The sequence below is a fragment of the Grampus griseus genome, assembly GCF_964374135.1.
Source record: "Grampus griseus genome assembly, chromosome: 4".
Lineage (NCBI taxonomy): Eukaryota > Metazoa > Chordata > Mammalia > Artiodactyla > Delphinidae > Grampus > Grampus griseus.
The window spans coordinates 124,601,638-124,720,300 of NC_138997.1; the positions used below are offsets into that span (position 1 = coordinate 124,601,638).

Consider the following 118,663-nt stretch of genomic DNA (forward strand, 5'->3'; position numbering starts at 1 on the left):
ACAAAAACAGAAATGTAGATCAACAGTACAGGATAGAAGCCCAGAGATAAACCCACGCACATATGGTCACCTAATTTATGACAAAGGAGGCAAGAGCATACAATGGAGAAAAGACAGCCTCTTCAATAAATGGTGCTGGGAAAACTGGACAGCTACCTGTAAAAGAATGAAATTAGATCACTACCTAACACCATACACAAAAATAAACTCTAAATGCATTAAAGACCTAAATGATCCAGCAATCCCACTACTGGGCATATACCCTGAGAAAACCATAATTCAAAAGGACACATGTATCCCAATGTTCATTGCATCATTATTTACAATAGCCAGGACATAGAAACAACCTAAATGTCCAATCATAGATGAATGGATAAAGAAGATGTGGTACATATATACAATGGAATATTACTCAGCCATAAAAAGGAATGAAATTGGGTCATTTGTAGAGATATGGATGGACCTAGAGTCTGTCATACAGAATGAAGTAAGCCAGAAAGAGAATAACAAATATCGTATATTAACACATATATGTGGAATCTAGAAAAATGGTACAGATGAACCTATTTGTAGGGCAGGAATAGAAATGTAGACGTAGAGAATGGACATGTAGACAAAGTGGGGGAAGGAGAGGGTGGGACGAACTGGGAGATTAGGCTTGACATAAATACACTACTGTGTGTAAAATAGATAGCTAGTGGGAACCTGCTGTATAGCACAGGAAGCTCAGCTTGGTGCCCTCTATGACCTAGATGGGTGGGATGGGGAGGGTGGGAGGAAGGTCCAAGAGGGAGGGGATATGTGTATACATATAGCTGATTCACTTCATTGTACAGCAGAAACTAACACAACATTGTAAAGCAATTTTACACCAATAAAAATATAATAAACTCAAAAATAAAATAAAATAAAAGTCAATTGCTTTCTTTTATGAGCAATAACCCCTTAGTATCCCCTATATATTATCAAGCAAAACTATAAAATACTTAAGCAGGAATATCCAAGATTGCCCATATGTGGTGGACAATCTAAGCCATCATTAAAGGACTAAAAGATGCCAATTCTTCTCCAACATTAATGTATAAATTCAATGTACCAACCAGAATCCAAAGGAGTTTTACTTAATGGAAATTGACAAATTCTTAACTCCTTCTTTTTTTTTTTTTTTTTAATATTTAAGCCTGCGAGATCTTCGTTGCAGCATGAGGGATCTTTTTTAGTTATGGCATGCAGGCTCTTAGTTGTGGCAGGAGGGATCTAGTTCCTTGGCCAGGGATCGAACCCGGGCCCTCTGCATTGTGAGCAAAGAGTCTTAACCACTGGGCCACCAGGGAAGTCCCTGATTCTTAACTTTTTATGTGAAATACACACACACACACACACACACACACACACACAAATAGCCAAGAAAATTTTGAAAAATGAAGATAAAATGAGGGAGACGACTGTGCTACCACAAATAGTTATGGCAGTTAAACAATGTGTATATATAGTTTTAAACATCAGTATGATAAAATAAAAACAAAGTTAACACACAGACAACTGATTAGGAGAAAAAAGTTTCAACTTCCGGCTGATGAATGATTACTGATTGTATGTATATATGCGCACATGTTTAGTGATTTTATATATATATATATAGTCACTATATATGTATTATGTTATGTATATATTCATTATATATGTAGTCATTATATATCTCTAGTATATATAAATTACTTATAAAAAGATAAACAACCTGTTAGAAAAATAGGTAAAAAATATGAATAGGTACTTAGAGCTGAGGAAATTAAAATGGCCAATAAACATGAAACGAGGAACAAAGTCCTCTTTGGTTCAGATCAAACCAATAAGGTTCTATTGTTTTTTGTTCACTATCATGGCAAATTTTTAAAAGACCCATAATGTCAAATAGTATAGGAAAGCAGATGGATCGATACTGGCACAGTCATTTAAGATTGAGATTGTCAGTATCTACCAACTCTTGAGATTTCTAAACCAATTAACCCAACAATCGTACTTGTATAAATACAATCTGTAGAAAAATTGGCAATGAATTTCATGTCTATCAGTAGCATATGCTTGTTAAATTGCTGAGAATTCTAGCAGCAATTTAAAATAAAGATGATTCTATTTTTATTAAAATTTTCTAAGACATATTCTCCAGTTACTATTGCTATAACAAACTCTCCCAAACTTAGTGAATTAAAACAACCACCAGGAATCAGACAGGGCACAGTGAGACTGCCTGGTCTCTGCTCCAGGAAGTCTGGAAGGAGCTGCGAGGACTCAACAGTTATTCACTGAGTTATTCATCTGTGGGGACACTCAACTACAGCCCCTACAAGGGTCCTCTCCCTTTGCCTGAGCTTCTTCAGAAAATGATGATGGCCTCAGGATATTGCAGTATTACATGGTGACTCAGGGCTCCAAAAGTAGATATTCCATCAAACGATGGAGAAACTGCATTGCCTCTCCTGACCTAGTTTCATAAGTCGGTGTCACTTCTGCCAACTTCTACTGTCACAAGCCTGCCCAGATTCCAGAGGAAGGGATACAGACCCTATCTCTCAATGTCAAAGTCACATTGTAAGAGCATGAAAATACACAGAATATCATTTCAAAAGATGATAGCAAACTATTAAGAACTGTTAGCTCTGAGGAGTGGGGTGAGATTATAGTAGTAGGAGATGGATGCGACCATTTGCTTTTCCTATAATGGGTTGAGACTTCACAATGAGTCCCCAGTTGAGATGTGTAAAGGACAAGAAATAGTGTGTCTGGAAAACTGCATGCAAATAAAATGGGGCATGAGACATGATTTGGTGCCAATCAAACTACCTCAGCTAAATTTCTAAAAAGCATGATCTGGTATCCAACCACTCAAATGTCAGCCACCGTGGAGATGAGTGGAAAACATCAGAATGGATGTCCTGATACTTGAGCCAGGCAGTCCAATCTGTGGCTAGACTTAGGTTGGTAAAGAGGCTGGGACCCTAACAACTCATGAGCTTCTATGCTTTTTGGTTTGTTTTGTATCACTCTAGCTTTCTAGTAAAAAGTCCCTTTAAAAAGTACAGTTTGTTCTCAACTATAAAAACAGAAAAAAAGGATATTTTCTACTTATAAGGATCCTTTTAACCAAGTTCAACTCTAGATCTTGATTCAGATTATGGGTGGGGCTACAAGCAAGAATAAAGGAAGCCTGGTATCATAGTCGGGTTTTCTTACTGAATTTAACCATTTTCAACTGAAATTACTTTTTGTGTGTAGACTAAATCTTTAGTAGAAGTTTATTTTTGAAAAGTTCAGATTCGTAACATTTTGTGGTGAATACCAAGACTTATTGTGAAAATACAGTAATCAAGACACTGAGGTAGTAGCCTAAGGATGACCTTACGTAATGGAATACAGAGCTCAGAAATAGTTCCACATAGTCAAATCAATAGTTATTTGAGGGGCTTCCCTGGTGGCGCAGTGGTTGAGAGTCCACCTGCCGATCCAGGGGACACGGGTTCGTGCCCCGGTCTGGGAAGATCCCACGTGCCGCGGAGCGGCTGGGCCCGTGAGCCATGGCCGCTGAGCCTGTGAGTCCGGAGCCTGTGCTCCGCAACAGGAGAGGCCACAACAGTGAGAGGCCCAAGTACCGCAAAAAAAAAAAAAAAAAAAATAGTCATTTGATTTTTGACTGAAATGCCAAAGCAATCCAATAGGGACAGGAAAGTCTTCTCAATAAATGGGGGGAAAAACTGTTCATATATAGGCCGGGGGAGAATCCAATCTTTACCTCATAGCATATACAAAAATTAATTTGAGATGGATAACAGACATAGTAAAAGTTAAAACTATAAAGCTTCTAGTCTAGAAGAAAGCACAGGAGTATATTTTTGTGACCTAAAAGACAGGAAGAGTACATAGAAAGCAATAAAAGAAAACAGTGGATAAATTTATCTTCAAAATTTTAAAATCCCTCTCTTAAAGACATTGTTAAGAAAATGAATAGGCTATCCAGAAACTAGAAGAAAATTACTGCAAAGCATATATTGGGATAAAGGAGTAGCGTCTAGGATATTTTTAAGAATCGTACAACTCATTAATAAAAGACAAACCAAAACAGGACACTGAGACAAAAGTCAAGTGATGCTCAGCGTAGAAAAACACCCAAACACTTGAAAAAATTACTCAATACCATTGCCACCCTCATATTTTACCCAAACTCTGTATACAATGAAAGAATCATTTAATATTTTTAAAAAATAACGTTAATTGGCATATAAACATGCCCATTATAAAGAAAATCTGATACAAAAATAAATATTTCCTTCCATCCATTTACCTCATCCTAATTAACTCTTCAAAAAGTATGGGTAATAATAATTCACACACACACCAAGCTGAGTTACATATAATTATTTTTTTATTTCACAGCCTTTTAAAAGTATAAACCACGAAGTATTTTGAAAAACAGACATGAAGTATCATTTAGCAGCCACAATATTAAAAAAATAAAGTAACACAGAATGAATTACACAACAGAATAAAATAATCTCTGCTGACTTTGACTAGGAACACATAATGTTCACTAGGAATGTTAAATGACCAGCGCTACCCCTTTCCCATCATCATTTATTACTAAAATCAATCACAGGATCTGTTCCCAGGAGACCATTCCACTTATACATACGTTCAATGTGTAAATGTCAAGTTAACATCTTGAATTTAGTTCCAAAATACCATGTTTCCTTTGCCTCTGAGAGACAAGTTCAATGGCAAGGTGGAACAGTGAAGACCATGGAACACCAAGCATGTGACTTACGTAGTGGCTCTAACCACCCCCTTCCCCATACACACACCCAGCAAGTTCTAAAACGCAGGAAAGAGAAAGGTATGTACTATGCTCTACAGCACAATAGACACTGGCCACATGTGGCTATTTACATTTAAATTATTTAAAAGTAAATAAAATTAAAATTTACCTCCTCAATCACAATAGCCACATTTCAAGTGTTTGCCAACCACATGTGGCTAGTGGCTACCATATAAGACAGTTCAAATATAGAACATTTCTGTCATCACAGAAAGTTCTTTTGGACAGCCCTGGATGTGGGAAGTGTTTCTTCTCCCTTTGCTTAGCCAGGATGTAGGCTGCTTATGGAAGCAGCTCTGAGAAGCAATTCTTCCAGGATATTCCTAGATTGGTGGTGGAGTCACAGAAGGGAGTAAAGTAGCCTTTCTTCACATAGATTACCCTCCCCTGTGCATGAAAGAAATGATCCTTTTATGGGGAAATACACAACTAGATTCCACCAAAAAGTTGTCAGGAAAATCAGAGAAGAGATAAATGAAGCAGATGTGGAAGTAGCAAGGGAGAACATTCCTCATCCCATTTCAAACCTCCATGAAGAGATTATGTCCTCCAAGACAGTGTGCAGCTTCCCAGCATCTTCCTCTAGAAAAGCCTGATAGGGGCAAGGGCTGAGAGAGAAGGGCAGTCCTGGTAAGTGTTTCATGAGAAAACCTAACACGTCTTCACTCTACTCACTCTCTCAGAGCACAGCAGTGTTGCTTGGAGTTGCCAGTTGTGAAGGAGCTACAGTTTTGATATGTTTCAAGCATCATGCTTCTTTACTACTGTATTTTGTATCCAGGGCACAGACTACAAGTTGTTCACCCAAGATCCACCATTATCTTCTTCCTTATCAAGAGAACTCAGATTTTTGTTGAAGGCAGTTGTATGTCCAGCTACAAAAACTACCTTTCTCAGCCAATCTTAAGACATAGCAGGAGCCAATGACACAGTCTGGCCAATGAGATGTAAGCAAAAGTTGCTGGGCTGCCGAAAGCTCTTTAAACGGAAGTGGACTCAAACTGGCATGCTCTGTTTTCCCTTTGGGTTTCCTCCATCTTCTTGAGGGGAACTGTAACAACCATCTTGGAACCTACGAGAAAAGCCATGGGAACCTCAGGGGCCACCTTGACGCTGACATCTGTGAGCTGCTGAACCAACACCAGTACTAGCCGACCCTCAACCTCCTTGTTACATGAGAACAAAACGAAACCCCTACTTTGTTAATGCCGCTGTTCAGTCCAGTAATTTCAAGATAGCAATCCACCTTGATTCCCAATAAGAAAATTTTTATCTGAAAGTAAAAAATATCTTGCCTGAAGAATCTGTACATATTCAAGTTCAAGAAACTTCATAGAATCATATTAATAAAACAAAAGTATATCTTGAACCCACCAGTGCCTAAACAGACCAAAGGTGGGTGGAGGAAATAATCAGGATTACTGTGTAAAATAGCTGCTATTAAGACAAATAAGAGGGGTTTTAGCTTAATCCATCAGGAAGTTTTTTTCTGAGTGTCTATTATGTTCTCAGTACTCTCTAAACACAGGTCTGCCCTTCTGCTTACTCAAGTTCTTATATGGTAAAATGCTAACTACTCAGGTAATTATTCAGATCATTATTTCATCTATAACTTTATTTTGTGTAGACAAAGTAAAAAATGGAGACTTGATTTCACTGATTCAAACAAACAAAAAATCAACATCAAAGATCTACAACTCAATGTTTAATTTTCCCTTTATGTGACACAGACAGCTGACAGTGATTTCCTAGTGGTCCCAGAGTTTAAATTGTGGATTTAGCTTAAATAAGCACAAGTACCTCAGAGTAGCTATAAAAATAAAAAGAGAGTACAGTATTCTGCAAGTACTTTCTATGTACTACATTAGTATTCTAAAAGTCTCTATATTAGTAGGTATGAATTAGAAAAAATAATCATTTCCCACTATCCATAATGGTTTAACCATTTACAATGTTTAGAATTTTGGCCATTAAAAATTTTTAACTCTATTGCACTTATTTTGAAACTATAGACAAAATTGGAAACATGGAATGTCAAGCTAAAAATAGAATATTGCATATTTTTTACTCACCTAGTTCCAAGTTTCCACCCCTGCAAGTGAACCAAAAACAAATCCTGGCACCTTGTCATTCCCAGAAAAGCCAGTGCATGGCACACCCTGGGTAAATTTTCTCTCTTATTCTGTGGACTTGCACCAGATGGCATCAGTCCTGCATCCACAGCTGTGCCTTAAAATTGAAGTTCAGACATAGGAATCTACTTTATTAGACATTTTAGATTTCACAGGTATGATTGTGATGTCATTCTCATTCAACTTAAAATGATTATCTTTCCAAGTAGAACTGCAGATTCATTGCACTTACAAGTTTGGAAATCAGTGAAACAATCAAGATTATCCTAATAAGATTTGAAGTCTTTTTAAACAGCTGAAATTTAGAAACAACAATGAAATAAGAACAGTTGAAACAGAATACTAATATTATGTAACAATCGAATTATGGCCCATTTCCATATAATGTAAGAAATTCAACTCAGTTTCTAACGTTGCTGAAGAGTCACTAAAAACCTTATATTGAAAATAAAACACAGCAATTTTCTATAATCAAGTTACACTTATATAATGAGCAGTTATCTTAAATGTTCCTGACTTTTCAAAATGTTTTAATGCCTAGTTCATATGTACACTGTCTTCAAAAACAGACTTGATGGAGTGATTGTCAGCACCAGGGTGTGGTGGATAGAGCAGCCAATGTGTACAAGCCTGGCACCTAGGCCATTGTGGGTGTCAGAGGGCTAGATTAAAAATGCATACAGGTAGCGCAAAATTTGAGTTCAAAAGTAGTTCTAATGTGAGAGATCGATCTATGTTGGGTTCTTAAAAATGAGGATTGAATAAATGAATGGAACAGGGCAGCTCATGTAGAGATGTCAAAGTTTCAAAAGCAAGATCTCTAACAAAGCAAGGGCAAAGCAGGAGGTCAACAGCAGCAAGTTCTGAGAGAACTTGTGAGAGTCCTTAATTCCCAGATTTTAGGGCCAAGTTCCAGGCAGAGATTGGGTAATAGGAATAAATATTCATTTTTGCCTGGATAAATGGGAACTTAGTAGTTAATGAATTAGATTCTGAGGAGGTTATAAAATGGCACTGGCCACAAGAGAGAAAGGCAACCACTCTTTTCGTAGGAAACTCAGTCAGTAGAACCAGCAAAGAGATTGGCTTAATACTGGGATGGCAGCAAACTACTCACCCTGAGTTCTCTATAGTCTCCTGTCTAGAAGAGTCAGGGGTGATTTAAACCTCTGGACACCCGTGGCACTGCTAGGAAGAATAAAGGATTATAAAATCAAGACAAGCAGGTGGTTAAAACAATTTGCATTCTGGTTATTTATAAAGTATGAAGGGATTGTTTTCCATCCTTGTAAACTATTATTGCTTATTAATTACTCCCACACTCGTCTTCAAAGTCCATATTTACCATACAACTGTATAACTACATGTCACTGCAGAGGTGTCAACCAATTAGAGAACTACTGTGCAAAGTACAATTTCGAATCACTGCAGTTGATTCTGAGATTCAAACTGGGAATTCAAATCGAGTCTTATTATACCTCCAATAAAGAGAGGTGTGTGTATGTGTATATATATATGTGTGTGTGTACACATGTGCATAAATACATATGTGTGTATATACACATATATGCGTATATATATGTATATACACATATGTATTTGAATTTGATTATGACATTATATTTAAAATAAACCACTCACTTCATTAACAACAGTTCTATTCTAGGAAAGCAGGAAATTATCTGAATGTGTCAGGCCAAAACTTCCCCCATAAATATTCACACAGTGAGACCATTTTTCCTTCTCTCGAATTATTAAAATAATTGTCTTCCACTTCACTTTCATATTATCAACTTAGGCGACACTTATTGTTTCATTGTTTTTAGCCTTTCTACATGGTCTGTCTTTGTGCCTAAAATTAATAAATGTTTTCCGTGTTACAGTCACAACAGGGACAGCTTATCTTATCCTAAACATGACTGAACCCAAATCTTCCCTTACTGAAGACAAATTGTATCTGCATTACATATTTCAACTTCAAGAACCCCTGCACACTGTTTTCCAAAAGAGCATATTTATTAAAATTGCAGTCACTTCTCACATCCCATTCTAATTATTATGATCCTCTACCTAGACACTGTACTAGGTTAGGAATCAGTCTGGCTCCTTGGTTCCAGTAGAAGCTCACTGGTTCTGAGTGGGAGAGAGCCCTTTATTTCATTGCACCCATTTCCTCCATCCTAAGCTCTCACTTTTTAAAGGCCCTGGGTCTTCAAAAGTTTACCCAGGGACAAAGTGAAACCAAGGGTGGTCCCTACTTACCGTCGCAGAAAACGTCCATCTCTGGTGTTTCCAGCCCGGTTACCCGGCTGTAACTGCATCCGCGGTCCTCCACACCCCAGCCCAGAGCAGCAGCTCGGCTCCAGAACTTGAGACGGCATAAACCGAGGAAAAAGCATCTGGAAGATGAAGTTATTTCCCAGACTAACATTGCCCCGAGCGTACTTAGGGCACACTGGTGAGCAGTTTACTCGTGCCCGTCAATCTTCCCGAAGATGTTCGAATCACGTAGGACAGCCTACATTCTTCCTGTCCTTTTCCCGTTGCCCTACAATGCTTAAACTGCCTCCTTTCTCCAGCCCTCCATGGCAACTCCAAGGACTCTCCCAATGGCTCCCACTCTAACGCTCACCCTCCTGCTGTTTCAGTATCTAAACCTACCGCCGCGGCAATCCGCAGGCTCCTACGGGGTTGGCGTCTAGAATACGAGTAGGGATCAAGGGGAAGAGGAGCTTCCCCATAAAAAAATGGGCCCCTGAGTCCTCGCTCCTTGGCACCGCCAGTTGAATCCCATTTAGCATCTCCGAAGAACAAAGATACTTAAAGCAGTGTTTGGAATACTTCGAGTGCGCCCTGTTTCTTCCTGCCTCCTGTCCCAAAGGTTAGGATGACATTCGATTTTGTTTGGAAGCGGCTGGACTGAATTATCTGAATAATTTAGTGTTGTACCCCTTGGGTACAAGATAAATTGCAGTTGGACTGGAAGAAGAGCTTGCAGGGTCTCAAAGCCATTCTGGCTCCAAAAGCTAAACTTCTCTCTTTTCTGCATCTTTCCCCGCCCCGGAAAAGCTTAGGGTCCCTCCCTAAGAGCACAGCACCAGCCCAGACCCCAGACACCCGCCGTCCCTGACATCCCCGCGCGCCGCGAACCCCTAGCCTCCCGGAGGAGCGGAGAAACTCGCCCCTTTGCCAACCCCTCCCACCTCCAAACGGACCTGCCAGCGAGGCAGCCGAGCCTGGCCCTCGAACCCGGGCGGCCAGAGAATCGATGCCGAGACCCAGCTCGGTGCCCGAACAGCTCCATGCCCTCCTGCCAGTGTCCGCGCGGCGCCGGTCACACCCCCTGCTCGTGGGAGAAGCCCCAAGGCTCCCGGTGCAGCGAGAGGCGCCCGGGCTGCAGCGCCCCGGCAGTGCTGGCCACGGAGTTCTTCAGCTGCTTGATGACTACGAAGAGCAGGAGGAAAAGTAAGAAGAGCAGAAAGAAAAAGAGCGCCAGGTAGAGCAGAAAGTTGAGCTCCCACTCCATGCTGAAGGCGCCGGCTCTCAGGGGCCGTGCGCGCTCCGCACCCGGTTGCCTCTGGCCTGCAAGGCGCAGCCTGCCGCGTCCCACCTCCGGTCTCCCCGCGCCGGCGCTCGGGCGCCTCGCCTTGGGCAACGGCTCCGGGGTCCACCCTCGGCCTCCTCCAGCTCGGAGGAAACGCGCCAAGGAGCTGGGGTGATCCCGGCTCCCACCCTCCCGGTAGGCACGACAGCCTGTCTACGCTGAGATCCTCTCCTGAGCTCTTGGGAACGCGAGCTGATTTTTCTAGGCTCAGCCTCCCGGACGGTGTTAGGGCTGGTGTTCTGCTAATGATCTTCAGGTCTCCAGCCGCAACATCCAGTGGGGTCTCTAGCCCCCTCCCTTCCTAATTAATTAGCTTCATTATTTTCCCTTGTTCAGGCTTTCCCAAAGGGCAGGCGATGCCATGGCCCAGAGACCCAAAAGTATCAAAGGGGACAGTGAAGGTGGGGTCTGAAGGGCTGTGGGATGACTTAAGGGCGCCTGAGTGAATGCCAGGTCAAGCTGCCTTGCTCTTCAGAGTTGCAGGTGCACTCAATATAGAGTGCACATTTTTGTGGGTAACAATAGGAAAAAAAATGTTAGAGAAGCATTAGATTTATTTAGAAAAGCATTAAAGAGAAAATGCATTTCAAGTTATATTGTACAAAGCCCTCCAATGTTGACTTAGAGTTCAATTTCTTTGGGGGAAAACAAAAACAACACAACAATTTACTTAAAGTGCTCGCTTAAGCCCCTAACACCTCTCTGTAGTGGATTAAGATCACCCACAGCCCATATGGTGCAGCTCTGAAAGAAATCCAGTTGAACTCTTGCTGTGTAACAAATTACCCAAAAACTAAGTGGCTTAAAACAACATAAACATTGGTCATCTCTCAGTTTCGGTGGGTCAATCCTTTGGGAGCACTTAGGTGGGTGATTTTGACTTGGGGTTTCTTATGCGGTTCTGTCAGGTGTTAGCCAAGGTGGCTGTCATCTGAAAGCTTGTCTGGGGCTGGAGAATCCACTTCTAAGGTGGCTCACTGACATGGGGGGCAAGTAGTGCTGGTTGTTGGTGGGAGGCCTCAGTTCCTTCCAATGTGGGCTTCTCCACAGGGCTGCTTGGGTGTCTGCACAACCCTCTGCTGACTTCCCCCAGAGCACAAGAGCTGAGAGCACTTCCCCCAGTGATCCAAAAGAACAAGGCAGAAGCTGCAGTGCCATTTACGGCTGGCTTCAGAAGTCATATACCATCACTCCTGCAGTATCCTACTGGTCACAAGGCCAGCCCTCTTCCATGTAGGGGTCCAAGGACATGAACACCAGGGGGTAAGGATCATTGGTGGCCATCTTGGGGTCTGACTATCAAAGCTGCTAACGCAATGGGTTATCACTGCCCACTCTATGAGCCTCCAACTTTATTTCATTCTTTATTTGTGAAGATACAGGAGAGGCCCCTGGAATGAATTTGGGGAATAAGGCCTGACATACACATCCCGGATTATTTAATGGGCTGCTTATAATAAGTGACTCTCCCAGTGATGGCAGGGGGTTCAAAGAAGCAGGATGGTATGGAAAAAGTTGTGAACTGGAAGTCTCAAGGACCCAATTCTAGTCTCAGCTCCACGTGTCAGTGGTCACTTCAGCTCTCTGACTCTCCGTCCCCTCACCTGTAACACACCTTGCTTACCTTTTCCTTGGATTTGTTGTGAGGATCAAAAATGAGTGGGATGTTGAGTAAGAATGTGTTTTCCTCAGTAAATGCCAGGTACTATTATTATTCTTTTACTGAGAGTCCCCAGTGTTATAGACTGCTGTGCAAAATTCCCAGGTCCTAGGCCTCTCCACCAAACATCCTACTGTGTAAGGAATCTCTCAGATCTCTAAATCTCTCTCTCAATAACATTATTGATCCACCTCATGGGCAGTGGTATGCTGGAACTGGCTCAAGGTTTTTCTCTCAAAAGTTCTGCAAGCCATTTGCTAAACACAGCTGTGATTAAAAATTAAATCGTATAAACTTACAAATAAATTATGTAAACAAAGGCAATAAATGCTCAAAACTCATCTCTCCCTCACTGCCTCACCGCATTTTACTATCGTCTATGCACTTGAGATTATTTACATCTGTTGTAGCTGTATGGCTGAGATGTTATACAGTAGTATGTTACGTGTATTTCCAACTGTGCTCAGACGTCATGTAGCATCATGAAATTGGCCACAGTAGGGGTATTTGCCCTGTGGAAATGTACAAGTGCTACAAATCACGGCCAGAGAGCCAGTTGTTAAACACTTACCAGCATATCACTGCTCACGGAGTTACTGAGGAAAATTTGAAGTCTTATACAAGTAAAGCAGAGATCTGTGATTTTTCTGACTACCCAGAATCTACACACCTCCACTCTAGGCACCACATATTCCTACTGGTAGAATTTTCCATTGTATGTAATCTTGGCAAGAGGACAGATCCCAGTGACTGCTTTCCATTGCCACCTCCCGTTATGGAAACCAAGGGGGTCAGAGATATCTTTTACCCACTCCTGATACAGTGCAGGGAGGAGGGCGGGAAGAGCCATGCCAGATGCATCTGGGTGGCAGAGGAGCTCCCAGGCCAGACCAGTCCCTGGAGTGATGGGGCGTCGCTCTTGCTGCTGCTTCCGTGGCATCCTTGACTCCTGCCCTTTTTCCAAACTGCCTCTTTTCTATTCTGTGAACTTCCCCTGGCTTTCCAGTAAATCTCCTATTGCAGCAAAGCATGGTGGTTAACAGCAGCTTGCAGATGAGAATACTGCCTGATAGAGAAAGCATGACTTACTTTGCATATGTTAAGCGCTCGTAATCAACAAGGTGTTTGGTAGAAAACGCATATGCCACTTGGCACATTGCCATCCAGATATCCAAGCCATTCAAGGATGGACACTGAAGCACAGAGAGGTTAAGTGACCTGCCCAAGACCACACAGCTAGCAAGTGGCAGCTTGCATTCTCAACCCTTATGATATATTACTTCACAGAGGAAAGTGCTCTTTTCTTATGCATGACTGTCAAATTAATGACATTTTTTTTCTTTTGAGCATCAAACTTGAAAGAAACAAATTTCAAGAGACACATACCTTCTACTTACGTGCATCTCGGCTCCTTCCTTTGAAACCTTGAAGGTTAAAGCTTCAAATGAGCCAGTGTATCCCTGCAGAATGCTGGGGAAAGAGGCCAAGAAATGAGGATTTTATGTCACCAAACTCAAACCCATTTCAGCCTGCCTAACCATAACTATTTAGATTATCCATTTATCTGAGCAGCTTAAATGGATTTATAAATATTAACTAATAAACCTTCATATTCACTCTAAATAGAGTTTGTATTTAAAATAATATTGCTGCCACAAAAATAACTTGTTACATTTATTAGATGCTCCCAATGCTTTTTGCCTCTGGTCATTTTTATATATCTCATAAGATGGTCTGAATTTCAGTTTATATTATCACAAATGACTCCATAGGAATAAGACACCACCTTTCTCAGCCTAAATATGCATACTACATGGAAATCCATGTGAAGAAAATCCAAGAATTTTAAAAGCCAGAAAGGACACTCGCTGTAGATAAGAGTGTTATGGTTCCATTATCTAAAAAGAAAGCCGTGGTGCACACATTGGTAAGGTGGAGGGAGGCTGTGTCACTGCAGTCCTATACCACTGCCCATAGAGTGGACCCCGCTTGTACTTTCACTTAACACAGAAAGCCTCATCCACCACTCAGAGGCAGACTTCCCACTCCTCAGTCCCCTTCTCACGAGTTTCAGAACACCTGCTCCTTGCCCCAGCCTGTGGACATCCATGGTGTGTAGCAGGATAGGGCTCTCCTTCCCTTTGCCTGCTTTGTCCTCCCACCCTCACCTCTAAAAGGGAGGGGGGGTCTTTTATCATAACAAGCATCAAAGGTATCTATGGGAAGTGATTAACAGTAGCAGTAGAAGAGGTTGTCCTGTGAGTGTGCTTCTCTAAAGAGCCCAGAGCCCCAAGAAGACACTCAGGAAGGACTGTAAAAATCTGCCAAGATCCCAGGATGGAACCTACCTGTTGGGGGTACCTGCTAGTTGGAAGCAGCTTCCCCAACACAAGCGCAGGGATAAGAGTAGGAGACTAGAGAGAAAAGAGATTTCCAGGTACCTTCTTGAGGCTGATTCAGTTTGGCCTGAAATGAATCCAAAAGAAATGAGAAAAAGATTTTGTACCATGCTCTGGCCTCAAAATGTGTTATTGACCATGATTAGTAACACTGGGTCCTTAAGTAACTGTATACCTTTCCAGATACTGTGGACCATACAAATTGGGTTACAGGTTTCTGCTTAGATGGGATGTCTCTTAAAGTACCCATGCATGTGCTGGGGATGAGGTCCATACTCTATGGAAGTTTCCCGGCCCTAAGAAGCTATGCTGTAGCTAGTCAGGGCTTGAATCAGTCCTAGTGATGCTGGCAACCCTTAATGGCTCCAAAATACCCATGTTCCTTTGACACCTCTTCTCCCTTGCTCCTGCTTCAAGTACAGATATAACACCACGTTCATTTCTAGGAGATACAAACTGGGCTTCCTTGGAATTGCCTCTGATTTATTTATCACCCCTAAAACCCTCAAGATCAGAATTAGAAAATCTATGAGAATGTTCACTACTGTAGGAGAGAAAAGTGAGTTGTTCTACCTCAGGGAGTCATCTAAAGTTAATCAACAGTTATTGTAACATTCCAACAATAGGGTTTGCTCTCCACACCCTCCCCTCTTTCCCCATCCCATCCCCAAAAGCCCCCTAACTTGGGCAGTTATGCAATGCTTAGAAAATGAGATATGCTTCAGGAAATAAGCAAAATGCATGTGAAAAGCTGCTTAAATCTGATGAAACATTTAGAAATACCAGTGAGTCAGAAGGAGGGAAGGAAGGAAGGATGGAAGGGAAGGAAGGAACTCTAAGGAAGAGATCTATTTGAGGGCTATGTGGGAGATCATCCTATGTGGGTAGCCTTTGAAATCCAGAATTCGCCACTAAGAACAATTCTATGGAGACAACACAACCACCACCATAATTCTAGACGCTTTCCTTAGCTTCAAATGTCTTAAAACACAACAGAAGATACCCAAGTCTGTCCAATATTAAAGAAGAAAAATGTTAAGTGACAGATGTGGTAATGGCCAAACACTACTTCTTTAACTTAGACTCTTTCCAGTAAGTTGGCAGGAACATTGGAGAAAGTCGATGTGACTGTGGCTGACCCTAGACTTGATCAATATTATGCTACGTAGCAAAATAAAAAGTCTGAGCATAATAGAGATCAATACCTCCTTTGTTCAGCACAACTTTAATAATGACAGTGGTGAAACTGTCACCACTAAAGGAAGGTCTGCAAAGCTTCTGTGTCAGCTGATAATGATCAGAGCTGTGGGCTTGCAGAAGCACGGACACACACACGAGGCTGAAACTGGACTGCCCCAAGAGAAAAAGGAATTAGAAAAAAGTAGAATTTTCTGTCACGCATGCTCCCTTAGTGAAATGACAACTTGTGAGCTCTAATGACACAACTAGGGCCTGCATTCCCAGATCTAGGGATCCAAGCTGTCCTCCACGCACACGCAGACACTGTAGTTCAGACTGGCAATGAACAGACTTGGGTCCCAGTTCAGTATACTTGACCCTATACTATACCGTACAGTGCTGTATTTCGAGTCCAATGGACTTGGACACATATCTTGGCTTCATTTCTTGCTAGATGGGGGACCTTGGACACCACTGGTTGCCTACCAAGCACCTCATCCCTCCTTCTTCCTTGTCAATAGAATCCTGACTCTAGTCAGGTATCTGCCTCTTTCCCATGTAACCCATTCAACTTAAGGGGAAACTCTTTTGGGGAAGTGGGTCCCTGTTGATCTAAAAGTCATTTACAGAATATGACAATTTTTTTTTTGTACAGGAGGGGGCATATGACCTAAATTGACATAATCTAATTGAAGAAGTGGATTATTAGTCAGTGTCCAAAAAAGAAAACAGAACCACTGTAGGTATTTAAAATAGGGAAATTTAATACCGGGAATTGGTTACAAGGCTATTGAATGGGTAGGAGGAGGAAAAGGAGAAGGTAAAGTAGCACAAGATTATAGCCCCATGGGCTAGAGGAGCAAAAGGGAAAGTAGAATTACATAGAGCACATGATCACTGTTGCCATAATTTACATCCAAGACTTCTCCTGGAAATTGCAAGCCTTCAATAGACTCCAAAATTCCAAAATATTGTATCAGACAGATTCTGCTAGTACAACTGTTGTCTAGGTGGGGAGACAGATTCCTACTGCTTTCTAATCCACCACCTTCCCAGAATCCTTCTCTTTTTATTTTTAATTGTGGTGAAAGATAAGAGTTACCATCTTAACCATTTAAGTGTACAGTCAGTGATATTAAATACATTCATAATGTTGTGCAACCATCTCCACCATCAATCTCTAGAACTGTTTCATTTTGCAAAATTAAAACTCTGTACCCATTAAAAAGTGACTCCCCATTTCCCTTTCCCCACAGCTCCTGGCAACCACCATTCTACTTTCTGACTCTCTGAAATTGACTCCTCTAGGTAACTTATATAAGTGGAATCATACAGTATTTGTCCTTTTGTGACTGGCTTATTTCACTTACATAATTTCCTCAAGGTTCATCCCTACTACAACATGTGTCAGAATTTCCTTTCTTTGTAAACCTGAATAGTATTCTGTAATGGTTAATTTCATGTATTACCTTTACCAGGCCACAGGGTGTCCAGACGTTTGGTCAGACGTTATTCTGGGTGTATCTGTGAAGATGTTTCCGATGAGATTCACATTTGAATCAGTACACTGAGAAAAGCAGATGGCCCTCCCTCGTGTGGGTGGGACCAATCCAATCAGTTGGAAGACTGAAAAAAGGCTGACCCTCCCACAAGTAAGAGGCCGGAATGCCTTCAAGCTGGGACATCAGTTTTTTTCCCTGCCTTCAGCCTTGAACTGAAACTGGGTCTCCTTTGTCCCTGAGCTGCTGCTTTTCAAACTGGAACTACACCTTCAGCTCTTCTGGGTTTCCAGCTCACTGATTGTGGACATTGGAACTTCTCAGCCACCATAATTACATGAGCCAATTCATTATAACAAATTATCACATCTGTCAAAAAAATTGTATCTATCTATATCTAGCTCAAAGTCCTATTTGTTCTGTTTCTCTGGAGATCCTTGACTAATACATATGCCATTGTATGTATATACCACTCTTATAAATATATTTTATTTTGAGTAAAAAAAAAGAGCTATATCATATTATCTAAAACATTTAAATAATCTACTTTGACTATAGGTTATAGGAAGGCATATACATATGCCTCCTGAAGAACTTTTTAGCCAACCCAATATTTCCTGAGGAGTTTAAATATTTTTAATGCAACAAGTCACACTGCCATTTAGTATATGTGAAAAATCTTTCTCCTCAGGGTTTTCTATATTTAGAGAGGCCAATTCCACAGTGGTTAAGGTATAGGCCTGGTATTATTGCCTCTGTGATATGTCATATTAGCAGGCCCGTTGTCATAAATACGGGTTGGAATCTACAACAGAAACTCTTGGTGAGAGACTAATGCCCCCACCAGGAAATATACCTGGATATTCCTTTTGTAACCATCACCATAAACCAGCCAACAAATGACTGCTTAACCAAGCCTCCCTCTGGCTTTTGCACCAGCTGTGAATCAATCCAAGGAATCTTCTAACCCTCCCCATGGAAATCGTTACTTCAGACTGGAGGCTGCTGGCTTGGGACAGGCAAAGCCTCTGTATCGCTTCACTCATACGTGCTTTCTTTTAACTTAAGGGATCTGAGTACCTAAACACCAAGATGATTGGCATCCTGGAGACAGCAACATTTAAAGCACCTTCTCAAGAATTCAGAAGTTATGGATTATAACTTCAGCAATATAGAGATCGTCCTATCATTCTCTATGACCTGTGAAACACTGTAAAAAGAGAATGTTCAGGGTGTGTGTGAATCTGGTGGTACTAGAATATTAATACCGTCATGAGGTTTTCTTTTGCTCTGCTGCAGATACCGTTGGTTGAGCTAAGTGACGCAGTTACCCGATAATGAAAACGAAGATTTGTGACATCTGATGAAAACGCATATTCCCGTCAGCTGTTGCACACCTGGCTCTTCTGTGTGCCCTTCCTAATCATGATCTCTTCATGTGGTGTATGGCTGAGCTGGTGGGCTCTGATTGTCACTAGACACCACCAAGAATTTTACTTCTCCACCCACCCCAGCTGGTGGTTGAGCTGTTTCTCACCTATGAGGAGAGACGAATACACAACTCATTACACAAAACTCAGCACCTGCTACCAACATATTTTTTGGTTCTTTGTATTTTCATCTATCTTGTGTATTTTGTTGGATGAAAAATAAAGTCTGTTGCAAGAAGAAAACAGCCATTTATTGGTTTCATCGTTTGGCTGATGCCTTAGTCATACTTGCCAGTATGATTTTTCCTCCTCCTTTTCCACATTTCTTCAGCTTTTCTGTTGTTGTGGAAAGAACACTGGTGGGAAACAGAAGGCCTGGGTTCTAACCATCCCATGCTAGCATAGCCATGTAACATTGGGCATGTCTTTCACTTCTCTATGCTTCTGCTTCCTAAATTAGGGGATTGAACATAATTATCTCCATGTCCCTTCTGGCTGCAAAATTCAAATGACTTATCACTTTTACTGCCAAAACCAGGGAGTGGTAGAAGAGTGAGATTATCTGGGTGAATTGCTCCCAGCTGCCACGATGATGGGGTAGGCTTGGAACCCAAAGCGCCTTCTTTCAGGAAAGCAGTTTCCTCTGGGAAGGGGCCTCTGACACATTAACAAAAGGGGTTAGTGAACCACTGCTCACCACCCGCAGGACATTTTTCTTCTTAACTTTAAGGAAGCAGGGTTTTTCACATGTAACCAACATATCAGTGGCTCCCAAAAGCAACCACTTCTTCACTATGTGCAAATCATGAAGCAGGACTCAGTATAACATGGATTCCTTCAAAAGAGAAAGTCACGCTACAGAGCATCACTGAACAACATCGAACTCACTGAAGGAAGAATTTAGACCACAGAGCTAACAAATATGTACTGGACATTTGTGTTGCTCCCAAAGGCCTGGTTGGCTGTTTGGGCAACTTCAGCTGTGCATTCCTTTAACCCTTTCTTCCCCAAAGTCATCATTTTCCCTCCTTTGCTTTCGTTGTTAGGCAGGAAACCTGAGCACCAACCTGAGCTAGCTTCTACCTGTAGGTTCACCAGATTCTCTTTTAAATGAAATTTCTGCCCACAGGAATTCTCCTATCAGTTGCCATGAAGATATTTCCCCCTGAGTATTACACATAACTCTTTTTTTTTAGGTTATTTAGATTTATTAAGTATTTGTTCACATTTTCTTTACATCAGAATATTATTAAGAGTTTTTTTACATTTTCAATTGAAAATGCAAAAAAGCCCAAAATTAAGATTCATCGTATTTGTTTAATTTTTATCACTAGCAATTTGATTATTAGCAATTGTCCATTCCTGGATCTTCTCTCTTTAATTTTTTTTTTATTGGAGTTATAATTGCTTTACAATGTTGTGTTAGTTTCTGCTGTAGAACAAAGTGAATCAGCTGTATGTATACATATATCCCCATATCCCCTCCCTCTTGAGTCTCCCTCCCACCCGCCCCCATCCCACCCCTCTAGGTCATCACAGAACACCAAGCTGAGCTCCCTGTGCTATACAGCAGCTTCTCACTAGTTATCTATTCTACACATGGTAATGTATATATGTCCATGCTACTCTCTCAATTCGTCCCATCCTCCCCTTCCCCTGCCCCATGTCCACAAGACTGTTCTCTACATCTGCGTCTCTCTTCCTGCCCTACAAATAGATTCATCAGTACCACTTTTCTCAGCCATAAAAAGGAACGAAATTGGGTCACTTGTAGTGATGTGGGTGACCCTAGAGTCTGTTATACAGAGTGAAGTAAGTCAGAAAAAGAAAAACAAATATCGTATATTAACGCATATATATATGGAATCTAGAAAAATGGTACACGTAACTCTTCAACCTCTCTGATCAAGCCCAAATCATTTACAAATAAGAAAGAATGTGAGGGAAAGACTACTGTGTTAAGAAGACCTCCCAGGTAGGCTGGGACACGACTTCATGCTAGTGCAATTGCAGGCACTGTTTTTTATTCTCTTTTAGATTAGAGTGAGTAAAACTCCATTGTACAGGCCTCCAAAGAAGCTTTCTAAATCCCTAGCACCCTAAGAAAAAGGCTTTATTAGTTTTTATCTAATTTTGAACAAAAATTGAGCTCATCTTAAAGATTATTTAGTACTAAAGAGTACTGAGTGTTTTTGTTATCAAGCAGTTGCCAGTCCATTATTTTATATTGTCTTTAACATCACCATAATCATTTTATGACAGTGTTATAAAGCTAGTATATTTGGTGTGCTAGTTGGTATTCCTGCTTTTCTAGTGAGGTTTACTCTGCCACAGAAATAATGGAACAACATTTGCTCTCAATGTCAGCACAAGCAGCGTATTAATTTAAAGGACAATTGTTTGCCCATCAAACTATTGATGATCATGTTTGTAAAACATTTCATGCATGATGGCAGTGTGTTTCTAAAACTAGTCAACACACTGTGATTTTTTTCTAAACACCATGAAATTAAATTGTGAAATAAGTCTTGCAAAGATGTCAAAATTTCACTCTCCAGTTACTAGAATATATAAGGGATAAAATAATCCTGTGTTTTGTAGGTGAACTATTGAATGAGAAACACTCTTTTTCCAAAGCTTTTCTAAAGGAAAGTACATGCACAAGCTGTTTAAACTTATTGCTGTAGATACAACTTTGTCAAAATGTAATACTAATCTGTATATCTAGCATGTTTTAAAAGCACATAGAATTGAGCGTTGCTTCATTGTAGAGTATGGTGATTAAGTCCCTGGGTTCTAGAGCCAGGCTGCTTGAATTAAGAAGCCTTCACTTCCCTGACCAGCATGTGACCTCAACTCTATGACTTAATTGACTCATCTGTAAAATGGAGGTATAAAACGATATCCTCACCGTTGGGTTGTGGTGAAAATTAAATGTATTAATACATATAAAGAGCTTAGAACATTGCCTGAACATGGTAAGTGCCCAATAAAAGTTAACTCTCATTCTCATTATTATTTCACAAGTCAGGATGTTAACACCGCAGTGATAGTGCCAATCTCTGATAACATAAACCAGCTGTAGAATTCATTGCCTACCTCACTAATCACACCTACCACTCTCCAGATCATGTTTCTGCTATTACATTTGTAGTTTTTTTCTTTTTCTTTGTACAGTGCCTTTTATTTTTTTACTTTTTTGAATTTTATTTTATTTATTTTTTTATTTAGCAGGTTCTTATTAGTTATCCATTTTATACATATTAGTGTATATACGTCAATCCCAATCTCCCAATTCATCCCACCACCACCAGCCCCCCGCCACTTTCCCCCCTTGGTGTCCATACGTTTGTTCTCTACATCTGTGTCTCTATTTCTGCCCTGCAAACAGGTTCATCTGTACCATTTTTCTAGGTATAGTTTTTTTCTAATGTTTAAATTTTTGATACATCTAGAATTTAATTTTTGGTGAGGTGTGATTCTACGCTTATTTTTTTCCATATGACTACCCTGTTTTCCCCAAACCATTTGTTCAATGAATAACCCATTTTTCCTACTACATTTCTGTATCTATTCACTCTCCTACAACCTTAGACCAAATCTTCAAACTAGGTTTCAATTATGCCTGAGGGTACGTGAAGACTTTCTAAAGGGCACATGAGCATGGTTAGTTTTATGCTTATGTACAGATCTTCAACTTCCATGTACTTTTTCCTAAAATCATTTGCCTACGAAGATGCCAGTCACCAAGGGTCTCTCTCTTTCTCTCCCTCTATTTTTTAAAAATAGACTATTTTTTAGGGCAGTTCCGATACACAGAAAAACTGAGGAGAAAGTACTGTTCCATACACCCTCTACCTTTACACACGTGCAGCCTGCCCCACTATCAACATCCTCCACAAGAGTGCTACCTTTGTTTTTTGTTTGTTTGGTTTTATATTTATTTATTTATTTGGTTGTGCCGGGTCTTAGCTGCGGCAGGCAGGCTCCTTAGTTGTGGCATGTGAACTCTTAGTTGCGACATGTGGGATCTAGTTCCCTGACCAGGGATCGAACCCGGGCCCCCTGCATTGGGAGCGCGGAGTCTTCTCCACTGCGCCACCAGGGAAGTCCCAGAGTGCTACCTTTGTTACAACTGATGAATCTGCAGTGACATATTATCACCCAAAGTCCATAGTTTACATTAGAGTTCACTCTTGGTGGTATACATTCTATGGATTTTGACCAAAGTATAATGACATGTATCCACCATTATAATATCATACAGAATAGTTTCACTGCCCTAAAAATCCTCTGTGCTCTGCCTGTCTATTCCTCTCTCTCCCACTTATTCCCTGGCAACCACTGATCTTTTTACTGTCTCCACAGTTTTGCCTTCTCCAGAATGTCATATAGTTGGAATCATACAGCATGTAGCCTTTTCAGATGGGCTTCTTTCACTTATCAGTATGTCAAGGGTCTCTTCTCATACTCTTCTTTCCAAATTTCCTCCCATTTTAGCAAGAAAATCATATCTCTTACCTAGTCTTACTCTTAATACTGTACTTTGCCAAATGAATAATCCTTTAAACAATTCCTTTAATCAAGGCACCATAACATATCCTCCCCCATCCATCTCATTAAGAGATACATTTCCAATAAATTTTACTTTTTACGTGACAAGAAACATCCCCTTGTCTGCTGAAAGGCTTCAGCGGCTCTGTCTCTCTTCCACATCAGGCAGCCTAGCAACGGGCCAGCTCAAAAATATGGTGAGGCAGCTTCTTGCTGATATCAGAGCTCACTAAGCTCCAACTACTACTCTTTTCTAAGAAAGTCATCCCACCTCTAGGAAGCCACTGTTGTTACATAGTTAAACAAATGCTTCCTGTCTCTTCTCAATGCGCTAGGTTTACATAAGTGAGCTCCTAGGCCTAACCACCTCTCACGGCGGGAGGAGAACTTGGGAAATCCTGTGTGCTCCTCTGCTGACTCTTAGATGTAAGCCTTTCCATTAAGCCTTGCCTTATGCCCTCTCTGTGTATTGTTTGGGGGTATTAGTGCCAACCAGTAGTCATATAATAATTGTTTATCAGAATTCATAATTTATGATGTTCTAATCAAATGCATATTACTGGTATTTATAATAAGTCAACCCAAAAGAAATTATTTTACACATATGTTCATAGGATATATATTTGAGGTGAAGAAGCATGACAAGAATGCCAATAAAGATGTTCAACATAAAAGCCTATTACATTAGGATAAAAATCTATGGGAGAAGTGGAACAGAAATGGAAGTTGGAGAAAAAGAGACAATATGAAATTTCTGACAGAGAGGAGCTTGTTTATTAGTGTTTTGAATGGCTGGCAATGGGTTCAAATCACTGTGGTACTTTTATTTCCACTGAAGAGTGATAGCTTTATTTTAAAATATAGATATTTGCAGCATGCCATAAACAACATCCTTCACTACTACTTAAATTTATAATGAAAAATTTTAATATCAATTTAAAATGTTTTAGGGGAATAGAGTTTTTCAAGAAGCTTTTAGGGGGACTGTAATCAAAAATATCCTAGGGCTTACCTGGTGGCGCAGTGGTTGAGAGTCCGCCTACCGATGCAGGGGACGCGGATTCGTGCCGGGAAGATCCCACATGCCGCAGAGCGGCTGGGCCCGTGAGCCATGGCCGCTGAGCCTGCGCGTCCGGAGCCTGTGCGGGGGGAAAAAAAGGAAACCTAGACTGCTTATTTTCTTACATCCCGACCCCATCCTCCTCCATCCTCACACTCAGTTGGGATTATTCAGGTGCTTCAAGGGGTGTGCGTGTGTGCATGTGTGTTTAGGGGTGCCAGGTACAAAGGTTCTGTAATTTGAGCCCAACTATCCTAAGAGTTGCTCAGTAAATGTTTCTTGAGATCAACTGAATTGAAAATAAGATATTAATAATTTAAAACAAAGGCAAAATAGGATACAAAGATAAGATCCTTTCTCTGTCTCTGCTTTCATAAATTTGCTGTGATAGTGGATTACAGGTGGTCTGCACTCCAGAGAACACAGTCCTTGGCTTTATCCTGCCAAATATTCTTTTCTTTTCTAATCAGCAACTTTTATTAAGGCTTAGAACCTTGCTGCTTGAAGTGTTTTCTGTGGATCAGCAGTGTTGGCATCACCTGGGAGCTTTTTAGAAATTAAGACACCCAGGCCTGACTCCAGGCTTTTGAATCAGAAGCAGCAGTTTAACAATATCACCAGGTGATTCCTATGCACATTAAAGTTTGAGAAACACTAGACTGGCAGCCCGCAGTCGTCTAGTTAACTCATGGGTGACAGCCACACCTAGTGAGGCTCCAGTTCTAAATGTACCTCAATGTATTCTTGGCTGTTCCATGACTACCATCATCATTAACCATACTAATGATATATACCGATAAGCCAATTAACAGGGCACTTCTGCATACATTATCTAATTTGATCCCAACTACATTCTTCAATTTAGAACAAAGTACTTTCTGCAAAGTGCACAAATTTAATTCCAACAACGTGAAGAGACAAGTAGAGTTTCCTGAATTGTTTTCAAAGGTGAACACACTCTTAAGTCCAGAGAGTCATTTGGAATTATTTTCAAATTTAATAATGTCAATACTCTTCACTCAAATATATTTCGTTGTTATATTCCAGAAAATTTTAGGAAAAAAACATAATAAAGTAGTGATTTAGAGTGGGTTGGCTTTACTATATCATAAAAATCTAGGTCTGGTAAGCTGGGACGAAGTGAGAGAGTGGCATGGACATATATACACTACCAAATGTAAAATAGATAGCTAGTGGGAAGCAGCCGCATAGCACAGGGAGATCAGCTCAGTGCTTTGTGACCAGCTAGTGGGTGGGATAGGGAGGGTGGGAGGGAGATATGGGGATGTATGTATATGTATAGCTGATTCACTTTGTTATACAGCAGAAACTAACACACCATCGTAAAGCAATTATACTCCAATAAAGATGTTAAAAAAAAAATCTAGGTCTGGAAAGCATGTTAATAAAACTATGTTGAGAGAGGTCAAACAGCTTGTCCAAGAGAGATTCACAATCAAAAACACCTAAGAGGCAACTAATAAATCAACAAAAGGATTTTAAAGGTCTAATTGCACATGTACTGTCTCAGGTACTAAGTAAAGAAATAAAAACACTTGGTATTAACACTATATATCTGTATCATCCACACTTCAACCCTTATGCATTAGATAGGATACCAAATCATAAAACATTCACCACCACCTTTAAGGAATTTTTATTTTCTGCATAAGAAGAGACTAAATTCAGAGATTAAAAAAAGTAGAAAACAATCACAGGGCAGAATATGGAAAAGAGCTTTATAATTTAATATTGTATGTATCAAAGTGATATAAACAAGCAGACTGAGGTGGGATTAGTAAGATAAAATGGTGATCAACATTTATTTCAAGGTTTTCTAGTTGATTTCTTTTGGACCCATTGCTTGTTATTAGGCTGCCAAGAAGGAAGGTCTGCAGGTGGGTGGGATGAACAAAAAGGCAGAAGGATCAAACATGCATCAAGTAGTGGTGGGAAATGAGCCATGGGGAAGATGTCTGCAGAGACAGGAGGCAGTTCTATGTGGAAGGTCAAGATCTGTATTAAGTGCACCACAGATAAGAAATCAGTAGACCAAATACTAATATTTCATTCCTCCTACCAGGAGGCCACTCACTCATATTTAGACATGTTATTTTCAAGGGGTTATATCTGGTAAATTGGACTCCTTAGTCTGCTTTGGCAAGCCTGGTGGATTCCTGGGGTTCTAACATTGTGTCTCCTTGTAACGCAAGAAGCCCTCTTCTGGGCCAGAAATCACAAAAGAGCCTTGCAGTTCTAATGGGTTACTTCTTGTGCCAAGACTGTGCTGTCATAGACATGCTAGGAGCCCTGTACATGTCTTTAAACTTCTTGTGTGGAGTCAGAGTGAGTCCATGAACAAAACCCATCTTGGTTTCATTGGAAGTTCATCACTGAGTATCAGGTCCTCACACACAACAACCTTACCTTATATATGTAACTCACTTAACACAGATTGTGACCCCTCACCTCCCCACAGACACACATGAAATAGCCACTAACATGCCACATCTCTGAGGGCATCTTCTCCATTGCTTAGTTCCCACCCCTCCTTGGAAACTGGCTTGTGTTCTTTCCTCTGCCTCTTTGTTCTAACCACCCACCCACAGTCGTCCTCTTCTGGCAGCTCGAAAGGACCTGGCACTCTTGATGTAACTACCGACGGCACTCTGCTTCACCAGATCGGGTTCTGACACCATGCTCTGCTGCCAAGGGCCCTGCCTCCCTCCAGCTGTTCCCCTATTTTTTCCTCAGCAGTGTGACGCCCACAGGAAGGAGTGGGGGAGAACTCAACCCGCAGCAGCCCTGCTTCTATTCCTGGGCTCTGCTGAAAGCTCTTAAGTACCCGACACAACTATGAGTTACTGAGCATAGGGCTTTTACAGAGTTTGGGCCAATCAAATGAGCAAAGTTTGCTTTGTACTTTGGGACAGAATGAATCTTGTTAATTGGTGTCACAGAGTCTTGAGCCAAAATAGACATCATAGCCTGAGGGGAGTGGTCACAGCGTGGAGCCACCTACTTTCGGTCCACAGGACTGCTTTTTAAGAGTTCAGGTGCTTCCATGTCCTGGCTATTGTACATAGGGCTGCAATGAACATTTTGGTACATGACTCTGTTGTACAGAGTGAAGTAAGTCAGAAGAGAAAAACAAATACCGTATGCTAACACATATATATGGAATCTAAAAAAAAACAAAAAATGGTCACGAAGAACTTAGGGGCAAGATGGAAATAAAGACACAGACCTACTAGAGAATGCACTTGAGGACATGGGGAGGGGCAAGGGTAAGCTGGGACAAAGTGAGAGAATGGCATGGACCTATATACACTACCAAACGTAAAATAGCTAGCTAGTGGGAAGCAGCTGCATAGCACAGGGAGATCAGCTCGGTGCTTTGTGACCACCTAGAGGGGTGGGATAGGGAGGGTGGCAGGGAAGGAGATGCAAGAGGGAAGAGATCGGGGGATATATGTATATGTATAACTGATTCACTTTGTTATAAAGCAGAAACTAATACACCATTGTAAAGCAATTATACTCCAATAAAGATGCTAAAAAAATAATAATAAAAAAATAAAGAAACTTTAGGAAAAAAAAAGAGTTCAGGTGGATGTGAGCTAGATACTGGAGGCTGCCCAGGCAGAAGCTGTTACTCAGACCTCGTACTTGTCCCTGACTTTTATCTATGGCACACACACAGCACCTGTCAAATGAGGGGGAAAATATCCCACCGCTCTAACACGTTCACAGGCTTAAGTCTTTATATAATTCTTTCCAGTGCTTATTGCTATGGATTTATTTTCACACAAAGTTAATCAACCAGCTTGTAGTTCCTTCAGGGTAAAGTTGAAAGTATTGCCATTTAAAACCACTTCATGAAAATATACACCAATCCCATTCTCTGTGAAAAGCAGAGTGTCAAACTGCCTTCTCAAAACCTGATTACCAAAATATTGACTAATCTCTTGTAGAAAAATAGAATGCACTGAGAAGCTTGTGAAATACATTTTGGATGGCTAAATATGTTGTGGGGTTTTTTGAATCCTGTAAAATTTCCCAATTCTGAACAAATTTCTTTATGCATCCTAAAGCAATAGCCTGGCTGAATGGTGCTTGGTGCTTTGCCTCACCTCAACTGCCTTTGGTATCCTCCATATTATTGTTTATGATGAAAACACCATCTGTCCTTGAGAAGGATTTGAAACTATTTTGAAGGAGGGTAGTTTCATTGAAATTTTACTTAATTTATACAATATTGGCAAAGGTTCTGGAAAATACTCTTAACAGTTGCCTCATAACAAGGACATATGGCTATTGAAAATAAAATGACATTTTCTAATTTAAAGAATATATTTGTTTATTAAGTCTATCATAATCATGTTGGTGGTACTTTTACGCAAAATATGGTTAATAATCTATCTTGTTAGACATAGTGAACACTCACACTACCAAACAGGAGAAAGCCTCAGATTAATAGATGTCTGACTTTTGGCAAGTTACCTTATTTATCTAAGCATCAAAATCCTCATCTACTTAACGTAGTTGGGAAATTCAAGGCATGGAGTTGCTTTGAACCGTGCCTGGAGCACAGTGGGAATGCAAAGGTAACTGAAGATTACTTTTCCCAGGCAGCACAAGGGCTGCCAGTAAATATGCTTCCACCTCCATCCTATTCTTGCTCTTCTTCATTTATATAGCATTTACTAAGTACCTTCCATGTCTCAGGCTTAGGTGCTAAGGATAGAAAAGTGAACGAAACAGACCCTTCAGATGGAGCTGAGTAAGAGACACAGCCAGGTAAACAGACCACTTCAAATGTATGCCTTGGAGGAGACCTTCAAGATGGCTTAGGAGTGAGACGTGGAGATCGCCTTCCTCCCCACAAATACATCAAAAATACATCTACATGTGGAACAACTCCTACAGAACACCTACTGAACGCTGGCAGAAGACCTCAGACCTCCCAAAAGGCAAGAAAGTCCCCACGTACCTGGGTAGGGCAAAAGAAAAAAGAATAAACAGAGACAAAAGGATAGGGATGGGACCTGCACCAGGGGGAGGGAGCTGTGAAGGAGGAAAGGTTTCCACACACTAGGAAGCCCCTTCACTGGCAGAGACAGGGGTGGCGGAGGGGGGAAGCTTCGGAGCCGCGGAGGAGAGCGCAGCAACAGGGGTGCGGTGGGCAAAGCGGAGAGATTCTCGCACAGAGGATCGGTGCCGACCAGCGCTCACCAGCCCGAGAGGCTTGTCTGCTCACCCGCCAGGGTGGGAGCTGAGGCTCGGGCTTCGGTCGGATCCCAGGGAGAGGACTGGGGTTGGCGGCGTGAACACAGCCTGAAGGGGGCTAGTGCGCCACAGCTAGCCGGGAGGGAGTCCGGGGAAAAGTCTGGAGCTGCCAAAGAGGCAAGAGACCATCGTTTCAGGGTGCACGAGGAGAGGGGATTCAGAACACCGCCGAAACGATCTCCAGCGACGGGCGCGAGCCACGGCTATCAGCGCGGACCCCAGAGACGGGCATGAGATGCTAAGCCTGCTGCTGCCACCACTAAGAAGCCTGTGTGCGAGCACAGGTCACTATCCACACCTCACCTCCCGGGAGCCTGGGCAGCCCGCCACTGCCAGGGTCCCGTGATCCAGGTACAACTTCCCCGGGAGAACACACGGCATGCCTCAGGCTGGTGCAACGTCACGCCAGCCTCTGACGCCGCAGGCTTGCCACGCATCCGTACCCCTCCCTCCCCGCGTCCTGAGTGAGCCAGAGCCCCCGAATCAGCTGCTCCTTTAACCCCATCCTGTCTGAGTGGGAACAGATGATCTCAGGTGACCTACACGCAGAGGCGAGTCCAGATCCAAAGCTGAACCCCAGGAGCTGTGCAAACAAAGAAGAGAAAGGGAAATCTCTCCCAGCAGCCTCAGGAGCAGTGGATTAAATCTCCACAATCAACTTGATGTACCCTGCATCTGTGGAATACATGAACAGACAACGAATCATCCCAAAATTGAGTCAGTGAACTTTGGGAGCAACGATATATATATATATATTTTTTTTCCTTTTTCTCTTTTTCTGAGTGTGTATGTGTATGCTTCTTTGTGCGATTTTGTCTGTATAGCTTTGCTTTCACCATTTGTCCTAGCATTCTGTCTGTTTTTTTTCTTTTTCTTTTTACTATAGTTTTTAGTGCTTGTTATCATTGGCGGATTTATTTTTTGGTTTGGTTGCTCTCTTCTTTCTTTTTCTTTTTTATATTACTTTTTAATTTTTAATAACTATTTTTTATTTTAATAAATTTATTTTATTTTATTTTTCTTTCTTTTTTTCTCCCTTTTCTTCTCAGCAGTGTGGATGACAGGGTCTTGGTGCTCTGGCTGGGTGTCAGGCCTGTGCCTCTGAGGTGGGAGAGCCGAGTTCAGGACATTGGTCCACCAGCGACCTCCCGGCTCCATGTAATATTAAATGGCGAAAGCTCTCCCAGAGATCTCCATCTCAACACTAAGACCCAGCTCCACTCAACGACCAGCAAGCTACAGTGCTGGAAACCCTATGCCAAAAAACTAGCAAGACAGGAACACAACCACACCCAATAGCAGACAGGCTGCCTAAAATCATAATAAGGTCACAGACATCCCAAAACACACCACTGGACGTGGTCCTGCCCATCAGAAAGACAAGATGCAGCCTCGTCCTCCAGAACACAGTCACCAGTCCCCTTGACTGGGAAGCCTACATAGCCCACTGAAACAACCTTAGGCCCTGGGTGCAGGCACCAAAAACAACGGGAATTACGAACCTGCAGGCTGTGAAAAGGAGACCCCAAACACAGTAAGTTAAGCAAAATGAGAAGACAGAGAAACACAGCAGATGAAGGAGCAAGGTAAAAACCCACCAGACCAAACAAATGAAGAGGAAATAGGCAGTCTACCTGAAAAAGAATTCAGAATAATGATAGTATAGATGATCCAAAATCTTGGAAATACATTGGAGAAAATACAAGAAACGTTTAACAAGGACCTAGAAGAACTAAAGAGCAAACAAACAATGATGAAGAACACAATAAATGAGATTAAAAATTCTCTAGAAGGAATCAATAGCAGAATAGCTGAGGCAGAAGAACAGATTAGTGACCTGGAAGATAAAATAATGGAAATAACTACCGCAGAGCAGAATAAAGAAAAAAGGATGAAGAGAATTGAGGACAGTCTCAGAGACCTCTGGGACAACATTAAATGCACCAACATTCAAATTATAGGGGTCCCATTAGAAGAAGAGAAAAAGAAAGGGACTGAGAAAATATTTGAAGAGATTATAGTTGAAAACTTCCCTAATATGGGAAAGGAAATAGTTAATCAAGTCCTGGAAACACAGAGACCCATACAAGATATTTCCAAGGAGAAACACGCCAAGACACATATTAATCAAACTATCAAAAATTAAATACAAAGGGACTTCCCTGGTGGCACAGTGGTTAAGAATCCACCTGCCAATGCAGGAGACTTGGCTTCGAGCCCTGGTACAGGAAGATCCCACATGCTGCGGAGCAACAAAGCCTGTGTGCCACAACTACTGAGCCTGCGCTCTAGAGCCCATGAGCCACAATTACTGAGCCTGGTGCCACAACTACTGAAGCCTGTGTGCCTAGAGGCTGTGCTTCGCAACAAGAGAAGCCACCACAATGAGAAGCCTGCACACCGCAATGAAAAGTATCCCCCGCCCCCTGCTTGCCGCAACTAGAGAAAGCCCGTGTGCAGCAACAAACACCCACTGCAGCCAAAAAAAAAAAAAAAAAATTAATTAATTAATTAATTAATTAAAAAATTAAATACAAAGGAAAAATATTAAAAGCAACAAGGGAAAAACAACAAATAACATACAAGGGACTCCCCATAAGGTTAACAGCTGATCTTTCAGCAGAAACTCTGCAAGCCAGAAGGGACTGAAAGGGCATATTTAAAGTGATGAAAGGGAAAAACCTACAACCAAGATTACTCTACCCAGCAAGGATCTCATTCAGATTCGATGGAGAAATTAAAACCTTTACAGACAAACAAAACCTAAGAGAATTCAGCACCACCAAACCAGCTTTATAAGAAATGCTCAAGGAAATTCTCTAGGCAGGAAACAGAAGCGAAGGAAAAGACCTACAACAACAAACCCCAAAACAATTAAGAAAATGGTAATAGGAACATACATGTTGATAACTACCTTAAATGTAAAGGGGTTAAATGCTCCCACCAAAAGACATAAACTGGCTGAATGGATACAAAAACAAGATCCATATATATGCTGTCTACAAGAGACCTACTTAAGACCTAGGGACACATACAGACTGAAAATGAGGGGATGGAAAAAGATATTCCATGCAAATGGAAATGAAAACAAAACTGGAGTAGCAATTCTCATATGAGACAAAATAGATTTTAAAATACAGACTGTTATAAGACACAAAGAAGGACACTACATAATGATCAAGGGATCAATCCAAGAAGAAGATATAACAATTGTAAATATTTATGCACTCAACATAGGAGCACCTCAATACATAAGGCAAATGCTAACAGCCATAAATGGGGAAATCGACAGTAACACAATCATAGTAGGGGACTTTAACACCCCACTTTCACCAACGGACAGATCATCCAAAATGAAAATAAATAAGGAAACACAAGGTTTAAATGACACACTAAACAAGATGTACCTAATTGATATTTATAAGACATTCCATCCAAAAACAACAGAATACACTTTCTTCTCACGTGGTCATGGAACATTCTCCAGGGTAGATCATATCTTGGGTCACAAATCAAGTCTTGGTAAATTTAAGAAAATTGACATCGTATCAAGTATCTTTTCTGACCACAACACTATGAGACTAGATGTCAACTACACGGAAAAATCTGTAAAAAATACAAATACATGGAGGGTAGACAATACACTACTTAATAACCAAGAGATCACTGAAGAAATCAAAGAAGAAATCAAAAAATACCTAGAAACAAATGACAATGAAAACAACAGGACCCAAAACCTAAGGGCTGCAGCAAAATCAGTTCTAAGAGTTCTAAGTTTATAGCAATACAATCCTACCTTAAGAAACAAGAAACATCTCAAATAAACAACCTAACCTTACACCTAAAGCAATTAGAGAAACAAGAACAAAAAAACCCCAAAGTTCGCAGAAGGAAAGAAATCATAAAGATCAGATCAGAAATAGATGAAAAAGAAATGAAGGAAACAATAGCAAAGATCAATAAAACAAAAAGCTGGCTCTTTGAGAAGATAAACAAAATTGATAAACCATTAGCCAGACTCATAAAGAAAAAGAGGGAGAGGACTCAAATCAATAGAATTAGAAATGAAAAAGGAAAGTAACAACTGACACTGCAGAAATACAAAGGATCATGAGAGATTACTACAAGCAACTCTATGCCAATAAAATGGACAACCGGGAAGAAATGGACACATTCTTAGAAAAGCACAACCTTCTGAGACTGAATCAGGAATAAATAGAAAATATAAACAGAACAATCACAAGCACTAAAACTGAAACTGTGATTAAAAATCCTCCAACAAACAAAAGCCCAGGACCAGATGGCTTCACAGGAGAATTCTATCAAACATTTAGAGAAGTGCTAACACCCAACCTTCTCAAACTCTTCCAAAATATAGCAGAGGGAGGAACACTCCCAAAATCATTCTACAAGGCCACCATCATCCATATTCCAACACCAGACAAAGATGTCACAAAGAAAGAAAACTACAGGCCAATATCCCTGATGAGCATAGGTGCAGAAATCCTCAACAAAATACTAGCAAACAGAATCCAACAGCACATTAAAAATATCATACACCATCATCAAGTGGGGTTTATCCCAGGAAAGCAAGGATTCTTCAATATACGCAAACCAATCAATGTGATAAACCATATTAACAAATTGAAGAATAAAAACCATATGATCATCTCAATAGATACAGAAAAAGCTTTCGACAGAAATCAACACCCATTTATGATAAAACCCTCCAGAAAGTAGGCATAGAGGGAACTTACCTCAACATAATAAAGGCCATATATGACAAACCCACAGCCAACATTGTTCTCAATGGTGAAAATCTGAAACCATTTCCACTAAGATTAGGAACAAGACCAGGTTGCCCACTCTTATCACTATTATTCAACATAGTTTTGGAACTTTTAGCCACAGCAGTCAGAGAAGTAAAAGAAAGAAAAGGAATCCAAATCGGAAGAGAAGAAGTAAAGCTGTCACTGTTTGCAGATGACATGATACTCTATATAGAGAATCCTAAAGATGCTACCAGAAAACTACTAGAGCTAATCAATGAATTTGGTAAAGTAGCAGGATACAAAATTAATGCACAGAAATCTCTTGCATTCCTATACACTAATGATGAAAAATCTGAAAGAGAAATTAAGGAAACACTCCCATTTACCACTGCAACAAAAAGAATAAAATACCTAGGAATAAACCTGCCTAAGGAGACAAAAGACCTGTATGCAGAAAACTATAAGACACTGATGAAAGAAATTAAAGATGATACAAACAGATGGAGAGATATAGCATGTTCTTGGATTGGAAGAATCAACATTGTGAAAATGACTATACTGCCCAAAGCAATCTACAGAGTCAGTGCAATCCCTATCAAACTACCAATGGCATTTTTCACAGAACTAGAACAAAAAATTTCACAATTTGTATGGAAACACAAAAGACCCCAAATAGCCAAAGCAATCTTGAGAAAGAAAAACAGAGCTGGAGGTATCAGGCTCCCTGACTTCAGATTATACTACAAAGCTACAGTAATCACGACAGTATGGTACTAGCATAAAAACAGAAATATAGATCAATGGAACAGGATAGAAAGCTCAGAGATAAACCCATGCACATATGGTCACCTTATTTTTGATAAAGGAGGCAAGAATATACAATGGAGTAAAGACAGCCTCTTCAATAAGTGGTGCTGGGAAAACTGGACAGCTACATGTAAAAGAATGAAATTTGAACACTCCCTAACACCATACACAAAAATAAACTCCAAATGGATTAAAGACCTAAATGTAAGGCCAGACACTATCAAACTCTTAGAGGAAAACATAGGAAGAACACTCTATGACATAAATCACAGCAAGATCCTTTTTGACCCACCTCCTAGAGAAATGGAAATAAAAACAAAAATAAACAAATGGGACCTAATGAAACTTCAAAGCTTTTGCACAGCAAAGAAACCATAAACAAGATGAAAAGACAACCCTCAGAATGGGAGAAAATACTTGCAAAGGAAGCAACTGACAAAGGATTAATCTCCAAAATTTACAAGCAGCTCATGCAGCTCAATATCAAAAAAATGAACAACCCAATCCAAAAATGGGCAGAAGACCTAAATAGACATTTCTCCAAAGAAGATATACAGATAGCCACCAAACACATGAAAGAATGCTCAACATCACTAATCATTAGAGAAATGCAAATCAAAACTACAATGAGGTATCACCTCACACCAGTCAGAATGACCATCATCAAAAAACTTACAATCAATCAATGCTGGAGAGGGTGTGGAAAAAACCCTCTTGCACTGTTGGTGGGAATGTAAACTGATACAGCCACTATGGAGAACAGTATGGAGGTTCCTTAAAAAAATAAAAATAGAACTACCATATGACCCAGCAATTCCACTACTGGGCATATACCTTGAGAAAACTGTAAGTCAAAAAGAGTCATGTACCACAATGTTCATTGTAGCTCTATTTACAATAGCCAGGACATGGAATTAACCTAAGTGTCCATCGACCAATGAATGGATAAAGAAGATGTGGCACATATATACAATGGGATGTTACTCAGCCATAAATAGAAACAAAATTGAGTTATGTGTAGTGAGGTGGATGGACCTAGATTCTGTCATACAGAGTGAAATAAGTCAGAAAGAGAAAAACAAATACCATATGCTAACATATATATATGGAATCTAAAAAAAGAAAATGGTTATGAAGAACCTAGGGGCAGGACAGGAATAAAGACACAGATGTAGAGAATGGACTTGAGGACACAGGGAGGAGGAAGGGTAAGCTGGACGAAGTGAGAGAGTGGCATGGACATATATACACTACCAAATGTAAAATAGATAGCTAGTGGGAAGCAGCCACATAGCACAGGGAGATCAGCTCAGTGCTTTGTGTCCACCTAGAGGGGTGGGATAGGGAGGGTGGGAGGGAGACGCAAGAGGGAGGAGATATGGGGATATATGTATATGTATAGTTGAGTCACTTTATTATACAGCAGAAATTAACACACCATTGTAAAGCAATCATACTCCAATAAAGATGGTTTAAAAAAATGTATGCCTTGAATGCTTTAGGAGCACAGAGAGGGGACTCAGCTAGTCTGGGTTTTCAGGAAAGATTTCTTCCTTTCTCTGAGCTGAAAAGTGAAGAATGCTTAGAAGTTGGTCAGAAAGAAAACGTGGGGTAAACTACTCAGGCAGAGAGAGCCCCCATGCAAATGCCTAGAGGTGATTGGTGCCTTTGAGTAAGTGAAAATAATTAATAAAGTTGAAGATTAGATAAAGGCAGAAGTGTTCACAGATGGGACTGGGGAAATAGACAAGGACTAAATTATAAAAGGCATTGTAAACCACGGTATAGAGTTTGGAATTTATCTTAAAAGCAATGGGAAATCATGGAAGGGTTGTTATGGAAAACAGCGAGGTTAGATTTGTGTTTGGGAAGCATCATACATAATGTGGAAAGTGAACTCAAAGGAAAAAGACTGGAGACTGAGAGGCTAAGTTGGTGGCTGATACAATAATTCAGGCAAAAGATAGCGACCTGAATTTCAGTGATGATGATAGGATCAGAGAAAACAAATGGGTTAGGTGTTTAAGCAGGTGGCCTCAACTGGACTTGGTAATTTATAAGAAGAGGTGGGTGTGGTTAGAAAGGAGACGAGAATGCCACCCTGGCTTACTGGCTACTGGGGTGTTGCCATTCTCTAGAGGGAATATAAGGAAGAACAAGCTTGGGAAGAAAGATAACGAGTTCAGCTGTGGACATAAAGAATTTCAAATGTCCATAGAACATCTAGAGGCATTCAGAGTCCAGAAGAGGTCAGGGCTGGTACAATACATTTGGGAGTAATCAGCAGATAGTTGGTCATTGAAACCATGGAAGTGGAAAACTGGGGAGAGTATATAAAAAGAGACATTTTCTGGGACAGAATCCCATGAAACATTGACATTTAAGAGATGAACTGAGGAAGAGGAATACCCAAAAGGGATTGAAAAGGAATGGCCAAACAGGTAGAAAAATCAGGTGAATTAGAAGTCATGAAAGATAAAAAAGTATTTCAAGAAAGTCACCAAAGTCATGGGAAACAAATATCTCAAGAAGACAAATGACATCAAATGCTACCAAAAAGCCAAGTAAGAGATTTCAGTTTTCATTGGTTTTAACAGCAAGGAGGTGTAAATCAATCTAAATGTCATATAAACACACACATATACACACACACACACACACACACACAGCCTTACATGCATATACACACACTCACACACACTTTAAATCCTCAAATAATAGTTTATGTTCTTCTAAGATCCACCAAGTCTGCTCTGTCTTGTTTTCCTTCTCTTCCCACTCCCATCCTTTGTAGTTGCACTGCAACTTACCTGAAGCCCTCATTAGACCAAAAGGTAAAAAAAGGAAAGGGGAGCGGTGGGCAATTTAATGTTTGGTGACCAAGATTTAATCCATTTCAATGGTACCTGGATTCTAGCTGTTGTATGGAAATGGAAGCCACTTGTTATCATTTTAAATGTAAACTGTAGAAATGAAATGCTGACTTGGCCAACTTAAGTTATGAATCTTAATTCTCATCTCCTAACAACTCAAATGACCTTTGGAAAATTAACGAAGGGAGACTATGGACTATACATTTTAACATTTCAGAACTTTTACTACTAGCTTTTGCTCTAGACAATACCATCTATAGACAGCAAACGAAAGTATGCAGAGCTTAATTTCTTTGCAATATTTAGATGATCAGAAATTATTAAGGAAAACATGCAGTTGAAAAGGTTTACTGCAAAGAAAATGACTGACCTATTTTCAAAGTCCAATTTTAACTCAAAAATTCAAATGTATAAAAGTTCTAATTGGTCAAGGGTTTTAATGTATAAAAATTTTATATTTTCTTTTTTTTACTCCTTTAAAGCATATGGTTTAGTTAAAAGAAATAGGATTTATTTAGATAGCAGAAAAATGTCAGATTATATGACTCATATCCTACCTAAATTTTTCTGTTCCTGCTGGAAAATTTCCTCTAACAGATGAGTAATCTTATTTTATGCTGGATCAGCCCCACAGTGTGATGTAGCTATGGGTTTGAAATAGGAGTGAGTTGCTAGTTGTATGATTCAAATCCTCTTTGAGTACAATATAGTTATCTCATTACTTTAATAAAAAATTGAAATTATATAGAAAATTTCTAACAGTCTTCATCATCAATGAAGTATACCAGTCATGTAAACCAGATTTTCATCCTGAAGAGAGCTCGAAGTTCCCCAAGTTCCAAAAAAATGCAAAAAAGCAAATATGTAAATTATGAGCTTGACACTGATTGCAAGCAGAATTCTAAAATAGGTTCTCAAACAGATGGTCTGTGAGCATTTAGAGATGTAAGAGGTGACCGTCAGGAGCCAGCATGGGCTCAGTACAAACAAATGTTGCCAGGTAACCCAATGTCCTATCAAAATAGGGTTATTAGGCTAATGGGCTTGCAAAGCTGATGTAATATACACAAGAGAACCTTAAAAAGTAAAAATAATTGAACCGTTCAGCCATTATAGAGTATGCAGGTATTCTATTTACTATGATATAATTTATTATGACTTTTGACAAATATTTATTGAGCACTTACTTTGTGTCTTGTACTATGCTAAGTGCTTATACACCACTTCTTTTAATACAGTTCTACCTACGAGGTAGAAACTGTTACTATCAAGAGGCAGTGGAGTGTACAGCTTAAGTGCACAGACTTGGAGCCAGACAGCATCCTTTTAAATCCTGACTCTGGGGACTTCCCTGGTGGTGCAGTGTTTGAGAATCCGCCTGCCAATGCAGGGGATACGGGTTCGATCCCTGGGCCGGGAAGATCCCGCATGCCACTGAGCAACGAAGCCCGCACACCACGACTACTAAGCCTGTGCTCTAGAGCCTGCAAGCCACAACTACTGAAGCCCACGCGCCCTAGAGCCCGCGTACCACAACTACTGAGTCCATGTGCTGCAACTACTGAAGCCCGCACGCCTAGAGCCCGTGCTCCGCAACAAGAGAAGCCACCACAACGAGAAGCCCGCGTCTTACAATGAAGAGTAGCCCCTGCTTGCCACAACTAGAGAGAGCCTGTGTGTAGCAATGAAGACCCAACACAGCCAAAAATAATTTAAAAAAAACAAAACAACCTGACTCTGTCACTTAAATGTCTTGAAAAGTCACTTGATCTCTGCCTCATGTTGATCATCGGTAAAATGGGGATGATGATAATAATAGTAACTCCCTTTAAAAGGGGCTGTGAAGATTAAATGAACGAATGTATGTAAACATCTAAGGAAAGTGTCTGGCACATAATAAATGCTATGAGTATCAGCTGTAACAACTCTATTTTGAGAAGTAAGATGTGTCCAAGACACCACAGTTTCCCAAGCCAGTATCTAAACCCAACACTGAAGCCAAAGCCCATGCCCTAAACCACTATGAAATTTACATTTTTAAAATGTGTGACATTCTTAGATGATTTCAAAGAATCCTTGACATCTACTCACTTCTTTATACCTTTGTTTTAACAATGTACCTTATACCTAAGGTGTTTGGGAAGCTACTTCTGGGCTCGTGTTCTGAAACTTTCCTAGAAGCCAGAAAAGCTACTTAGGAAATTGGGTTTGCAAATTTGACGGCTATAGCCCTCATATTTTAAAAGGCATACGGTTATACCTCTGGAGAGTGACATGTGTTGACCTCATTTAATAAAGAATAAATACTGTATGGAATATTACTCAGCCATAAAAAAAGAATGAAATAGTGCCATTTGCAGCAACGTGGATGGACCTAGAGATTATCATACTAAGAGAAGTAAGTCAGAAAGAGAAAGACATATACCATATGATATCACTTACACGTGGAATTAAAATACAACACAAATGAACCTATCTATGAAACAGAAACAGACTCACAGACATAGAGAACAGACTTGTGGTTGCCAAAGGGGTTGGGGTGGGGAGCGAAGGACTGGGAGTTTGGGATTAGTAGATGCAAACTATTACATACAGGATGGATAAACAACAAGGTCCTACTGTATAGTACAAGGAAATATATTCAATATCCTGTGATATACCATAATGAAAAGATATGAAAAAGAATTATATATATATATATATGATTTATTTTGCTGTACAGCAGAAATTAGCACAATATTGTAAATCAACTATACTTCAATAAAATTTTTTTTAAAAAAGAATAAAAATATCCCTAGTGGTCCAGCGGTTTAGGTGCTGCACTTCCACTGCAGCGGGCACAGGGTCGATCCCTGGTCAGGGAACTAAGACCCTGCATGCTGTGTGGCACAGCCAAAAAAGATTTTTAAAAAAGGAAAAGAATAAATATTGTAATAGAGGAAACTTAGTAAGAACCGTAGCTAATGTTTATTATTGTTAAATATAGGCTGACACCTGTTGTAAATGCTTTTCACGTACTATTTAATTCTCATGACCACTTTATGAGGGTATTATCAGCCCCATTTTATTTTCAGAGAGGTTTACAACTTGCCCAGGGTCACCCAGCTAGCAAGTTGAAGAGCTGGCATTTAAACCAGGCAGTTGGAGCCTGGGCTCTTTATCCATTAAACTCCCTCTCAAGAAACCACATCCAGGGCTTCCCTGGTGGCACAGTGGTTAAGAATCCACCTGCCAATGCAGGGACACGGGTTCGAGCCCTGGTCCAGGATGATCCCACATGCCGCTGAGCAACTAAGCCCGTGCACCAAACTACTGAGCCTGAGCTCTAGAGCCCGCAAGCCACAACTCCTGGAGCCCAGGCGCCTAGAGCCCGTGCTCCACAACAAGAGAAGTCACCACAGTGAGAAGCCCACGCACCACAACGAAGAGTAGCCTCCACGTGCCGCAACTAGAGAAAGCCCGTGCACAGCAACGACGACCCAACGCAGACAAAATAAATTAATTAATTAAAGAAAAAAAAGAAACCACACCCAGCTATACTGAGTACTTGCCAAAGAACTTCAAAGAAGTCACCCTATTTGTTCCAGCAAGCTTCCTCACAGCCTATTTAGTCATTTTGAAGCTCAAGTCCACTGACGTAATCATTCATTGCCCCCATTTCCATGTCTCCTCAAATGCCTCCTCATCAGGGAGGCTATCTTCCTGATGATGCTGTTTGCACAGTATCCTCCTGGTCACTCTCCCTTACACATGCCTGGCTTGGCTTTACTTTTCTATCACTTATCACTGCCAGGCATTTTTCATTTGCTTGTTTGTTGATTACCTTAGTGTCCACCTGTCTCTATAACAGAAGCTCCAAGGGACTTTGTCTATTTTGTTTACTACATTATCCCAGTACTTAGAATAAAGCCTGGCACACAGTACGTTCACAAAACATATTTCTATAGGTGACTGAATTCTTACATACTTTTGTTACACAATCTAACTTTCAGTAATATCAGAAACAAAAATTAAATAAAAATGCCATGATCAGATGTAATATATAATCTCTATTAACTTCAGTTTTCCCTTCCAGTCCCTGTTTATAAGCAGATACTATTTCTTCTTACAGATATGTACTCATAACAGAGTTTCCAAGATGTATTCTCCCTTTTCAGATAACATTATCAGATCAAATAAAAAATCCAATTCTGAATGGATTTTTGTTTGTCAGTGACTTTCAATAAATTACCCTTCCAGGCTCAGCTTTGATATATTTTTTTTTTAAGTAAAAGCAAAGTGGGTCAAGGATTTTCCATTTGCACATTAGAAGTCATTTTTCTTTGCGTCTTATATTGGCAGAGGTAGAAATTATAGTTCTAATCCAGTAGTACTTAACTAAAACAAGATTACTGAGATACAAACCATGCTTTCCTTTCAGGTCACCTCTTAGACATCATTAAAATTTTTTCTGGACTTCCCCAGTGGCGCAGTGGATAAGAATCCACCTGCCAATGTAGGAGACATGGGTTCAATCCCTGGTCCGGGAAGATCCCGCATGCTGTGGAGCAACTAAGCCTGTGCACCACAACTGCTGAGCCCACGTGCCACAACTACTGAAGCCCACACACCTAGAGTCGGTGCTCTGCAACGAGAAGCCACTGCAATGAGAAGTCCACGCACCGCAATGAAGAGCAGCCTGGGCTCGCCGCAACAAGAGAAAGCCGGCGCTCAGCAACAAAGACCCAACGCAACCAAAAATAAAAGAAATTAAATCTTTAAAAAAAAATGTTCCTGATCACTAAAAACAGTACACTTCAGTGATACAGATCTAGCACTTTATGTGTTACAAACTTCTTTATAAAATATTTTAGCAGTATTTTGATGGATTCAAAGGTTGCAAAAAATGTCAAATGGAGATTTTCTTTGCACCATCAACAAGATGAGACTAGGCCAATGAAACATGAAGTCCGAAGGTAATGCTTACCTGAGAAGAGTTTGTGGTAGGAATGGCATTAGCTGTCTATTGTTTCTTAGCGGCTTAAACAACACACATTTATTATCACAGTTTCTGAGTCAGGAATACAGGCACAGCTCAGCTGGGTCTGCTTACAGTTCTCTCTAGAGGCTGCAATCAAGATGTTGGCCAGGGCTGGGGTCTCATCTGAAAGCTTAATTTGGGATGCATGTTTCCACGCTCACTTATGTGATTCTTGGCAGTATTCAATTCCACTTGTGCTGTGGATTGTGGGTCTCAGTGTCTACAAGGCTGTTGGCTGGAGGACCTCCTTAGCTCCTTGCCACATGGGCCCACCAACGTAGAAACTTGCATCATCAAAGCCAACAAGGGAGAGAATCTGCTGGCGGGATGGAAGTTGCAACCCATCTAATCATAGAAGCGTCATCCCCTCAATTTTGAGATTTCTGCTGGCCAGAGGCAAGCCACTCAAAGAAGAGGATTACACAGGCCCTGAAGGCAAGCAGGTGGGGATCACTGCGGGCCATCTTAGAAGCTGCCTACTACTGAAGTACTACCTCAAGATAATACCATATTTCTTCTTAAAGAGATGAGGCCACATGATACCACCTTTTGGACTTAGCTGTCCACTGTTACCTCACGGAGAGTCTGCATCATCTGGTGTTTTCCCACTTCTGCTGAAGCTGCTGCTTCTGAAACAACCTAAGCCTTTCTTCCTAGGCAACTTTAAGAAGAGGAAAACAGGGTGAAAACAAGAAAAAGTAGACACTTTTCCCTTGAAATCGTTCATTTGAATAAAGAGTTGGTCATGATATAGGTGCAGCATCCCTGGGCTTTGGGCTAAAGGAGAGTGGTGGATGTTGTACAAATGACACAGTCTGTAGGAGCCTCTCAATCAAGAATGAATACCACATCTGCACGTACAGCTGCTATTCCTTGTTAATAAAAGCTCAATATTAATCTCACTCTTGCTTGTATGTAAGTTTTGGGATTACAGCTGGATTTCATGTCTCTTTACATTAATGAACCCTACTTCATGGTTGTACTTCTAATTGTGTGTCAAGTCTAAGCATAAGAAATTGAGTTTGGATAATCTAATAATAGCAGCTTTCTTTTCTATATAGATGTCAATGGCAAAGTCATCAAGAGAGGAAAGTTAAGATACTCACAGAGAGAAAAAATAAGCAGATTCACTGTTAAGGTAAAGTTCATACACTTGGCATAGAAATGGATTCCCATTTACAAGAAGCAGGACAGTGTAATAGTTATGAATACAGTCTCTTGAGACAGACTGCTTGGGTATGAATCCTGGTTGTATGATTTTCTAGCTGTGTGACCCTGGGAAAATCAATCTCTCTGTGCCTTGGGTTTCCCCATCTGTAAAACAGATAATAACTTTACCTACCTCATAGGGTAATTATTAGGATTAATATTTATAAGTGCTTAAATCAGGGCCTGGCATATAGTAAGTGCTATATTCATGTTTCTTAAATAAAAGAATCTATTTTAAATTTTTACTTCACATGACTTCCAGTTTCTGGTCCAACAAAAAGTCAGCTTGGAAATGTCCTGCTGTCCACACACAAGAAAAAAGCTGAACAAACTAAAGGTCAACAACTTTTCTTAGATTCATCACAGAAGTGAGGTCATGGGACAAACCACTGCCACAGAATTTGGTGAGGCAGACAGAGAGATACAGAACACCACAATTTACCAAAGCAGAAACTCACATATAGAAACCTCTACAGGAAGCAGCATGTGGTAGGAAACCTAAGATGTAAGGGACTAACTGTCGGAGGCTCAGTGTAGACAACTCTGAGAGCTAAAACTCCAGCAGAGAGTTTCAATGCAATCCCTATCAAATTACCAGTGGCATTGCTTATGGAACTAGAACAAAAAGATTCACAATTTGTATGGAAACACAAAAGACCCCAAATAGCCAAAGCAGTCTTGAGGGGAAAAAACGGAGCTTGAGGAATCAGACTCCCTGACTTCAGACTATACTACAAAAGTACAGTAATCAAGACAATGTGGTACTGGCACAAAAACAGAAATATGGATCAATGGAACAGGATAGAAAGTCCAGAGGTAAACCCATACACCTATGGTCAACTAATCTATGACAAAGGAGGCAAGGATATACAATGTAGAAAAGACAGTCTCTTCAATAAGTGGTGCTGGGAAAACTGGACAGCAACATGTAAAAGAATGAAATTAGAACACTCCCTAACACCATACACAAAAATAAACTCAAAATGGATTAGAGACCTAAATGTAAGACCAGACACTATAAAACTCTTAGAGGAAAACATAGGAAGAACACTCTTTGACATAAATCACAGCAAGATCTTTTTTGATCCACCTCCTAGACTAATGGAAATAAAAACAAAAATAAACAAATGGGACCTAATGAAACTTAAAAGCTTTTGCAAAGCAAAGGAAACTACAAACAAGACGAAAAGACAGCGCTTAGAATGGGAGAAAATATTTGCAAACGAATCACAGACAAAGGATTAATCTCCAAAATATATAAACAACTCATGCAGCTCAATATTAAAAAAACAAACCCAATCAAAAATGGGCAGAAGACCTAAATAGACATTTCTCCAAAGAAGATATACAGATGGCCAAGAAGCACATGAAATTATTCTCAACATCACTAATTATTAGAGAAATACAAATCAAAACTACAATGAGGTATCACCTCACACTAGTTAGAATGGGCATCATCAGAAAATCTACAAACAACAAATGCTGGAGAGGGTGTGGAGAAAAGGGCACTCTCTTGCACTGTTGGTGGAAATGTAAATTGGTACAGCCACTATGGAGAACAGTATGGAGGTTCCTTAAAAAACTACAAATAGAACTACCATATGACCCAGCAATCCCACTACTGGGCATATACCCAGAGGAAACCATAATTCAAAAAGACACCTGCACCCCAATGTTCATTACAGCATTATTTACAATAGCCAGGACATGGAAGCAACCTAAATGCCCATCGACAGACGAATGGATAAAGAAGATGTGGTACATGTATACAATGGAATATTACTCCGCCATGAAAAAGGAATGAAATTGGGTCATTTGTAGAGACATGGATGGACCTAGAGACTGTCACACAGACTGAAGTAAGTCAGAAAGAGAAAAACAAATATCGTATATTAACGCATATATGTGGAACCTAGAAAAATGGTACAGATGAACTGGTTTGCAGGGCAGAAATTGGGACACAGATGTAAAGAACAAACGTATGGACACCAAGGCGGGTAACGTGGCAGGGGATGGTGGTGGTGTGATGAATTGGGAGATTGGGATTGACGTACATACACAAATATGTATAAAATGGATAACTAATGAGAACCTGCTGTATAAAAAAATAAATAAAATTAAATTTAAAAAATATATATATATTAAAAATAATAAGTAAATAAATAAAACTCCAGCAGGGAGGCACTCACAGGGTGGCTCCAATGCTTTTGTGAGTTTACCTCCAGAAGCCATACCTGGCTCTCACAGTGAAGACTGGGGGGGAAACATCTCCTCATTATTCTGGCAAGGGAAGGAGCCATTATGATACAGGACCAGAACACCCTGTTCTTCTTAACAAGACCTGCCCCCAGCAGAAACTATTTCAGCAGAGCCCAACAGACTGGGATATTACCAGAGCCTCACTAACCTAGGAAAAGGGAAAGACTGAACTCTATGCACCCCTAGCCTTATGGTCTCACCTAAGGACCATTGTAAAGGTCACAGCCCAGGGGCCCTGGCTCACTAAAAATCTGAGACCAAATCACAGGACTGTAGAATGTTCCCCTCCCCCACACCTTACCAACACATCACAAAGCACCTAGATACCTCAGTTCCTTTTATCCTGTACATGATGTCTGGTTTTCAACAAAAAATTACAAGGCATACTGAAAGAAAAAGTACAGTTTGAAGAGACAGAGCAAACATTAGAACCAGTCTCAGTTATGGCAAGGATATTGGAATGATCAAACCAGGAATTTAAAAGAACTATAATAAATATGCTAGGGCTCGAGCAGAAAAAGTAGACAACACACATCGGACACAGTCAAGAGGATCTTGGGACAGGAGGCTCCGGACGTGCAGGCTCAACGGCCATGGCTCACGGGCCCAGCTGCTCCGCGGCGTGTGGGATTCTCCTGGATCGGGACACGAACCAGGTGGACTCTCAACCACTGTGTCACCAGGGAAGCCCCTGGAGGTGACTTTTTAGATACAACACCACAGACACAACCCACAAATGAAATTTTGATAAGTTGAACTTCATTAGAATTAAAAACTTCTGTTCTTTGAAAGGCACTGTCAATAGAATGAGAAGACAAGTCACAGATTTGGAGATAAAACTGCAAAGGACATATCAGATAAAGTGCTATTATCCAAAATATGCAAAGAACCCTTAAAACTCAACAATAAGGAAGTGTAAAACTCAACTATAAAAATGGATACAAGATCCAAATAGACCCCTCATCAAAGTTTTATAGATGGCAAATAAGCATATGTTTGCTCATATGTTCAACATATGTCATTAAGGACTTACAAATTAAAATAAAAATGAGATACCACTACACACATTTTACAATGGTCAAAATCCAAAACACTGACGCCAAGCGGTGGTTCCAGTATGGAGCAACAAGAACTCTCATTGTTGGTGGGAATGCAAAATGGTACAGCCACTTGGGAAGATAGTTTGGCAGGTTTCTTACAAAGCCAAACACACCCTTACCACACGATGTAGCAGTTGGGCTTCTTGGTATTTACCCAAATGATTGAAAACTTATGTCCACACAAAAACCTGCATATGAATGTTTACAGCAGCTTTATTTGTAATTGCCAAAACTTGGAAGCAATCAAGATGTCCTTCAATAAGTGAATGAATAGACAAATTGTGGCACATCCTTACAATGGATTATTCAGCAACAAAAAGAAATGAGCTATCAAGCCACAAAAAGACATGGAAGAACCTTAAATGCATATTGCTAAGTGAAAGAAGCCAACTTGAAAAGGCTAAATACTGTATGATTCCAATCATATGACATTCTGGAAAAGGCAAAAAAGAATCAGTAAAAAGATCAGTTGTTGCCAGGGGTTAGGGGAGAGGGAGGGATGGCTAAGTGGAGCACAGGTAATTTTTAGGACAGTGAAACTATTTTGTATGATACAGTAATAGTGGATATATGTCATTATACATTTTTCAAAACCCACAAAATGTACAACAAAGAGTGAACCATAATGTAAACTATGGGCTTTGGGTAATAATCATGTGTCAGTGTAGGTTCGTCAGTTGTAACAAATATAGCACACTGATGCGGGGATGTTGATGGTGGGGGAAGGTGTATGTATTTTGGGGTTGGGGGGAGAGGTATTTAGGAACTCTGTATTTTCCACTCAATTTTGCTGTGCTCTGAAAAATGTCTATTAAGTTTTTTAAATCCATGCTGTTAAATTATAGCTCAGGTTTAGATTGTAACGGAAAGTTCTCCTTCTGCAAAATGAGTAAAGAGCAAGTTGGAAATCACGGTGTGGAAGGCACAACTTTGCTGGCACCAATCACACTGCCTAGCACATAGTAGGAGGTCCATAATTACTTTTCTGCCTCTACCTCACTCCTGAAATCTGTAAGCCCTTAGTTAGCAGCATCCTCTGGGGAAAGGGGAGTGGATGACACCTGCAGGTATATTTTGCACAAAACAGACTGGGAATCCCAGGGCTATGCACAAGACCAGGTATACCTCTTTCTCCAAGAAATTAAATCAGGGCTTCTCTAACTTTAGTGCATATAGGAATCACCTAGAGAGGTTTTTAAAACAGACTGCAGGGCCTCTTCTGCGAAGTGTCTGATTCAGTAAGTCTGGAATGAGACCTGAGAATTTGGATTTTCAACTGGCACCCTGGTGATGCTGATGCTACTGGTCAGAGGATCACATTTAAAAGTTGCAAGAATTTTGATGGTTTTTAAAGATGAAATCTTCTCAGTAGACATTCTGGAACTTATAAAGGAGGAGCTTGGGACCAGCGATGTGGCTGAAAGGGACTAAGGAACTTCTCAGAAGGCTGCATCTGCTTGGCAAGCACGCTGTGTTTACTTAGGATAAGAGCTTATTTGGATGGGTTGGGGTGATGGAGACTATGAGAGAGGGCCTAAGCAAACTAGCAGTCCATGTTTTGTTTTGCTCACAGAGAGTTTTAACAATATTTCGATCCCTATAAACAGGGCATGTGCTGTGTAGGTCACCACAGTCCCCATCACTTCCTATAGTCCTAAACTAATCAGCTTCACTCATTTATATCTACCTGGACCCTGAAGTCATTTCACCTGCAAGCCCTGTACTAGCCCTGACCTTTCAGGACCCTTATAGCTTTAAAATTATGAGATGTTATCTATAGACTTTCCTATTGTGCCAGAGAGGAAGTTCCTTCTAACATACAAAAAAGAGCTTTGCCACCCAATATTTTCAACTACATATGTTCACACTGCAATGAGAAATTTTCAGGTAAAAATAGCTTCATAATACCATAACTCCCCACAACAATATAGTTTGTGATGAACACAAGCATCTTCCTTTAAAAGAAAACTTGGTATATAAAACTAGAGATAGAAATTAATACATACATGAATAAATAAGGCAAATTATAATAATTTAGGGATGCCAGATTTAGTTTAAAAATATAGGATGCCCAGTTTCATTTGAATTTCAGATAAACAAACAAATTTTTTAGTATAAGTATGTCCTATGCAATATTGGGGATGAATCGGACATGCTTATACTAAAAAAAAAAGCTATTTATTGTTTATCTGAAATTCAATTGTAACTTAGCATTCTGTATTTTATCTGGCAATCTGTATTAGTTTCCTATTGCTGCTGTAACAAATTATTACAAACTTAGTGGCTCAAAGCAACATAAATTTATTATCTTACTTATCTTACAGTTCTAGAGGTCAGAAGTCTAAAATGTGTCCCTAAGGCTATGCTCATTTTGGAGGCTCTAGGGGAGAATCCATTTTCTTGCATCTTCCAGCTTCTAGTGGCTGCCCATGTTCCTTGGTTTGCAGGCCCTCCTCAACCCTCAAAGCCAGAAGTATAGCAACTTCTCTCCTCACTGACACCTGCTTCTGTTGGCTCTCCCTTGCCCACATTCCTCTTATAAGCACCCTTGTGATTACATTGGGCCCACCTAGATAATCTCCTCATCTTGAAATGCCCAATTTATCACAACTGCAAAATAACTTTTGCTTTACAAGGTAACATATTTACAGGTTCCTGGAATTAGGACAAGGGCTTCTTTGGGGCAGGGGTGTGGGGGGGGGACTATTCCCATAATAGTTATTTGACTTACGAGTTTAGCCCACAATAATATATTCTACTTTTATTATTTTATTTTATTATTTCTAATTCTATTTCAGATATGATTTTGTTTGTAGAAACCTAATTGGCACAGAACTTCTGGTTTGTATTTATTGTTTAGACACCAAACCACATAATTTCCTACAGATTCTTATCAATGAGTATGAGTCTTCTTTTTGTAGATGAAAATAGATCAAAGGAATTCAGTCATGTGCCTGAGACACAGCCATATGCATAATTTTCTTTGTGTCCAGGATTACCCACATACTACGACAATCAGTATGCAGCAGAAATCAACATGTCCCCTGCTTCTTTTCCCCCTTATTTTGTTGTATTTATGATAAGTTGAAGACTGATAATTTTTTATTCCTCTCAACATATAGAAAAGCTTAATAATAATAGGAGAGATTATATATAGATTCCTGAGCATAGTGACTGATAAGAATGAAAGGGGAAGCTCTTTCAACTATTCAGTGGAAACTAGAGCCGAACTTGATAAGCTAAGCGTTTTTATTTATTATACGAATGAAAAAATATGGAAGCAAAATATACACTGCATCTGACTTATTAGTGTTCAGTTGTTGTTGTCTTAGTCCCTTCAGGCTGCTATAATCCAAATACTGCAGACTGGGTGGCTCATAAACAATAGAAATTTATTTTTCAGAGTTCTGAAGGCTGGAAGCCTGAGATCAGGGTGCCAGCATGGTTGGGTGATGCCTCTCCTTCAAGTCACAGACTTCTTTTAGTATCCTCATGTGGTGGAAGGGGCCAGGGAGCTCTGTGGGATTTCTTTTATAGGGGCACTAATCCCATTCAGGAGGGCTCCACCCTCACCTCCCAAAGGCTCCAACCATCAACCACCATCAACTTTGGGGGTTAAGATTTCAACATATGAATTTGGGGAGACACAAACATTCAGACCACAGCATTTGTCAATGCATAAAATCTTTTCAGATATTGACTATGTGGTTTCCAGATTGAGTCTTGAAAAACAACAACAAATGTCTCTGATAAAATGTTTGAATGCCAAAATTCCTCTAAATAAATAGTTAAATGTGTCAGAACATGAAAAGGAAAACGTAAGTTTTTTTTTCTTAACTCTTTCTGATCATAAAAGCTATTCATATGCCTTACAGAAGATTTGGGAAATTTATAAAGAAAAAAACTTCAAAAAGAAAAAAATTTTCCCAGAATCCCACTACCCAGAAATAATCATCTTAACATTTTGCATTATTTCTTTCCAGGACAATTTCTGGAAAACCAATTTCTATATAGACAAATTGCATGGCAGACATATTATATAGTAAATAAAATGTAAGCTTCCATTTGTTTATTTAGTGATCTGCCCATTAATTTCTTTCAACAGATGTGCTGTGAAATAGGTCATTCATCCACTTATTCACAGGGTACTCCACAACATGGCTCTTCATAGACTTTTTTTTTTTGGCTGTACCGCAAGGAATGTGGGATCTTAGTTCCCTGACCAGGGATCAAACCCATGTCCCCTGTAGTAGAAGCGTGGGGTCTTGATCACTGGACCGCCAGGGAAGTCCCTCTTCATACACTTCTAATAGAAGTGTATTTAGTCAGTATTCTTTTGGACACACTTACCAAAAGACCAACTCAAATGTATTGGCTCATCAACTGGGAAGTCCAAGAATTTGGTGCAAGCTGTTTCTATGTAAAGGATCTACTTCTCTCTCTCTTATTTCTCAGTTCTGTCTGACTTCATCTTCAAACAGGTTCTCTCCATGTGGTGGCAAGATGGTCCCACATAGTTCTAGACTTTAATGGTCCTTAATGTTTATAATCCTAGAGAAGGAAAGACCTACTCTCTCTCAGAGTTCACATGTCAAAAGTTTCCGATGGAGGAACTTTTTTGGTCCTACCTGGGTCAACAGTCAATGAGAAGACAGGGATGGGGTTCCACAATTAGCAGGACCTGATCACAGCCATGCCTGCTATTAACATTAACAACAGAATCACATAGGGTCAGGAAAGGGCATGTCTCCAAGAAATAGAAGGGTGCTGGTCAGACAAAGCAACAGATGTCCAATAAAGAGGAGAGAAGATCTATACTCAAATATCTTGTTGAAAACCAGGTTATATTTAGACAGATCATCTAGGTCAATACACTACTCAAACTTATTCTTTTTAAAGAGCAGAATGCACATTATCTGAACCTCTTCTCAAATTTCAAAAAAAAAAAAAATCCCCTGTAAGCATGAAACAAATGTCCCTTGCACCCAAGTTTCAAAAGTTTCTTACTAAAAACAAGGCTATGAAGTAAGTATATTTTATGATGGTATGTAGATGTGAGTGGAAATGGGTTATACACCTTTGGATTAACTCCAATAAAAGGCAAATGCTGTAGTGCATTAGTGCATAGTAAAAGTAGGAAGGAATGGTGGAAATTGTATAAAAGTGGAAGGTGAGCGGGACAAGGTAATCAAGCAGCAATCTCAGAACAGCAATCAGACACGGCATATTTGGACAGTTTCATGGGAAGCCTTGGCAAATCAAAAGCAGAAGGAAACTAACAATTTGAATAGCTATTATGTCCAAAACATGGTGTTAGATGCTTTCCTTCAGACCGTTTAACACAAAGTAATTATTTCCAACCAAAATACACAGAAGCTGAAGCTCAGGATTATTTAATTCACCTACAGTCCATTTGATCTGAAGTTTATCTGAAGCCAAAGTCCATTTTTTTTTCCACCACCAAGCTGTCTCTCAGGAAAGGACAGACTCTTTCAACAAAGTCCTGTTTCCTTTCTCACTGGAAAGAGAAATTATCAAAAGCCCACTAAAATAACCCAAAGATTTAAATGATAAAATTAACAGCCAGGAGTTCTGTTGCGAAACTATACTATAAACATGAATTGTGTTGTTTAAGAACTTAAACAGCCTCTACCTTGTAATCCCCTTGTCCTTTTGAAAATCAATCGGCTGTCTTGAGCATGTGGATATAGGGTCTGTCCACTTCCCTCCTTCTTCACGACTCCTGTCTCCGGACCATGTCAGGCTCATCCAACCTCAGTCTTGGCTCACGTGGCTCCTTCTGCATGAAAGACTTTTCCTCTCCTGCAGATGATATTCTGGCTGATCCTTCTCATCATGAAGGATTTACTTAAGTCAAATGGCACCTCTACAAAGTGACCTTTTCCTGCAACTAGCCCGATTAAAATAGTCTCCACATTCTCAAATATTGATAGTATTTAGCATGTGAAATTGAAGCGAGATGCGGCCTGCGTGGGAGTTACATTGCCTATCACTCTGAAGCAAATGAAACAAAATAATATGTGAACACTGAACTAGTGCCTGACTCCAAGCCAGGCATTGTTCTAAGCATTTTACATGTACTAACTCATTTTTAACTCTCATAATAGATTTATCATTGCTATTTTGCAGATGAGTAAAGTGAAGCATATAGGCTACATTGGCCAAGGTCACAGAACAAGTAAAGGGCAGAGTCAGAATTTGAGCCTGGGTAGTTTGAAGTTAGTTCCTGCTTTTAACTACAGAGGGTCCTGCACGTATAACAGTTCCCCTTTCAACTTTTCAAAGGCTTGAAAGCGATATACATTCAGTAGAAAACGTACTTCGAATTCTGAATTTTGATCTTTTCCCGGGGCTATGTACATGCAGTACGATACTCTCTTCATGCTGTACAGTGGTAGCAACCACAGCTCCCAGTTAGCCACCTGGTGAACAACCGGTACACTTACAACCATTCTGTACCCATACAACTATTCTGCTCTTCACTTTCAGTACAATATTCAGTAAATTACACAAGATGGTCAACACTTTATAATAAAAATAGGCTTTGTGTTAGATGACTTTGCCCAACTGTTGGCTAATGTAAGTGTTCTGAGCAAGTTTAAGATAGGTTGGGCTAAGCCATGATGTTCCCAGGTTAGGTGCAGTAATGTATTTTCCACTTACATGGCTTTATCTGGACACAACCCTACGGTAAGTGGAGGAAGATCTGTACTACTTGATTCTGCCTCTCCCAAAGAGCCGAGTGACTGGCAGCACGAACACACTAAAGTTCCTCTACGCCTATAAAAAATAAGCTTATCGCCTTAAAATAACTGGAGAGACTGTAAGAAATAAACCACAAATTTTGTTTCAGCCAGCGGCAGGTATCACGCCATTACAAATTGCTAATACTATCAATTCTTGTCAATTTTTCAGGTCCTCCGAGGTTTTACCGTCAGCCCGTAAAAATACCCCAGCTCACCATCTCAACTTTCTTCTCTCCCCTCCGCTCCACTAACGCCGGCTCATTCCAGTGTTTCTCCAATGAATCTGCTGAAACTCTGCCTCTACAGCTTTTTAGTGGCCAAATCTCAACTTCCTCATCTGTAAAATAGCAATAATACCTGTCTAGCCTACTCCGCTAGAACTGAGGCTAGAGTGAAGTGTGAGAGGGCTCAACTGATACTAATTTCTATCACTGGTGGTTATTTCGGGGTCCTTTTCTCCGCTACACTTTATAATAAAAGAAACATCTTTCCGTTCAGAATTTCGCCTCCTTTTGCTTCTCCAGCCAGCTCCGGCTGGTCCAACTTTGCTTTGAGCCTGCGCACTAGCGGCGGTCTCTCAGCCTTTGCTTTCCCAGTTTCACCTGACGAGCTTTGATGACGTCAGTCTCCTGCGCCGAGGTACGAGCGGGCGCGCGTGAAGAGGTGCAGGGTGTCTTCTCCCGTCGCATTCCAGTACCTGTGCGTCCCCTGACCTGACAGTATGAAGGAGACGCCACTCTCAAACTGCGAGCGCCGTTTTCTACTCCGCGCCATCGAAGAGAAAAAGGTAAACCGGGAATTTGGCGCTGCGTGAGCGCTCGGGTAGCGCGGCGGCCCGCATCCTTCCGGCCTGGGCGCACAGACCTAGCTCTCGCAGGCCCCGGGAGCCCCTAGGGGAGCGGCCAGTGGGTTCCCCCAAGGCCCCAATATTTATTTGGCTCCGGTGGGGTCTTTTCAAGGCTCAGGTCACCCCAGCGACTGTCAGTGCTCGGGCACCTAGTTTCCACTCTCCTACGTGGAGTGGGTAGGATCACACTTACCTCCAAGTGCTTAGCCCCAGGACTGCCTAGCACAGAGTAATAAATATTTGTATTAGGAATAAAGGAATGTTGTGCTTACAGCGGCTGGATGGCAGACAAACCTATGATTATAGGAACATCAAGATCTCATTTGGAACAGATTATGGGTGCTGCATTGTGGAACTTGGAAAAACAAGGTAACAAAGTATTCAAATTAGGTATAAGCTCAATAGGGAGAAATTTAAAAGAACTTGATTGACCCAGTTTACAAAGCAGATAAGTCTGGACAGTACTTTGTTTAGCTGCCCAAAATAAGTATGTTTTCTTTAATGCAAGACTTTGGTTTTATAGTCACACTTTACATTTTTAATCATGAATATATTTTCTGTCACATAAGTATCACATAGTTCTTTCTGATCTCTGTGAATCATATATACAGCCAGCAGTGGTTGCACTGAATTTGTTCCTTGCATTTGTTGTCATTACGTAGGGCCTACTTTCCTCCTTTTCCTGAGTGACATGAGAATTAGATTTTTAATATTCACTTGGAAGTTGTGAGGATACTGGTCAGATAATGTTGGTGAACCATGCCATAAGAAAACTCTTAGGACGTCTCAAGTTTGCATGCCATCTTGTATCACTAAATATTTGTTTTAGAAAAGAGAAGAAATGGTCATTGACTCTTAAAAATCTGTGGAATACTAAATATTGTAATGAGATTTTTTTCCCCTGTCATCTCTTTGGTTATGCCAATATGTGTTTTATTTCTGTATGTATTCTACTACTATACTTTGTAGGTAACTTCAACCTTTAATGATATATCATACTGAACATGTTATTACTCAACGTAGTGTAAGACTGAAGCTCAATCTTTAGATTTCCTTTTTTTTTTTTTTAATTGGAAAGGAAATACATTTAATTAACAGATTTGTACTTTATCTTTGCAGAGTTCTTGGACAGGTTTCCTGTGAACTTGTTTCTCCAAAACTCAATAGGGCAACAGAAGGTATTCTTTTTTTTAACCTTGAGCTCTCTCAGATGGCTGCCCCAGCTTTTGAACCTGGCAGGTATTTAAATCTTTTTCTTAAGCTGCTTTAGCCAGAGGAGAGCCTAACAGGGGTGAGCTATTGTTTTACTGCCTGGTGTTATATCTCATGACATTAGCCCATTCCTGTTTTCATAGGCAGTCAGATCTCTTGGTGAAGTTGAATCGCCTCTTGGAAAGATGTCTAAGAAATTCGAAGTGTATAGACACTGAATCTCTCTGTGTTGTTGCTGGTGAAAAGGTGGGGAATATGCCCAAAATTCTTAATCTTCGGATGAGTATTGTTGATTCATGGATCCCTGTATCTATACTTTCATTCTCAGAGCTTCAGTTAATTCAGTTTTATTCTAGTTCACTTCACTTCACATATTCCTGAGTGCTACCCATAGAACTTTGTGTCATCTCTCTTTGGAGGGACAAAAAATTGGTGAAAATAGCAACTTGGATTTGTATACAAATTTCTTATTCAAAGAAGTTGTGGTTTTTCACATATTTTCATTTATTTTCTTATGTTATTTAAGTGAGTTGATAGAAGCAGGTAATGTTTTCCTTTTTTATGGATGAAGAGCTAAAGAACTGATTAAATCCTTCATTTGGATAGGTTTATTGACTTACACAGGGCTGCATAGTGAGTCATTGGTAGTCCGACATTGGAAATATTACTCTCAATATATTGTGCTATTTGATGATATTAGAACTTTATTCTTGATTAGGGTATTTTAACTATCTTTTTGACTCCAAAGAAGTCACTTGGCCTTTCCACATTCTATACTTGAATATAATACTATTTGCGTTACTTGTAAGGTTATCATAAATATTGTCAAGTAAAACCTAAGAGTTTGAGGTTTTTAAGTTAGGAGACACAATAAAAATATCATTAGGCTTGGAGTTAGGGGAATGTTAGTACTAAATGTAGTGTGGTTCTGTTTATTTACAGTATATATTTCACTGTTGTCAAATGACTCATAGAAAGGTAAGCTATTGGTATTTCAGGTGTTGGTCTGGCTTGACATTTTTCTAAATGTATTTTTATTGATACAGTAGAAGGAGTAACTGCATGTTTTAACAGCAAGAGAAAATTTTGCACACAGTGTTACCTTTCCTTATAAATAACCTCTGGTTGTGACTATTTAGGATTTATTTTTGTTTTGAATTCACATTCAGGTTTGGCAAATACGCGTGGACCTACATTTGTTAAATCATGATGGAAACATTATTGATGCTGCCAGCATTGCTGCAATTGTAGCCTTATGTCACTTCCGAAGGCCTGATGTCTCTGTCCAAGGAGATGAAGTAACACTGGTAAGCTTCCATGATGTGAGCCAGGCTCCTTCTTATGAATGAATGAATATCCTTGCTGTGCAGACAGCTTGTTTCTAATGAAGTCTTGTAAATGGCAATTAAGTATGTTGTAAAATTTGTTCACAAGGCAAAAAATATGGTCACAGTTACCTTTGAAATCTCTTAAATCTCCTGTATTAAAGTTTTGTCAGTGAATGCATACCCTATCCTGGTTTTCTTAGAATAGAAATAGATGACTTCTTTGGATTGAGCATTAGGTAAAGTGGTTGGTTTATGCTTAGGGGGCATGTGTGAAAAATCATAATTCTCAGTATTTTCACAGTGAGATGCTTGTTCTCACTGTGTGGCAAAAACCCATCAGAAACACCTGGAAAGACTGTTAAAACATCTTGCTAGTCTCCATCCTCAGAGTAGAATGGGGATAGGATGTATGAGTTTGTACTTCTGACAGAGTTCCCAGGTGATATGATAGTGCTGGTATAAGGACCACATTTTGAAAACTATGGACCTATACTATTTACATTGTCCTTTCTTTTGTGCAGAGTATGTCAATTTCAATTTATATAAATTACATGCTAGAATAATGAAAGTGCACTGTTGTGATAATTTGATTCCTGAAGTTATAAAAGGAAACATCAGATGCCCAAATTCTCTAAGATGTCATTCATGATGCTGTTTTTAGGAATTAGACTGGAGCAGACTCTTGAAAGACTTAGAGGTGTAGACAAAGTTTTATTAACAATAGAGACATGTTCCTTTAGAGAGGGGAGGTGGTATATGGAAGTAAAAAAGAAAATATAGAGTGATGAGTAGACAAAAAAGACATTGATTTTAAAATACTGTAGAGATATTGCTGGTGGTAAAGTGTTACAGCCATGTTGGAAGAGTTTGGCAGTTTCTTAAAAAGTTAAGTGTAAACTTATACAGCCTAACAATTCTATATCTAAGAATGTACTCAAGGAGAATGAAAGTATACATTCACTCAAAGACTTTCATGTGAATGTTCCTAGCAGCATTATTCATTACAGCCAAAAACTGAAAATTAGCCAAATGTTCATCAACTAGTGAACGGAAAAGCAAAGTGTGGTGTATCCACGCAGTGGAATACTATTCAGCAGTAAAAAGGACCAAACTACCGGTGTGATGTATACTTCAAGGTGGATGAAACATGCTGAGTTGAAAGGAGGCAGATGCAAAAGACTGAAAATTGTTTGATTCCACTTACATGGAATGTCCAGAAAAGGCAGATTTATAGAGATAAAGTATTGATAGATCAGTGGTTGCTTTGGGCTGGGAGTGGGAGTGATAATCAACTGCAAACACGCTTAAGGGAATTTGGGGGAGTAATGAGAATTGTTTTGTTTTGTTTTGTTTTTTTGCGGTACGCGGGCCTCTCACTGTTGTGGCCTCTCCCATTGCGGAGCACAGGCTCCGGACTTGCAGGCTCAGCGGCCATGGCTCACGGGCCCAGCCGCTCCGCGGCATGTGGGATCTTCCCGGACCGGGGCACGAACCCGTGTCCCCTGCATCGGCAGGAGGACTCTCAACCACTGTGCCACCAGGGAAGCCCAATGAGAATGTTTTAAAAACTGAATTGTGGTGATAGTTACTTCACTATATATTTACTAAAAAGTGAATTATTTACTAACAGTTAGTGAATTTTATGTTATGTAAATTATACCTCAATAAAGCTTTTTGACAAATACATAAAGTTTTAAGGAAGATGAATGGCAAAGTCAAACAGGTAGTTGCAAAAGAAGTTATTTAGGTACTCACTGAAGATTAAAGGGATTTCAGTTTTTATTTTAATATCTGATGTACAAGATGTTTTTTTGTATGTTTGTAAGTTAGTGACTGTAATTATTGAAACTTTTATTTTCAAACAGTATACACTTGAAGAACGTGATCCTGTACCATTGAGTATCCACCACATGCCCATTTGTGTCAGTTTTGCCTTCTTCCAGCAAGGGTAAGTCTCATCCTTGTCATGGGCTGAAATTATAAATCCGTAGGCAAATGAACAAACCCCTTGTTTAATATTAGAGCGCCTTACAGTTCTTTTATTTCTTTCTTAAGAGCATTACTTGACAAATGCTCAGAACTAAGAGCTTTCTCAGTAGAAGTGACAAATTCTCCTTTAATGAAGAGACTTCACATTTTTCTTTTCATGGCATACTTACACGTTTATGAGTTTACCACAGCATGGTAGTGTATCTTTCCTAGAGGTGTACAGATGTTAGGCTCTAATTTTGGAAAGTAGGCTGAGAATGACTGTGGATTAATGGAAGAGGACTTTGGAATATATTTGAGGAGCATATTATATGGAATAGTTGTAGGATAGGAGCAGGTTACAAGGCAGAATGGTTCACAAATGAGAAAAAAAAATCTTGTTTTCCTTCAGCTCTCCAGCAGTTTCTTCACAACTCACTGCTAATTCCTCCTACAACAGAAAACCTGGAATCTTAGGTCCATGTAAGGTGCCTTTAAATGAAAGCTTGAGCCTTAAATCTCTTTAGAAACAAAGAGAGGTATAAATATTTTAGCAATTTTACGACTAAGAACTAGAGAAAAGCTTTCATCTTTCAGTCACTAGTATAGAATTTTATTAGAGGGAAATAGACCAGCACTGTCCTGTAGAATTACGACATGAGCCATATATGTACTTTTAGAAGCCACATTAAAAGGGTAAAAAGAAACAGGTAAAATTAATTTTGATATTTTATTTTACTTGATATATCTAAAATATTTTAATATATAATCAATATCTTAAAAATTGTTCCTGAGATATTTTGCATTCTTTTATTTCTACTAAGTCTTTGAAATCCAGTATTTTATACTAATAGCACATCTTAGTTTGGACTAGCCACATTTCAAGGGCTCAGTAACCGCATGTGATTAGAGGCTAACATTGGACAGTGTGGAAATAGGCAGTATTTTTTTGTAATGAGCCATTAGCATAACCTGGAAGAATTTCAAGCAGAACTTGGAAGAATTTCAAAGTACAGGATATTAGGGAAACTTTAAAATTAACCAAATTAACGTTATAATAATTCTGTTGTCTCTTTTCAGATTAAAGTGACTCAAATTCATAGGCTCAGACCTACACTGTGTTGACCTTACTATAATACTATTTTTAAAAATATCCATTAGCTTAAAATTGACAAGCACTCAGCATCAGATTTGTTCATGTCCATTTAACATTCATTTCAGAACATATTTATTGGTGGATCCCAATGAACGAGAGGAACGTGTAATGGATGGCTTGCTGGTGATTGCCATGAATAAGCATCGAGAGATTTGCACCATCCAATCCAGTGGTGGGATAATGCTGCTGAAAGATCAAGTCAGTGCTTTGATTTGATTAATGTTCCATTAAAAATAGGTCTCTTCTTTTTAGAAGCTTTTTCTTGTTTTTAAACTAAAATCCAACAGATATTTTCAATGATTGATTCTCGGATCTGTTAGAATCTGGTTTCAGTATTGTCTGTTGACTTGTGGCTACAAGGTACCCTCCTTCCTCCCTTGCTTCTCCCATGGATGGCCCTCCAGAGTCTACACCTCTAGATAGAGGAATACTCTTTTCCTTTAAGTGAGGAAAGAGATTTATATCCTTTCCCCTTCCCCGTGTTGGGTCTTCATTGCTGCGAGTGGGCTTTTCTCTAGTAGCAGTGAGTGGGGGCTGCTCTTCGTTGCAGTGGCTTCTCTTGTTGCGGAGCACAGGCTCTAGGTGCGTGGGCTTCAGTAGTTGTGGCACATGGGCTCTAGAGCGCAGGCTCAGTAGTTGTGGCGCATGGGCTCAGTTGCTCCGCGGTATGTGGGATCTCCCCGGAACTGGGATCCAACCTGTGTCCCCTGCACTGGCAGGTGGATTCTTAACCCCTGTGCCACCAAGGAAGTCCCTATATCCCTATTTTTCTTTAAAGTGTCAGAAAGTAGAAATTATGTAAAAAGATAGTTTTACTTTTGGAATTTGGGTACAGTGAGCAGAAGTTTCAAATCCAGCTACATATAAGATTCACATGGGGACTTTTAGAAAATAGATTGCCATGTAGCACATAGTGCAGCTCGTTAGGAGCACAAAGACTACTTAATTGGAATTCCAGCTCTTCCTTACACTAACTGACCTTTGGCAGATGGTTTCATATTTTTGTGCTTCAATCTCTTTATCTGTAAAATAGTAAATAATCTTAATGTCAACACCTTCTGTTAGGAGAATATAGGGATAGATATGGATATATTGTACTGTATAGCATAAATTAAGTGTGCAGTAAATGTTATTTTCTGTTATCATCATTGTCATTATTACCAGCATCATGACCACTGCCAGATCCCTATTTCCAGCGATTCTGATTCATTAGGTCCCTGAGGCCTGGGAATCTTCGCTTTATAAAAGCTTTCCGGGGGACACCGTGCAGCCCTGTCTTGAACAGAGCTATGGATCACTCACAGAAAGGAAGTTAGTGTATCTGTGGCCTCTTGAGTGGTATCTTCTACATTGTCATAGAAAAGTTTTTGGGTCAGTTCCTTTAACATTTAAAAATAGCTCTCACGGGCTTCCCTGGTGGCACAGTGGTTGAGAGTCCGCCTGCCAATGCAGGGGACACGGGTTCGTGCCGGTCCGGGAGGATCCCACATGCCGTGGAGTGGCTGGGCCCGTGAGCCATGGCCGCTGAGCCTGCGCGTCCGGAGCCTGTGCTCTGCAACGGGAGAGGCCACAACAGTGAGAGGCCTGCGTACCGCAAAAAAAAAAATAAATAAAAAAAAATAAAAATAGCTCTCACATCTTGCCTTAATTTGTGTTTACACTGTATTATTTTCATATTTTAAAAAAAGGCTTAAATTGCAAAGGTAGAAAAACTAATCTGATGTTTTTAGTTTTGTTAGAGAAAGCTACTTGATTTGTTGTCTTTAAATAACAGAGTTCACTTTTATAAATAGGTTTTGAGATGTAGTAAAATAGCTGGTGTGAAGGTAGCAGAAATTACAGAGCTAATACAGAAAGCTTTGGCGAACGACCAGAAAGTTAGGTAAGTTTGATTTTTTTTAGAACTGAATGGTCTTGTTATAGATTTTTCTGTTGAGGATTTTTCTCACACAAGCATAACTCTACAGTTTTTACACTCAGTCTTTCCTTATCTGTTCATCTCAGTTGAATATACTAAATGTTTTTTGAAAGTTGATTGAACTATTTATTGTATTCCAGTTTACACATAATCTGTATTAAAAAGCCACGTAATATTTTTCATTTAAAAAGTTAACATTTTCTTAGGAAAAAAAGAATCCAGTAGCCCATGTTAACAGAAAGAATACAAACTGGGGTTGATTCCCATCTCTTCTTACTGTGTGACATTAAGCAACAGCTATATCTCAGCACTTCAGTGTCTTATGCTTTAAGTACATAACACATGCTTGACACATGGTTTAATAAATGGTTAATTATAGTAACTTTTTATTAACTCACTTGATAGGCATAATAAATTGGTGGGGTTAAGTTAGTCAAATAGTTTCTCATCCAATATTTCTCATGTATCAAAAGGATAAAATAGTTAACTTCTTTTTCCCTTCCTGTCTTCTCTCCCATCTCTCATTCCCCCTTCCCTCCCAACTCCCCAAAAAAACCCACACAGGAAAGAAGGTGGAAAGTTTGGCTTTGCAGAATCTATAGCAAATCAAAGGATCACAGCATTTAGAATGGAAAAGGCCCCTATTGATACCTCCGATGTAGAGGAGAAAGCAGAAGAAATCATCTCTGAAGCTGAACCTCCTTCGGAAGTGTATCTTTCCTGGGTGTTTTTGGTAAAAACAAGAAGATTCATAACACTTTGGGTAATATTAGGGCTCTGTGAAGTGTGTGCATATGGAAATTTGTTTTCTGAAACACTGTACTTTGTTAGAAAGAAACATTTAAGATATGAGACAAGATAGTGATGAGTCATATTAAATTGATGGTGTAATATCTACCTTCTCTTCAGCTATCCTACCAAAACCAGAAAATTCTTTTATTTTAAGAAGCAATTTACAGCATTTCATTTTCCTTTGGAAAATTGTTCCCTAATCTCACTGGCATGGTCAGACACTATACATTATACACATTGTTCTTATTTTTTTTAATAAATTTATTTACTTATGTATTTATTTTTGGCGGCATTGGGTCTTCGTTGCTGCACGCGGCCTTTCTCTAGCTGTGGCAAGCAGGGGCTACTCTCTGTTGTGGTGCTCGGGCTTCTCATTGCGGTGGCTTCTCTTGATGTGGAGCACGGGCTCTAGGCGCTCGGGCTTCAGTAACTGTGGCTCACGGGCTCTAGAGCGCAGGCTCAGCAGTTGTGGCGCACGGGCTTAGTTGCTCTGCAGCATGCGGGATCTTCCTGGACCAGGGCTCAAACCCATGTCCCCCTGCATTGGCAGGCGGATTCTTAATCACTGCGCCACCAGGGAAGTCCCCACATTGTCCTTGAAGTTCATTCATTCACCAGATTTATTACTGCAACTAAAATGTTCAAAGCAAGTGTGTCTCTCAATATTTCTCACCCATTGTGTCCATAAAATCTTAACCTGAGTTATACACTATTTCTTCTTCACTGTCCAGCCATCCATAGTATAGCTATTAGTAAATTTTTTTCCTAATAATTTGAGGCACACTTCAATCAATCTTAAAGGAAGAAAACTTTCATTCTAATCATTTTCAGCACTGCAGCAAATAGCAGTATTTCTGTTACTCAGTTTTCTTAACTTGCTAAGTGTTTCGAAACCTGTGCTGTGGACTCCTGGAACCGCCCAAATTGGAGAGGGAATAGAAAACTCCTGGGGTGATCTTGAAGACTCTGAGAAGGAAGACGAAGATGAAGGTGGCAGTGATGAAGCTATTATTCTTGATAGTATAAAAATGGACACGGGAGAAGTCTCTAATATTGGAAGCCAAGGTATGTGATACTTTATGGGTATATGTTATATATATATATATATATATATATACACACACACATACATATATATCCCTATTTTAGGAATCTTATTTTTATATTAGCAGTTGGGGCTAAATATTTTGTAATTTAAATTTCAACTAAACTGTTGAGGCTAACTGCAAGAATATGCTTATCTTTGAGGAACAGTGGTATTCTTTGGTATGTGAAGGGAGTGGCATTTTTTATTTTTAAGTTTTTTTTTTTCTGTTTTTGTATCTTATCCGGGCCAGTTTTAAGGGGATGAGTTTCTTAAAATCTCATTCCTGTGTGCTGTTTTTTCTTTGTATAGTTTCTAGACTCAAACATAAAAAGGCAGTATCAGAACGTATATTAGAGTAGTGCCATCCATAGAACTTTCTGCAGTTTTAGAAATGTTCAGTCTCTACACTGTCCAGCATAGTAGCCACTAGCCACATGTAGCTACTGAGCAGTGAAATGTGGCTTGTGTGAAGAATTCTAAATTTTAATAAACAAGGAGGGATCTAGGAAGTAGGTTGGTGGAGAACTAAAGGATGCAGCTATTAAATCTGGCTGAGAAAATAGTGAAGGTGATACTGTTTTGGTGTGTAATGCACATACCTGCCTGCCTTCAAGGAAGATCATTGCCTGTAAATATTACTGAGGACCTGCTGGGGTTTTTTGTAAGGCAAAAAAAAAAAAAAAAATCCCCATTAATTGGGACCCTTATTCAGCTTCCCCAGTGGTTACTTCTATTTAGTATTATTCTTCCAGACCTCATTCCATGTATTTACTGTATATTTACACCAACATAAGCTGCTTAAACACAGGGACTATTTATTGATAGATGTTAACTTTTTTTTTTAACTCCATATGCTTTTATATATTTGTGAAATTTTTCTAATAGGGAGAAAGTAATTGAAAACTCTATTTAAATATAAAGAATTAATGTAGTAAGTTTCATGGGGAAAATGGACAAAAGAACAGAAACAGACATTTCTTTCTTTTGCCCATTTTTTGTTTCTGTTCCTATTTGTATTTGCATTCCCAAATACAAACGGCCAGAAACACATTGGCAAGGGTGTATAGGAAAATGGGTTAACACACTATTCTTGGAGTGTAAACTGAAACGTTTCTGGAGGGATCTGGCAAAAATGTCTTTCGGAAGGTATATGCCTTTTGACCCAGTAATTTGTTTCTAGGTATTTTTCCTTTTAGTATTGTTTATAATAGGGAGAAATTTAAAATGTAGATCTTCAAAATTAACAAATTCAAGGAGTAGCACAAGGAATTCAGTTGGCATATTGACTTGTTTCCTAATTGGTTCTATAAGATGCTCTATGTGTGTGTGTATAGTGTGTGTATGTATGTAGAATTACATACATGTATGTAGAATTATCCCCCTCATTTTAATTCTATTAAAGAAGCACACATAAGGTTTTTCAGAGCTCCAAGGAATAACCTCAGGGAAGGGAAGAACCAAATAGTAGATCTGTAAGCCTCCACCCAAAATGCTGCTTGGGTTCTCTATCTGAAACTTATATTCCTTTCTTAACATTTTCTTAAAAGATGCCCCTATAGTGCTCTCAGACAGTGAAGAAGAAGAAATGATCATTTTAGAACCAGATAAGAATCCGAAGAAAATAAGGTAACAAATTTCTGGTTTATTTCAAATGTATACATATACTCAAGACTTTTTAGAAGCTTGCTCTCTGGGTTTCTTCAACCTGAGATTTATAGAATTAGGTCTGTAAAACTGCTTGGATGCCTTTCAAGGTTACAGTATTCTTCTGTCGTAGGTGGCAAAAGTAAGCTCCTAGTACTAATACTGTTAAAACTTGTTAATTTACTTTGTTCACAGAACACAGACCATCAGTGCAACACAAGTAAAAGCACCAAGTAAAAAGCCAGTGAAAAAGAGAAAAAAGAAGAGAGCTGCTAATTAAAGTTCACATAGTTGTATATTTGTGTATATAACTATTAAAAAGGTATTTATTCAGTGCTAACAACCTTGGGTATTATTCACAAACCCATTACAGAATCTAGTTCTTTATACAGTTTTTACATTATGCTTTAAAATAAACGTCTGGAGGACTCTTTAAAACAGGTTTTAAATAACTGTCACTTTGGTAGGTCAAGTGTAGTAAAAGTCGATGAATGAAAAGCATTTTCATAGTGTGTACAAAGACCTGAAAGAGTCTTCTTAGATTATGCCCAAGTCAGACAGTTGGCCCAGTTCCTTAGGGAGGTGAATGTCATCACCTGTGTGTTGGAAGGAGAAGCCTTCCCTGTCCCCATGCTTTAATAAACCAAATTAATTTTTCTAAGTGAAATCCTGAAGTCAAATTTTTGCCTCAAATTAAATTTGACTTACAAACCAAATTTTCCAAATCAATTTATTTCTTATTATCCTGACAGCTGGCATCATTAATACTTTAACAAAAACCACTTAAAATTAGCCAAATATCTAAGATAGTTACATGTACAAAAGATATACAAATTAAAACCTTTAAAAAGTAATAGATACCATAATTTGTACTTGACCATAACTTCCGTATTCAGAAATGATTGTAAAATTAAAACCTAAGATAAAATCTGTACACCATATACTTTGAGTGATTTACATCCTAGAAAACAAAGGCAGTCTTTCACCGTTACACATTTAGTGTCTCGGGTGGGTTGAGGAGAGAAACACCATGATACCTGTAAGCAGGGAAAAAAAAATCCATTTTTAGTAAACATTCATTGGGTGAAACAGATTATGGAATGAAACATATACTAGGAACTCACAAATGCTATTTCTGTCTACTTGAATTAATGGTTATAAAACCATAGTCTGGTCCCCAACACTTGCATGCATTCCCACCGTTCCTCTCCCCTCTTCTCCCTCAAATACAAGACAGAAGCTCAAAACACATGGCTGCTAAGAGAACAGTTGCTTAAGGAGGCTGTGCCTGATTTGTGAATCCCTTAAATAAAGTTAAAATGTCAAGGATCTCTGAACCGTACGATAGCCTGGAAAAGCAAGCTTCTTTGGTATCTACTGCTGTTAATTCTTACTTTGAGTTTTTGTACTTTTCTCTTATTGACTGTTGTGCATGCCGCGGAGCTCTGAGGTAGGTCTGGTGAAGGTCCATGAGACAAGGCTTTAGAGTTTCCAGCGTATATCCAGTCTTTTGTACTAATGATTCAGGCTGCAGGAGGGAGGACGGAACCACTGAGTTTTGTTTTTAGTAACAGACACTGAATACAAGTTAGTAGTTGGCATTAGTTGGCTTGAGTTTTGTCCTAACACCTCCAACTAACATCTTCCAGTTTTCTCAAGCTCTTTTTGCTAACTTCGATCAATTTTTACTATTTTCCTTGCCAACAGCAAGTCTTATGGCCTGAATTCTTTAAGCACACCTTTCAAATCCAAGCATTAATAGTAACCAAGCTTTCAACCTAACAGATGCTATTAAACAGGTAAGACAAAATGCTTTCAACAGTGTACGTGGCTGAATAGCTCTTCCAGTTCAGTACATCTAGACAACTGTCAGTTGTATAGGACAGTTATTTAACCTATCTGGCACAAGCATTTACAGCACAAGGTGGATGTGTGAGGACGTCATCATACATACCCAGCTTTGTCCCGTGACAGTGTAGAGTGCTAAATGAAAGGCTGCTGCGGCGGTAACTGATGGCAAATACTTTAGATATGGGTCAGCATCTATCAAACTTAATTCTCCCAAAAACTGGAATGAAAAAGTAAATATACTTTATGATCATAAGAGCTCTGGAATTCAAAACTCAAATCCTTACCTTCTGACTGAATATTTTGCTATCTTTAAGACTGGCTCTGTAGCAACCATTGCCACATCTTTAAATATATTCACTATCATATTTTGCTTCATTCTCATCCTGTATTTTTCCTCCTTTAATAGCTTTAAAAACAACTCTTCTGGCTACCATTTACCAAGACTTCCTCCTCATACCACTATTCCTAGTGCTTTCTCCATTTATGTTTTCTTTTGCCAATGGTAGGCTTTCTTTCATGCTGCAGCACTAACCTGTCCCCAGAATACTAAATCCCTTGTCCAAGGCTGTATAATGAAACTAGAGCTTGCCCCTAATTGTGACCTTAGAATCTTCATTCAGCAAATGAAAAGAACTTACCATTGCTAAACTTTCAACTTTGCAGTTTGCAGACTGCTGGTGCAGAAAGTACTGGGTAAGAAACTGATTTATTGTTGGTGCAGCTAAGTCAAAAGCAAGGACTTTCAAAACTAGGTGCTCCATTCTCAGAACTTGTTTCTTGGTATAAGTGTCATCTGTAATGTATACAAACTCTGCTACTTCTGGGGGGTATATTTCTTCAAACTTTCTACAATGAAAGAAGTTTTAAGTAATCAGTCCTTTTATAAGAAAAGCAAGCTTGTTTGTCCCAACTTGAAATCCCTTAAGCAGAATGAATGGAACGAATCCAAAACCAGTTGCCTGTTTGCACTGATACTTGACCATTTCTAGCCAAGACTAGGTAAATGCTAATTAAAAGCCCCAAATATTTCTCCCACTTCAGTCAAAGGAAGTAAGTGAGAGACCGACTTCCCAAGATGGGAACAATGCCAGAGTTCACCAAGTAACTGAAAATGTAGGAAATTTCCTTAGAAAAATAAATAATTTACATTTTAGTTTTCATGTCTTAATGGAGAAAAGATAAGATTTTGCTTATATACCAGAAAGTACTTTAAAGTAGAAGGAACCACTCTGTAACCTAGTCCTGGTGTATTAAAATGTCGCCAATCTGTAGGTTCATTCAAGGTACCCTGAAATCCAGATCTAGGAAAATTAATGTCCTAAATTTAAAAAGTTTCATCCACTCCACCATCCCTAAAGTAGTCGCTGACTCCCTGCCTTGTATAGTATGTTAAAATGTCATACTTTAAAAGATCACAATTTCTTCCCTACACAGAAAGATACTACTAATCACTTTTAACCCAACAAACCAAGTTGTACTTACGAGGCTAACAGCATAGCAGCAGTGCCCACAAGCTGAAGTTTTCCTCTCAAAACAGACATCGATGAAAGAAACCTATCAATGTAGTTCACAGCCAAATGCAGGGTCTCATTCTGTAGTTTATATTCTTCTCCTACTTCAACTAACCAGTCCACGAGGATAGCCCTCATACTGTTAGTAATGTCTGGCTGTTTCTTCATGTAACCCACTTTAGGCTTACATTTAACCTGTTGAGAAGGTTACTTAGTATAGTGTTAAAACTGCAGTTAGATCATTCTACCATTAACAGATGCTGCCTATATGCTAGAAACTTAAGTATAGCATTAGAGTAATTCACTGGCAGTTAAAAAACTTAAAAACATTATCCTCTTAATTTCCTTTCACCACAGTGAACAAATAGTGTAAAAAGTAGATTCAGAGAGCCTTTACCTCCATTTCCCTAAGGTATGTGTGAATGTCCTCATGGTAGTCTGGTACTTCATTAACACTCACTGGCTTTTCATCTTCCAGTACAATTGACATATCCATAGTATGTGGTGACTCTGGGAGAATTCAAAAGTACAGTGAAGTTCACTTTTCATTTTCGACTTAAGAGCTAAAAGTGATTGCCCTTGTAAGGAGTCCCAAACTACCAATGTGTTTATTTCATCCAGCTAAAAAGAGCTTGTTATGACAAAGTACATAGAAGATTTAACTCTGATTTTAGTACCTATGTCCACTTAGTTTTGGAATGATTTTAATTAACAAGAAAAAGTACTGACAAACCATTAACAGGAAAATGAGTTAGAGGAGCAGGTATTGAAGTATCTTCATCTCCCATGACAGGAGTACACTGGTTTTGCTAGGACAAAGTTAAAATCCAAGTTTGGAGATACCTAGGATTTGTCAAAAGAGAGTTTGCAGACCCCTAAGTCTAACATTCAAAGCACAATCCAGGCAATAACTAGGAGTAGGGCTAACAAGTGTGCTAAAGAGAAACTCAGATTTCTTAAGGGCAGTTCAAACACATTAACACTAATATCAATGGGTGATTCTTTTTTGGTAAATTTAAATTATCTTTGAAGGCAAAAATATCCATTCTTTTTACTTCAAGGTTTGAGTTTAAAATTTGTTGCAGATTTTAAATAAAAATACACCAATTATTTTATTTCCATAGGACTTCGCTGCTATACCTCTCATCTACAGAACTAAAGCTGAGATTGAATTTAGTGAGCTGTCCAGTGACTCGATAGCCTGATGGTAAAGAAGCAGCACAAACTGTAGTCAAGAGTTGTCTATAGCAGCTACTCTGACTCACAGGAGGACAATGTCCCTCTCTGGTATCAGACAATCACTCAGACTGATTTTACAGAAACAAAGTTTTAAAGGTGGAAGAGATGTTGGCTATCTCAGTATTTAAAGCTGCATTCTCAAATAGCACTCTATTTGAGAATGGTATGTACAAAGTGAGTCTTAACACAACTGAAATATATTCTCCCAATCAAGCAAACATTTCCAGGGTCAGATTAAAATAAGTCTGAGATCTAATGAAATTGATGTGATTAGCAGTGTACCAGAAGGAGCACAGGATTAGGATCCTTTTGTAGGTCACTGGGTCTTGGATTAGCTGTGAGGCCTGAGATAAGTCACACCCTTTCTAAACTTGTTACATTAAACCTAACTCATAATGTAGTTAAGGATCAGGTAAGATAATGTTTTGAAAAGCAAAATTTCATTAATCCAGTCTATTCAATAATTATGATTACATTGATTTGATGTAATCAAATGGTGTAATGATGTAATCAAATGATGATGTAATCAAATGATATGATTACATTGATTTGATACAAATTTTCTTTAAAACTTACCAAAACTACCATCCATTGGGTAATCAAGAGGTGCCAGTGGTTTTCTCGGTCCTGGTAAAGTAACAGCTGAATTAAAAGCCAAAACATCTTCACTTTCTGGTTTTTTAGATTCAACTGGCCTCTTTTGAGTCTCTTCTTCTGCTTCATCCACATGAATGGTAAATGCAGGTTGTTGACTGTTTGCTTTCCAGGTAGGAACGGTGACATGCTCATCATTTATAGGAAGATCCTTAAGAGGTGCAACCTAAAAAATAAATAACTGGCTTTGAGCCTATTAAGTGGAATTTTGTTCTGCTTTCATCCCCTTATACTGCATTTACTCCCAATTACTCTATCAGGAAAATTAAACTTTAGGGGGGAAAATCCAGACAAGGAAATTTGAGTAGTCAGTCGGAGAAAGAAGGGATGTTCCAATTTGTCACAGGCATTCCTGCAAGGGTTTTAGAGTCAGATTAAGTGGAATTGGGCAAAACTAATCAAGGCCACGAGATGGGTGGAGTGGCAGGGCGAAAAATGCCAAATTTAGGAGAGATGGCAAAAAAGTGGTTTACCTCTTTCGCCCCAGGGTGGAGCAACAGAGCAAATTCGGTAAGATGGCGGAATTGACCAAAAGCAAAGTATTTTTTATACCCTTTCCTAAAGCAGAGGTAATCTCTTAACCATATGGGGAGGGTGAAGGAAGTCCGAGCAGTGCCTGGGGCTTAAAAGCAGAGAGAAAGGCGTGGAGGCGGGCAAAGGCCATAGTCATGTTGTACGGCTTGGTTTGACTTCGTTATCTATAGAAAAATACTCCCAATGGAGGAGAGCGGACAGGCAGCACAAACGCAGAGTGCTGGCAGGGAGAGTAATGGGAGAAACTAATGGGAGTAATGTGGCATCCTACACTCCAGAAAACCAGGGATCAAGGGACTCCAGATCCTGGCTTCCCGCGAAAAGGCCAGGGGATGCTTTCTCGCCACTCTCCTCTGCCGGCTAAACCCCTGCAAAACTCCCGCTCGGCCCACCCTCCTGCAGATACGGCTCACTGCTTTACCCGTCGCGTCTTAGGCCTCTGCTGCGGCGCTGGTCCCCGCGAGTTCCCGGCCTTCAGTACCGCCAGCCCAGCGCGGGTCCGGGACTGCTGGGTGGGCGCCGCCTTCTCGGGGTTGATGTTCTCCTGGTCCTCCTGGAGCGCCGTCTGCTGCAATGTTAACAGCGCCGAGCCTGCCTCGCGGGCCGCAGGCCCGGGCGCGGAGCTGCCCAACATCACTGCTCCCGGGGGCGCGGCGGGATCAGCCTGCGGCGCCAAGCAGCGTGCACTGCGTCCCGCCGATCAGCCTAGGTACACTCCAGCTGTACCCGCCCGCCGCAGCTCGGGCCAGCCTACCCACCCGCTGGCCCGCTCGGGATCGTGTAGGACCGAGGAGGTTGCGAAAGGCGGAGGCAGGCACTGCCGGACGTGGAGGGCCAAAGACGCCCCCGAAATGAAGCGAGCAGCCCGCCGGAGCGGCGGCTGTTCATGCAGTTCAAGTATCCCGCGACTATTGAAATGGACCAATGAAAAGAGTCGAGGTTCGTGACGTCACTCGGGGCGACGCGGTCGCAGGCGAGTGAAGGCGGTGCGAAGGCAACCGAGCAGGGGCGGAGCGGGGCGAAGAGACGTCGAACGGCGGCAGGAGGAAGTACGCGCGCCCGGCGGGGAGGCGGGGCCTAAATCTACTGTGACTTTAAATAGGGCCGCTAGGCGGTCCCTGTCTCGGGGCAAGGGCTGTCTCTAGGATAAACTGAATTAAACTTTAGCAATTAGTAGCGGGCCGCCCCGGCCTTCTGCCCTAGGACCTCCAGTTAGCTTGACTGACTAGTTTCTCAAGGTCTAAAATCTGATCCGGCCACATACTGGCCTGGTGGTCTTGTTCAAGTTATTCAGTGTCTCCAATTCTCAATTTTCCTATCTGTTAATTGGGAATGATATCTACGCGTTATACAGTTGTCGTTAGTATTAAATAACGTGCATAAATCATTTAACACGCTGCTTATGTAACGGATATAATATTGAAAGACTATAATGTCATCTTACCATTTAGGTGTTTCTTCACAGTCTTATGCTTTTTATTTTTCCTAATGAAGATGCAATTAATTTAAAGTGCCACCTTGAACTACTGTTGATATATGTAACAAACAGTAATGTACTACAAGAAATTCAACTAGACAGTCATTAATTTTTATCTCTTTTTTTCCCCAAGGTGTGGCAGCCGACAAAAAGCTCGGAGTAAAATTCTAGTGACCTAGATATAATTATGTGTTCCATTTAGAAATGAAGGTTGTTTAAACATAGTAAAAACAATATGACCTTATAAAAGTAAAACTCTCTTAGCAATGTGTGCCTTTAACAAATTTTCACATTTAATATACAACAAGGCTTGCACATAACTAATAAATATAATGGTATATAATTAAGAAGCACTGTTGTTTTCCAACAAATTCATAAGTGTGCCCTTCTTGAAAACACACAGAATAGTTTATTTTCTATTGTAATCCTTATGCTATTTTAAACAACCTTTAAGTACAGTATTCACTTGAATATGAATAAAATATGAATTAAGATTAATGACTTCCATAGCCTTAAAGTCATATTTCCCTCCATTTATGATAAAAAAGAAATCAGTGGATATTAGTGCAGGAAAATCTAAGAAGCTGTCACTATTTCGACACTATTCACATGTAGTATACTTGTATAGCCCTACTGGTTACAGCACATCAAGTTAAGATCCCCCCAATCTGTGCAAATTCTGCTGATTTCCCTGGCCAACTCAAGTATTTTACAAACTGAGCATGGGTCACAAAACATTACCAAGCAACAGCAAAATCAATTGTAAATCAATCTCAATTCCTAAAAAAAATTTATGTTATTTCCCCTGGTTGACAACATACATAGTAACCAGAACGCAATCCAGGCACCAGAACTTGGGTTCCACCTTTACAAAATAATAGCATGTCCTCTTAAACACTTAACCTCACTGAGAATCAGTTTTCTTACATGATTTGACAAAATAATCAATATATGTTGTCAAGATCAAATGAGGAGGGACTTCCCTGGTGGCACAGTGGTTAGGAATCCACCTGCCAATGCAGGGGACACGGGTTTGATCCCTGGTCCAGGAAGATCCCACATGCCGCGGAGCAACTAAGCCCCTGCGCCACAACTACTGAGCCTGCGCTCTAGAGCTGGCGAACCACAGCTACTGAAGCTTGCGTGCCTAGAACTCATGCTCCGCAACAAGAGAAGCCACCACAATGAGAAGCCCTCTCACCGCAGTGAAGAGTAGCCCCGGCTCGCTGCAACTAGAGAAAGCCCGCACGCAGCAGTGAAGACCCAACACAGCAAAAAAATTATTAATTAATTAATTTAAAAAATAATTAGCCAAAAATAAATTAAAAGAAAAAAGATCAAATGAGGTAACATATGTAAATACATTTTGAAAACCGTAAAGCAGTTTATACATATGTGTGTTAGCTTATTAAATATTTGAATATATTTTTATTTTCCAAATAATAGTTCTCGATTATTAGAAACATTATAATTATTATAAAATAATTATTTTATACAATGATTATTATAAAACATCCACTTGAAAAAAATTCATTAAAATCCCTTATAATCATTCCACTTGTTTTAAAAATAAAAATTCTCTTTATTTTAAAAAAGTTCCATTTGTCCTCCTATCTCTCTCTCTCTCTCTTTTTTTCTCTCTTACTCCTCTTCCTCTTCCTCTTTCTCTGCTATGTGAGGACACAACAAGAAAGCAACCATCTGCAAGCCAAGAAGAGAGCTCTCACCAGAGCCCAACCACGCTGGCACCTTGACCCCAGACTTCCAGCCTCTAGAACTTACGTGGACCTCTCACTGCCATGGCCCCTCCCGCTGCGGAGCGCAGGCTCCGGACGCGCAGGCTCTGGACGCGCAGGCCCAGCGGCCATGGCTCACGGGCCCAGTCGCTCCGCGGCACATGGGACCCTCCCAGACCGGCGCACGAACCCGCGTCCCCTGCATTGGCAGGCGGAGTATCAACCACTGCGCCACCAGGGAAGCCCTGAATGCGGATCTTGATGTTTGAATATGTTTTAACCTTGCACGATGTCTATACTAACAATATATGGGTTGTTTGATAAATAAATATTTTAAAAATTAAAAAAAAGTTCCATTTGTCAAAAAAAATAGAAGCATTACTAAAAAAAGTCATAACCTATATTTTTAGATAATATTAAAAAACGCACTTGAAATAAAAGTATATACAGTTAGCTTGCAATTCTATTTTAACATTTTTAATTTAAACATACAACTTCTTTGGAACTTTACCTTATTTATATTTCATGCAGCATCAAAGAAAGCAATCAATGCATTTTGGTCATAACTGTCCAGAATCTCCAGTAAAAGAGGCACTTTGGTTTTTACATTGGTGCCTTTGAATTTGAACTTATCTATGAAAAGATCGGTGATCATGCCTATAAAGAAAAAATGTTAATTTTCTGTCATTGATTAATTCTATTAATGACACATTATTTAATGAAAGTAAGTGACTGCTTGAGAATCTATTTCTAAGCACCTGTAATTCCATTATTTAACATACAGAAATCTGAAAGGATTGATGCATCAAAAAATATTTGGGGGGGATTTTAAGGCAAGTTTCAAAATATAAATCATTTGGCTAATAACCCTCTTAACAATTGGCTATAAGCTATTAATTCAGACAATCAACTGCTGGCCAGTTTTGAACTGCTATTGGTATATATAAAATTACAACAAGTGGGTTTTTTTTTTACACCAGGCTGACCATTTTGACACAGTGTAGACATATTCTGTTCATAACAGCTTTATCTGAATTAAAATATCCCATCTATATGTTGACCATTCTTAGGATTTGACTTGAAGGCAAGTATTTCTAGTTTCAAAGATCTGGGCAAATTATTTCACCTTTGAGTTTTTGCATATATATAGTGGGAATAATTCAAGCTATCAATCTTTTATCCAAAACTCTTGATGCAAGATGTGTTTCAGAATTTTTCACATTTTAGGAAGATAATAAAAGGAATATACCATATATATGGCATAATACCTGTGGAAAGTGAGTGGCAGCATCTGATAACAAAACATAACATTTCTGCAACAAAATATATGAATATTCATACTAAGTAGAATAAAAAAACTATAAATAACCTCATATCAGTTTAAGTGAGGTTTTGTCATTAATTCAGATCAAGTCAGATTTATTGCCAAATGATTTATGAACGAAGTTTTTGATTTCAAAGCTCTCTGGACTGTGGAATTGGTGATAAGATATGGTGGTTCTGCACCACCCATCTTCTAAGTTGTAATGGGGATAAAAGATCATGTGTTTGCCACATAGTAAATATTAAGATATTAGATATTATTGTTACCGTTTATGAGCAAGTCTCTGGGCATAAAATAAATTCATTAGGTAGATCTTAAGGATCAATATGGACGGATGATACCAACTGACTCTACAGAAGACTCAGCACAGTGCAAACAGCTTGCATTTGGGGGCAAGGAGGTTCTAATGAAGGCTTTGCCACCACCTACCTATGTGACAACACATTCTTAAGCTCAGATTTCAGTTTACAGATGTGAAAACCAGAGATAACACTATCTACCTTGCTGAGCTGTTGTAAGGATTAAATATCCCCCCAATTATAAAGATGTTATAAATAAATAGGCGTGCTATGCACAATAGGTCTTACATAAAGATCACAAAAAATGTCTCCTTAAGCTGTTCCTTCCTTCCTCCCTCTTGCTCTTGCTTTTTCAATACAACTGTGAAACATTCAACTTCTCACCACCAAAGCAGAATGAGTTTTAAACATAAACTGACACAGCACATATATACCCCCTATTAAATTTTGCATAAAAATATTAAATGCTGCATTTTGATATTTCAGAATAGCAATAAAAACTGAAAATTATTTGTGTGAAATATAGCCTAAATTGTAATGCTTCATAGGATACATTCATTTCACACTGGGTTTCTTCATATATATAGATTAATTCATTGCATTAGACTTATTTCACTTCTTAATATTTATTTGTATTTTATCTAGTAAAAATATTAAACATTAAAACCAACTTGACAAAATAAATATATTGGGCAGTACATGGGTTGTTACTGGTTCATGACTGCTGTAATCTTTGCCTGTCTCCTCCTGCCCAGCTTCTCTCATGTGATCCTTTGCAAACAGCCAGTAGAAAAGAAATATGACAAGGTATTCTAGAATAGTTCACTAACCATAGAGTCTTTCAAGATGTGCAGGTTGCTTTTTGTATTCTTCCTGTAGGTGATCTGCCTCTTCTAGGATACAGCGATATTCTGGTATCAGAAAGTTTGTGTTTCCCTCATGAACCTGCAATTCCTTATTTAAAAAACAGAAGCTCTTAATGTTCAAAATTTAATCCAGTGTAAAGTGGATTTAAAGTGGAAAACTTTAAGGTCTTTACAATTTTAGAAATCCCATCACAATAAAATAATGATCACGAGTCCCGTGACACAAATACTTACTTTTAAAGCATCAATTAATTGCACTTTCTTAGCCAAAAGCAACTGGTACTCCAGCTTTGGGTGGATTAGCTTTAATGTGTGTTTGACTGATACTTCATTTATCTCTATAAGAAGTTAAGTCAGGCACAATTAGATAAGTCACTTTGATCAGGAACATTCTTATTGTAACAACAACCCCCCCCCAAAAAACAGAAAGAATGATTCTTTTTTTTTTTTTTTACCATATAATATGTTGAGGTTAATTTTCCTTTTTGTAGCTTCTTTAGAGAGCACATCTTTTAGGATGGATATAGTAGAAATGTTGTCAGATTTAAAAACTCCTTCACCTTTTCTATAAAATTAATATTTTTAAAAGAACAGCTTTAGAAGGAAATACATCCAATAAATATGTCCAATAAATACATATTTTGCAAATAGGACCTTGTGTCTAGACTTCATTTAATTTTAGATTTCTTTATATACACATCTCATTATTAATGTAAAACATATTTAAACATGTAACCTTTTACTGTTGTAGCGATTCAAGTTCTAAACATACTTGTAAAACTGAATAAAAGATGTTAGACACATGCCTCCGAAAGATACGACAATTTATATAAGTTCTTCATTTAAAACAACTTTTTTTCATTTTCACTAATAAAATTTCCAATAGCTAACCCCTTATGTATATAAAATGCATTTAGAATTGCTTGCTTTCACATAAGTTTTTTTTTATGTAATCACATAAATTACAGCATGACTATATGCTTCATCCTTAAAAGAAAGCTAATATCAAACCTAAGACTAACATCTTCTGTTCTTCCATGCCCAGCATCCATTGCCACTTCTTATGTTCACAGGACCCTTCTTTTTCTTTATGGAACCCCTCCTTCTCTCTCTCTCTTTCTCTCTCACCCTTTTCAATCCATATAGTTTCATTGGCACTGGCCCCAACCCCATTTCTGGGACTTCAGGAGGAAGTTTTCAGCAGCGTATTCCATACCCCTGAGCACAGTGGTTCACGACTCAACGATGATACTCAATCCTGGGACTTTTATTGGAACTAGTGGGAAAGAAAGGCTATGGTAGCTGAAAAGATACAAAGCTGGATGGAGCTGTTGGTGGCCACCATGGCACTACACAGGAAAGCCAAGAGAAGACAAAAACAGAGCTGAGCAATGGAAAGGGATAAAGTCTTGACAATATCAGTTAAGCCATTGATCCAGTTATGCTTGAGGCAGACTACTGCTAGTCTTTTAAGTTATATGAACTAATAAATTCCTTTTACTTGGTTAAGCCTGCTTACGTTTGGTTCCTTTTTATGATGACCAAAATTTTCCTAATTAATATATACCATCTTTTACATATTCAGTGTTGCCTTTTTGTTTGCTTTTATATTGACTGCTTTTTTTTTCTTTTTTTCTAGAAAGATGAATAATACACACTTATTTTGATCCCAATTATGTGTTAGAAATCATGAGATTTTTTTCACTAGTCTTCAATTTTAATTAATAATATTTAACATTAAATACTTATGCAGTACCTGGCACTGCGGAATGACTCACGTGGTTTATCTTCCTTTAAGCATCACAATTCAGTGAAGTAAGTGTTACTATTTCTATTCGTCAGAAAAGAAACTGAAACCCAGAAAGTTAAGTAATGTAGCTAAGAGCAAATAGCTGGTGAGTCACAGAGCCAGATTCAAACCTAAGTATGTCTGTCTCCAAAGTACACGCTTCTATACTTCTTCCATATATATGTATTTTATGGAACAAAAAACCTTTACTGTGTACCACTATGTTCAAAGCCATGTGTTAGATACTTGGAGGATACATACAAAGTTAATTAAGAATAAACTCTGCCCAGAGCTTACAATCTGATTTACAGACAAGCTTACATAAAAATTATTATATACTTCAAAAAAATAACAATAAAAATCTAAGGCAGGTAAGAATAAAATGTTATGGGAACAGAGAATAGAATCAAGGAAGACTTAAAAAATGTACCTATTGAGTTGGGCCTTGAAGAATAAGTAGAGTTTTGACTATTAAGGAAAGAATATTTAAAGACACAGAATGGTAAAAAGCAAAGGTATGCTATTATAAAAATATGTAGTATGCCAGGGGCCTGTCAAATTGTCTGCTATGATTAAAACGTGAGGTTCGCTGTGGTACTTCAAAATTGAAGTCATGATTCCAGGTTTACACAGGTAAGATCCCCTGGAGGGTACAGTGAAACACCCCCATAGAACTGATGCTAAAACCAATTAGATTTCTGGAGAGTTCTTGGTCCCAAAGGCTATATTCAGAGGTAAAATTATGTGTTCACTGTTGTTTCCAGAACCTAGCATCGTAAAGTCTCAGCTAGGAAGCAGAAAGTAGAATACCTCAGTAAACTGCTTAGGGAGAGAAGCTTTAAGAGACAGAGACAGAGAGAAGATAAGAAACCTCCTCCCCTCCAAACAAACAAAATCAAAAAACAAAAGATCAAACAAACAAAAACAACCTGCAGATGTGAGAGAATGAGAATGCAAAAACCTTGCAGAAGTATGAGGGTACAAGCTCAAAGCAGATGTAGAGAAACCAGCTTTACCCAACACATTCAGAAAAAGAACAAAAGAGAAGGAAATTTTAGCCTCTACTATATTCAGAAACAGAAATTAGGGGAGCCTATGGGAGATGAGTAGGGAGTGACAGTGAAGGGGGCAGGAGGGCAACTGGGAGCTTGAGAAGAGTGTCAAGGAATAATGACCTTCACCTCAATGTGGTCACTTCAAAAGCCTGCATGTTCTAAGCTCTCAAGTTCTTGAGCCATTTCCTATTTTTGCATAAAGAAATTCAATGGTAATTCTTCTTGTAATTCTTACTGGAATTAGGATAAATGTTCAAATCAATTTGGGAAGGACTTGCATGTTTACATTGTCTTCATATTGATAACTATAGAATATATTACTCCATTAAATCAAGTCTTTAATGTCAATAAAATTTTAAAGTTTTCTTCATGAAGTTCTATGTATTTCTAATAAAGAATATTCTTACAGATTTTACATGAACATTTTGTTATTGTTATCGCTGCTCTGAACGAATCTTTTTAAACAATTTATTTTCTAACTGGTTATGGCTGAGAATTGGAAAGGTATTGCTCTTTCATATTCATCTTTAGTCAATCATTTTTTAAACTCATTAATTCCATTTGTTTTTCAAAGATTCTCTTAAACAGTATAGTTTTTCAATCATATTATTTGCAAATTATTACTGTCTTAAAACTTATGAAAATTTAGAAGTTCCATTTATATAAAAAACACTTGTGAACCAGGAATAAGTTTTATTTACCTGTAGGTACTTTCAAGTTGTGTATCCAGGAAGGTGTTCTGAAAGTAAAATGTCACACATTCTCCTGCTGGAGGTTTTTCAGGAACTTCAGGCAGGCAAAAAACCACCCAGGAGTGAAGTTCAGCAAAACTGAACTGGCCTGTCAAAGTCAGTGTATTCATGGGTCTGCAATTAAACAGTAGAGGTACACATATTTGTCTGGGAGTACACAGAGGTATTATATGTACTCAACACATTAAAAAACAGAATTTTGCAACAGTAGTTACAAATAGAAAAGCAGCCATTTAATTTTTCTCAGATTTATCTTACCCATCAGAGAAACATTTTGATTTCAAGGGAAAAAAAAAAAGAATGCTTACCTATACCTGTACTTTTAATATTCAGTTAAGTGACATAAATAGCTTGCTTTCATTATAACATGCCTTCACAAATACAATTCAGTTTACTCAGGTAAATTCCATTTTTTAAAAGTTCATCTAGTGTTTATATTATAGGAACTACAAAACATAAGAATCTCCTAAAGGAAAAAATCAGCATAATGTGAAGGCAAAGAATTGGGTTTTTAAGTAAGATGGACATGGGTTTGAAACGCTAGCTGCACGCCACTGGGAAAGTTAGGGAAAGATACCTTCTATTTTGCAGGGATATGGAATTAACTTTCTATCTGCAAATTACACATACACACAAAAGGTTGTAAACTAAATCAAATAAATTTAAAATAAATCAAATGGATAAAGAATTAAGAAAATGCAAGTTTATGGAATTAAAGGTACAGAAAGAATTTTAAGAGAATACAGAATAGAAAGGACTTTTGAGATTGCCACACCAACTCTATTTGCAGATGAGAGAACTAAAGCCCAGAGCTTAAATTATTTTCCCAAAGTCATGTAGGAACAGATATCAGGCTATATAATCTGAGTCTCCTGAGTCCCAGTTTGCTGTTCTTTCCAGAACACCACGCTATACCTCCTTTAACAACTCTGACTTTTAAGCAGGAAGACACCCTCAGAGAATCCATTCTCTTTAATGTTTTCCCAAAACCTTCCTTAGGAACTTTTCTCCTTACATCTTATTTAAATTACATACCTTTAAAATTACAAGCTGCAATAGAAAAATACATAGGCTTTGGCCTCAAATCTTCACTCTGTTTCTCATATCAACAAGTTACTTACTTTTCCAAACATTACTACTTGTTTTGCCGTAAGACTTAAATGGTAACACCTAAGCACTGAGCACAATGCATGGCACAGGGCAAGTATTCACTAATTGTTCATTTCTTTCCCTTCTTCATTTAAGGCCATGGTCTCTCATTTTCAGAAAAGAAAGTGAAAAACTATAACCAGGAGGATAATTAAGTTGGAATGGAAGTTAGAAATAATAGGGACTATCACAACTAATTGCTCTACCAGTATTCCCTGAGGTGAAGTAGAAAGGAAATATAATGTTTGAGGCTAACACAATAAGGTCCTGTTTACAGAGAACTCAAATGCTAAACAGTATTTTCTCACGATAGATGTTTGAGACAGAGAACTATTACTCTACTGATTTCAGAATGGTAAATATATGAGAAAGATAGGAAAGTCCAGCTCAAATCAGCCTCTAAAAGAAGACAAAGACGCTTACGTCTATTAGAAATAATACAGGTATCCCCTGCTTTTTGAAAGTTCACTTTACGCCACTTTGTTTTTACAAAAGGCCTACACGAGTGCCTATTTTCGGTAACCAAGAGAAATCCAAAGAGGATTTTTGCTTTCACCAAGAAAAGGTGAAAAGCAAAAACAGCCTCAGCGTTTGTTCTGCAGCGGCTGTTACCGAAGCAGCAAGTACCCCAGCAGCACTGAGAGCAGCCCCGCCGAGTTCCTTCTCCAGGAACTACACTCATCAGGCCACATAGCTTTGAACTGTCTGTGAGCATCTGTGCTTTATCCCAATTTATTTTGAGCATCCATTATCAAGATGTGTCCTACAGTAACTGCTTCTTCGCTTTATGCTATTTTGGCTTATGAAAGGTTTCATAGGAACACGCTACTTTCAGATAGCGGGGGAAACCTGTACACAGCATTTAAATATTTATTTAATTTTTAAAAAGTACAACAAGCTACCAGAATTTACACTACTAAAATAAAAAGCAACTTTATCTGCATCATGTAATATCCTAAAAATAAACTTCTCCCTCCTTTGTCCTACCTGTCATGATCAATAAAGTGAGTTCTTTGATGGAGTGAAAGGGGTTTGATAAGGTACTGGCGGACCTGACATGTTTTGGGTTGAATTCTTGGAGTCACATATGCTTGAAGTGTGCCATACTGGCCTTCAATTGAGCGAATCTGAACACAAAAGAGGAAAGAAAATAAGAATAATCTGGCAACATAAAGGCTATCTTTAAAATGTTCAACACAAGCAAGCAGGCACTCAGACCGTAATCTCTTCTGTAATATGCTGAAGGAAATAAGGACGTTCTATGAAACAAGAACTTTTTACCTCTACCGTAAAAGAAAATTTTAAAAGATTTTGGAAATCAAAAGCAAAATTAATCCATCTATGAAAGTCATCCCCACCACATATTTTTTAGGTCTGTCATTCCAAAAGACAGACATTCTCACACACCACCCTATCACATCTAAAAGTGTAGGTGTATAATATATTGTATAAGATTCACATAAAAAAATGGTTAAAATGTAGATATTTTTGTTGAAGGGATAAGTGGGTCAATAACTAATACTTCATTCTCTCAGAAATAGGGGTATTATAGCATATGGCTATTGTTATAAAAACCTACTGACAGAAAAAAAAATGTTTCCAAGAACTTAATTCTTGACTTTCTATGAAAATAGAGAAGCATACTCACAATTTACTTATGACATATTTGGATTAGGAAATTCTTTTTAAGCTATTTTGAATATGGCTAGTTGGATATCCTGAGAATTTAAAACACTTACAGAAAACCCTAATTCATGAAATTATGAAGACCTAATTTTAGGAGTTAGAAAGCAGTCAAGTTTCTCCCTCCTGTCCCTTTCAGCTCTTCTCTGTTCCAATTCATGAAGTGGATTGTAGTACCTGTTGTATTACAAAGGCAGCTTCTCTAATCTAACTGATACATCAGCTCATACTTTTCCTGGCATGTGAGGAAAAAAAATCAATGTTTTACCTAAATGGGAAACATAAATAAAAGTTTAAAGCAAGATTTTTTGCAAATTTTATACTGAAAATATTGTTCTGAATGGGAAGAGAGAAAAGATAAGGAAAAGAATAAAAATACAGAAGGAAAATAAAAAATCGATCTGATAAAGCTATATTTTAGGGTTTCTTTTTAAAGGGTAAGCTTACACTGGCACATAAATTTTTCCACAATAAGTTCACAATTAGTACAACACGGGGAATATAGCCAATATTTTATAATAACTGTAAATGCAGTATGAACTTCAAAAAAAGAATATAATTGTTCATAATATTAAGAAAAGTCATCATGCTTTCTCTGATTATATACTTCATATTCATTTTTTAAAAATCCACACAATGAAGAAAAATTAGGATTACATGTAAGTAATCTGAAATCCTACCACCCAGAGATGATCATTATTGCTATTTTGATAGTCAACCTTTCTTTCATACATCTCTCTATGCAGATGTACAAAAATAAATGCATAACTTCACATGACTAAATTCTATTTATATCATAGACATCTTTGTTTTTATTTCTAATAACCAGATTTTTCCCTTATCTCTGCCTCTCCTAATACCATCACCTCCTTCCCACTCCCATCCCACCCATACCTTCCCCCTATTGTATGACCTATCATATCAGAGAGGTATGTTTCTTTTTATACATTTCTTCATATTATAGATAATATATATATACATATGTAGGACTTTTATCTGCATTTTGTGTTTTTCATGGAATTTGCTCCATGTTAACAGGAATTGACCAACTCATTCTTTATTGCAGCTCTGCAATATTCTATGAAATGGATAAACAGCTATTTATTCAAACATTAAATTACTGAGTGTTCACTTTGGTTCAACTTTTCTACCTCTACAAACAATGCTGCAGTTAATTATATACATATCTGTGTGTACAATACTGTGATTTTATTGCTATGAAATAGATTCCAACAAATGGGATTATAGCCTATTTTACCAAAGTAGCAATAAGAATTTTTATTTCCTTCAGCTATGATTGAGAGTGTCCTTTTCCTCATCCTGCCACCTGGTAATTCTGCTTTTTCAAAATTTTTGCCAATCTGTTAGACAAGCGGAAACTGATTTTTGTTATTTTGAGTTTCCCTAACTGATAATGAGGTAGAATATGTTCTTTTAATATTTGTTAGCTATTTTGATTCCCTCTTCTGTAAACTGCCTATCCACATTGGCCTATTTTCCTAATTGGGTAGTCTTTTTTTTTTTTAAGGAACAAGATTCTTTCTTTCTTTGGCTGCGTTGGGTCTTAGTTGTATGCGGGATGTTTCATTGCAGTGTGTGGGCTCAGAAGTTGTGGTGTGTGGGCTCTCTAGTTGTGGCATGTGGGCTCCAGAGTGCATGGCCTCAGTAGTTGCAGCACGCGGGCTCTGTAACTGTGGCACACAGGCTCAGTAGTTACGGTGCACGGCCCTAGTTGCCCCGTGGCATGTGGGATCTTAGTTCCCCAAACAGGGATTGAACCCACGTCCCCTGCATTGGAAGGTGGATTCTTAACTACTGGACCACCCTGGGTAGTCTTTTTAAACAACTTATAGGCAGTCTTCATATTCTGATATTTACCCATTATCTGGAAGACAGCTTCTTTTTGAAAATAACTAGGTATTTAATTCATCTGAATTTATCTTTTATAATATATGGCATAAGAATCCACTTAATATTCTTCCAGATGGATGCCAGTTGTACCAATAGTAATTTTTTTTTTAACATCTTTATTGGGGTATAATTGCTTTACAATGGTGTGTTAGTTTCTGCTTTATAACAAAGTGAATCAGTTATACATATACATATGTTCCCATATCTCTTCCCTCTTGCGTCTCCCTCCCTCCCACCCTCCCTATCCCACCCCTCCAGGCTGTCACAAAGCACCAAGCCAATACCCCTGTGCCATGGCACAGCAATTTTTATTTTTTTAATTAATTAATTTATCTTTGGCTGCACTGGGTCTTAGTTGCTGTGGGTCTAACCACTGTGCCACCAGGGAAGTCCCACCAAAAGCAATTTTTAAATAAAAATAGTAATTTAATAGAATTTTCCCTATCTAAAAACGCTGGGCATTAAATTCCCATAAATATGTGCTGGGCTATATTTGTAAACTTTATTTTGTTGTGTGACCTATTTATTTAGGCCTTGTAAATACCCCACATTATTTTTATTATAGTAGTTTGATAGTACATTTTACCATAGGGCAAGATAAGTTCCACCTTTTCTCCTTTTTCATAGTTTTGTTGGCTCTTTTCAGGCATTTACTCTTTCCTCTGAACTTTAAAGTTATTGTATCCAATTTTAAAAAGGAACATAGGTTTTTAATATTTTTAGGCCTACTTCCTAATTTATTGGCACAATCTAGCTCAGTGACTGTAATCTAAATGTTTAATTAGGCTACATAAATATGCTGAAGTATACTCCTTTAGAACTTATACCAGTTTTCAATTTTTCTTTCAAAATACATGAAAGGGAACTTATACAGATGAAAATAAATTGTTTAGAAAAAAATTACATTTTAACTGGAACTTCCTTAACCAGATATGAAAAAGTTATTGTGCAATAGCATCTCTCTTGAGAAAAGCATACTCTGAGTTTCAGAACATCAGGAAACAGTTATAGTGCTTAATTTTTGGATCATAAACATATCAAAAATAATTTTTTTTTAAATTTCACACTAAAAATTAAATAACTAAAATAAACTTGTATGCTACAATCAGTATTTAATTATAAAAGTGATTATGTTAGTAAATTGCAAAAGGAAACTTCAAAGATTTTCCCTGGAATAGTTGGTAATGACATCACTGGAATGCAATCAGAAAAATCCAGATAATAGGAAAATATAGGGCAAACGCTCAGATACTTCAATAACCAAATTACCTTATTTGGACCATGATTGGATCAAACAAACTAAAAAAAACACTACACTAAACATTTGATAATACTAAGGAATTATTATTATTTTTCTTAGGTGTGATAACAGTATTGTGGTTACGTTTTTAAAAAGAGTTCTTATCGTTTAAGTGGAGATATGTATATGCATAACAGATTCACTTTGCTGTACACCTGAAACTAACACAACATTGTAAATCAACTATACCCTAATAAAAAATTTTTAAAAAATACAAATTTTACATAATCACTTAGAAAAAAGAGTTCTTATCTTTTAAACATATGTACTGAAATATTTACTAATAAAATTATAAAGTATTTTGTATTTGCTTCAAAATAATTTGGAATGGAGAGTGACAGCATAAACAGGATTGTCATGAGTTGATCATCGCCGAAACTGGAATCATTACTTTTATGTATGCTTGAAACTTTCCATAATAGAAAATTATAAAAAATATTTCCAGTTAAAGGAAATTTAGGATTGGTAATTTTAGAGAACGTGACTGGTTGAGTGCTAACAGAAAAGAGAGTGGTTTGGGCTGAATTAAAACCTAATAGGTCATTCAAAAGACATTATTCCAAAATGCTCATTTCAGGGAGAAATTTAATGCAAAGAAATGATATCATATGTTGCAAGATTTACCAAGGAAAAAAGAAAGTTCAAACTTTCAAGTAAAGGTAATCTCAAACAGTTTTACCTTGAGTTCCAGCCTCGTGGTATTTGCCTGGCACCGATAAGTGGCGAGAAGAAAGTTGTCATTTGACTAGGAAGAATTCAAAGTTGAGGAAAAGGATGAATCTATGTTTTTAACAATAACAACAGCACCAACAGTAATAATAATATTTATTTTTACTGAGCACCCATCATTTGGGTGGGACCATGCTATGAGCTTTATGCTTATTCCTACAAACAACCCTATGTGGTAAGTTTTAACAGATGAAGAAATTGAGGTTTGAAGGGTTAGGTAGATTTCCTAAATGCCAGTAATAACACTGGTATTCAAATTCGTATCTTTAAGACTCTAAAGCTCAGTGCTCTTTCCATATTAAATCTCTCCAATAACACTTTAAAATATTAATTGTTCTCCCAAAAATTTAACTGGCAGTGCAAACTCCTAATGTTTGTATTATAAAGGTAAAAACATCAATGTTCAGTGTTGAATGTATTTGATTTTCACACATACTTATAGACAACTGAGAAATATCTCATCTATGCATTCCCAGCAAAATTAGCATAGTGTCAGGTAGACTGTAGGCATTCAACACATTTGTTGAACAGAATTGGAGAGGTTACTTCAAGTATGATAACTTCTTAAAATTGAATAATAAACTACTAAAAACAGAAGAGTATATCTGTGTGCATGAATTGCAAAATCAGACAAAGCAACGTGAACTATTTGATATGAAATTTTCAGGCACTGCTATTTCCCTATTTTTAATAAATACTGAAGAAATAAAAAGAATGCTAATGTTAAAAAGAAAATTCAAATGTTTTAATTTCAAATCATTTAAACTCAGCAAACACAGAGGATCAGTCAACTTAAAAATAAATATACTTGTGTGTAATTAAAAACAAATGTTATATATTTAAGTATTTATGGATAAAATTATATATATTAATTAAAGGCGATAAAATGTCTGGAATTTGGTTTGGGATGGGGAGGGAGAGGGTAAAGAACATAAAACGAGACTGGCCATATGTTAAAGTTAGTGATGAGTACATGGAGGTTATTACAGTATTCTTTCTCCTTCTGTATATACTTGAAATCTCCATAAGATTTGTTTTTTAAGCCATCATTCTAGAAAATAGGTTTTAAATTAGTATGAAATACTCATTTCAAAGAATCCTGCAGTGATATAAACAGGTTAATCTTTCACTGTAACTTAGGAATTAAAGATCTGAAGTTCATACTAACTTGATTTTTTAAATGATCATAAAAATGTAGGTCTTAATCCTTTTATGTTTTATTCTCAAACAGGGATGACAAAGCACATATGATAAATAATACAACTGCCATAAAATCTCTTATCAAAAAAAAAAAAGCCTTACTCTGAAATTATTTTGAAAATTATTCCCTAATATAACTATCAACTTTGTTCTTTATCTACTCTTGTTATCCTTCCTTTTTTTTTTTGTTTTTGTTTTTGTTTTTTTTTTTTTCGGTACGCGGGCCTCTCACTGTTGTGGCCTCTCTCGCCGCGGAGCACAGGCTCCAGACGCGCAGGCTAAGCGGCCATGGCTCACGGGCCCAGCCGCTCCGCGGCATGTGGGATCCTCCCAGACTGGGGCACGAACCCTTCCACCAGGGAAGCCCTATCCTTCCCTTTTTAATGCCAACTCCAGTCACCATTTCCTGCTCTGGCTTGCCTTCTCCAATGCAGCTGCTCCAGACCTTCTCTGAACCCTAACTTCTCTTCAGGAGCCACACCTAAGCTCTGAGACTGCTAGTCAGCCAGTACCATGCAGAAAGAAGTGATACAGTAAGCACGTCCAAAAGCTCTGATATGGTCTCATCCCAGGTACTTTGCACACAGTAAGTGTTCAATAAATGTCTGTTGAATGAAGGTTAAGCAAGAGTCAACAAGAAAAAGTGAGGAAAGACAGGCAGATGGAACAGATCATGTTTAAATGTAGGAATGTGTGAAGCTGTATAGCATTTTCAAGAAATTTTAAGAACTTCAGTTTGGCAGAAATCATGTGCATGGGAGGGAAGGTAGCAGCTGGTGAGAGATTAAGTTGGAGATGTAATCAAGAGCTGAATTACAGAAAGTTTTTTATGCTACAGTGAGGAATCTTGACCTACATGCAGCTCAGGAAATAAGGAATCTTTAAAAGGTTTTGAGAAAAGGAATGACACGGGGATGTTTGTCTTTTAGGAAGGCCTCTCTGGTGGCAGTGCACAGCATAGCCTGGAGGTGACAGGCAATACTGGAGGCACAGAAACTGGCAGACGAGGAGTTCAAGCAAAAGCATTATGAGGGCCTGGAAGATTAACAGAAGTGCAAATGAAGCAGAATAGACGTAGAAGAGCAAGGAGGTAGAAATGACAAAAATTAGTGACTACAGCAGCACCCCCCCTTATCTGTGGTTTCGCTTTTCAGGGTTTCAGTTACCCACAGTCGACTGTGGTCTGAAAATATTAAACAGAAAATTGCAGAAATAAGCAATTCATAAGTTTTAAATTGCACACCGTTCTGAGTAGTGTGATGAGAACTTGTGACATCCCATTCCATCCTGTCTGGGACATGAATCATCCCATATTCATGCTGTATATGCTACCCGCCCGTTAGCCACTTAGGAACCATCTCAGTTATCACATAGACCAACCTTCATGGTATTGCAGTGCTTGTGTCAAATAACCCATGTTTTACTTAATAACAGCTCCAAAGTGCAAAAATAGTGATGCTGAAAGAAACACCGTATCATACAGAGGTTCCGTACTATTCTGATTTCAGGCATCCATTGGGGATCTTGGAATGTATCTCCAGCAGAAAAAGAGGGAACTACTGTAACTGGATTTAACAGATCAGAGAGAGGAAGGAATTTAGGACAACACTCCAGTTTCTGGATTTTCTGAGGATAGGGAAAGAGAGTAGAAGCAGATTTTGAGGGAAGGGTTATGAAAGGAAATACAGAAGAAACATCAAACACTAGTAGCATTTACAGGCTTTATACAAAATGGCATAATGGAAATGAAAGCATTTGAAGAATTTTTTATATTTTTACTCACCTCAGAATCACAGCTGCTAAAGCTGACAACAGCAGAATTTTTATCCACATCTAGTAAATCTATTGGAACATCACTCTACAGTCAATATTAAAAAAAAAAAAAGGTTTAGATGAAAAACTAAAAATTCTCACAACACATATTTTCTCTAAGGGTTCTCCTTAGCCCTAGTTTACGTTTGTCTCTAAATTTGACAGTATGAACTCTCTTAACTTGTATTTGATAATATGCACTTCTAGAAAATAAATATAATAAAGAATAAGAGTTATATTACAATGACCTATTTTTTTCTAATTTGGATTAATCAGATCACAGAATTTCATCTCTCATCACTCTCTTTAAAGTATACTCTTCCTACTTTTTTTTGTCAGTGCTAAAAATGTTACCATGGGCTGCAAATAATCATATGACCATTCTTGCTATATCAGTTCATTTTTATCATTTCTTACTTCACCTGTAACACAGAAAGGGGATAATTTTTGGTCTCCTCCAGAGAGGTAGCTTCTAGGACAATGCTGTTGCACTGTGTTCTGTGTGAATGGTGCTTCTGGAGTTGTTCAATGCAGTAGCCCTTGAGCTAGCATTACCTGAGAGACATTTCTGCCTCTAAGTTTTAATTAATAATCTGATCTCTCCCCCACATCTTTTAAAACTTTGTCTTCTTCCTCTTTATTCTTTTCTCATTTTCTGATGGGTTTTCCATCTTGCTTATTTTCCATTCATCCTACTATCATCCTTTTCCACTCCCTGAATATCTTCCAATTTAAAGAAAAAATAATTGTTAGGCACCCATACTCCAATGTAAAATAAAAATTTAAAAAAACTAATAATAAAAAAAAGAAAAAAGAATTAAATACATTGATAAATGGAGTTATACATTATTATCCCTAAGTTTCACCTTTTGAGATTATCTACCTAGAAACTGATGGTTAATGAGCAGGCTGTATTATTTTAGTAGTTGGAGCTTAAAAAAGGTTCTAATAAGGATATAAAATACTGGAGTTTTCTAAGTCACATCTCTGTTAAGATTCTCCTAAAGGCTAACCAGAGAACAAATCTTTAATGTCCTTTCTAGGTCTTCCTGAAACTTAAGTCCATTGGTCTTTTGTTTAATATGTACGGGATAAATAAAAAATAAAGACATAATTTAAATAATCTATGAGCCAACTGATTAGCTAATGCAAGATTAAGATAAACATTTAAAATCACCGTTTAAAAGTGTTCAATAATAATTAGTGCATATGACTTGTTTGCAAAATAGATCCAGCCATAAAACAAAGAAATTAGACATTTTGCTTACTTGTATTAAGACATTATCTATCGCCGTCTGAACCTCTAAGATAAGGCTGTAGCTGGCATCATCTTTATTTAATGTAAACTTGTCATTTACACTAAATGAAGGTACTGCTGATTTTGCTTTGCTTGATTGAGAAGACTGTTGATATTTCTCTCTTTCCTGTAGTACCTTATATTGCAGATGTTCCAACTCACTCCTAGAGGAAAATATATACAAATTTGTCACCTATAAGTATAAACATTTGAGATCCTTAGAATATTTACAAAAGTCTGAGACATTTACTGCTGCAAAATGCATTTTTATTGGTTGAGTTAGAACTATAACACTAATAGGAACAAAATTTTTACTTCTATGACTGACCTAATGGTTCCACATTATTTAACTCTGATCTAAAAATTAAAACATCTACTCAGCCCCACACCAGCAATATTAATAAGGCATTGTAAGAATCAAGGCAGGCTGCAAATAATCAATCCTAATACATGAATCTGGTTACAGTCACATATAGCACTAATCAGAAAAGAAACTGATTGTTCTGGGGTAGAGGAACATATTAGATTTAATACGAAGAAACAGAACGTGTGAAATCAGTAAACATGTACCTTTCAGTAAGACATTAGGGGCAAAAGACAAAATAAGAAGGCTGCTGAGTATGAATATATTGGAGGCCACAAGGATAATCACGAGCCAGAGGTACAGCTGAAGTTCTACCAAGTGTTGGAGATTGAACTGTGCAGGCATTGCTTAGAGCTGCTCCAGTTAAAGGGAAAGGAAATGAAGTAAATAGTAACTAGGGTAGAACAACATGAGGTTTAGCTACTAGCCCCAATTGAGGGGGAAAAGTCTGGGAAGGCGCTTGGAAGGAAAAGAAAAGATTCATTCGCCCAAGAAATATTTACTGAGTGACTCTATGTACTTAGGATCCGGGTGCTGAATGAACAAAATAGACATAAGCTTCTCGTGAACGTACATTCCAGTGGAATCAGGAGGGGGCTGACTTGGTTATAAATATGAGGTATTGTACTGAGGACATGAGATAGTAGTTCATTAACTCTCCTTGGTGTCCTTGCTGCATGAACATTAGAGCTTTCTCTCTTGGTGACTTTGGGGAACTGGTTTGTGGTGAACTGGTGGTGTGGCTTTAGTGAACTAGTACTTGTGGCACTTGGTTGCCTCAAAAACTTCTGTAGCCATCAACTACCACCAAAAAAGGATCAGCCCTCACTCCTGAGGGCTGAGGGCTGAAGGGCTAGGGTAAGGAGAATAGTCATTAAAAGTTTCAGCGACTCCCACTTCTTCATTGTATGCGGCAATTTTCCTTGAGGCCATTTTCACAGGACTTGTCAAATTGAACAGGTCATGAAAGCAATCCCTGTGTCTAAGAGAGTCAACATTACTCATTTCCAGTAAGAAAACTTATAAACCAAAGTTACAGACTCAGAAGGGTCCACAAGAGCAGTAAACATGAGAATTAATAAGGAATAGAGCCATCTGTGTTGGTTTCTTTCTAATGTCTATGAAAACAAACAAACAAACAAAATACTGTAACTGTTTATAATAAATGAATGAAAAAATACAATTCTTGAGCTAAGGAAAAAACAACATAGAATAAAACATATAAAAAGTGTATTTCTAACTCCAAAATATTAATCAGCACTTACTGCTAATTTTCTCAAACTGATAAGCTTTTATTTAAAAAGGTCATAAACTAATTAAATGTATAATTCCTTCCAATAAAATATACTGCATTTATAAATAAGAAAAAAACAACAATCACACACTTTATGAAATGAAAAAAAAAGAAGCAAACAAAAATCCAAAATTACCGTAACGAAGAAATTTTATTCTGCATCTCCTGATTAATTTTTAGTTCTTCTCCTGGTCCACTTTCCTTATGAATAGGCTCTGTTGTCAGACCTGTAACCCAGCCTGCAGAGATGAATTACAATCGTGCACCATTAAGTGCTGCTAGTGTTAAAAGAAACCCAAGATACATGCCCCTGTGTCCACCAACATCAACCTCACTTAGTCTTGGACTTATTCCTTTTCAAACAACAAGACAAAACAAAACGCAAAAGAAATTAAGCTAGAAGATATTCAAACCATAAAGAAATTACTTTGGATACCATTTTTGTTTTGCCTGAAATACTGTAATACTACGATTAAGGAAATCTTTCACTTCTTAATTTAAAGTTTTAGTTTTCAAGTATGGAATAAGTCAACACATTCTAGGCAAATGCAAAAAACAGCTGATGAATAAAAGTTGTCTTTCAAAAATTATTTTCATGGAAAGTTAAACTCTCATATAACTATTGTGAGAATACAAAAATGACCTACTCAAAAGCAAGCAAGTTTTATAAGAAATGTACACAGTAACAAAACAAACTAAATTTCAGTAAATATTCTTTTTAAACCAAAGGATATCGTTTAATTTTCAAAGATGCTAGAGATATACTAAGTACTTTTAAAAAGTATTATTCAAATATTAACTGTTTTATAAATCAATACACCTACTCCTTCCTTTCTTATTTTTTAACCATTAGAGCTTTTAATGCTGTAGGTAAGAGTGACTTACTAATAAACATTTTAAAAAGTAATCATCAAAAGCAATTTATTAAATTTATATTTTTTATTATTGATTCTTTCTTCAACTAGCTATTACCATTTACCTTACCTGAATATGTGGATACCACGATTTCATCATAGCCATCTTTCCCTACACAACCACCCTGGATAGATGTGACACTCTCAGACAACGTCTAAAATAAATTTAAGATCAAGCACGTCATTAATAAAATTTCACAGATATGTGAAATAATAAGCCACAAAACTTATTTTGCTGTCTCCCAACATTCAACATATATTTATTGAATACTTATTATGTATAGACACTGAGATTGGAAAGGTGAAAATCCTACACAAATGGCTGAAAATTCCAGTGCTTTTTAATTTGGGGAAAGAAGATTGAAAATGATTCATATATTTGTGTGTACCACTCAGCTACAGTAATCATCTAATGAGCAAAATCATTTATTTATATAAAGAAATAAGTTTTTTTTAAAAAAATGACATAAGCAGGAATTCCCTGGCAGTCCAGTGGTTAGGACTCCATGCTTCCACTGCAGGGGGCCTGGGTTCCATCCCTTGTCAGGAAACTAGGATCCTACAAGCCACGTGGCCAAAAAAAAAAAAAAAAATTACATAAGCAAAACTCTCAGTACATTTAGTTTATTACCTGAATTCCACAGACCACCTCTCATGTGTTTTCTCCAAATAGTTTTTTAGAAGAATAAAGAAGACGCTAGCTTACATGGAAATTTTAGACAATTTGCTACTATGGAGACCAAGTTTTTCAGATGCTTCAGGGTTTATATCTCTTTTAAGCAATACTTCCCAAACTTGCCTGACAATAATCATTTGGGTGAGTCAACTAGGAATCTGTATTTTTAACAAGCACTCTAGGTCAGTGGCTTTCAAGAGATTTGGAAAGCAAGCAATAAGTTTCATATTGCAATCTGGTATAATTCACACATGAACATACACAACAACAGATATAACTTAAAAGGTTTGTGTTGCACTCTGATATATTCTAATCTATTCTCTTTCATTTAAAAAAAAATGTGTTGGCAACCCATTAATGAGTTTGACCAGTAGCTCTGCCAGGTAATTATTATCAGGCAAGGCCCAGAACCATTGTCCTAAAGGGGAAGGTACAGGGAATGGACACCAGCATTAAAAAAGCTAGTTCTCTTCATCCTCCCTGTAAGAGGCAAACCTCTGAGCTATTCTGCAAATCAGGCTATCTTAGCTGTTCCTGAGCTAATTACCTGAGAGATTCAAGTGACAAAGGTTTGATTATACATTTGCATGAAGTTAGGTTCATAGGTGCATTATTTTTCTTTTTTTTTTTTGGCCGCACTGCACATTTTGCAGGAATCTTAGCTCCCCGACCAGGGATGGAACCTGTGCGCACTGCAAGGGAAGTGCAGAGTCCTAACCACTGGACCACCAGGGAATTCCCCAACAAGTGCATTTTTAACAAGTGTCCCAGTGGATTTCATATACACTAGAATTCTTCAAACTTTTTTGTTCATGTTCTCGCTAAAGTTAATTCTGAAAAAACAAACAAACAAAACTGCATCCATCCCTATGTACATTTTTAAACTGACTTTCAGATTTTCATCACCACTTTAAATAGTTACAAAGAATGTAATATCTGGAAGTTTTAGAGATTATAATTTTAAAATAAAACTGTCACATAATCACACCCCAATCATACCCAATGAATCTAAATATCAAGACAAATTTATACACACAATTGACTTAAAATTGAAAAAACAAATCGTTCTTTCACAGCTGGAAATTTTACATTGTTCCCTAAACTTCTATTTTCACTCCACTTCCCCCACATGTATTTATCTTAATGTAATGTACTCATATGCTTGAAATTCTTTTATACTTCTCTGCAACCAAGAAAAAAGAAATAGAATTTTTTTATCTTCTGTGATTAAAAAACTCTAAGAATTAGAAATTTCTATTGTCTAATTATTAGTATTTCACAATTGATCGACAAATATATGTTTTATATTTTTAACTAATAACTAACCACTAAAACAAAATTCTACAGGAAATGTATCTCATGAGACAATAGGACAGTTTTTCCTTCTAAATTATTCATGTACCACAATGAGTATTAATTATATATTGGTAGAATGAGACTGAGTTCAACATCAGTCCTATTCCTTTTTTTCATTTTCATAGATAGAAGCACTAATCGAGCTTAGTCCCATAAAGATATTGATGAGGCTAAAAGAAATTTTGTTGTAGAAAGTTCACTCTATTGTTTAAATATCTTCCAAGTTACATACCTAAAATCATCTGATCTACCACTGAAAATGTTTAATGATGTATCATCTGACACCTTGATTAGGTCCTCCTTCTATTTATTGAAAGCAAAACACTGGAAACCAGCTGACTACAGAAGAATGTTTTACTGAGTCAAAAGAGTCACACACATTCTCACTTTCTGAGTGGTTTATTGAGTGACTATTAATTATAACTTACTCTTTCACTCACTTAGAAGTACCTTATTTAACCTAATGTACTCAGAAAAAGTTATAAAAATTTAAAAACTTAATTTCTACATTTTTTTTGTCAATACAACATTTTAATGAAATTCATTTATCTTATGTACTTCAAGTACCTTTTTATAAAAGTCTTGGAGTTGTAGATTTAGTTAATTCAGCTTACACCTTAAAAAAAAGTCATAGAACCATAACACAGGAGATCATAGACAACATAGTATAGACATGCTTTATGTAAGTAACAACATGGAATGCCAATTAGGGGAACTCACAAGAAAAGACCTTGGTCACTGCTCAAAATATTGGTGAATAAATATATATTTATAAGTTTAAATTAAAATGTGATGTTTAAGGTATGTACATATTGTCTTTTTATGATCTGCTCCTTAACTCTTTTGATTAACCATCAGTCCAGACTATGTCAGATAAGAGGACTTCTCCTGATTAGGAAAACAATAAAGAGAGTGACGTCATGAATCAAGATGAGGCAGCATATTCACAGCCTTAACACAACATGGAAGCAGTACCTCTATCATCAGACAAACAGAAGAAAGATTGGGAAGACAGGAATTCTTAGTGCCACACCTGGCAGAGGGGAGACATGCTATGTCATTACCGGGGTTTGGAATAGAAGTCAAAGAGGAAACTTGGGGTCTAAATAGGAAAGTTTCTCAGGGGTTGATGATAAAAAAATGGGAGATCACCAACACAGGATTATTATGTACTTTTAAGCCTAAACTATTATTTGCATCATTAGCAAGGTAACTTTGTGCACCAAAGAAAGATGAACAAGTACAAAATAAATCCAGAAAATAAGTTGTATAATGTTTTTATCCCCATATTATCTAAATAATAATACACTTTATCTATGTACCAAAACATCTGTTATTTACTGATATGCAATTAAAGTAGGTACTGGGAGAAATTTACCACTATTAGAGAAATTAGACAAAGAAAGAAAAGTTCATACTGAGTTGTGGTTTTTTGTTGCTGTCGTTAAACAGCCTCAATACATCATGCATGAGGCAGGATGGGGAAACCCTGGACAGGAGAACACCACTTTATGAAAATGAAAGATTCAGTTTATGCCAGAATGCTTCTCCATGTGACTGCACCTTGGGATAAACAAGCTTAATTACACTTAAAATTTGTGAACTAAAAATTACTCTTATCTAGTATTTCTTCTCATACTGTGGATCTTGGGTGGGGAGAAGTGAAATTGCTACTTTTCCCTCTCTGCTTAAGGATATTTTTGATATTGTCTTAACAATACGAAGTTTATTCCTAAAACCTGATTACTTTAAAACAACACAATCTCATTTATGCTACCTAAACATATAAATGTTACTCCTGTAATCTATTATGCATTATAGAAACTAAGGTAATACATATAATAATTTAGATATACAGTATTTAGAAATCAAATAAAAAAGTAATTTATTGTTCAGCTTGAGGGCAATAGTCATTTATTCAAACATAAGAGTAGTCTAGAGAAGATTTTGATAATGTCAAAGCAGAGATATTTTAAGCCAAACACAAGATTTTAATATATTTCATTCAATAAAACACAAAGTCAGTCATCTCTATAATTGTTTGATGAATAATAAGCATATATAGTCTTTTTAAAAGTGAACTTACCTGATCAAATCGTAGAACAGGCTCATTTGCATTATCAAAACTATACACTTCCACCATTCCATCATCTCTTCCAACAAGTAAATCTTTAACCCCATCACCCACAATGTCAAAGCTGTCAATACACAAAATACCTTTAAAAAAGGTAAATGATAAGTTATCAATAAAATTGATATTATAGTAAAAAATATACCAAGTATGAATGAAAAAATATATATATCAAATCAGAGTAGGAAAAAAACACTAGGGTAAATTAAAACAACTATAGGGCTTCCCTGGTGGCGCGGTGGTTAAGAATCCGCCTGCTGAAGCAGGGGACACGGGTTTGAGCCCTGGGCCAGGAAGATCCCACGTGCCGCGGAGCAACTAAGCCCAGGCGCCACAACTACTGAGCCTCTGCTCTAGAGCCCGCAAGCCACAACTACTGAGCCCATGTGCCACAACTACTGAAGCCCGCGCGCCTAGAGCCCGTGCTCTACAACAAGAGAAGCCACAACGAGAAGCCCATGCACCGCAACAAAGAGTAGTCTCCGCTCGCCACAACTAGAGAAAGCCTGAGCGCAGCAACAAAGACCCAACACAGGCAAATATAAAAAAACAAATAAATAAATAAATAAAAATTTAAAAAAACCAAAACAAAACAACTATAACAATAACTTCCCAATTGAACACCATGCCTCTAATTTTGACCTGCTTCCCTACAAACCCACTCTCCACGGAGTGTTTTTGTTTTAGTTTGGTAAATTAGATCATATCATACCCCCACTTACAATTTTCCAATGACTCCTCACTACAGTTAGATTAAAATTCAAACCCCTTTACCAAGGCTCATGAGGACCTACGTGAGTTGGCCTTATTCTACCTCTGTGACTTCATCTCATGCCATACAAACGTATTTAGCCACACTGGTCTTCCTTCTTCTCCTCAAATGAATCGAGTTTACCTCTGCCTCAAGTCCTCTGCCTTTATTTTTTCCTCTTCCTGGACATTCTTTTCCCCTAAATCTTATACATTGTTAACACGTTTTCTTGTCAATCAGATCTCATGCTGTACTTATAAACAGCCATCCAAACCTACCAAGTCAGATATAAATTCCCCTTAGAAAGGTGTAAATTCCTTAGAAAAAAGGAATATTCCCTGACCCGACTGCACTTCTTTGCCTCATACCAAGTACTCCCAAATTCCAATTAATTCCCTACAGCAAAAAACGAAAAATGGATTTGAGCATAGGTTAATGTTATAGATAGACGTTAGTGCATAAAGCCTATCCACCCCAATTTACTATTAGCATATCTTACTTTAAAAATTATGGCAAAAGTATGATAGACCTGCTAAATAAACAAAGAGTAAATAAACCTGAGGCGGCTCTGTAAATTGCTAAGTCTGCTATACATTATGAATATATAAAACAGAATGAACTATATAATGTAGGTTGACCTATTTATCTATCTATCTATCGAACCCACACCCTTGGAAGTGAAAGCACAGAGTCCTAACCATTGAATCACCAGGAAATTCCCAGTATATTTTATTTAAAAATCACTGAAATTCAGAATCTGAATTACATCAAAAACATACCTCCCAACTTCCCGGGTGGTGCAGTGGTTAAGAATCCGCCTGCCAATGCAGGGGATACGGGTTTGAGCCCTGGTCCAGGAAGATGCCACATGCCACGGAGCAACTAAGCCAATGTGTCACAACTACTAAGCCTGCGCTCTAGAGCCCATGAACCACTACTACTGAGCCCACGTGCCACAACTACTGAAGCGCGTGCACCTAGAGACCGTGCTCCGCAACAAGAGAAGCCACCACAATGAGAAGCCCGCACACCGCAACAAAGAATAGCCCCCGCTCGCCACAACTAGAGAAAGCCCACGTGCAGCAATGAAGACCCAACGCAGCCATAAATAAATAAATAAATAAATAAATAAAAAATACCTCCCCTCTTTTTCTCATTTCGAATTTCCCACTTGTGTATTGGTTTGGATGTAGTGATCTGAATAAGCCCAAGTTTTCCATCTGACGTTCCAAACAAAAGGTCTTCTCCAGAGTCACCTAGTTATATTTAAAGTCAACATATTATATTTACCCCACAACTCACACTATTTCTTTAAAATTGAAATATTTTCAAATGTATTGTCTTTCATGTAAAAATCTCATTTAAAATATTAAATGAGAAGACAGATTTTAATTAATTTACTTAATTTAGAAGGATGGTTATACATTCACAGAATGTATAACCATAAGAGATAAGACCTTTCCTCATCAACTAATTTTAAGATGAGGAAACTAAAAAATTAAAGTTCAGTAACACATTACTGTTAGCAACTGGCAAGTTAGAAGACAATTGTCTCTATTCCAGTTCATGTTCTTCCTACAATTTCCCATTTTCACTTAATATATAGTTAAATGATTAAAAACCCTGAAATATCTAAACTTAAATAACGTAACTCACTCCCTTATTTGATTGTCAAAAATAAAGCCCTGATTACCGCCATTTCCATTGTGTAGGGCTAAAACAGTAGGTGGGCCAGGAACTTCAATTTCATACATCACATCAGATCCCTGAAGGAGAACAAGTATTTTAAAACTAAAACAGAAGACAAATTTAAAATAATATAGGTATTCATAAATAATATCAATATTCATATAAAGAACCCTGGTTAATAAAACTACTGAAAAAAACTAGATTGTGAATATTAACTTCTATTTGTTGGCAATTCTGCACATGTCGACTCATTTTATAATAAAAATATACATATATAAAATATAAAGAGTGAGGAAATAAATATTTCAAATATTCTCCACTTTGTATACTTTTCACTTTAGGTACTTTGTTTGCCTGAAAACTTGACACTGGTAAATTTCCCTATCAAAGCTTTCCATGAACAAGTTGTTTCTTCTGTCCTCTCTAACTCAAGGGCTTTAACTTAGAGCACATTCAAACAGACTCAGAAAACTCTGGCCTTGCCATTGGGTATTTCGGAAACCCACTCTAGTAAGAGGCAGAATGACCTGCTTTTTAGATAAGAAAACAGTTAAATCCTTTTATTTGTCTTTTTCTCAATTTTGTCACTTATAATGCATAGTATTTGCATAATATTTGTGAATAGTATTTGTGAAGCTGTTAAAGAATGAGGTAGAAGTATTAAATTCACATAGAAAAAATATGATAAATCACTCAATAAAAAACATTGGCAAAATTACAGTAAATCTGGTATACCATTATTGTTTAAAATTTTTAAATATATATAGAATATATAAGAGCCATATGCTTTATATTTTATTTAGAAAAACATTAAAAATTCACAGATATCTACATGTAACTATATAAACACAAAAGAATACACATAAAACTGTTTTTTTAAAAAGGCTACCTTTGGGGTAACGGATTGCCTACAAAGACAGAGAGTAGGGGAAAAGTGTGCAGGGCAGAGGAAAGACTTCAACTTTTTACTTTGCACAAATACTTAGTGATTTTTTTTTTTTACAATTAGCATATGGATCTCTTGTTAAACAAAGCAGAATCCTAGAATTCAGCCAGATCAATTTCTAAATGGGTGTGAGCCAACTCGTTAAAAGCCTTATTCAAACAACTCATATTTGAGCATAGGCTAGGGGAGAAATTAATCGTTCACCCCCCTAGAGTGAACCTTGAACATTACTTTAATTCCCCATAGAGAAAAAAAAAAAAGAACTTCATAGAACCACTTGATTTCTTCTATAAAAGGGATGGTGCCGAGACAAGCCATCTAACTATGAAATTCCAAAGAGTGAGATAGCCTTTGGTGGCACAGAATAAACAGCTAGACTTTTTGTTCAACTGCACTATCATCCTAAATTTTGATCCAATTAATCCACTTGTTATATGTTATTTACATCTAAACTTTGTTTTATGGGTGTGTGTGTGTGTGTGTGTGTGTGTGTGTGTGTGTGTGAGAGAGAGAGAGAGAGAGAAAGAGAGAGAGAGAGAGAGAGAGAGAGAAAGAGAAAGAGGGTATGTCTATTTTATTGAAAGTCACTTTCGGAAGTCCCTGCTGGTCCAGTGGTTAGGACTCAGTGCTTTCACTGCTAAGGGTCTGGGTTCAATCCCTGGTCTGGGAACTAAGATCCCGCAAGCCGTGTGGTGCGGCCAAAAAAAAAAAAAAGTCACTTTCAAGAAGATAGTTGTAACTAGTACTACTAATAAGAATGGCCTTAAGTAGTTGTTTTAGCCAATCATGGTTTTTAATAGAAATATAAAGATAGTAGATGCTTTTTCAAATATTTACTGAGTGCTTATTCTGTTCAACATACTGTCATAAATGCTGGGTAAATTCAAATGATACAACCCTGATCTCAACTCTCTCCTGTTAAAGCCTAACACCCTCTCCCCAACCCAGTTTCCTCCTTTAATTTGATTTTTTGGGAGAGGGGAGAGTGATAGAAGAAATAAAAAAAAAAGGTGGGGGGGGGCTTCCCTGGTGGTGCAGTGGTTGAGAGTCCGCCTGCCGATGCAGGGGACACGGGTTCATGCCCCGGTCTGGGAAGATCCCACATGCCACAGAGTGCCTAGGCCCGTGAGCCATGGCCGCTGAGCCTGTGCGTCCGGAGCCTGTGCTCCGCAATGGGAGAGGCCACAACAGTGAGAGGTGAGAGGCCCGCGTACCGCCAAAAAAAAAAAAAAAAAAAAAAGGAAAAGCTAGGAAGGGTTCCCTATAGCAAAGGCATTAGATTCTTATTGTACTAACTCACATATTATGTGTGGGGGGAAAAGTGTCCTTTCTTCCATATATGCCTCTCTAAAAACTTGTCAAAGATTTCTACACATTCGCCTCAAGGAAAAAAAATAAAAGTTTGTTAATTAAAATATAAAAAAATTTTTCAAGATATAATTTTAAGATATTTAAAGTGGTAGTAGTCAGTAAAGTAATTTATCTCAAGTATACACTGTTCGGCAATATTTTTTTACCTAAATTATGAAAAACTATAAAAATGCAAATAACAGCAACCTGTAAAACTCTGAGTACTCTGTCCTGGCAGGCCAACACCGGTACATCACGAAGTACTCTTTCCACTGGAAGGCAGATGACGTCGTTGATTTTGTCTCCAGAAAGGTAATAATGTTGGTCTTTGCAGTCACAATAATGGTTATAGATATAACTTGCACTGAGAAAAAGGTCTGAGCCAGATATGTGCCTGAGAATATTAAAAGTAATTTAAGATATCAATTTAAGATTCAGGAAGCTCCTGAATTATTTTCAGAGATGAAAATAAAAGTTTATTTATATACAGTTTACTATCATTTTATCACAGACTCAGAGGACACTTTTGGTTTGTTTTTGTTCCCCCCACTTAATTTCTAGCCTTTTGGTAAAGCACTGATTTTGAAAACTGAAAATGAGGTTCTACAGGCCTCAGGCGTCTCAAAAATTGAGCTCAGAAAAACTGAAAACAAAGACAAGATAATGGTAATATTCACTGTCTATATCTGAAGACAATTACTATATCAAAAAGTAACTTTTTTGAATGTGTAATATGTGCCAAGCACTGTCCTAAGTGACACATGTATTAGCTCAATCTTCATAACTTTATAAACTAGGGACCATTATTATCCCTTTTTAAGGAGAATAATAAAATGTTAAGTAACTCGCATAAAGGCACGGAACTAGTAGACAGTAGACTGGATTGCAACTCAGTTTTTAACTCTACAGTTAGCTTTCTTACTATCACATTGAATAGAATAAGGCTATCTGAACTGAATCTACTTGAAACTAAATAACAAACAGTGGAAAAAATGACTTCACTAGAATTTTAACTTGAAAAAAGAAATAATAACTTCATTTCAAATTATATTTAACAAAATTTAGATAAATAATCTCAACTATGTTATAATTCTTATAATGAATCAAGTTTCCACTGGGGAGCTAAAATTTTTGGCAAAAATTATACACTAGTATATTATCTTCACTTCTAGATAGCTATCACCATGTGATCATAAAGAGGGTATTTATTTGACGGTTTCACCTATTTTTCCACTTCTCCTCTAAGGTCTATTTAAAAATTTTTTGATACTAAAATTATTCCTTATCCTATAATGATCCTCATTGATTTTCTCTTCTTCAATTATTGTTCAAATGGCTTCACTTTGTGGCTCTGCATATGATTTCAGAAGTTCTCTTAATAGAGGGCAGACAGCAGAAGCAAGAAGAACTACAATTCCACACCCTGTGGAAGGAAAACCTCATACATAGAAAGATAGACAAAATGAAAAGGCAGAGGACTTTGTACCAGATGAAGGAACAAGAAAAACCCCAGAAAAACAACTAAATGGAGTGGAGATAGGCAACCTTCCAGAAAAAGAATTCAGAATAATGATAGTGAAGATGATCCAGGACCTCGGAAAAAGAATGGAGGCAAAGATCGAGAAGATGTAAGAAATGTTTAACAAAAACCTAGAAGGATTAAAGAACAAACAAACAGAGATGAACAATACAATAACTGAAATGAAAAATACACAAGAAGGAATCAATAGCAGAATAACTGAGGCAGAAGAACAGATAAGTAACCTGGAAGACAGAATGGTGGAATTCACTGCTGTGGAACAGAATAAAGAAAAAAGAATGAAAAGAAATGAAGACAGCCTAAGAGACCTCTGGGACAACATTAGACATAACAACATTCGCATTATAGGGGTTCCAGAGGAGAAGAGAGAGAGAAAGGACCAGAGAAAATATTTGAAAAGATTATAGTCGAAAACTTCCCTAACATGGGAAAGGAAATAGCCACCCAATTCCAGGAAGCGCAGAGCGTCCCAGGCAGGATAAACCCAAGGAGAAACATGCTGAGACACATAGTAATCAAATTGGCAAAAACTAAAGACAAAGAAAAATTATTGAAAGCAACAAGGGAAAAATGACAAATAACATACAAGGGAACTCCCATAAGGTTAACAGCTGATTTCTCAGCAGAAACTCTACAGGCCAGAATGGAGTGGCACAATATATTTAAAGAGATGAAAGGGAAGAACCTACAACCCAGATTACTCTACTCGGCAAGGATCTCATTCAGATTCAATGGAGAAATCAAAAGCTTTACAGACAAGCAAAAGCTAATAAGAGAATTCAGAACCACCAAACCAGCTCTACAACAAATGCTAAAAGAACTTCTCTAAGTGGGAAACACATGAGAAGAAAAGGACCTACAAAAACAAACCCATGACAATTAAGAAAATGGTATTAGGAACATACATATCGATAATTACCTTAAACGTGAGTGGATTAAATGCTCCAACCAAAAGACACAGGCTTGCTGAATGGAGACAAAAACAAGACCCATATATGCTGCCTACAAGAGACCCACTTCAGACCTAGGAACACATACAGACAATGTGAGTGGATGGAAAAAGATATTGCATGCAAATGGAAATCAAAAGAATGCTGGAGTAGCAACTTTCATATCAGATAAAATAGACTTTAAAATAAAGAATGTTACAAGAGAAAAGGAAGGACACTACATAATGATCAAGGGATCAATCCAAGAAGATATAACAATTATAAATATATATGCACCCAACATAGGAGCATCTCAATAGATAAGGCAACTGCTAACATCTATAAGAGAGAAAATCGACAGTAACACAATTATAGTAGGGGACTTTAACACCTCACTTACACCAATGGACAGATCATCGAGACAGAAATTTAATAAGGAAATACAAGCTTTAACTGACATAACAGACTAGATATATTTAATTGATTTTTATAGGACATTCTATCCAAAAACAGCAGATTACACTTTCTTCTCAAGTGAACACAGAACATTCTCCAGGATAGATCACATCATGGGTCACAAATCAAGCCTCGGTGAATTTAAGAAAATTGAAATCATAACAAGCATCTTTTCCAACCACAATGCTATGAGATTAGAAGTCAATTACAGGGGAAAAAATGTAAATAACACAAACACATGGAGGCTAAACAATACACTATTTAATAACCAAGAGATCACTGAAGAAATCAAAGAAAAAATCAAAAAATACCTAGAGACAAATGACAAGGAAACATGACAATTCAAAACCTATGAGATGCAGCAAAAGCAGTTCTAAGAGGGAAGTTTATAGCTATACAAGCCTACCTCAAGAAACAAGAAAAATCTCAAATAAACAATCTAACCATAAACCTAAAGGAACTAGAGAAAGAAGAACAAATAAAACCCAAAGTTAGTGGAAGGAAAGAAATCATAAAGATCAGAGCAGAAATAAATGAAATAGAAACAAAAAAACAATAGCAAAGATCAATAAAACTAAAAGCTGGTTCTTTGAGAAGATAAACAAAACTGATAAACCTTTAGCCAGACTCATCAAGATAAAGAGGGAGAGGACTCAAATCAATAAAATTAGAAATGAAAAAGGAGAAGTTACAATGGACACCACAGAAATACAAAGCATCATAGGAGACTACTACAAGCAACTATATGCCAATAAAATGGAAAACCTGGAAGAAATGGACAAATCCTTAGAAAGGTATAACTTTCCAAGACTGAACCAGGAAGAAATAGAAAATATGAACAGAACAATTACAAGTAATGAAATTGAAACTGTGATTAAAAATATTCCAACAAACAAAAGTCCACGACCAGATGTCTTCAGAGGTGAATTCTATCAAACATTTAGAGAAGAGCTAACACCCATCCTTCTCAAACTCTTCCAAAAAATTGCAGAGGAAGGAACACTCTCAAATTCATTCTATGAAGCCACCATCACCCTGATACCAAAACCAGACAAAGATACTAAAAAAAAGAAAATTACAGACCAATATCACTGATGAATACAGTGCAAAAATCGTCAACAAAATACTATCAAACAGAATCCAAAAACACATTAAAAGGATCATACACCATGATCAAGTGGAATTTATCCCAGGGATGCAAGGATTCTTCAATATATGCAAATCAATCAATGTGATACACATTAACAAACTGAAGAAGAAAAAACATATGATCGTCTCAATAGATGCAGAAAAAGCTTTTGACAAAATTCAACACCGACTTATGAAAAAAACTCTCCAGAAAGTGGACAAAGAAGGAACCTACTTCAACATAATAAAGGCCATATATAACAAACCCACAGCCAACATCATTCTCAATGGTGAAAAACTGAAAGCATTTCCTCTAAGATCAGGAACAAGACAAGGATGTCCACTCTTGCCACTATTATTCAACACAGTTTTGGCAGTCATAGTCACGGCAATCAGAGAAGAAAAAGAAATAAAAGGAATACAAATAGGAAAAGAAGTAAAACTGTCACTTTGCAGATGACATGATACTATACATAGAGAATCCTAAAGATGCCACCAGAAAACTACTAGAGCTAATCAATGAATTTGGTAAAGTTGCAGGATACAAAATTGATGCACACAAATCTCTTGCATTCCTATACACTAACAATGAAAGATCAGAAAGAGAAATTAAGGAAACAATCCCATTCACCACTGCAACAAAAAGAATAAAATACCTAGGAATAAAGCTACCTAAGGAGGTAAAAGACCTGTATGCAGAAAACTATAAGAAACTGATGAAAGAAATTAAAGATGCTACAAACAAATGGAGAGATATACCATGTTCATGGATTGGAAGAATCAATATTGTGAAAATGACTATACTAACCAAAGCAATCTACACATTCAATGCAATCACTATCAAATTACCAATGGCATTTTTTACAGAAATAGAACAAAAAAATCTTAAAATTTGTATGGAGACACAAAAGACCCCGAATAGCCAAAGCAGTTCTGAGGGAAAAAAATGGAGCTGGAGGAACCAGACTCCCTGACTTCAGACTATACTACAAAGCTACAGTAATCAAGACAATGTGGTACTGGCACAGAAACAGAAATATAGATCAATGGAACAGGATAGAAAGCCCAGAGATAAACCCACACACCTATGGTCAACTAATCTATGACAAAGGAGGCAAGGATATACAATGGAGAAAAGACAGTCTCTTCAATAAGTGGTGCTGGGAAAAGTGGACAGCTACATGTAAAAGAATGAAATTAGAACACTCCCTAACACCATACACAAAAATAAACTCAAAATGGATTAGAGACCTAAATGTAAGACCGGACACTATAAAACTCTTAGAGGAAAACATAGGAAGAACACTCTTTGACATAAATCCCAGCAAGATCTTTTTTGATCCACCTCCTAGAGTAATGGAAATAAAAATGAAAACAAAAAAATGAAACTTAAAAGCTTTTGCAAAGCAAAGGAAACTACAAACAAGACAAAAAGACAACCCTCAGAATGGGATAAAATATTTGCAAACGAATCAACAGACAAAGGATTAATCTCTAAAATATATAAACAGCTCATGCAGCTCAATATTAAAAGAACAAACAACCCAATTCAAAAATGGGCAGAAGACCTAAATAGACATTTCTCCAAAGAAGACATACAGATTGCCAAAAAACACATGAAACGATGCTCAACATCACTAATTATGAGAGAAATGCAAATCAAAACTACAATGAGGTATCACCTCACACCAGTTAGAATGGGCATCATCAGAAAATCTACAAACAACAAATGCTGGAGAGGGTGTGGAGAAAAGGGAACCCTATTGCACTGTTGGTGGGAATGTAAATTGATACAGCCACTACGAAGCACAGTATGAAGGTTCCTTAAAAAACTAAAAATAGAATTACCATATGACCCAGCAATCGCACTACTGGGCATATACCCAGAGAAAACCATAATTCAAAGAGACGCATGCACCCCAATGTTCATTGCAGCACTATTTACAATAGCCAGGTCATGGAAGCAACCTAAATACCCATCAGCAGATGAATGGATAAAGAAGATGTGGTACATATATACAATGGAATATTACTCAGCCATAAAAAGGAACGAAATTGGATCATTTGTAGAGACGTGAATGAATCTAGAGACTGTCATACAGAGTGTAGTAAGTCAGAAAGACGAAAACAAATATCATATATTAACGCATATATGTGGAACCTAAAAAAATGGTACAGATGAACAGGTCTTCAGGGCAGAAATAGAGACACAGATGTAGAGAACAAACGTTACGGACACCAAGGGGGAAAAGTGGCGGGGGGCTGGTGGTGGTGGGATGAATTGGGAGATTGGGATTGACCTATATACACTAATATGTATCAAATCAATAAATAAGAACCTGCTGTTTAAAATAAATAAATAAAAAGTTCTCTTAATATAATTTTTATCAACTTAATGAAATTCTAAATCTCTTACAAGATTTGAAATTTCATTTTCAAATCCATCTGCATTATAAGCAGGGAAGGATTAATGAGTGGTAATTAATTTTATAAGTGGTCAGTTTTCTTACTGAATATTGTCAAGTTATAATCTTGTTTTCCCATGCAACCTTATCAATGTGGTGATTCAGATAATAAATTTTCAAAAACTGAGTAAAGAACTTTTCCATCCTACCTCTGTCACTCCAGTAAAAACATTTAAGAAACTAGCTAAAGAGACTATTGGCTGGGAAACTCCTTTCTGAATGTGGAGGTATGCTAATAATTAGCTACTTTGGTTTTAGTATTTCACAGTTATCACTGGCCATGTCTATCTAGAAAAGCGTTTCTAGAAATGAATGATATTCTTATTAAGCCACTGAAATTACTTCTACTTGCCACTGTTTAATTCTTATCTAATCTCATCAAACCTAAGTTACAGCCCAGACATCAGGACACATGCTGTGCATTATACAGAATTACACAGGACAGCTATACATTAACAGAACTCTGGATCAGTAGTTTCCAAACCAAGTTCTGACTGCTTATATAACATGGCTGCATAGGATTCAAATGAAAAACTGTTCTTTTCACCCACTCCTAATAATTCTGATTCTGCAGGTATGAGGTAGGACAAGGAATCTATTGTTTAAATCTTCCAAGGGATTCTCCTAAGTAGCAGGTTTGAAGGACAGTGGATAGATAAATTTTAAAGCCTCTTCCAGTTCTCCACGATTCAAAAACTAAAATTTTAATTGCAAAATTTCACATAGCAGGAAGCCATTAAGGAAGCTATTTTTCACTTAGAGTCTTACCTGACTCACCTCAAATTATACCTTTTTGGTAGTCATTAACTTTGATGGCCAGGCTTTTAACAAAATGATGCTACCTCAAAATCAGAACTACCAGAGACAGCAAAGCAACAGGAACCTAAATATCTGGAGATTTCCTTTCACTTCTTTTATACTTTGATCATGAATCATAACAGAACTAACTAGTCAAAAATGAAGCTATAAATACTATAAATGTCTTAAAAAGATAAGATTTCAACACCCAATTGATTTTGTATTGACTCCAGGTCAAATTTAATTTCCGACTAATAAAGTATCTTTAATTATTTCCCAGATAACCTACTAAGATGTGATACTTAATCTGATGTTTGTCACCTATCCAAAATATTGTAAATGGATATGTAAAAATAAAAAAGAGAATAAACATACATAGCTTTAATGCTTTCAGTGAGGTTTGTTTCAAAAGAGAGAAACTGTTTTCCTCTCTTTGTGAAGCCTCTAATTTCAGATCCTGCAGCAATAAAAATTTTCTCCTGGGGCGTGTTAAGAACCCCTCCTAGTTCCAATCTGGCAATCTTCTGCCCAGGTAAAGTCTTGAAGACTGTCTGCAAAAATCATTGAGGAAAAAATTAAGTACACAAATTTATTCCAAGTATTTTCTTTTACCATAAAAAATGCTGTGATTTTAAACTTACAATATATTATAGTTCTAAATAGGAACACCTTTAGATACAAATGTATCCAGTGGCCTTCTGGGTTTTTTGCTAAATATCTTCAAACTTTGCAACGTTTATTCCCACACACATTGCATTTCAGTGACATTATTAAAATCTAAACTCTTGCAACTCACAGTAGGGTTCGCTAAGCAGCAGCACTAGCATCACTTACCTTATTAGAAATGCAGACTCTCAGGCTCAACCCGAGATCTACTGAATGAGAATCTGCATTTTACCAAGATTCCTCAGCTGGTTCCAGTGCACATGTTTCTATACCTTAATCATCTTTTTAAAACTAATCTCTCCTGGTTCCCTTACAATTTTATAAATTTTAGTAGTATAAATTAAGGACTGTAGAATTTACTGAAAACCTGAGCATATAACTTCATATCTCTCTATTTAATTGGAAACATTTGCATCCTTAGTTTATTCCTCGTTATTTTCTATATTATTATTGGCATCAGTTTCTTCCCTTCACCGCCAATGACTTATACACAGAGAATAAAATATCTGGAAGGATGTATGAACAATGGAAACACTGAGTTTCTGATAGTTTTTACCCTCTTCATCTTTTTGCAAATTTCATATAATGTAGAATGAATATAAGAGTTCACATCTCAGACCCATCACTTGTAAACTATGATCTGGGAATAGGATGACATAAAACTCACTTCCTTGGTTAGGCTATATTAAGTGGCAAAGGTGATGTGACGGTCACGTCCATGTTACCCTGTTATATAAGACTCCATCTTAGCAGACTGGACAGATTTCCCTGTTGGCCTGAAGAAGCAGTTCACCATGTTGTGCGAGGGCCTGGGAGAAGAGCGCATGGCAAGGAATTGTGGTGGGCCTCAGGACGCTGAAAGCAGGCCCTGGCTTACGGACAGCAATAAAGTGGGGACCTCAGTCCAACAACAGTAAAGAACTGAATTCTTCCAACAACTACCTGGGCTTGGAACAGGACCCTGAGCTCCAGAAAGAAATAGAGCCTGGCTGCACATGTGTTGCAGCCACGTGAGGTCTCGAGCTTGGACTCCTGCCCAGTGAGATAATAAGTGTGTTTTGTTTTAAGCCCCTAAATTTGAGGTAACTTATTACACAGCATAAAAAACTAATATATCACCCTAGGCTGTCAAAGATGTTTTACAAATGGCTAGCAAATGACTCTCATGCTGCCTGTAATCTCATACTTCATATGACTACTTCCCTCAACCTATTTTTCATTATGCTTTAGAAAAAATTTTAATGTAGGAGTATTCAAAAGGTACACATACCACTGCTTCTCCCTTCTTCATGCCAAAGCACATAACTACTCCATCATGATCTCCAACAACCACCTGTAACAGATTGAAGAGAATATAAAATTACTGTTATTATGCCCTACTAACTTATATGGGGAAAACAAGATTCTCAATATATAAATTATGGTTTTAAAAGTAGAGACCAGAAAATCTAGTAAAGACATCCCCACAAAAAATATCCACCAAAGAATTGTAAGAAAGGGCCAAAGAGAAGGCTATGAAGCGTTGTTATGGAAGTAGCTGGCTTTCTGTTCTGTTCCTACAAGGTAAACAGAACAAGAAAATAGAGACAGAAATGACAAGGAGGCAATTTTCTTTCCTTTAACTGGAGCATAAGAACATTTTAAGATTAACTTTTAAAACATTATCAGGCACTTCCCTGGTGGCGCAGTGGTTAAGAGTCAGCCTGCGAATGCAGGGGACATGGGTTCGAGCCCTGGTCCGGGAAGATCCCACATGCCACAGAGCAGCTAAGCCCGTGCGCCACAACTACTGAGCATGAGCTCTAGAGCCCGCAAGCCACAACTACTGAGCCTGAGTGTCACAACTACTGAAGCTTGCGCACCTAGAGCCCATGCTCCGCAACAAGAGAAGCCACCGCAATGAGAAGCCCGCACACCGCTGCGAAGAGTAGCCTCTGCTCACCGCAACTAGAGAAAGCCCACACGCAGCAACAAAGACCCAATGTAGCCAAAAATAAATAAATAAATTCATATATTAAAAAAAATTTATCAAAATGAGGTTGTGACAGACCTATCTGATATTTTTTAAACTTTTTACTTTTTATTTTTATTGACGTATAGCTGATTTACCTAATTAAATTTAAAAGCTTTCCGGGCTTCCCTGGTGGCGCAGTGGTTGAGAGTCCGCCTGCCGATGCAGGGGACGCGGGTTCGTGCCCCGGTCCGGGAGGGTCCCACATGCCGCGGAGTGGCTGGGCCCGTGAGCCATGGACGCTGAGCCTGCGCGTCCGGAGCCTGTGCTCCGCAGCGGGAGAGGCCCGCGTACCGCAAAAAAAAAAAAAAGAAAAAAAAAATTCAAAAGCTTTTGCAAAGCAATGGAAACCATCAAAAAAACGAAAAGACAATCTATCGAATGGGAGAAAATATTTGCAAATAATAAGACCAATAAGGGGTTAATATCCAAAATATGTAAGCAGCTCATACAACTTAACATAAAAAAAAAAACAACCTGATTAAAAAATGGGCAGAAGTCCTGAACAGACATTTTTCCAAAGAGGAAATGCAGACGGCCAACAGGCACATGAAAAGATGCTCAACACCGCTAATCATCAGGGAAATGCAAATCAAAACCACAATGAGATATCACCTCACACCAGTCAGAATGGCTATCATCAAAAAGAACACAAATAACAAATGTTGGCAAGGATGTGCAGAAAAGGGAAACCCTCGTACACTGTTGGTGGGAATGAAAATTGGTGCAGCCACAGTGGAGAACAGTACGGAGGTTCCTCAAACAACTAAAAATAGAACTACCATATGACCCAGCAATGCCACTCCTGGGTATATATCCAAAAAATCCCAAAAACATGAATTCGAAAAGGTACATGCACCTTAATGCTCACAGCAGCATTATTTACAATTGCCAAGATATGGAAGGAACCTAAGTGTCCATCAACAGATGATGGATAAAGAATACTACTCAGCCATAAAAAAGAATGAAATTTTGCCTTTTGCAACAACATGGATGGACTTGGAGGGCATTATGCTAAGTGAAATAAGTCAGACAGAGAATGACAAACTGTATGATAACATTTGTATGTAGACTCTAAAAAATACAACAAACTAGTGAATATTTTTAAAAAAGTAGCAGACTCACAGATATAGAAAACAAACTACCAGTGGTTACCAGTGGGGAGAGGGAAGGTGGGGCAACACAGGAGTAGGGGATTAAGAGATACAAACTACTATGTATAAAATAAGCTAAAAGGATATATAGTATAACACAGGGAATATAGCCAATATTTTATAATAACTAAATGGAATATAACCTTGAAAATTATGAATCACTATATTGTACACCTGTAACTTATATAATATTGTACACCAACTATATTTCAATAAAAAATAAATAAAATGATCTTTTTAAAAAGTGTAAAAGAGTCCTGAGACCAAAAAGTTTGAGAAGTGTTGCTCTAGTTGAGTGAATACAATAAATGACAACCAAAAATCTGTTGATTTATCCTGATAAAATGTTAATATATAGGAATACTATATTTATTTTGCAGCTATTAAAATATCCTACTAGTCTACCAAGAAACTGTAATTGTCTTATGGAAATCACAGGATTAATATTTCTATAAAAATAATCAATATTGTTAGTTAAATGTAAAGATTAATATCAATATATTTAATTACTCTTAAAAATATGATAAAGTTTTTAAAAAGCATTTTCTCTACAGTCTATTGTGTTTTTTATTTCTTTTTTCATATACACAATCTGGTACACACAGGGTAAATTATTACCAGAAAAATGGAATATGGTTTTCAAGTAGTTTGCTTATACTATTTACTAATTGTACATAATAATTATAATGTCCAAGAAACTTACTGTCTATAAATGTCCCTTGGTATTCTAATCTCTGTTCAAATGAAAAGAAATTTATTTCCATTTTAGCCTTGGAATTAAAAAAAAAACTTATCAATAATGAAGGAAATGTAAACTTCTCCTCTGTCAGAGCTGAAGAGATATGGAGAAATCAGTATATCTACGTTACCTTTTGTGTGGCTCTATATCTTGAAGCAGGAAGTAGCTTCATAGTCTTCTGAGAGGTCACTCCCACCTAAGGAAACACATCAGCTGCCTGGTGAGTGATTTCTGATACACTAATTTGAAGTTATTAAATCAGAGATTAAAAGGACCAGCAGATTCTAATCATAGTAAGCCTCAGGTTTTTTTTATTGCAATTAATTAGTGATATGAAATAATTATTATCAGCAATGAACTTATTTTCTAATGAAATATACTACAAAAGTCAGAATACAGGAAACAATCAAAAATAGTAAAATTTATGCTATAAAGTCAAGTCAAAAATAATAACGTGGCATTACTGGCAAGACACTTCACACCAAAAAAATATTTCTATAAGCCTTCTTTTACAACTTCATACAGTTGTTAAAGTGTGTTTGTAATTTAAAATCTTTGGTAATAGATTATTATTGAAAATGCAACATAAAAGATTTTAGCTAAAATACCACCATGCTGATGAAGATTATTTTACAAAAGTTACAGAAGATGGAAACAGCATGGTTTGCTCAGCAGGGCACTGTCACTAGTGGTGCATGGTTAGGGGAGGAGAATGGGACCAAAGAGAGAGAAACTGGTGGAAACAACAGACAATGCAAGAATTTACATATAGTATAGGTCTATCCTTTAATTCTGTATTCTAGGGGGTAGTATTAAAGTTTAATCTGTTTAGATTCGTATTTTTGAAACATCAATCTAGCAATGATATGAAGGATGTCTTGGAGGGAGGTAAGCTGGAGGCTAGGAGCTATTTCAATTATCCAAGCAAGAGAAGATGAGGACTGAACTAGGGGTAACAGAGATGGAGGGAGCAAATGGGACAGATTCGTGAGATATTTAGGAGATAAAAGCAGCAAAATGTGGTGACCAGATGGATAGGGAAGATATTAAGGTGGAAGTACCTAGCATGACTCTCAAGGAAAGTGACAGGACAAACATCTGTACCATTAGCCAAAATAGGATTACTGAAAAAGGAGATGGAGAAGGAGAGAAAGTCTAGGGCTGAAATATTGAGAGGCAGGGTGGTGTACCAGAAAGAACACCAGCTCTGGAGTCAGAGGCTTTGTTTCAAATAGGAACTCCATCCTTTCCGCTATCGTGTAAATCACCTTCTCTGAGCCCCTTGATCCTCATGTACCTACTTTAGGAATTTTTATGAGGATTAAATATATGTACGTGTGTTAATATCTGAGAATAAACTAGACGGTCGAAAACGGCTGTCATTGCTTTTATTATGATCTGGCTCGTGGGGTCCGGCTCACAGTAAGAAACAAGTGTCTGGCGCTCGGCAGAAGGGACTGGGTACAGATGGAGATCAGGGAGTTAGAAGCTGCAGCCGGGGAGGAGGAGAAGGGCCCCGGGGAGGAATCCGGGAGCGCATCAGGACATTCGGAGCATCTTCAGGACCTGGCAGACGCCAGCACCGCGGAGGCGCGTGCTCCCTCTTTCCAAGTCCTCGTGGACCGTCACCAACAAGCCGGAGTTGCCCGTGAGCAAGGTGTCTGGCGGGTGGCACCCAGATCCGCTCCTGTGCCGCCGCGTCGCCGCCGAGACACCCCAACAGACGCCAGTGGAAGGATCGAATCCTCTCAGGGAGCGCAGCTCACCCCGCGCAGCGACCGCCCCAACCCCTCAGGTTTACCTGTAAATAATCCGCTCGGTTTAAATTCAGATCCATGACGGAGGCACGGACGCGCTGGGCAGCGCCAGGCCAGGCCAGGTAGGATAGAGGCTGCGGGACCCCTGGCCTCCGAAGGGAAAAAGCCTGCTTCCCCACTGAGGGCCAACGCCAGCTACTAAGGGCTCAGTGGGGGATGCAAAGGCGGAGCGTCAGGGCAGCGGCGTCCTGCGTGACGTCCGTACGTTCCTGCGAGAGGGCCCCGGAAGGAAACGAAGCCCCACCCCCACTCCCGACAGACCGCCCACTGACTTAACCCGCTCCAATGAGAGGCGGAGAGGAACGGAGGGCGAGCTCCAGGAGACCTGGGAAGGGTGGTTTCCAGGGAGACCGGAGACGCAGTCTTGGCTATGCCTCCGCCACCGCCTTGAGCCCCAAGTCTTAAGTCTTTTCTGTGTAGAGCCTTGACTTGAAGCCCTGGTAGATTCTGACCTGTTTCACCGCCACTAGAAAGGATCCCTGAAAGAATTAGGTTTCACCTCCATAAGAGTTAGCTTACAGCAGCATAGGAGTTCTCAAACTTTTGGCCCTAGGACCCCTTTACAAAACTCTAATAACAATTGAGGACCCCAAAGACCTTTTGGTTATATGAATTATCTATTGATATTTACCATATTAGAAATTAGAACTAAGTTTCTAAAAAATATATTGAAAAAAATGAACTCATTATATAAATATTTTAATGAAAAATAACTATTTCCAAAATAAAGAAAAGTAAAAAGACTGGCTTTGTTTGCAAATCTATTCACTGTCCACCTGAACAGTGAACAGGGGAGTCCCAGATCTACTTCTGCATACAATCTATTGGTATATGTTGTTTTTTGTTTCTTTGTTAAGTATATGAAGAAAATGTGGTCCAAACTCAACAA

At 38.3% G+C, this 118,663-nt stretch overlaps 4 protein-coding genes across 5 annotated transcripts; 1 reads left to right on the plus strand and 3 right to left on the minus strand.

Moving 5' to 3' along the window:
* Positions 1-10,333: 10,333 nt before the first annotated feature.
* Positions 10,334-10,525, minus strand: SMIM43 (small integral membrane protein 43; the record flags this gene model as incomplete). Its single annotated transcript, XM_082652706.1, has 1 exon — positions 10,334-10,525. One exon carries the CDS (start codon positions 10,523-10,525, stop codon positions 10,334-10,336), a length of 192 nt encoding a protein of 63 aa, XP_082508832.1.
* A 44,585-nt stretch (positions 10,526-55,110) lies between these two features.
* EXOSC9 (exosome component 9) lies at positions 55,111-67,166 on the plus strand. 2 transcript variants are annotated; one of them, XM_082652916.1, is made up of 13 exons: positions 55,111-55,267; positions 55,602-55,696; positions 56,447-56,566; positions 56,683-56,785; positions 57,482-57,517; positions 57,709-57,846; positions 59,733-59,815; positions 61,057-61,189; positions 62,785-62,873; positions 63,474-63,620; positions 64,585-64,766; positions 66,336-66,414; positions 66,628-67,166. In XM_082652916.1, exons 1-13 carry the CDS (start codon positions 55,202-55,204, stop codon positions 66,710-66,712), a joined length of 1,356 nt encoding a protein of 451 aa, XP_082509042.1. In that variant the 5' UTR covers positions 55,111-55,201; the 3' UTR covers positions 66,713-67,166. The 2 variants fall into 2 exon arrangements, with proteins under 2 accessions (XP_082509042.1, XP_082509043.1); XM_082652917.1 differs by lacking the exon at positions 57,482-57,517 and having other exon boundaries at positions 66,628-67,161.
* A 170-nt stretch (positions 67,167-67,336) lies between these two features.
* CCNA2 (cyclin A2) lies at positions 67,337-72,855 on the minus strand (the record flags this gene model as incomplete). The annotated part of the gene is made up of 8 exons (XM_082652919.1): positions 67,337-67,469; positions 67,827-67,960; positions 68,387-68,500; positions 68,922-69,129; positions 69,766-69,989; positions 70,192-70,304; positions 71,610-71,853; positions 72,643-72,855. 8 exons carry the CDS (start codon positions 72,853-72,855, stop codon positions 67,421-67,423), a joined length of 1,299 nt encoding a protein of 432 aa, XP_082509045.1. The 3' UTR covers positions 67,337-67,420.
* Positions 72,856-75,957: 3,102 nt separating this feature from the next.
* BBS7 (Bardet-Biedl syndrome 7) lies at positions 75,958-117,923 on the minus strand (the record flags this gene model as incomplete). Its single annotated transcript, XM_082653934.1, has 19 exons — positions 117,759-117,923; positions 116,088-116,153; positions 113,324-113,386; positions 111,763-111,938; positions 104,279-104,465; positions 101,780-101,852; positions 101,226-101,342; positions 99,291-99,421; positions 95,243-95,327; positions 94,395-94,497; positions 92,572-92,764; positions 91,275-91,349; positions 88,242-88,307; positions 83,656-83,795; positions 81,469-81,633; positions 78,379-78,488; positions 78,158-78,261; positions 77,888-78,011; positions 75,958-76,091 (listed from the first exon to the last, which is right to left on the minus strand). The coding sequence occupies exons 1-19, from the start codon at positions 117,792-117,794 to the stop codon at positions 75,958-75,960; spliced, it is 2,148 nt and encodes a 715-aa protein (XP_082510060.1). The 5' UTR covers positions 117,795-117,923.
* Between the last annotated feature and the right edge of the window lie 740 nt (positions 117,924-118,663).

Excerpts from the sequence above, each read along its gene's own strand:
- EXOSC9 (XM_082652916.1), top strand. The coding sequence starts at position 55,202 with ATGAAGGAGACGCCACTCTCAAACTGCGAGCGCCGTTTTCTACTCCGC. Across the intron at positions 55,697-56,446 it reads GTGGAACTTGGAAAAACAAG|AGTTCTTGGACAGGTTTCCT; the intron begins GTAACAAAGTAT and ends TTATCTTTGCAG. Across the intron at positions 63,621-64,584 it reads GCTGAACCTCCTTCGGAAGT|TGTTTCGAAACCTGTGCTGT; the intron begins GTATCTTTCCTG and ends TAACTTGCTAAG.